The sequence below is a fragment of the Amblyomma americanum genome, chromosome 1, assembly GCF_052857255.1.
Source record: "Amblyomma americanum isolate KBUSLIRL-KWMA chromosome 1, ASM5285725v1, whole genome shotgun sequence".
Taxonomy (NCBI): Eukaryota; Metazoa; Arthropoda; class Arachnida; order Ixodida; family Ixodidae; genus Amblyomma; species Amblyomma americanum.
In genome coordinates, this window is record NC_135497.1 from 485,722,313 (window position 1) to 485,866,491 (window position 144,179).

The 144,179-nt window shown below is 46.0% G+C and overlaps 2 protein-coding genes across 2 annotated transcripts; both read right to left on the bottom strand.

Annotated features, from left to right (window-relative positions):
* Positions 1–34,180: 34,180 nt before the first annotated feature.
* LOC144105104 (uncharacterized) lies at positions 34,181–77,537 on the bottom strand. Its single transcript, XM_077638291.1, has 4 exons — positions 77,402–77,537; positions 50,044–50,194; positions 37,544–37,687; positions 34,181–34,439 (listed from the first exon to the last, which is right to left on the bottom strand). Exons 1-4 carry the CDS (start codon positions 77,495–77,497, stop codon positions 34,372–34,374), a joined length of 459 nt encoding a protein of 152 aa, XP_077494417.1. The 5' UTR covers positions 77,498–77,537; the 3' UTR covers positions 34,181–34,371.
* On the bottom strand, positions 64,981–65,943 carry LOC144116732 (uncharacterized). Its single transcript, XM_077651230.1, has 2 exons — positions 65,231–65,943; positions 64,981–65,149 (listed from the first exon to the last, which is right to left on the bottom strand). The coding sequence occupies exons 1-2, from the start codon at positions 65,941–65,943 to the stop codon at positions 64,981–64,983; spliced, it is 882 nt and encodes a 293-aa protein (XP_077507356.1).
* Positions 77,538–144,179: the final 66,642 nt, after the last annotated feature.

Consider the following 144,179-nt stretch of genomic DNA (forward strand, 5'->3'; position numbering starts at 1 on the left):
GCAATAAGCGACGGCTATTGCTTATCATATGCTCGTATTTCCGAATGGTTCAGGCACCATTCTCATCCTTATGCTTTCCCTCTCTTCTATGCACAACAAGGTGGCTCCTGCGTCCATTGCGTTCTCTGCTTCCCTTTCGTCGTACAATGAACACAGAGAACCCAGCGCTCTCAACCCGCATGCAAGAAGAGACGCCTGAACCCCCTGTCGTCCCTAGTCCTTGGAGGGAACGCACCTTCGACGTGAGGATACCCCATTCGAAGATCTGTGTAAAGTCACTACGCGTATTTTACTCGTCACGTTGCGCCTGAAATGTATACATGTTAATATAAAGGACTTGACAACTTTTGATCAAATCATTCCCCCACTAACCTCTACGCGTGCGATTCCTTGATTAAATTATTTCTCCGCTTTTTATGCTTTTGCTCTAAGCACCTGCTGGAATAGGGAAATCACGGAGAATGTAAAAATAAAATAACAGGCCAGCAGCTCATCCCCTTCATGCAAATTGTCACAAGCTCACTCCCTATTGTTTACACACAGCAGAACTTAAATCTTTGAGGCCCCTCGCAAAGCCACCTATGGTACTCTCAGTATGTATTCTGTATGTGTTCTGTATTATGTACTCTCAGTATGTGTTCTGCTATGTGTCCAAAATATAAGAGTAGCCGACTTTGCCTCAAGCATATTTTTCCCACAAAGAAATTCTTCCATTGTGCAGAACTCTCATCGAGCGAGGAAAGGCACTGTAGCCAAAAGTGCTCTGCTGATTTTGCCACTATTTAATCTATATCATTAAATTCTGTGTCTAAAACCTGATATCTTCGCTCGCTGCACATGGCTCCAACATGATGCGAACTGCCAAAGAAATTTTCTTCAGTCTCAGCAAAGACAAAAAGTACTGATGGAACAAGATTTGCTCTTGCATTTCTCCCTCACGCAATCCCAAACATAACAGCGTTAATGAGGTCTCAGGCATCGTAATGGAGCCCCATGTTCTGTCTTCTACTTTCCAGGTTTCCACGATTTTCAGGCACTGTGGAAAATTTTTTCCATTATCAAGTCACCAGTGCAGGCTGTTGAGCGCGCGGTGCCATAACGGGTGCCATTGTTTTCCAGCTCTGCTTTGACCAGCAGTAGTCACGGGTGCCGTAGTGCTTAGGGTATTTTTTGCCGTCTTGCCCTCCGAACATCGCATTGATCGCAATCCGTCTCGTGGCGTCATGACTTAAGGCTCTGATGTGGCGACTATCCATAGATTCCCGATAAACAGCAAACGCAAAAATTGGAGGGGACAGTCAGATCCGCCTGAATGCTATGACGCGACAGCGTTAATGAGTTGTTTCTCATATATGCGGAATCGGTCACTCTACGTTGATTGGCCCCTGGGAGTCCTCATACCATTTGGTGGGCAATAGTTCAGCGGTCAAGGGATGCGGCCTGGGATGGTTGGTGTTGCACCGGCGGGGATTGTGCGGCCCAAGTTGCTCTACCCGAGCAACCTCTCGCGATCAATCATCAATTTAACTGCCACCTGCCATGGTGGTTAGTTTATTTCACAATCTGATGGGCAGGTTGCGATCACTTCACAAGGTCACGTGACCTAGGTGGCCTACCTAGGATGCTTCTCCGGGTGACGCCCACGTGGGCCACCCTACGGCGCAATATTTTTCGCTCAAAACGCCGACGACTGCTTCTTTTCTGTTTACCGCAAGCCTTAACCCTGCCGCGTTAAAATTTTTCACTCCAGGGGGAGTCGGAGGAGGGGGTAGAGTGATTGACAGAAATTCCAACAAGGCCCAGCTAGCCACATCCAGCGCAGCAGCGTTGTTTACCCTTCACAATTCTGTAATCCGCTAAAATTTATTCTTATTGTGCAGATCCTACGTAATTGCCATAAATAGTCGAACGCAGCAGTGCCGTTTTCGCCCAAGTACTGCGCTGCTTGTGTCGCACATTCCTAAAAGCCTTTTGTGCAAGTGTTCCCTCTCACGAAATGAATAAAGCGTTCGGTCAACTTTGCTTCCCTGCTGCCCCTCTCCCCCCAGTGCCGGTGCCTAATCCTAACAGTGTGCTTCAGGTGCTCCGTTACCGTCTTTACTGTCGTTGTCGTCTACGTTTACTTCTTTCCCGTGGAAGAATAAAAAGGCACTCGAGTTTGCGCTGAGGTCTCCCTGAAATGTAAGGAGCTGCCACAACTCCATCGTAGTGCGGGATTCGTGGACGTATTTTTTCATACGTTCTCATTCATCCACTGCATGCATTGTTCCGTTTTTGTGCACTGTTTCCTCCACTTCCATAGTATCGCAAACATAAATAATAGGAGAACAAGAAACAAGTTGTAAAATGCTTAGCCTTAATTATCAGGCTTATACAGGCTCATCACGGCGAATCCACTGTAATGAGCACAATAGTGCCGCGACGACCATGATACCCTAAACTGTTTTCCTTTTCAAGACAAGTATCTTGGTGGACTCAGAGCTCGTAGTGTTGGCAACATCCAAGAAAGCACGCGCGTACACCTTGAGTGCTACAGCTTGCCTCGGCATCAGCAGAGTATCTCCGCTTAGATGTGCGCGCATTGTTCACCCTTCCAAATTATTGGCATGCAGGGGCAATTGTCCACTGCTGAGTCGATAAGCGCCGTATCAAGAAGCCCGGCGAGATTAAGCGTGTGCGCGCAATGAACTGTCGGGTGCAAGTGTCGTCAACAACGCTGTTTCTAGTATGGAACTCAAGCCCAATTTTCTTTTGAGTCTGTCAACGCTTTCTTTCCATGAATCGGCAGAGTGCTACAGCCTTCCTTCCTGTTGTAAAGAAAATTGCAAAGTGTTTATAAAAACGTAATTAAAGAGACAATAACGTGCTCAAAGAAAACTGGAGTTGGATCCGTGTTCCGCAACGGCCTACCAGAGGACACTTGAATGGGATTGTTAGTTGGACGCACGCACGTTCTTCTTGTACATTTAGTCGTTGTGCTCCTTGATACAGCACTTATTGGCTTGGCGGTCGACGCATGCGCGTTGATGTTAAAAAAATGGAAGGGCACTCTCCTCGTACCATGCTTCGCCGTACCCCAGTGCTCATTCTGCCTTCATCTATAGGCTGCCTGCGCTCACCAGTTTAAGTTATGAAGTTATTAAAGTAGTTGTGCGCTCAATAGCAATCATCAATCATGATCACATTTACCACAGGTAGTCTGAGGATAGCCTCGTAATCAGCGAGAAAGTGTGGAGAGGAACTTTGCCAAAGGAGACATCGTGCGGCCTTACCGTTGTGTGCCCGAGAGAAATTATGACCAGATTGCTCGAGCAGATAGCCAGAGTCCCCTTTGTGAGCTTTGCCATAAATGTTACCATAAATGAGCCGATGTATCTATGCAGGAGGGCGTCAAAAACGCATGGGGCACAGATTAGGCCAGATACTTACCTCACAGACCATTACCTCTTATATTGATGGAGGGTCGGAAGTTGAACTATCTTGCTCGCATACAAATTTTAAACTACTCTCAGTGTGAAAAATAGCGAAGGACGACGAAAGAAAGTACACAACTCGAACGTTCATACAGCTTTCAAACCTTCGATATTCACGCGCACGTAAGGGCTCACCAGGGCGCGCACAAATTCATCGCTTCCATGGAAAAGACGGATGCGCTGTGCTAGAGAAAGTGTAACGCCCGGCATGAAAAACAAAGGCAGAAATATATTCTGGGCTTAGCTAACCCATTAGAAATATTTATCACAGCGAAGTCACACTGGCTATACATGTGTCTGATAACCCTTGTGGCTACTACTTATACTCTCAGGCTGCCACGGCTTGTACTCTTTTGAAATTAATGTGCGCTTTGTTTCTTAAGACATTTAAAGCACGGTTCTCTCTTTGTCAGCTGAACGTTCGCTTATTTCACAAGAACATGAACGGACTAGCCCCTGCAGAGTTCGTACTTCGTCTTGTACTTGGAAACATTTCTGCGTGCAGATGTGCAGAATTATCTCATATATTCACACACTAGCGCGTTCAGGAACTGGTGCGGCCACATCAGCAACAAAAAAATGGAAGAATAAATAGAAAAACAAAAAGTTATCTCCATAATAGCTTCAATAGTGTTGCCGATGACATTCGTGATAATATTATTGCGTGACGGCAAGCAGGTGAAAAGAGGACTACATGACCGATGGTGATGAAATAATTTAATGGCGGTGGGCCTACCGCGAGCGCTCCGTGCCGCGTCCCTGCCACTTTGTCGTCTTCTAGTCCGTGACACTGCCCAGGGCTGCCGAGCGATCGTCCCGACCGCATGAACTAGAAGAACGGTCGTGAAGATGAAACGCAGGATGTGACGATGGAGGTGACAGGAGGGATCAACACCAAAAAGAAGATGCAGGGCTTGCCGTCAAGATGAAAGATGAGCAGATGATCGGATGAGCGCTGGTCCAGGAAGCTGCCGGGCAGTGTATAAGTGACCTTGAGCCGACGGCCGAGGCCCATGAACACACCGAACGGCATGGGCAGGGACGGTGCTCGAATATGTTGGCGGCTTCTAGGGTCGGTGGGGATATAGGCTCGAGTTGCTGCGGCGTCACCAAGTTGTCGTGTATTCTAGTCGAGGAGGAGGACGGGGCTGGGGTGAACGGCGTGGTAGGTTCAGGTCTGGTGGGCTGGGGCACTGCCGGATGGTGCGGAAAGGAACACAAGACCGACGACCACGGCACACGCAGTACGCGCGATCCGCTCGGCGTTCACTGTGATCTGTTCCGTGTGCCCTGGCCGTCCTTGTGCCTGCCTAGACTTCGGGCCACGTAATATCTTTGGTGGAAGTGCAGGGTAGCCGATCTCCACGCCACGCAGCTTCGAAACGGTCGTCAGGCCGGGTGTGCTACTATCATGGCTTCACCCGGCGAGTCACGAACCACTCCAACTGCTCCCTTCATGGTCATGGCTCCTTCCCGTGACCCCGGTACCTTTTCTGGGAACGACGGCATCGATGCCGACGACGACTGGCTCAGCCTGTATGAACGAGTGAGCACCTATAAATGATGGGATCCCGCCGTGATGCTAGCGAATGCTATCTTCTATCTCAGTGGCACGGCGCGGGTCTGGTACGAAACTCACGAAGACGTACTGTCAAGCTGAGATACTTTTAAGGAAAAGCTCCGTACTTTGTTTGACAGACCGGATGACCGGAAGCTCTCTGCGAGACAGCAGCTCGCGTCACGCGCCCAGTCATCAACAGAAAGTTATGGCGAATACATTCAAAATGTCTTTGCGCTTTGCCACAAAGCTGGTCCATGTTCTGAAAGGGATTGCGGATGATGCTTTTAATTAAATTGTTTGCACAGACTGTACTACCATGGACACCATCATAAAAGAATGTCGTCGCTTCGAACAGGTTAAAAGACGCCGAATTACACAGCAGTGCTCTCGGCTCCCTAATACGGCCGCCACCTTTCTCTGCGAGGAACAGCGATGACCGTCCAGCGCGTCCTCCAAAGATGTCCCCGTCGCCGACAGTCACCCGGATTGTTTGCCGTGAACTGGAAATCCTTGCCCCTGTGATGCCCCGTCCGCCTGCACCTGACTACCCGCCTTAATCGCTTTCTACCCGCCGTGTCGCTGATTCAGGCCATCGTCCGGCAGGAACTCGCTCACCTGAACCTCGCTTCGGCAGTGTGCGCCATCAGATTCCCGGACACACCTCCGCCTCCTCCCTCGGTTTTTCGCCGCACCTAATATTCTCCGCCGCATTACCGCAATCCCAATGAGTGGCGCACGGCAGACGACCGCCCCATCTGCTTTCGGTGCTCTCGCATTGGCCACATCGCCCGACATTGCCGCAGTCCTTGGTCTTCACCGCCCCGCAACGTCTTCCCCTCCATCCGCTATAGTCGCGCCTCATCTCGCAACTTCTTGCCCCGAGCCCCGTCTGAACCGTCTGAAGCAGCCGTTCCCCCTCCACGCCGATTCTGCCGCTGTCCGTCGCCGCAGGGCCGCCGCTCTCATTCCCCCCCAGTCGCCTTCCAACAGCCGCTCCTATTTGGGAAACTAAATGATGCAGCTCTCAGAGGTGACGATGCATCACGGACCAGGACCACAAATCCTCTCTCGACCACTCGACCGAATCTCCTGGACGTCACTATCGACCGTGTTCCTGTGCGCGCCCTGATTGACACCAAGGCTCCTGTATCAGTGCTGAGTACTGCCCTCCGCCGTCGCCTCCGCAAAGTCCTCACGCCTGCCATGTCCCATGTGCGTGTGGCGGATGGTGGCAAGCCTGCTGATGGCGGTATGTGTACCGCGCGCGTTACTATTGCCGGCAAAAGTATGCCGTTCAGTTCACCGTGCTGACCACCTGTGCCCATGACCTTATCCTCGGCTGGGAGTTTTTCGCTGAACATTCCGCCCTCATTGACTGCTCTGAGGATATTCTACACCTCGAACTTCCACTGCTGGATTCAGAACCAGTCGATGTGTCACTGCGACTGTTCAGTACCGAATACGCTCGCCTGTAATCCTGAACCACCTCTTTTGTTCCACTGACCCCATCTCGCCCAGTTCCCGATGACGACTATCTCGTTACGCCCAATCCTGATCTCCTGCTGACCCGTAACGTTGATCTACCTCATACCATCGCCACCGTCCAAGCCAACGCCCTTTTCTCAACTTTCCTCAACTCTGCCTTTCCTCAACTTCGGCTTCTCTTCTCAATTGCTCCCCTCCGACGTCTGCGTGGCTACGCTATCCCCACTCGCTTTTTGCCACGCCGCTAAGTTGGACGCCACCCCTGTTCAATACACCGCCGCCCCGCGCCGGTAGTCTCCACTGTCGACAGACGCCTTCACGACCATGTTGCCCAGCTACGTACTCTTCTCGAATATTTGTGATGTGAACAACACCGGGGTGGGCCAAACTCTCGCAGTAAGGCACTGCATTGAAACCGGCGATGACCCTCCCATCCGCCGCCGCCCCTACCGGGTGTCTCACGCCGTGCATCATGTTATCAATGCGGAAGTTACTAAAATGCTCGCGAAAAACATTATCGAAGCCTCCCACAGTCCCTGGGCCTCAGCCGTTGTATTTGCCAAAAAAGAATGGCTCTTTGCGTTTTTGCATTGGTTAACGCCACTTGATTAAAATCACTAAAAAAGACGTGTAGCCCATGCCACGCATCGATGACGCCCTCGACTGCCACCATGGTGCCAAATTCTTCTCATCCATCGACCTTCGTTTCGGCTACTGCCAATTTGCTGTAGATGACCAGGACCTTGAAGAACCGCATTTGTGACACCTGATGGCCTTCATCAGTTTACAATTATGCCTTTCGAATTATGCAACGCGCCAGCCACATTCGAACGCATGATGCATGCCCTTTTGCAAAATGTTAAGTGGTCCACCTGCCTGTGCTATCTCGACGATGCCATTGTCTTTTCGCCCACATTTTTCTGTCACCTTGCTGACCTTTCCCAGATCCTCTCTCTTTCGTCATGCCGGTCTGCTGCTCAACTCGTCTAAAAGCCGTTTCGCGCCGTCAACTCAGCATCTTGGGTTACGTCATCGACAACATGGGTGTGCACCCTGACCCTGATAAGACCCTAGCCCGCAAAGACTTTCCCCAGCCACGTTTTTGTAACGACGTCCGAAGGTTTTTAGGGCTGTGGTCCTACTTTCGTCGATTCGTTGAAGGCTTCGCCGACATCGTACGCCCCCTCACTGACCTGAAAAAAGACGCCACCTTCATCTGGAGACCCGACCAAGCGCAAGCGTTTTCCAACCTGCTATTGAAGCTGACCACCATGCTAGTTCTAGCACACTTCGATGTGATTGTTTTCACTGATGTCCGCACTGACGCTAGTGGCTACGGCATCGGCGCTGTCCTCTCTCAGAGGCAATCCGGAAAGTCCGTGTCATCGCATACGCCAGCCGTCTCCTCTCTGCCCCGGAGCGGAATTACTCAATTACCGAACGTGAATGCTTAGGTCTTCTCCGCACTGTTGGCAAATTCCGCTCATATTTATACGGCCGCCCCTTAACAGTTGTCCCTGAACAACATGCTCTGTGCTGGCTATCTTCCTTGAAAGACCCTTCAGGACGACTTGGTAGTTGGGCATGGAGCCTGCAGCAGTACGATTACTCTGTACTCTACAAGTCTGGTCACTTGCACGCCGATGCTGACTGCCTTTCCCGTTACTCTGTTGGCCAGTGTGACAAAACTGGCACTGACGGTGAGGACGCTCTGTGCTCTCTCTCTGCCTTCGCTAACATGTCCGAAGAACAGCGACAAGATGCCGAGCTGCGCTCAATTATCGGCCGCCTCCACACCGCCCCATTCGACCCTCTGATGCGCCGCTTTTTGCTCCGTGATAGAGTTTTATACTGCAGGAGCCTTAGAAGCTGGTGCAGACCTCCTCCTCGTTGTGCTCAAACACTTTCGCACTGCTGTCCTCCAAGAGCTGCATGATCTTCCCACTGCTGGTCACTTGGGTGTCTCCCGTACTTGCGACGGCGTGCGCCGTCGATTCTTTTGGCCCCGCCTCTACCGCTGTGTACCCCGCTATGCTGCTGCCTGCGACGAGTGCCAGCGCCAAAAACGCCCCACCAGTCTGTCAGCCGGTCTGCTTCAGCCCACTGACGTCCCACTCAAACCATTCGATAGCGTTGGCTTAGACCTTTTGTGACCGTTTCCGGAATCCACCTCGGGAAAAAAATTGGTGGCTGTTGCCACAGACTACGCCACTCGTTATGCGATCACGCGGGCACTCCACACCAGTCCTGCTACTGATGTTGCCGATATTTTTGACCGATCTCATCTGACATCATGGTGGTCCCCGTCAACTTCTCACCGACCGAGGACGATGTTTTGTCTCCAGAATAGTCGCTGACATTCTGCGGTCATGCTCAAGAGAACATAAGCTCACCACCGCCTACCACCCGCCGACAAACGGCCTCACTGAATGCCTCAACCGCACTCTCACCGATATGCTGGCTATGTACGTTTCTCTGGACCATCGCGACTGGGATATCGCTCTCCCTCATGTGACCTTCGCCTAGATCTCCTCCCGGCATGACACTGCCGGTTATTCCCCTTTTTATCTTTTGTACGGCCGTGAGCCACTCTTGCCACTGGACACGCTGCTTCCGACTTCTACTGCCGCGCCATCTACATACACCAACGACGCCATTGCTCGCGCTGAGTACGCCCACCAACTCGCACGCTCCCGGCTACTCGCTTCCCAGACCTCTCAGCAGGAAGCCTACAACCGCCGTCCCCGTATGGTCTCCTTCTCCTCTGGCTCCCTCGTATTGCTTTGGTCGATATCTCGCCGCGTGGGGCTTTCTGAAGAATTCTGTCCCGCTATATCGGCCCGTACCGTGTCCTGCGCCAAGTCACCACCGTAACCTACGATATCACCCCGGCCATCCATGGTGCCACGTCCTCTCAGCATCAGACTGATATTGTGCACGTTTCCAGACTCAATCCTTACGTCTCCCAGTCCCCTTCGCCACCGTGATGTACACCGGGACGGTGCCTTTTCTACTACGGGGCAGTGTGGCGGATAATCTTCGTAAAGACGACGTGGAGGAAGTGTCCGGTGTATGCGCGCGAGCTGCTCGGTGTTTGCTGGTATCTGTGCCCTGTGCTCCGGCCGTTCTTGTGCATGTCTAGACTTCGGGCCACATAACAATATGGAAGCAATTTGGAGAGTGTGGGTATTTTTATCACAGTAGAATAATTGAATGAAGTGCAACTAAATGCCCGGAGGAAAGATTCAGAATTCCCAGTTAAAAGCAGCAGAGAAAGACTCAATGAAAAGAATTGAAGTCTACCTAGTAACCGAGGGTAGGTGCAAGCATCAATTTCCGTGCAGGAAACTGGTAGATCATTCCAGAACGCCTACTACGAGCGCATAGCAATAGCCGCTCTCGACTTTTCTCCCCGTTCTTTGCCTTCTGGACATGCAGCCTCCTTCGCCCACTTATTTTCATTGTCGTGTGTGGTGCGCATGCTCTCCCTGGTCGCTTTTGTGGCTTGACAGCCCCCGTCATTAGCCACTTGGCTTCCTCGCTGCTTTTTAGTATAAACGTGCAGCCGCATCATTAGCCGCGCCTCTTTCGCTTGCTTTCGCTGTTTGATACGCCATAGTCCGCATCCACTTTACATCGACCTTAATGGCGCTTGCGGCTACCTTGGCATCCGCTTTCATATCTTCGTGAGCGGTTACGCAGCGACCATTTAAAAGCGCATTAGGAACGGCTGAAACATGACGATGGAGACAATCCAGGATGCGCACCGGGGGCTGCGCGAATGGCCTAGTGGACGCAGGTGTATCCAGAAACGAAGCTTATCTCCGCCGGCACTAGTTCGAACTCCGCTGGGGGTGAGGTCTGATATGGGAAGGTTTCGGTTCATTTGCATACTCTGTATAAGCGGAGAATTTCTTATTATTTTAGGAAGGTTCCGCATCATGTTAGGTTGTTTGTGGATATTGTTTGCCTGAATTTGCTGCGAATTGGAGCTGAAAGTATTTCACGCTTTAAAATGCCACCTCCTTGACTTATGGCGATTAAAAGGCCACACCCTTCAGCTGGGAGCAATCGCTGATTTTTTTGTTATTTTTCGCAAAAGTTTGTTGGCATGAACTCCATCTCTTTTGCAAGTTTAATCTCAGTTAGCATGACGTTGAAACTAGACTGGTGACTGAAATTTCAGATAGTTCAAAAATATGAATTCATTTTGCATTGGCGCTGGCGCAAAGCCCATGTCTATATTAACTATCCGTCTATGTTTGTCATGGTAAATTATGCGGATACATCCAAAAGCTGTGCGTTAGCTATTAAAGACACCATAGTAGAGGGCTTCGAATTAATTTCGACAGCTTAATATTGATTAACTTGCTCAGACATCACACAATACACGGATGTTTCTCTCCTATAAGAGCAGCCTCCTATCAGAGCAGCTTCTCTAACCAGACAGTGACGTGCGAGGCACTACTAGAGAATGTGCACAATGAAAATGCTTGTGAATTTGGTGTATTTTAAGCTTGAGAAATTTTTGCACCCTGGCCTCGCCAACTGAAGATGGTGCCGGCTATATCGGAATAGACACATTCTCTACACAGCTACCAAGACACCAACTACCAACTATCACGAGCACCAGGATAAGAATAGACACGTTTTTGGAGGCAAGTCCAGTACTGACTAGCCTTTAGCTTGATGCGTAAAATATTTCTTTTCTGTTACTTACTTTAGCTTATAACCACGGAAGGTCGTTCATGGAGGTTTCAGACAAAAGCTGCGTCGTGTTGTCAAAAAACAAGAACAAGACATGACACGAGCTCTCTTTACCGCATGAGCATCGCTTGTTTCTGCAGGACTGATGAAGTAAATTCTGAATAATTTACAGTGAATGCTACTTCGATTTCTTGCCCACGTGTAGCTGTACATGTGAAGAAACTTTTTCTTCAGCAGAGTTGTCGCATAAATGATTAGTATAAGCTGACCTAGCTGAATCTACTTTAGAGACTTTAGTGAGTGTAGACTGAAGAATTTGGAGAATGCCTTTGGCAATACCATTATGCAAGATGGCTTTATAGGGTTGTACGTCTCAAAGCAACTTAGGCTATGAGGGAGCCGTACTTAAAGGCTCCGGAAATTTCGACCAACTGGAGGTCTCTAACGTGCACTGACATTGCACATTGCAGGGGCTTCTAGCATTTCGCCTCCATCGAAATGCGACCGCCGTGGCCGGGAAAGAACCCTTGTCTTTCGGGTCAGCAGTGGAGCGCCATAAGCACTGAGGCACCGCAGCGGCTTCCTTATGAAGGGTGATATGGTGATGTGCAACACTGAGTAATCCCATTGTGCTTTAGAAATGTCTTGAAACAAGTATCAAAGCTAGACCACTGTAAGAGGCAATAAAGTCGAGCAGGCCGTCACTAGAGAACGTTAAATTGACTGCAAATTATAGATTTTGATGGGCAATTGGATACTCGGAAAGCTTTATTGCATTTTCCAAAACCCTTTAACTATGACAAAGTGGTACCAACCTCTAAAATGTGCTGAAAAATCTATCTGAAAGAACATTTGCAGCTACGAAGGAAATAGTTAAGCAGACATTGGTGCCGATGCATCGAATTACAAATACCTTTATTTCAACATCGAGGATGTTGGGAGTGTACCCAAAAAGCCTACGAGTGGCTTGAGTCTCTCATAGCATATGACTGGATATGACAGACTTGACAAAGAAGTCTGGGATCCTGGCATACAACCCTATGATAAAGTGACAGTGGTATGTTTATCTACAGAAGGCCACTATATATATCTTTAACCTGCAAGATTATTTTTCGTGCCTTCCAATTGCCGTTTCAACGCAACTGTAGGAATCATATGCTAAAAATGGAGCAGTTTTAACTCTATCACTCAGTGATATGGAGTTCTCAGGAACACAGCTCAGATTACCATGAATATTGCATGAAAGCTGTATCAAATGTGTCACTGCAAAACAAAAGACCATCCAAATATTTTGCAAGGGTTCAATCATTTACAGTTAGTTCAGTCGGAGAGCAGGGAGACATTACTCCTAGCTGGAACATTTGTAGCATAAGCCTTCTGCTGGGCAGACAGTTGCAGACTCCAGAGTCGCAGAAAACATCACTAGTCGGTGACTCAGTACATCGACATTCACAAAGCAAACACCAGGCCTGTACTTCAGATTGTCTTTTCATGTTCACAGCCTTCATGGTCAACATCGGAAATCATGTTTTCCGGTACCACTTTATCGATACTAAGTTCTGCAGTGTTTGTAGAGAAAAATACACAAACCAGCTGCAAGAATTGAAGGTCTTCTTAAAGGCTACTAAGCAGTGGTGACGTGGTGCTGTTTCATTAAGCACCTAGATGCTAGGTAACCCTCTCGAAAGAATTTGATGCAGTGTCAATGACTGGCCTGGCAATAGCAGCCTATGTCTGTTATTGCCCTCGTTTGAATAAGTGAAGAGCTGCACGCTTGATCAGCCTCAACAAGGGAGCTTAGGAAGGGCACTCGCATGGCTGTGGCTGCGATGGTTAACCTGAGTACGGTGGCCTGGGTTGGCTGATCTGTACATACTGCGAAGCCAGATCAAGGTCTGCGCAGATTGCATGAAAGGCGATTGCTGATGATCAGCACTGTGCTGCTATACTCATAGCAGTACACAAACACAAATGTTTCTTGCTGAAGGCTTTACTTTTTAGAAGTTCATCAGGGGTATCGGACATCGATCAGTAATTTGAAGCTTGGTGTAAGCATAACTGCAGACAAACTGAGAATTGGGTTGCAGCTTGTAAAGAGCTAGAATTGCCTTTGTGTTAATCGTCGATAAATGCGTTGATGATTGCTCAGCTCCATGAGTCCGACACCAGGTGATTGCTGCCTGTCGCCTGATACCAGCTGCTGGTAGTTCCTCCAAGTTTACTGTCGGCAATGTGTACCACGACGCAAACAACAGCACACATTGGATATCTTTGATTCACACGCACAAACTTTGCCTATGAGAGTCCGTGAACAGTGAAAAGCTGGACAATGCATGGTCACATGTATTTGTGGCACACATGGAACCAGGTACTGTGGTGACGACTTTGATGAATGGGCACTGCAAAGTTCTGCAAGAGCTTAGGCTGTATGAAAAGTATTTGACTAATTGAAACACGCAGCAATGCATGGTTGTGGTGTTCTGCTATCCCAAAGCAATAAAGACGCAGCTGCGCCACAAGTTTATAAAACACCTTCCCATTTGCAGGGACACAGCTTGCAGGGAAGTAAACTTCTATGCACTCTTCATATCCTTTCCGATTGTTCTTCCCAACCAAGATTTCAAGCTTGCGAATAGTAGATATACTGAAGCAGGTCAGCACAACATCAGTGGATGTGATTAATTTTTGCCACGTGGGATTTTAGATCCCAAAGCTACACACAGGCTACAAGAGACGCCGTAGTGGACAGCTGTAGATTAATTTCAGCCACAACAGTGGCAAGCTCTGTGCAGAATAAATGCAAAAACGCCTGTGTGCTATGCAATGTCAGTGCACATGAAAGAGCCCCAGATGTGAACAGACTCAGGGAACAGATGCAGTTAAGAAACAGATTATAAACAGGAATCACTGTCACTGCAGTACCCACTGCTATGAGTACCGCAGGTTGCAGCTCATGTCCTATGGCCTGCAGTACTCGTAGCATTCCCACGCACATGAACGTCTGAACTACAGTGACAGCACTCATGAATGATGTGCGTGGCTGGTGCCCTTGAGTAAGGTGCAAGGATGCCTGGTACATACAACTTTTCCAGGCCCCTGATGAGGATCCCAGCAAGCTCCTCCATTACTATACCAGCTGAAGTTAGCACCCATAACAAGCGAAAGATGCGTCTTTCAAGCTTTAGATGCATCCGCGAAGCGGCGCTGAAAACAAAATCGAATTTGTTGAAAAATAGGGCAAATTAAGCCAGCACGTAAAACATGGTATAATATATAAGGTTAATATTCCAAAGTGACATAGGATATGAGGGATGCTGCAGTGGAGGATTCCGGATAAGTTTCGACCATTTTTGACATCGCACACAGCAGCACTCGAGCGTCTTCCATTATATCATCATCAAACTGCATCTCAAGGCTGAGCGAGTGCCATCAGCACTGAGCCACCGTGGCAGGAAAAGGTGCGGATCGTCAAAATAGCATAGAGTTACAGTAAAATTTTTGGCTTTCTGGCACATCTTCGAAGCAAATAACATTTCAGTTCAATAAAATGTCTGAACATATATTCACGCCAGGTCACCAAGCAGATATGCAAGGAGAAGAACTTTAATGCCTTAATTTGCCAGGTGGGCTTTCCGACAAGCTACCGAGCATGTACTGATAAAGACATCACCTTCTGCTGCAGTCTTCTCGGCGTCTTTAGTTTTCTGCTCCTATTTACCTTCACCTTTGAAAATGAGTCTGTGAACCGAGATATACACCCACTGGTACTACAATGCGCAGCCATGCATTGCATCCTTCATGGTCACTTTTTACTTTGCTGGCCGGTCCACTACACTTTGCTGGCCGATAGAGGATTACAGTGCATCACACTCTCTGCAAACCAGGAAATATAACCGCGCACTTTATGAACACTCACTGGTTATAATGAAGATCATGCTTTCAAGTATGTTACCCAGTAGTTTAGGTGCTCAATAAGCAAACTTAACATCAGCCAACTTTTTGTGGTAGTGTAGCAGAGGGTAAAGGTAAAAAATGACAGAAACAGTATGATCTTCCCTTTTTTAAAGCTGTGAGCAAACTGCTTTTACCAAATGGTGAATGTGGTAGCGCATTTTCTTCAATAGAAATGAGGATATTTGTTTGAGAAATCGGCAAATCTATTACCCGCCTACGTAGCTGCTGAAAAGTTTCGTTTTTTTATGAGGGAAATATCTCGTCAAAGAACAAAAAAACATAATCAATGTTCATTTAAGGATTTTTCATGTGCACAAATAAATGGCGAAAGTATCTGCGCAGCCACGCGCCATAATGAGTTGCTAGTAATAGTTTGTCAAGTCAGTACCCAATGTGGCATACAGCAATCACTTGTCGAGCAGTAAGCAATTAGTATAACAGCAAGTGCAGTAAATTGAGAGAGCACGCAATCAAGGTGGAAACAGCCGATGCTCCCAAAAAATATAAAGTTCAACTGACGTAGCCGTCAGCTTGCGGTTGAGCAAGTGACGGCTATTGAACTAGCGACAGCTCGCCTCAGCATCCGCCGTGCTTAATCCCAGAGCGGCAAGACCTTTACCAGGAGTACCACAGAGGCCAGATTGCGCGCAAGCAGCTGCAGGACGAGGGCCTGGGATGCGAAATAACAACTGAGAACCTGAAATCGGCAGCCGTTCGACGCGTTGTACTACGCCCACTTTGATGTTGTCGCAGTTCTCCTACGGACTTGCTTTGGGCCTCCAAAAAGGGACGTCCTTGCACTCCATATGCACAACACAACACACGGGCACCACCGTACACAAGAGCGGCACAAACGCTTCTGCTAACTGTCGCCGACGGGCACTTTTCGCAAAGCCATGCTAGATCGGCTTCGGGAGCGACCGAAACCGAAGTTCGCGAGTGTACAAAAACAACATGCAGAAACATCTCTGCCCTTTCGCGGATAGGATTGCAATGAAACTGCCTTAACAGCGGTTTTTCGTTGGTCTCTGTTCATCCTCCGCTCTGCTGCTTGGGGTGCGTCTTTTCGATCTCGCTCCGTTATGCTCACTTTTCGCCACTCGTGCCTTACATGTTTCCAGAGGGCGCTTTGCTTAGGCGACGGTTTATTTTGGTAGGCCTTTGAGGAGACCTGCTACTCGTGACAGATTTAACCCCGGGCTTTTGTTGTTTTTAATACAGAAACACCTTATTTGTCTTGACACCAAATCCCTGCCGATGACCGAGGCGAAATTCGGTGGTTACTATAGAGGGATGTCACGTGGCCTTGTGACGCCATCACAATAAGCCCACCATGGCAGGTGTCAACCTTGCCATCGGAATGCGAGCAAGCTGTCCACCGTGGCAGATGGCAATTAAATTGAAGCATCATCGAAAGAGGTCGAGTGACCTTGTGACATCATGGCAACCTCCGCGCCTGATTGTGAGCAACCTACTGCCTAGACAGCAACCTAGATAGAGAATAGAAATAAAAATCTGAAAAAATGTGACATGCAAATATCGACACCATCACAGTATCGAGTTAGCAGTGCGAATTTTGCACTGTAGTTGCGCTTTGGGCTTTGTATGGTTGATTCCTTGGCTGCATCCCGAAATCATGCGATTTTTGCGTTTTTGAACCGCAAGTTACAAAGAAACCAACGCAGACGCAGTGAAAAGTAGCGACAGAAGCTGCTACAAATGCGAAACGTAAGCCTATCGCATTCCACTCTTATGGTGACTTAAGAGTCCCGTGAATTTGAACTCGATAAGGTTAAGGCTCTCGTTTTGTAGAAAAGCAGGCGTTGGCGTTGTGACTGAAAAATCAGGGACTCACATGCCGCCTAAGTCACGTGATCAAGGTGACCTCATCATCACCTTATGATTATGGCAGCTGCCAACCTGCCCATCAGACTGTGCGCAAACTACTCGCCATGGAGGAAGGAAAGAACTCAGGAGGGGCGGTTACGCCACATTTTTTGAAGCTTCTCCCCTCTGCTCTCCCTACTTGGCCGCCGTCTCGGCGCTCTAGCACATGGGAAGCAGACAATATAGCAAATGACGCCGCTGCGCCCAGCGTTACCACTGGTTGCGCCGTCGGCCAAAGACCCCCAATATTCCTTGCGAAAGCGCATGATTTCCGGCACACATTTTAGCGCGGAGCTCAGATAGGGAGGGCCTCTCCTGAGCTTTCCTTCCTCCATGCTAACTGCAATGGCAAGCTGGCAGTTAAAAATTCGGCAGACAAAAGACGGCTTACGAGTGAGCAGGTGAAAGCTCGCCCACTCTCTTTTTTAACGCAACGTTCAGTGCCCATAGCACACGATGCCACACAACCGGCTTTGCGGCAGTTCACCATTTAGATCAACTAACGTCGCTGAGGGAATCGCATGCCACGAAGCCGGCAACGTCCTACCTCTACATGGCTGTTCGAAGCCGCCGCCACGGCGCCGCTGCACTCCTTCTGCTCCGCGCGCTGCAGCGTGCTGTAACCCGATGCTACGCAGTTTGCGATTCTACCTCTAAGCCATCGTCACGGCGCCTCACTAGCATCGTGAGCTCAGTCACCGCACTGCCTCGGCCCCCTCCCCCGCCACCTGCCACGTCAAATGCATTCGGATGCGTCGACCATCCGCATCACGACGCCGTCTTCCGTGGGTACCATCCAGTGTTATCACACCCACGCAGAGAAGGGTTTTCGCTGAATGTTACTGAATTTATGACTCTGCGCAGAGGTTGTCCGGGATGAGCAAAGTGAGTCTAATGAACCCCAGCGGTGGCTATCTTTGAAACAGCCACCTAACGGGGCAGTCGCACATCACTTAACCACAGCAGCACAGCGCCAGGACTGGTATCAGCTTTCTCCGCAATCAATGAAAGCAAAGTACAGAATGACCGTGCCTGCGAATTAAAATCCCATGCCACTCAAGGGGCTATTATCCATCTCGTCATGCCCTTAAGGCGGTCCTTAATGGCCTCCTGAATTTTTTTTGTTGCACTTGTTTTTCCCCTCGCTCTACGAAATAAATGCCCATGTAAACATCAGTGCTCCTCCTTGTCTTATCGCTGCCGCGATACATCTCTTTGCGGTGCTTTCGGGACTCAGCTTAAGCAATAGCGCGGCGGTCTTTTAAATGGCCTTTCTTTAGATGCGAGGACCCGGAGGCAGAAAAAATTCTAGCAGGGCAAATTGCGTGTAGGCAGGAGGTGCGTGCAACGGATGGATGGATGAATGATTGGAAAGTAGGAGCATCCTCTTTGAAACAGGGTGGTGGCAGTTGCCTCCATGATCGGCTTATTTTCTTTGTTTGTTTAACTCTGTTGTAAGTGTTTATTAAAATTCGCCGCTTTCTTTAAATACTTCATCCTACACTTCTCACATTATGTGACCTCTCTGCTTTTGAGCCGCAAATCTTCCAACCGCTTTCTGCTAATTTCCACCGCAGTTTTTTACATGACCATTAGTATCTCTAAACCCCAGGGCCTCAGGACGAGTGAATGTGCCTGCATCGACATCGGGATGAATACCATCACATTTGAGTATGAGGCGTTCAACTGCTTGTACAGATTTACCACACATAGCACATGCGTCTTCTTCGTTAAATTTCTTTTTGTAGCTGCGCGTGCTAAGACACCCTGACCTAGCTTCAAAAAGTAGGGCACTGCCTCTTAAGTTATCATAGAACGCTTCCTTCCTTATCTGCTTTTTCCACTTCCGATATCATTCTACATTACGCTTCTTTTCCACTGAATAATTCTAAATTTTTACTTCCGCGTTTTTAGCCTGCCGTTTAACCATCTTTCATTCTCTGCCTTCGTGTCCGGCATACTTGCTGGTTAGTTTCTCAGTTCTTCTCCGTTATTATGAGTCAACGCTCATTATGTATAGCTATTCCAATACCGTAGCTGCCCACCTCTTATCGTCCAAATTCCTCAGGAATTATCTTTATAGTATTTTACTCTGAGCTTCCTGTGCTTTGAACGATGCCGAGCCCATCTCCCCCTGTACTGGCGCGTTTGTGGTTTTCCCGTGGGCACCTTATGCTAATCTTCTAACAGCTTTCTGATTTACTTCTAATCTCTACTGAACACAGAACCGAATTCCCGAAAGTGAGCCCCGGCACCATTCTTCGTTTCCAGATACCTCTCAGTACTTCTTATGTGCTGTACCTCCATAATGCCCTGTTTCATTATCCCGGGACCTCTCCACCCATTTAACATAAGAGACAGTTCGTGCTTTTCTCTGTACATCTGCCCCACGTTTATCCGCACCCTAAGATGTTTGTATTCGGCCACTCGGGTCAGTCGCCTCTGATTGGCTGCTTAGAGCGCCAGGAGAGCTTTTGCTGCGCTTTTAGCGGCCGTCATTCTCTGGCGCCGTTGATTTTAGCCGAGGCCATGAGGAGTAGCAGAGTGACCCGGCTCTTGCCAGTGATCGGGTACAGCATGTGTGCAGTCCCTATGCAATTTCATGTGGCTCTTCTCGCCTAATCATAACATCGGAGTGCGAAACTTAAAAGAACCAGGCGGCTCGATTCAGCTTTAACCGGACTCAGTGAGCAATAGCTCGCGCCTAGTTTGACTCAGTAACGTCAGCCCGTATCGGCAATGAGGGAAAAAACTGAAATGTTAAAGAACAGCGTGTATACTTTGGACAGAGACGAAGAGAGAGATCAAAGTGGACGGGCACTGTCGTCGTCTCTGTCAAAACGTACGTGCTGCTCTCTTTGAGGTTGCTTACCTATTCGGCCAAGAAGTTAAATGTTAAAACTACTGATTGTGAGAGCCCAAGTGAGGAATGGCTGACGAAATGAGGTGAAGGCGAGGAGGGTAGGAAATTTTATATGAGGGTGTTGCTGAAGGACGGCCAATAATATAACGGTGACGGTGAGAGAAGAAATGCGAAAATGAGGGCATTTTCTCCTCTCTCGTCTGCACTAGTGTCAGAGATACCCGTAAAATTTGAGCAAGGAACAAGTATATCACAGCCTTTTTTCTCCTATCCTATGATCGAAATGTTGACGATTCGTGAGTCTCTCAAGTGGCCACACTTAAATGACAAGTAACGTAAAGAGTGACAGTCATACTCGCCGCTCACCAGGAATGGGAAGCAAAAAATTGAAGGGGACTCTTAAGCTCCGCATTAAAAGTACGACGCGATAGCGTAGTTGGTTTTGTCACATTTATGCAGAAGGTCATTCTCTACTTTTCCTTCATAGATGCCTGAGAGTTCTCATACCACTCTTAGCGCAGTGGTGCAGCGGTGAAGCGATGCGCTACTGCCCTGCGATGGAAGATGCTAACAGCGGCGGGCCTTGTGCGACCCAGGTTGCTCTTCCCAAGTGACCAGTCATTAACTGCCACCTGTCACGGTGGGCAGCTTGCTCACTATCTCGTGGTCACGTGGTGATGACGCCGCAAGGTGACGTGACCTAGCCGGCCCTCTAGCCGCCTAGTTTACTCTCGGGCAACGACTTCCAGGGTCACGCTCGTTATTTTTCGCTCACAACGCACACGCCGACACCAGCGCAGACGTCGGATTTTCTGAACTATGGGGCCTTTAATGCTATCACGTTAAAACGTGGGAACAAAACAATCGCAGAGAACGCTATACAAGGCTACTATAAGAAGAAGCAAGGTGACGAAGCCATCTTAAGTATATGACAGAACGGTTCTCACTGCCATTCTAACTTTCCAAGCCATTTAAATGGCTCTCGTATACAGAAGGATTCACCGCTAATGGTGTGTCTGTGTGTCCTGCCGTTGCTCTCTGCCCTTGTACTTTTACGCCTTTGCAGGAACATTCGTAAGTCTTCATATCGTGTCTGTGATCATGGGCGCTGGAATTTGCGTTGTATTCACCCTTCGTATTTCCTTCTGCGGTCTCTTCTTATACCGCCCCACGCAGTGTTTCTAGTTAAGAGGTGGTGTATTCCTCCTAGATTATTGTTTTCAACAGTGCTTTCTTTTACTGTTTTCTGATTTTATATTCTCCCTCAGCGTTTATGGAGAACATCACATACCAATGGCAGCTCTCTACCTGCTGTGCATTCATATGCACCCAAGGTCAGTGTGCCGTTTCCACAGCCTCTCGACGTTTCAGTTTGCTGTCTTCTATCCAGTTCACCTTTGCTGACCCTGGCGCAGGAGGTACTCGATCCATAATGCTGTGTCGTAATAAAGTTGTCTGCTCTCTCTCCGCGGGTTCAGACTCAACGCTTATTAAGAATGTACTTTATTGTAGCAGCACGTTGATCTTGTGCCAGATTTCTTAGCATAAATGGATATGACCAGAAAACTTGTTCCCGAAATACTTGTTGTTTGCGACAGAAGAATCGGAGCTTTCATTTGAAAAAAAAAGCGAACGATGATGCAGATGGCGCTTGCCAATGCATGCGCGCGAGCCACACTGAGAGAATGGGCGCACAGCTGCACTAGACAGACGACTGCTGATCGAAGCCGACAGAAACACGAACGCAGATGTGGTCGCCTACTGGAAGGGGGGGAGTCATTTGGATAAAGATGGCTTCTCTGAGGCAGTGGGCGACGGAGCTCCGGAGGCGTCCCCGGAGGAAACAGAGCTGCAGCGAAAGCCCCCGTGTAATGGACACAAGCCCGCATGGCCCATTCTTCCATATCTGGCGGCGACTTCCAATGGATCGAACTGGATTCGGAGAGGATAAGGAGGCCCTGCATTGCTTTCGCCATACTCGCGATGATCGCAGCTACATTCTAGATTGTCGCCAGGCGTCTGTCCGCGGCCGGCCTCTCCACTGGAGCCCCCGCGATGTCCGGCCGCCCCCGTAACTACGTAGGGAGCGCAGCGGGTGCAACTGCGAGGCGGCCTACGCAGGGCCAGGCCAGGCCCCATGGCCTGGAGACCCGGGGCAGCAGCCGCTATCAGCGTTGACACTGCGTCCTTCTCGTCGCGACTTCGGATAGTTTGTGCCGAGGACCGAAACCGCTGCGCTAGAAATGTATCCACAAGTCAGGCACAAAATAAATGCCTTCTCCTCAAACTTTAGCGTATATCCTAGAGCCGATGCGAGGAAGTTTCTCTAGGAGCTCAAAAATGTGCGGATGAAGTGTATTCTGCGTCAAGGTAACGCGCTACACACTGTAGAATTCTCATTATTATTAAAACAAATGAATGTACCTATCCGTCCATACGCACTGCTCCTCAGTAAAATGCTGGCCATATATCTACAGCGTAAATACACATAAATGACCCCTATTTGCTAGAGTCTTCATTAAGCTTTCTTCTATGCTTTTAGCTACTGGTCTTTGTTCGCATAAAACTAATAAAGCTAAAAAAATGATCAGCTTATCATAGAGCGTCGTGCGAGAAATATGCGTTAGCAATATTAGTGGTATATTACACTTTTACTTGAATCGCTTACGCATTTTGTCTTTGAATTTGATTTCGCCCTTGGTTTTAGTGGGCTAGCACTAGATGGGTTACTAGCGAACAAGCTTTCATTCGTCACGGTGAGGTTTCGGAGGAGATTCGCTCGAGCAGCATCCGTTGGTTGGAATGCGTGGAGCCAACTGCAGCCCAGTGGAGAGACGCTGTGAAGGTGAAGGCCGATGAAAGCAGTGGCGGGCATATTCAGATGCCAGAAAGAATACGCAAGGCATCAACTCGTCAGAGGAAGGTGCAGTGCAGTACACGGTAAATCATAGATGAAGCCAGTCCTAGGAGAGATTCTGAAGCTGAACTACGGGCACAACGAGATGAACAGCGAAGCAAAAAGAAGAGAGTGCCAACGAGAGTCAACCGATGCAGTGGATATAGCGAGGCGGCAAGCCGACGAACTGTGTCGAAGACGTTAAACGGGATGGGGAAACTGGAGAAGGGCGAGAAACGCGAAGGATGAAAAAAATGCGCGAATGATGAAGCCACTGAAGGAACGTCCAGTCGAGAGGCGTCTACTACAAGTAGCTTCAGAGGCCACCGACCAGAGGGTATGACGACAGCAATCGCAACGAACAGCTCAGCCCGCTTATGGCAAGAGGAAATGAAGGCTAACGACTGCGAGAATAATTTGAATGCAACTTCGAAACTGGAGGGGCCGGGGTAGCCTGGCTCTAACTTCAAGGTAATGGCGCCCCACTTGTCGTGGTCAGCAGTTCTTAGTACGCATCTTCTAATGTGACCGTCTACATGTTTGCACTTGTTGGTTGCCCATGTCATATTTATATTTTCACGAGCCAAGCAATCAACTTCAGTTAAAAGTCAGCTGTCGTCCTTGTGTATCCAATGCATTCCAATCTAAATTCTTGCTGTTTGTACTCGACTGTTTTGAGTGTCAGGCAGGGATACACAATCTCGCCATTGCTATTCACTGCTTGTTTATAGGAGGTGTTCTGAGGCTTGGTTTGGGAACAGGTGGGTATAATAGTTAATTCACAATACCTATGTAATTTGCGACTTTCTCATGACATTGTCTTACTAAGTCACCCTCTCGATGAACTGCATAGCATGTGCAATGAGTAAGACAGGCAGAGCAAAACGGTGCGGCCAAAATTTCACATGCAGAAAACCAAAGTAATATTCAAGTCTCGCAAAGAAACAGCAGAGCACAATTTGTTGAAAGGTGCTTGAATTTGTAAGGGAATACGTGTATTTAGGGCAGGTAGTTACCGATGATCCGGATCATGAGAGGGAAATAATGGGTGAAAGAACATATGCGCAGAATGGGTGAGGGAACATATGCGGGTTAATAACATCCTAGAAGCAACTAAGAGAAAGGAATGGGCTTGGGCAGGGCATGTATTGCAAAGGCAAGATGACCGCCGGATCTTAAGAGGAGCCTGCATTGATTTCGATGGGCGTATTCTAGTACAACAGATCTGTAGAGGTGGACTTTTGTGGGTATTGGAGCCAAATTTGAATGGTCTACGTGCACCTTAGATTAGAAAGAATTTTTGAAACCCCACTGCTCGCAGTAGCTCGCAACACATTAGGGCGGCACACCTCACCGCTCGTCCTTTTCCCCGAAGACAGCAGTGGACAGACGGGGCCAGCTTGAAGCCTGGCTCTTCTGCCCACTCAAGTCATCGGGGTAGGGTACGCGAGGTTAGGTGTGCCGCTCTAATCTGTTGCGAGTTATTGCGAGCAGCGATTTTTAAAAATTGTTTCTAAATTTTATGGTCCATGTAGAACCTTTAAATGTCACTCGAATACCCACAAAGACCACCTCTACAGATCGGTTGGACTAGAATTTGGCCATCGAAATAATTTCAGGGTACCATAAAGTGTAACTGAAAGGATTCGAAGAGAAGATAAGAGTCGTAGGGGGCGGCAGAAAGTTAGGTTGGCGGATTAGATTAAGGACTTGTTTGCCGGGATACGGTGGCCGCAGCTGGCACAGAACAGAGTTATTTGGAGAAATATGGAAGATGCCTTTGCCCTGCAGTGATGTAGTCAGGCTGATGATGATTATGATGATGATGAAGAAGCACTGCAGAAGGCCTTAATTCGGTTACTCGACGGATCTCTTTCATGATTGTATTGAAAAAAGAAATCTCCACGATCTCTTGGTGAAAGATTATGTTGATTTAGGTCATTTCAGACAGTTTAACACATACCACACAATAAAGAGGCACTTTTGCTCTTCTTCTCTATTAACATGCGGCCAGTATGTCCGTGCATTCAGCCCGCCAAATCGGGCTGATCAAATTTGAAAACAAAAAACATACGGCTGATTAAGCGTGGTTAGGCCAAATGCGAATTTTGTGCGAGAACACTTGTATTTTTACTTCGGGTTCGATGTTGGGATCCACTGAGCACGAATGCAAGCAGGTTGAGATGACTGCATGCAAAGCACAACGTGGGATGCTTGCAGTTTAGCACGCGGGATGTTCGGCTATGGTGATGGCAGAATTTTTTTTTGAACAGCAGTCGTGCGCTTATGTGCATCAGAAACGCCAGCCTACCTGTGGAAGACGTAGAAAGATTTAAATTCTCTGAGTGTCTTTAAGGTTTCAATGTACGGGAGCCAGATATGTGCTGGAACCTCAAGTTTAATTTTTTTTGTATATGTTAAAATTTATTCTTTAAAATGCTCTATAACTGGCCGTGCGTCGGGAAGGGCGTGACGCGCAGCCATCCTGCTGCTCTATATATTCTGCAATTCGAAAGTTATGACATGAAAGTAGTTAGTGTACACCGTCTTGGACTTCAAATGGGAGGTGTCTAATGCCATGGAAAGAAGCGGAAAATCCTTGCTATGAATCTTTTGGCAGACTTCCCAGAGAAAAAAAACGCGTCCCAGCAGTCGTTTCACTATTTCCAAACAGAAAGCAGTGCACTCGTCACGAAACAAATAGTCCTTTCTCCTGAAGCCACGTTTTTCTGGCAAAATGCTGTACAACTTAAGAATAAATATTATGGCCGCAAAGAGAAATAATTTTAACACTTTTTAAAACATGTTGCCCTGTACCTGCACAGAATATGACCGTGTACAATGGTGAAAGGGAGGAGTGACTCACAAAGCTCTTTCTAAAGGGTTTTTTGAGTCACTCGATAGAGACGAAAAGAAGAAAAAGCGAGTATGCGGAAAGTAACAGGACTTTACAAATTCCTTCAAGTAGCCACGAAGAGGTCCTTGAATAGTGTGATATGATAACAAATCAAATTCAAGCAAAACTCTGCTCGATCGAAACTGAATAAACGTACGTAAAAAGGGGCCTCTAACGTCCCTAAAAGAAAAAAATTGATTAACTTAATGTCTGGCTGACACACACACACTAACATACGCACACGCACACACGAACGCATGCACACACACACATGCACGCACACGCACGCACACACAAACAAACCTTGCACGGTTGCAGAGAAGGGCTATGCGCACTCTCACATCCCGGCACAAAAGGCTGTGCACTCACAGCGCGCACTGTACCCCACGTAGACAAGCACAACAAACTCAAGTGTCACAGACCGAAATACAGGCCTCTTCCACAGAAAAAAACTTGAGAGCAGCTTTCATTGCACACCAGATGTCAGTTACGTTCGCCCTAGCGCTTAGGGAGAGTTTTCTACCCCAACAGTCTGAGTCCAACAGTCTGAGAGTAGTTTGCAAGGCACCCGGCTCTCGCATCAATATAGTGAAGGCATTCTCAAATAATGTGATGAATTTTCTCTGCATGGTTGCACTTCAAGCAGTTCGCGTTAGCTTCAATTCCAATTTTTGCAGGCAGCTTATACTTATCGCTGCACGAAGCCGCAATATAGAGAGGAGAGTTCCTCGACGCCGCATCACAGTTGATGGTAGGCGAAGTCGCGAACCAGCATCAAGCCGAGAGATGCCGTCCTGCTGGTAGCTCACATCGTTCCAAGGCAGTTGTATGGCAGCCTCTATTGAAAAAACCAGTAAGGATGCTGCGTAACTTCTTGAGAATGAGCCCTGCAGGGAAGCCCGATGAGTATGCAGTTTAGGTTGCGCATCAGCGTTCTCCTTTACCGCTTTACCGCAGTGGCTGGGTATCACTGAAGCCTGTTTGTGTGGCCGCGCTGGAACGCCTCAGGTAGCAAAAGTACGATTTGTGTGATTAGCTGCTGGGATGTGGGTGGTTTCATGTATGTTTTTATGGTCTGCAATACGGGTCTTGAGTCGCAGAATGTAGTCCAGTGCCTTACGGTCTGCTGACCAATGTAGCATATCGCCTCTCGTATGCGTGCCATTTCGGTTGTCGTGGATGATGTTCTATGCATGAGCCTGAAGCAGTGGCTGAAGGCGCTGGTAGGCACAAAGACCGCTGCTGCTGAAGAGTTATTTGTCACTAATCCTTCGACAAAAACATGTTTTGAATCACCATATGTGGAGTGGATACGTGATAATGCCAAATGCTTCATTACCACTGTCGTGATGCGCGAATGTTTTGGGACACTGGGATTTGGAATTGCCCATAATGGCACCTCCGCAATCTGGTGGGGCGTGGATTTTTTTGACTTCCAACTGCGTCCGGACGCGCACTACTAATATTGGTCAGAGGCTAGGGGTGATGCCTGGTCAGGTGTCGCAAATATGCCCGTAGTGGCTCCTGTTGGAAATAAATACGAACTGGGGAGGCTCGGGCATCATAAAATGAGCCCCATGTCGAAGACGTGTATGGTAATCCCAAGCACAGCCTTAAAGCACGAGCCTGAGCGCTTTTCAATGTTCGCAGGGCAGCCAGTCTTATTCCCGAAAGAACGGGCGGACTGTATCTCAAGAACCGACCACCAGGGCGTGGCACAAGCGAAGTAAAGATCGCTAAGACGGACCCCAGGATTTGCCAACTGTAAACCCTATAATGCTTGCAAAACTGTCCAGTTTTTTTTTCTGAGCAAAGAGACCTGCTTCGTACAGGGCAGGTTGCGGTGCATAGTGACACCTAATTGTTTATAGTGTGTCACGTCTGGAATGGTTTGAGCGTCAAATGTGACAGGGTAAAACGCCAGTAACTTTCGTGTAAAAGATGACATGACGCTTTTAGATGGCGAAAGCTCAATCCCCTGACGACGCAAGTACGCAGATACGAGTACAATGGAGACTGAACGCTGAAATCTCGCTTGCACTTGGAAACGCGTGATACTTGATGCCTATATACAGATGTCGTCTGCGAACGCGGACACCGAAATTGTTTTGGTACTTCTTTGAATAGTTGAATTAGTACGAGATTGAATAATGTTGGACTAAACACACATCTTTGAGGGACACCACGCGTGACGAGATGATCTGTCGTGTCATCTTCATCAGTCACCATGTAGAGTTCGCGGTTCCTCAGATAACTTGCATTCTATTAATGTAGGCATCCGGAAATTCCGAATTTCTCGATTGCTTCTAAGATCGTATAGTGCTCAACATTTTTGAATGCGCCCTTGATGTCAAGGAAAAGAGCGGCGTTCTGCCTGTGGCGATGTTTCTCTTGTTCTACCGTCTACACAAGATCAATTACACTGTCACTACCGGAACAGACTTTGCGGAATCATGTCGTTGCTTCTGAGTATACGATCCACTTTTCCAGAAAGCATTCAAGGCGTGTTATTGTCATGCGCTCCATTGTTTTGCAAATGCAACTTGCGAGAGCTACAGGTCTGTAGGATGTCATGTCCTGTGGTGATTTTTTTGGTTTGAGTAAAGCTACCATGCGGCTTCTCTTCTATTGATGTGTAACACTGGCAGTGATCCAAGCGTGGTTAAACAAGTTCAAAAGGGGTAAACGATTGCAACAGTGGGCAAAAAACAGTGGGCACGGCGGCAGCGCGACAATCATGGCCTCAAATCCGCTCCTGTTCTTTGTCCAGTTTTTGCTTGGTTGTTGCTGCCACCAGGACCGACAACGGAGCATGCCACACCGCTGATGCATTTCCCGGCCCCCGACGGTGACAGGGTGACTCGTCCGATCATTCTGATGCCTATTATCGAGAGACAAACCAGCTTTCCCAGCAGCACCAATTTTTCAACTTTGGAACTGCAAGCCCGATCGTCAACGACAACAACCAGTATAATAGACGGTTTCCATGTAGCTTTCGGCAGTGGGCACGGCGGCAACGCGAGGATCATGGCCTCAAATCAGTTTCGGTTCTTAGTCCAGGTTTTTGCTTGGTTATTGCTGACACCAGGACCGACAACGGAGCATGCCACACCACTGATACACTTCCCGGCCCCCGACGGCGACTGGGTGACTCGTCCGATCATTTTGATGCCTATTATCGCGAGACAAACCAGCGTTCCCAGCGGCACCAATTTTTCAACTTTGGAACTGCAAGCCCGGTCGTCAACGACAGCAACCAGTATAAAAGACGGCTTCCAAGTCACTTTCGGTAGTGGGCACGGCAGCAGCGCGAGGTTCATGGCCCTCAAATCCGTTTCTTTTCTTCGTCCAGGTGAGCAGACATTATGAAAAGTGTTCCCGCAGTTACGATGTTTGCCTGCTCGTACCGTCGTGCCCACGGCCTATTTTTGAAATGTTTTGTGATTTGCGGTTTTTACTGCTTCATGGGGGAGATGTTGATTCAAATTCGGGCCCAGGGGACAGGTTGCTAGAAGCCCAATTGAAAGCAATTGCAGCTGACTTAAAAGAAATTAAAAAGAGCAAAACAGTAACCTAACAAACTCTATCCGCGATAGACAAAAAGCTTGAAACGATTGGTGTGCTTGAAAAACAAGTCTCAATCGCGTGGATACAATGGCCAAGAATCTTGATGATCTTGAAAATAGGAGTCGTCGGTGCAATCTGATTATTTACGGCTTGAACGAACTTGAGGAAGAATCCCCTGAAAGGCATCAGGAGGCAGTTGTAGATGGAATTCTGAAAGACATTATTAATGTTGACATTGCGGAAATAGATCTAATTCATCGACTTGGTTGACCAAAACCAGATGACGACACTTATATTAGACCCGTCATTTTTAAGTTGCATGATTACAGAGACAAAGCAAAAATCCTTCAAAATTGCAAGAAGCTGAAAAATACCAGATAATCTATTCGTGAAGATTTTTCACGCAATGTTCGTGACAAAAAGAAAAAGCTTTGGAGTCAAACTAAAGAAAATCGGGACCGGAAAGAGAAGGCAATGCTAACTTAGGATAAAGTTCGCATAGCTGGCCGCCTTTTTACATGGGTATGGTTGAGATAAAACCAAAAAACGGCGAAGAATCCAGCTGAGTCGGCAGAATCACGCGATGTCATCAAAAGTAACTCTTCTAAACTAAAATGCACGAAGTCTTATCAACAAGGTGGAATTTCTGGAAGCTTTACTGATAGCCCTGAGTCCGGACGTGGTCACTATATCTGAAACGTGGCTTTAGTTTAACGTCTCAGATAATGAAGTTGTTCCGCCAGGTTATCCTATTCTGTGCAAAGATACAGCATCGAGAGGCGGGGGTGTGGCTATTATCTTGAAGGATGATTTATTTTTCATGCCTATGCCTGATGTACCGAATTTCGAAAGCATGTGGTGCAAACTAAACATAGAAGGATACGTCCTGCACGTAGGCTCTGTCTATAGGCCACCAAACGCTGATCCAGAGTACCTGGTTCCCTTACTTGATTACATGCACCGGCACATATCCGGTGACAAAATTATTTTGGCTGGGGACTTCAATATTTCGGAACCAGACTGGAGCTCTCAATTCCCGAGATTACTTTATAATAATACTCTCTCGGACATTATATTTTCATTTAACTTGAATCAACTAATCCACACGACTACTCGCATTCAACGGTCGTCCAGCTCGATACTCGATCTGGTTTCAGTTAGTGATTACTTTCCATCAACCACAATAGACACTGAAATACTAGGTTTGTCAGACCCTAAGCTTGTGTTGTGCACTTTGCCTTTCCCTGTTCCTTTGGCTGTCAAAAAAGAAAGTTCGCCGATATTAGCATTTGGAAAGGCAAACGACGCTGCCATTATGACATATCTTGTTCATTAATACGCCAACTTTCTTGAACTGTGTATGGATGATTCGTCAACCACTGATCAGGTATGGGCATGTTTTAAGGTTCATGTCAGAAATTTTATTGACAATTTCATTCCCACTGTAATAAAATGCACAAAGGAAAAGAATCCATGGATAACACGCGATGCTATTTACCTCAAGCGTAAAATCAAACTACTGAGAAAATCAAACAAAATAAGCCCGGTTCCAAACTACCTTCCTCGCCTTCACTCTCTATCTGACCTATTAAAAAGTAAAATTAAGACTGCTAAACAGAATTATTGTAATACCAAACTTACTGGGTTCATTAAATCAGCACCCAGCAAATTCTGGAGATAGCTTAATCCCCAACGCACAAGCAGCAAGACAAAATCCACCAAAGGAATTGTCGCTGACACCTTTAACACTCACTTTCAGTCAGTGTTCACACATGACTGCTCTGACCTTACCTTCGCATTCGAATGTAAGACCATGCTGGCAGGTACTCCATCAATATCCCAGGCGTGAGTACTTGTGTTGTTGTTAAACATGGACGATAAGAAATGTGATGGACGAGATGAAATCGCGAACAAATTTCTCAAGCGGTATGCCGAGGCTATAAGTAAATACCTCTGCCTGATATATCCAAAATCAATCGCCGAGTGCAGCGTTCCTGCTGAGTGGAAAGTAGCAAAAGTAATTTAGATCCATAAATCCGCAATATTTCATCTGCAGCTAATTATCGACTTATGTCACAAACATGTACATGCTGCAAGTTACTGGAGCACATTGTTTTGAAATTTCTGACAAATTTTGTTGAAGTCAATAACATACTCCACAGAAACCAACACGGATTTCATAGTGGCTTGTCCACCGCTACGCAACTAGTAGAAATTATGCATGATTTTGCACTATGCCTCAACAATCAGTCACAAATCCATGCCCTTTTCCTAGATCTATCGAAGGCTTTTGACCGAGTCTGTCATACTAAACTCCACTTTAAAATTAAAACTATATTTGGTGATGGACCACTGGTACGTTGGAGTTATAATTACCTCTCTGACCGTTATCAATTTGTGCAATACGACCACCATTCCTCCAAGTTAGTACCTGTTCTTTCAGGAGTACCGCAAGGTACAGTTTTAGCCCCGCTGTTGTGTCTACTTTTTATTAAGGACATATCAAATGAAACATGTAAAAATTCGATTATTCGTGATTGACTGCGTATTATACCAAGAAATATGACTCTAATGACCAGGAAAAACTTAACAATGCTCTAGGAAAAATTGCAGAGGTGTAATAAATGGCAGATGGTAATTAAGTTGGAAAAACTATCTCTATGTCTATTAGAAGAAAAAAGCGTAAACTAGACTATGTACACTCTTGGAATACCATGGATATCCGTAGTGTGACTGAATATCAATACTTGGGGGTAGTCATCACTTGTGACTTAAACTGGACTACGCATGTTCAAAGCAAAGCTAGCAAAGCAATTAACAAGTTATTTTTCCTTAAAAGTGCCCTTCGTCATTCTACATCTGATACAAAACTTCTTGCTTACGCCACTTTTATCCGTCCGGTCTTAGAATACGCTAACATAGCTTGGTTCCCCCACACTAAAAACAACGTTAAAACACTCGAAATGTTCCAAAGGAAAGCCGTGCGCTTTATTTTCAACTGCTATGGACGCATGCATTCAGCCAGAGATCTTATACGCAAGGCTGGGCTTCACACGCTGTCCAGCCGTGCCAAGTGAGCAGGCGCAGGAGTACCCGCTCGTTGGCTTTCCCCAGCCCTTTGCACTGGGTGGGAAGAGTTTGGTGCGCGGATTTGTAATAATCACACATTTCATTAAAAGTGTATCGGATTGAAATCGGAGTCTTGGTCAGCGTCGAGTCCCGTCGGAAATGCCTGGGAGGAGCAGCGGCCAGCGCCGGAGAACGCAGCGCTGCCGCTGGGCTGCGAGCGCGCATCGGCCGGGTGACTTTTGTAGCGTCGAGTTTGAGAATCTTCGCGTGGCTCCTGGAGAGCCGTGCTGTGCAAGCGCGATGAGCAGTGACATCACATGGCGCACAGGTAGCGCTCCGGAGCCGCCGCCGCCGCCGCGCGGGCCTCGCCGGTCTGCGCATTCCAGAGGACTGACTTCACGGCCGCGTCAGCCGCACTGGCGCCGCCGCGTGCCCAGCTGTGCGCCTCCGTTGCACCGGAGCCGCTTGATAGCGCCTATCATTTTGTGCACAAGCGCAGAGGTATCAGGGGGAGGGGGTATACATATAGCGGGGCGTTTGCCAGTGTGGTATAGCCATTGATAAGGAGAGCGAAATTGCTGCTCAGCGGAAAATGATGCTCAGCATAGCTGACGCTACGCATATCCTGGCATAGCCAAGCTAAGCCACTGCTATTTTTCTATCTCGCATCTAGCGTGAAGCAGCGGAAAATGCACGTCGCAGTGCAGTAGCGTACGCAGTTCGAGTGAAGCTCCGCATGCACTACAACGTGTCATCAGTGGACGCTGAGTTTGTCCTCAAACTCCACGTGCTCCTCATGCGCTCAGTGGCGGTCTTATGCAGAAAGAAGGGCATTTCCCTCGTACTGCAGGGCTATAGAAGATGACGTTTTCCTAGATTGAAAAATTTACATCGCATCGTCTTATCTGTGGCTTAGAACTCATTGCTGCCACTATCAGAATGTGAAAAATTTGAAATTATAATTTTTGAATTGTGAATATTTCAACATTTATTTAAAATAATTTTGTAATAACTCAGGCCAGCTATGCAAGACAATTTGTTCCTGAAAATATTTTTTTCCCACTTCAAGCTCTGCATGTTTAGGCATTTCAGAAAGTGTTCCCCACAAACACCTGTATACCTGAACAGTACAATGTCGGAATAGTCTGTACAGAGTGCGCAGCAAACCTCCAAAGTATCTGATGACCGGGAAAAAGATCAGACATCTGAGCGTGTCTGGCTGCTAGTGACATGACGTGTGGCAACGAATAATTCTGGAATTATAGCCACCTCGGTAAGTTTGATTAAAATAGCCAATTCCCGTTTAGCTGAAACTAAACCCCTTACGGGGGCTGATTTGAGAAGTTGGCGCAGTGTATACAAAACAGCCGAAACTAAACCCCTTACGGGGGCTGATTTGAGAAGTTGACGCAGTGTACACAAAACAGGGGCGTCATATAAGAGAAAAATATCAGGATTTTCTAGAAGTTCGTACTTTCCCGACCTTACTTTGATTGCGTGCCCTCTTTTGTATGGCGACTGCTGCACAGGAAGAACTTAAAAAGTTCGAGGACACTGGAAACGGTATTTGTGGGCGAAACCCCTCTCTAAACATCGTATTTAGTTTGAAGCGTCCTCTGTCCAGGTTCTTTTTTTCTGGCACGCCAACTGGCTGATGTTCTAGACCTTATCTCAAAGTACAGAAGAAATTCATTATTACCCTGAGTAGCCTGTAGGAAGCAGCCCAATTGAATCCTTTCTCACGGATTGATACCTGTACGTCCACCGAGCCCTCCGTACTGGGATGGTTACATTGCTCTTTATTCGTTTATATAGTGATATCTTACACTCTTTGATGTAGGCAAATCATTCTTTTTGCTAAAGCACAAATAAGAATGCGAATTTCTGAAGTACGCCGGACAAAGTCCGAAAATTTCCACTCGTTTGCATCATGCATGACACACAATACATGTAGATCAATTGCAGAACTCGAGAGTCGAATCACCAGTCTGTGTTCGCACAGACCCCGTGATGTCACAGATGCTTGCAGATGAGCTGGCAGTACTGGAAGCTTGCCCGGTCATGGTCTTTGTCTACACAGGCTGTAAAAGGAAACGAATGAAGCGGAGGCTGAGCACTACGAAAGCGGGAACAAAGCTCAAGGATGACTACAGGGTATTGCAAGATCGCCATTTCGGGCATATAGTCTCGAAGTGATTACTATTTTTAGTTTTTATAGATGTACGATTTTTCTACTCGTCGAGACAAATTTTGCAGTAAAAGCTTGTGCAAAGCACGGAGAAGTGCCCGATGTCTGAAATTCTCATCGAAGCTTCTTTAATTATCGCCTTCAGTCGAAATATAGTGCCCATTATGCATGCTCCGTTTCGACATTCTGTGTCAGGGAAGCAATGAGGGGGTCGCTTATTCTTCGCCTCCAACGTAGTCAGTGGGGTGGCGTCGATCAGAGGCAAGCTTTGCACCCATGCTATGTGGAAGGAGGGAGGGTGGGCTGTTCTATTTTATTTCCACTCGTGTTGAAGAGATTCTTCGATAAACGCCTTTTTGTGCTAGCAAAAGTGAAGTAACCAAAATTCTGTACTCTGATCTCGATAATACATGCGCCTCTGCTGAGAAACCAATGGAAGAGAAGGACTACAGACATACACTCAGGAAGTTGCCGAGCAAAACAAATACTGTAGCACGCAGGTAAAGATAACGGCAGTGCTGCTAAATTTTTTGTTACACGTTGTTACATAAGACCAGAAATATTTCCTGATAAGCCATCTAGTGAGCTGGGCGTAACCTAGTCGGCTACTTCCTGTTGACTACAAATACCAACGGTCAAAATGCTAAGAGTTCTCAGCCATTAAACCTGTATCAAGGTCCGTACTTGAGCGAGATCAAATAGGCATTGAATGATGGCGACTACCACTGTTTCTGTCATCAGAGCACACCTTCTATTTATTGCAACAACATTTCAAACATAGCTGCCACTGTTTAAAAATGCCTTCAGTTTGGTGGGAGTAAAAGCAATGTCTCTGCCGCATGTGTGTGGGTCAAATGAGCCTGCACGTGCTAACAATGCCATGAGGAAATAAATGCTAGCAGAAAGCCAAGCAATCAACTCAAATCAATTTGATTAATTGCCCTATTAGGCTGAGTGCAGTAAGTTGTACAACAGAACCTCACTGTCTGGTACAGTTTGCGCCACTCTTGTGTGGAGCGCTCGAGCGGTGTCCTGCCTTGGATAAAAGTCGACACCTTTCGCTTGCGCGGACGTAGAGATACACGAACCAGCAAGCAAGGTTGGGCACAAGCAATCTGGCCGCAAAACCGTGGACTTCTAATATTAGTTCTGGCCGCGTGGTGCAGACTGCTCGAGCGCTCTACATAAGGGTGACGCAGACTGGGCTTGGAAGTTGCGCGCATTTAAGCACACAATGAATGATGGTGAAGGCAGCCGATGACTGTGAATTCGCGCACGACTCACACGAAAAACACTGCGCGGAAATTACCAATAAAAAATAGCATAACTTTGAGCTTTATTGCTGCCCGCGGGAGGACAAATGATCTAATCTGCTGCAGCCAAGAATTAAAAACAGCCGTTTGTTGCCGATTGGCACACCTACGAAAAGCGATCATAGCGAGCTGTTAACAAAAAAAAAGGAGCCCTTATTGCCGACCACGCCTCACTCACAGCTGCAGCCTCAGATGCAATTGAGACCAACCATTGAGAGTTGCTTGGATTTTCCAGCATCGCACCGATAAAGGTAACGGCGGATGACAGCAGACAAGGGTAACTCCGCCACCCTGCTACTTTTAAGTAGTCGCTGTAGCATGTTAAGAACCGAGTTCTTAACATGTTTGAGAACGCGCTAGCATGTAATTACGTGATATTCTTTGGTCGTAATCTTTTGGGTGCACAAAAAGTAACTGCGAAGGAGACAGCTTGTTGAACATTACTAATGGTATGTTTTGAATTGCGATGTAAAGCTTATCAATTTTGAAAGCGACCATTAAAATTTATGAAGAAGTCAACTCATGATTTTCGGGAATTAGCGAAAAAAGCACAAGTTTATAATTATCCCTGTATGCAAAAGTAGCTAATCCACCTAGAACTTTTGGTTTGGTTTTCTAGGTAGTGCACCTATTCTTTTATAAACTTTTGCTCCTCAATGTGTATATTATATAGACCTTCTATCGTGCATGCAAAATTAGATTTTAAGATTCGTTTCAGTGCAAAATCGGAAGGATGTACAGGCACTTAACCTTGGCGGCATGATTTCTTGTTTGAGGAGATCCACAAAACATTGATCCACAAAGCCGCTAGATTATTTATAATCGGAATTTCCTCTCATGCTGTTGCCATTTCGGTTTCAGCAGTTCTGTGAAGTCAAGTTGTGTGTAGGTGGCGTGACGCATGAGCAATTGGAGCAAATGATTGATCGAACTTGCTAGTAGCAGACACTTTGCAATGTATTAGCATAGGCGAATGAGCTGACCACAACCAAGTTACCGCTGCGTAACGCTAGATTCTGGGAGAGCAGTTTTTAGTGGCAAACGCGCCAATGTGTCAAGGAGTGGCATCTTCTGCGCGCAGAACCTCAACCTAGTGCTTGCGCCATTAGCGCTTGCTCTGCACAGGGGCGTCTCTCCCCTTTCTTCCTCGTTAGACGCTCGCGTTACGCCAACATCAACACCTCACAGCACGGAAACCCAGTTTAAGAGCTGTCGCTGAAAAAAGCCGTTAATTTCCTCCTGTTGTTAACAGCTCGCTACGGCTTGTAGCATATTAGCCCTACTGGAGCCAGGGTATCATCCAAACGTACGGTTAGCAGACCCTAGCCGATGGTGTGCTAAAATCCTTATACAATGGTGAGAAACTTTTAGTAACTATTGCAAGCCCCGGGGGACACCTGAATATTTCAGAGAATGTTTTCGCTGAAGTTAGCAAAGTGCGTGCTACGATGTCACCAAAATAGAAGTATTTGAAGCAGAGTGTAAATAAGCATTCGAAAATGCATTTTAGCAACAGCGTTGTCGTTTTTATAACGTTATACTACAGTCCTACTGGCTATACTCTGCTATTGTCGTAGTGAACTTGACAGTTCAATGGATGAACGCAGCCTCTATTGCGAAAAATTAGGCGCGCATCGCAGCAAATTCCGCTGGGGTGATTGGCTCTAGGAGCCGCTAAACGCACCCAGCGTCCGCAGGAGGCACCAGTCGCAGCACTCGCATCTGCCCCCGAACCATGGCACCCGCGAGTTGCAGGTGACGGTATCTTGCGCTTCGCACAGGGGCTCCAGTTCGCAGATTGATGTGCCCAGACATGTGTCGAACTTCCCTGCGAATGCCAGAAGCAGTAGGCCGGTGGCCAGCATTCGCGGACCATCTAGACACTCCTTCACATGCAGTGCGGTTAGCTTTAGTTACGTCAAAATGAATAACAATTTTTTTGTATGCGATTCTCGTGATGAGGTGTTTCTTACTATGCATGATGACATAGAGAACAGTAAAGCCGGCGAAAGTAGAATGAAAGTAAAAGAGCTCCTGCTAGCATTCTATGATGGCGATGACTTAGGAGCCAGATGGGCAGAAACTGAACAGATTTATTCAGCGTAAGGTTAATAAAGTGCGGCCCGACGCGGCGTGTTGGTAGCGTCGCGACTTCTGAGTGGAAGCCAAGGTTTCTGGATTGAATGCCTGCTTGGCGGCCACATTGTGACGGAGGTGAAGAAGAAAAACATCCGTGTACTGTGGGACGTCAAAGCAAGTTAAACAATATTAAGCTGTCAAACTTAATCCAAAGACCTCTACTATAGTGTCCTTCTCTGCTAACGCACAGCGTTTGGATGTAAACGCGCATATTTTATCGTGGGAAATATAGACTGATAGTCACTATAGGCATGAGCTTTGTGCCACCACCAATAAAAAAATAATTCACATTTTTGAACAATATGAAATTTCAGCCACCAGTCTAGTTTCAACTTCATGCAAACTGAGATTAAACTTGAAAAAGATATGGAGTTCATGCCAACAAGCTTTTGGAAAAATAGAAAATATTCAGCGACTGGTCTCAGCTGAAGGGTGTGGTCTTTGAATTTCCAGAAGTCAAGGTGCCGACATTTTAAAGCCTGAAATAGTTTCACTCCCATTCGCAGCAAATTCAAACAAACAATATTCACAAACCACCTAACATGATGCGGACCCTTTCCGAAGCATTCAGAAATTTTCCGTTTGTACACAGTACGCAAGTGAAACGAAACATTCCCATATCAGACCTCAGACACGAGCGCAGCTCGGACTTGGACCGGCGGAGAGAATCTTCGTTTCTGGATATACGTGCGTCCACTCAGCCATTCGCGCGGCCTCCGGTACGAATCCTGAATAGTCTTCATCGTCATGTTTGAGCCGTTACTAATGCGCTTTCAAATGGTCTCTGTGTGACCGCTCACGAAGATGAGAAGGCGGCTGCCAGGGTAGCTGTAAGCGCGGCTAAGGGCAATGTAGAGTGGGCGCGCATTATGGCTTGTCAAACAGCGAGAGCAGTTTGAGTAAGAAGCGCGGCTAATGGCCCGGCTGCAGGAAATACTAGAAAGCAGGGAGGGAAGCCAAGTGGCTAATGACGGAGGCTTTCAAGCCACAAATGCGACCAGCGGGAACATGCGCGCCAGAAAGTATAATGGATACAAGCAGGCGAAGGCGGCTGCACGTCCAGCAGGCAAAAAACCTGGAGAATACCCGAGAGCGGCTATTTCTATGCGCTCGTAGGAGGCGTCCTGGAATTAGCTACCCATTTCTTGCACGGCAGTTTATGCTTCCACCTACCCTCGGAGACTAGGTAGACTTCAATTCTTTTCATGGAGTCCTTCTCTGCTGTTTTTAATTGTATTCCGAATCTGTCCACACGGCCTTTCGGCCAGTTAGTTTCCCTTCGTTCAATACTTCTACCAAGATAAAAATACCCACACTCTCCACATTGCTTTCATATCTCGAATGCCATGAGCGTCACTATAGAAACGCTTATGAAGCTATTTATTTTTTTCCATTTATCCTCGCACAACTTTGTTGCTGATGTTGCCGCACGAGTGCCTCAACGCGCTTGTGTGCGAATATACGAGATAATTGTGCACATCTGCAGGTCTGCCGATGTTTGCAAGTACAAGGCGAAGTACGAACTCTGCAGGGGCCAGTCCGTTCATGTTCTTGTGAAATAAGTGAGCGTTCAGCTGATAAAGAGACAACAGTGCTTTCGCTGTCTTAGAAACTAGCCGCACATTAATTTCAAAAGTGAATATTTCTAATGTGTTGGCTAAGCTCCAGAATATATTTCCGCCCTTTTTCTCATGCCTGGCGTTACACTTTCTCGAGCACAGCGCATCGGTCTGTTCCATGGAAGCGACGAATTCGTGCGCGCTCTAATGAGCCCTTACGTCAACGCAACCACGTGGCCGCGCGACGTCCGGCTCTCGCACATGGAGTAATAATGCGTTTAAATATCCGAATAAGCACCAGGAACTCTGGCTCCAGGGCGTGGTTGGATACACGGCCACTAGGCACTTCTCTCCGAGTGAAATCCTCTCGAGCCACATCGGCGGTCGCTGGACTCTTGCGCTTTCAAAGGAATATGATCACCATGGTAAGAGATTGTCTTTAAGCACGGATGAGCAAGCGGCCACCAACATGGTAGTGAAGATGGCTCTTCATTGAATCACAGGTAGTGGCCTGCCTAGGAATCTGGCACTCCACTGGCAAGTTTTTTCTAAGGCTGGGCCACAGTGGACATGACAGTTGTCCTAAATTGCTTAGTGGAAATGGTTCAGTGATTGCGTAAGGAGAAGGTATCGGAACCAACTGCACACATAGGTGAAGAGGAAGACGCTGCGCGTGAAATCGAAGGTTTTAAAGCTATATGAACGTTCGAGTTGTGCACTTTCTTTCGTCGTCCAGCGCTATTTTTCACGCTGAGTGTACTGTTTAAAATTTGTATGCGAGGAAGGCAGCTCAACTTCCGACCCTCCTTCAATAGAAGAGGTAATGGGCTGCTAGGTAAGTATGTGACCTAATCTGTGCCCCATGCGTTTTTGACGCCCTCCTGCATAGAGACATCGGCTCATTTATTGTCAGATTTATGGCAAAGGTCACAAAGTGGACTCTGGCCATCTGCTCGAGCAATCTGGTCATATTTTCTCTCGGGCACACAACGGTAAGAACGCACCATGTCCCCTCTGGCAAAGTTCCTCTCCACACTTTCTCGCTGATTACGAGACTATTCTCAGACACCCTGTTGTAAATGACATCATGATTGATGATTGTCATTGAGCGCACAACTACTTATTAACTTCATAAATTAATCTGGTGAGCGCAGGCAGCCTATAGCTGAAGGCTAAATAAGCACTGGGGTATGGCGAAGCATGGTACGAGGAGGGCGCCCTTTCAATTTTTTTAACATCAACACGCATGCGTCGGCCGCCAAATCAATAAGCGCTGTATCAAGGAGCAGAACGACTAAATCTAAAAGAATACGCGCGTGAGTTCAGTGAACAATCCAATGCAATTGTCCCCCGGTAGGGTATTCCGGAACACGGATGCGACCCCAGTGACCTTTGAGCACGTTATTGTCTTCATATTTATGTTTTTCATGAACGCTTCGCACTTCTTATTACTACAGGAAGGAAGCCTGTAGCAGTTTGCTGATTGAAATCTCTTCATGGCGGCGTGAAGAAAACTGAATTGAAAGTGATGACAGACTCAAAACAAAATTGGGCTTGGGTCCGATATAAGATACAGCGTTGTTGACGACACTTGTACCGGTCAGTTCATTGCACGGACACACTTATTTTCGCTGGGCTTATTGATACGGCGCTTAGCGACTCAGCAGTGGACAATCGCGCCTGCATGCTAAAAATTTGTAAGGGTGAACAATGTGCGCACAGCTAAGAGCAGACACTCTGCCCATGCCATGGAAAGCTCTAGCGCTCAAGCTGTACGCCCGTGCTTTTTTGGCTGTGGCCAACGCTGCGAGATGTGAGTCCACTAATTTCGTTGCACGGCCGCTCAATGGCAACGCACTTGGTGCGGCCTGTTGTGTCGCGCCGATTTTACTGGGTGAGACCGTGATGCGAGAGTTTACAGTTTCTGCCGTCTGGGCGCCATTCTTCCGGTACACTTTGCAGGGGGGTGAGTGCCGCAGAACCAGTGGGTCTCACGTGTCGCAGCGTGTTTCTTTTCGATTTACGACTGCTGTATTGGATGTGCGCACGTGTGTGGTCGTGTACGGTGTGAACAGATGTTTTAGCACATGCAATGCCATGCCGCACAACTGCTGTGTGCTGCTGTGCAGCACCAACGCAAGGAAAGATCCCACGATCCGATATCATGAATTTCCGTGCGATCATCAACGGCGGGCGGCACGGTTGAAGAACATTTCTCGGGAGGGTCCAGGTGGAAGAGGCACCAGCTGGGAGCCAAGTGATAAATCACTGGCATGCTCACTGCACTTCACGGACGCGGACTACAAGAAGCAAACGAAACTGAGGATTCTACTCCCGACAGCGGTTCAGACTGTGTTTCCAAACTACCAGAATTACATGCAAAAAGAAAGTAAACAAAAAAAGAAAGAAGAGCACAAGAATTGACTGCTCTGCTGACTGCACAGAAAAAAAAGACAGAGCCCAAATGTGAGTGGAATTGAACTTTATGGAGAGGCATGCACAGAAGTTTCTAGTGAAAGTGCCTTGCTAGTCGACAATGCATACCAGCTCACATTAAAAGCCGGCTGCGATAATTCTGCGCTGGCTGATGAAGCTTGTCAGAAAACATTCGATATTGCGAGATTGATCGTATATGCAAAGAAGTCCGAGCGAAGGCTGAAAAGGAAAACAGCTCGTCAGTGTAAGCTGCAAGCCGAGCACGACAAATGAAAAGAACGTTTGCAAAGGTACAAAGTAAACAAGGATATTCAAAATTTTAAGCAGGTAATCAAATCATCCGAAGCCGGGGAAAAAACAGCTCTCTTCATCAAACATCACGTTGCTAACTGCTCCAAGCAAAAATCAATGTACAATGAACCTGTCTTGAGAGAGTGTGTGTTATGGAAAGCGTGCTGAACCAAAGCCTATGAGCATGTTAGCTCGAGAAGCCTTTTGAAGCTAATGTGTCGTACAACACTACAAAAACTTGTGGGTCATTCAACAGGAGAAGTTGGAGTCACGTCCCTCATCAGAGAATGTCTTCGTGTTGAGTACGAAAACCTGAGTGCGCCGCAAAAGACGTTCTGTTCAATCGTCATTGGTGAAATGGCGATTGCACAAAAAGTAATCTATGACCGGGATGTTGACAAGGATTTGAGCCTCGTAGACATCAGCTGTACAGAGCATGCTACAACAGTCCTTCAGGCGGCAAATCGCCTGCTGTGCTTTGTTTTAAGAGGTTTGTCGACAACTTACGGTATACCAGGCAGCTATTTTTTCACCCGATGCCTGAAAAATAACAAGCTTCATTCTATGACTATGGAAGTAATAAAAACAGTGAAATAAGTTGGTTTTCGTATGCCTAGAATAGTGACGGACAACCATCAAACTAATGTTGCCCTATTCAGACGCCTTTCAGACGATGGCGCACTTTCCCACGCTGTACCTCACCCTTTGAGGGAAGGTGATCCACATTTCTTGTCCTTGGATCCAAACCATTAAATAAAAATCTCCGCAACAACTTCCTAGAAAGGGAAAAGGTATATGAAGGTCATTCGCGTCTGCGATAGGGGCTGGTTGTCGGACGACGCTGTTCCCACGTGTTACGAAGTGTGTTCCGTGCTACCCGGACTCGATTCCGTGGGACTGCGCCGAAGACGCGGGTGTGTCCCGTCGTCTGGCGGCTTGGCCGTCTCGGCTACGCAGCAAGCGCCGTCCAGTGCCTGCGGCAAGCCATTCGAGGTGGATTCTACCCAAGAAACTTTTTGAAATTCCAACTTAACTTCCCGTTAAGCCCATAAAGTTCCTTACACGGGCTCATGACGAACCCAACAACCTCAAAAAAATCAAAGCGCGCCGGGCCGAACAAATATTTTCTCCGCCTGTTATTGCCACTCTCTAGTACCTTCAAGAAAACTCACAGTGCCACCTGGATGGATCTGAATGCCAAGACTGCTCTGCAACAATCACCTTTATGAGGATGATACCAAAGTGGTACGCTCTACACAACATCGCTTCAGTGAAGCCATGGAAACAGCAGGAAGAACCGTTCACTGGATCTGACGAAGAAAAACTCTCTTTGTTAGAGTTGGACTTTGTGTGCTATTTTGAGTACATTCAGATACAAGGCGGCAGGTCCAAACGAAAACTCACAAAGGAGACATACGAAGCTACGCTCTTGACAACAAGATCAACAGTGGCACTGAGTACCTCGTAGATCACGCCAAGTAAATGTCTCCTCAGTGGAGTCTTCCGCGCCCATACCATTGCAGCTCATTTAACTGAATCTCTTATATTTCAGCTTCTGCTATGTCCTGACCCAAGCTCTTAACAGCGATCCTGTTGAATCTCTCTTCAGCAGCCGGAGACAATTCAGTGGTGGTAACGACAGGATCGACGCACGGGCCGCAGTGTTCACATCATAAAAACTGCTGAAGGCACTATCTGTAAAAAAAAATTTAGGCGGTTGGGGAGTTACATATCTTGCCAATTTTTATGCAGGTTGGAATCTTGCAAGTAGCCAAGACAGCAAATGCTCCCGTGAACTCTGAGGTGAAAGCAGCTGTTAAACTTCCAATCCAGGATGGCGAAACTTGTGCCTTACTAGCTGCCATCTCATATGCAGCCAAGGAGCTCTCGAGTGACCTTGAATTCATCACTATATGGAGTAAGCCGGTAGCTGACATAGAGTTGGCACCAATTGCATACCTGGCTGGTTACGTTGCACGTGCATTTGAGGAAAAGGTACAGTTGATTTACAGGTTTAAAAGCTGAATTAGGCTTGCCTTTATATATATATATATATATATATATATATATATATATATATATATATATATATATATATATATATATATATATATATATATATATGCCTGAGTTCTTTTAGTAGCGTTTTCTAATTGTTATCCTTGTTTTCAGTTGGCCTGTGATTTCTCAAACTCCTTCTTCAAGCAGCGAGGCCAGCTGACACAATTTATGGATTAATACGCAGCGTTGACGATGGACGTCTAAGGTACACAACAATGGAGGCAGTTGGCTTGTGTACGCTTCTATGCACCTTCGTCACCAAGATCATGAGGTGCTCGGACGTGAGACGAACCAGCAGGATATGGGGGCATGCTACTGCAGCAATTCAGGTCACGAGAATGCCCTTCCTTATGCAGGCCGCGTTGATATGAATCACCACGTCAAAGCCGTGGTGCTATCAAGGCAGCCGTTGCAGCCTGGACCACTATTCTGACATTTGGCGGGAAACCGTCAACACGCCCGACGAAAGCAACGCCGTGCCTCACCCGCCGCCTTCAAACCCGGACCGTTTCCACATCTGGCAACCAAGTGCTCCGCTCAGCGTGGCACCTTCGAATGGACTACAAATACCGCCATCTTACTGGAGTCATTCGGGGTACACCACCGCAACAATTCAGGTCACGAGAATGCCTTTGTTTATGCAGGTTGGTTACTTGCCTGATTCAAGTTGCATCCGCTCTTATAATGCATTTTTCCTAGCGGTGTAGTGCCCCATCGACCCTACGCATTGCTTTCGAAGAATACTGTGCATATCATGTTACCAGTGTATCAACGCCTATGTCGTTTGCCTTCTGTTAGTGTTGGTTGGAGACGTCGAACTGAACCCCGGACTCACAGTGGATAGTAACCCACAATCGTCCCTCGAATCAATTTCCATGGCCATACCCCGCATTGAACTTTCTCAAAATACTGTGTGAAGTGAACTAGCTTTGATTCGCGCCGCTCAGCCAAAATTTGAGGATTCGATTTCTAGCCTTTCCTCTCGAGTTGATGCCCTTGAAAAACTCGCCGAAACAAATCAGCTAGGCAAACGAGGTTCTGTAGCCGAATCAGATATGGCTAAACATTCCTCAGATATTAAGCTACTTTCGGACAAATGTGACGACGCCGAGAATCGTCTCCGACGGTCAAATTTGCTGTTTTTCGGAATCGAAGATGAACAAAAAGAAGCGTGGTCACAATCTGAATCGCGCCTCATTTCATTCTGCTCTCAGGAGCTTCATATCACAATGAAGAGCCAAGATATTAAGCGCGCTCACAGGCGCGGCCGTTTCCAGTCAGGAAAAAACCGCCGCATTATTGTCAAGTTCACGAGGTTTAAAGACAAAGCGCGAATTCTTTCCTCCGGTTCTATGCTTAAAGACACATCGTTCGCATTCCGAGAAGACTACTCCGCACGTGTACGCCTGGCAAAGAAAAAACTTTTTCCATATGGTCAGCAGAGTTCTAACTCATTCAAAAATCGTTTTTATAAGCTTATTATGAACAAAAAACTGTGTTTGATGATGGAACCAACTCCGTGATCGAACAAAGTTCATAGCACTCACTTCAGTCACAGAACCCGCTGTTTCGCCTACATTTGCAAACTTCTAAGCGTGCCGCCCCTGCCCCAAGAGATAAATCACCATCAGTTTTACTTATTGTCATATACGAAGCTACATCCCAAAGAAAGACGCCGTTATTGCGATCTTTAGCGAAACGTGGCTCGCGCCTGATAGAGATAATAATGATCTATTGCAAGATAAGCAAGCGTTCGATTTTTTTCGGCGCGATAGACATAGGCGCCGGGCAGGCGGCGGGATGGTCCTCGTTAAGCGCACCCTTCTTTCCTCTTCTGTTGAAATCACTAGCAATAGCGAAATCCTTTGTGTGAACATTTCACTTGCTCATCGGAGTAATATTATCATCGCCTGCTACCGAGCTCCTGATTCTGATCACTCCTTCTTTCAAGACTTAGGTACCGTTCTATTTCAGATAAAAAGCCAGTTTCCCTCTGGAAAACTTAGTTTGTGGTGATTTTAACTTTTCAGACATCGCCCGGGTGAACCTAAGTGCAGATTCGCGCCATTCAAGAGATTTTTTGGATCTTATTTTCTCGTTTAACCTCTCTCAAACAGTTAGTTTTCCAACTGGTGGTAGTAACACCGTCGATCTTGTTCTTGTCTCAAATCCAGATTTAATTAATTCATTGTCATCATGCGATGGTCTTAGCGATCATAACATAGTGCTGTTCAACCTATCGATTCCAATCCCTCCATGACAACGTTCAGTGATATAAATTGGTGATTACAGCATAGCCGATTTTTCCAAAATCAGTGATGAACTGGCTGAATTTCTTTATCACTATGCAGAGTCCGCTCCTAATATGCCTGTTGATGAAAACTGGCGTTCGTATAAATAAACAATTATCTCTCTAATTGATTCATATGTAGCCCTCGTCTGCATTCGTGGTGCTGCCGGCAAACCATGGTTTACGAATTCATTAAGAAAATTATGTAACAAGAGAAAACGGTTATTCAGGGCAGCTAAGGGCTCGAACTCAGCTCTTAAATGGGAAAAGTACTTTAGCTGTCTGCATAATTACACCAGGGTGCTGAAGATCGCCAAACATCAATTTTACGACAAGGATCTACTTGACATCCTTCGAAATAATCCAAAAAAGTTTTGGTCTTTGTTAACTCCCAACCGTAGCAGATCGCATCACTTTATTAGATGCCGATGGCTCTCACGTTCTAAAGGAGCTTCGTTCAGACGTAAAGAATGAGTACTCCTCGTCTGTTTACACACAAGAACCGGTTACAAACATTCCTATAGCGCCCAGCTTAAATTTTCCTCAAATGCCACCAGTTGATATCTCAGTTGATGGATGTGTAAATTAATAGATAACCTAAAGGTATCCAGTGCCACTGGGCCCGACGATATATCTGCCAAAATGATTAACGGTACCAAGTTAGTATCCAGCCGTATCCTAAAAATTATTTTCACACAGTCAATCTTCAGTGGCCAAATCCCGTCCGAGTGGAAGTTAAGTAGAGTTGTACCCTCCTTTAAGGCAGAGAAGCACTCCGATCCGTCCAATTATCGTCTAATCTCGCTAACGTGCATTGCATGCAAGCTCATCAAACATATAATTTACTCTCACATTTCGACGCACCTAGATAATAATTCATTTTTCTTCTGAAACCAACACGGATTCCGTTTTGGATATTAATGTGAAACTCAGCTTTTCGAATTCACGACTGACCTTAACTCAAACCTAGACTCATCATTTCAAATAGACATAATTTACCTAGATTTTTCTAAGGCTTTTGAGCGCGTTCCCCACCAGCGCCTCATGACCAAACTTTCCTGCCTGTCTCTGGACCCAGTAGAATTATCATGGATTCAAGGTTTTCAACTAATAGTTCGCAACACACCGTCATTGATAGTCATCCTTCCGCCGCTACAAATGTTACCTCTGGTGTCCCTCAAGGACCAATTCTTGGCCCGCTTCTATTTTCAATATTTATTAATGACCTTCCTGGTGGAATTTCATCAGCCATTCGTCTGTTTGCAGACGATTGTGTTGTCTGCCGTCGTATTTGTACTAATAGTGATCAGTCTCAGCTGCAGGACGACTTAAACTTAATCCAAAACTGGTGCTCTACCTGGCTCATGAAGTTGAATGTGACTAAATGTAAGTTTATGCACGTGTCCTGGAAACGATCTAACTTGCTCTACTTTTATTCGCTAAATACGACCGCACTTTCGCAAGTTGAATCTTACAGTACCTTGGCGTCGAAATAACAAGTAATTTGAACTGGTTAAAGCACATCAAGTCACTTGCTGCACGCGTTTCGAAATCACTAGGTTTCATCAGACGATCTCTCACATTTTCTCCGCCCACGGTTAGACTAACTGAACATGAAACAATCATCCGTGCCAAACTTGAATATGCGTAGACTGTTTGGAACCCGCATCCAGAATACCTAATTCAGGCGTTAGAAGCAATCCAAAACCGAGCTGATCGTTTCATAACATCCAAATATGATTCTCGGCTAAGCGTTACGAATATCAAATCTTCGATTGGTCTAACTCCCCTGCCATCACGGTGTAAGATAGCAAGACTTTGTCTATTTCACAAACTTTATTATAATTTCCCGCAATTACGTGAGAGCCTTATTCCGCCCCCTTGAGATCCTCCCGACGTTTTTTTTAATTGCAACAGTGTTCTGCGTATTCATGGCAGCACTAACGCTTCCAAAAATTTCTTTTTGCCAACTGTTATATCCAAGCGGAATGTGCTCCCTGATGGTTTGTCAATGAAACCAACTCAGTAAAATTTAAGAACTTATTGATTGCTTATTTCTCTCCTCAATTCTTGTAAAAGCCTTTTTATTTACTATTTATTTCCTTGTTAATTTCAATGCGTTTACTGTGTTTATTTGCGCTTGCATTTATATTTGCGTTATACCTTAATTTGTGACCCGTTATTATCATTTGTTCCCCCCTCCCCTTATGTAATGCCCCATTGGGGCCTTTAAGGGAAAATAAATGATGATAATAATAAACCCCTTGACGTCCGCAAAACTTCCTCATTTCACACAACGTCCAACGTTGACTTGTAACGAAGAGGATCGCAACCACGCTGAGGACCTCTGCAGAGTATTTTTGAGCAAGCTGATAAGACCATTGTTGTCGAACTGGGTTAGCAACTTGAATTCTATACTGGAAAAAATTTTGCTTACATATAAACTTCTCTCCAGGAAAGTTCTGCGCTTGTAAAGCTTTCAGATTTGTACACGAACTTTGAAATGAAAAGAACTGGACTCAACCTACTTACTTCTGGTTGTCTTGTTTTCTTTTCGACCATTGATGTAGACTAGTAGTGCCCATTTGCAAAATATTTCTCGCGTATACCCGTGAACCGGCTGAACTATGATGTGGTACAATTCTGCTTGTCCAGAAATGCAAAACATCGTTAAACATCGGCTCTAATTTTGAAGCAGACTGATCAGAGTTCGGACTTCTTAAAGCAAGCATTTTTATGCTAACCAGCTACTATATGAAACAAGTTAATATAGCGGATAACCGGCTTCGCGTGTGTCGAACGCGAGTTACTGAATATTCGAACGCTCGATGAAGCGCACCTAACATAGGCGCCCTCCGACGCAGGCTGTTTCTCACAAGTGCAGCGATGCTGACGTACTGCTATCAGTAGCAAATCGCCATTTCGTTTTACCTTGCATATTTTGTAAAACACCGCTACACAGCGCTTTATCGCAACAAACCAAGCGCTGACCGCACGGCCGCTGCAGGTGGAGGACACAGCTCTTCGCCCGCAACTGTCCAGGAGCAGTGGCGATGGGAAATAGGCGCCTCACGCCACTCTCGGCCGAAGCGACGGGCCGCATCAAGTGCGTTTCCAGCCGTGATCGTTGTCTTGGAGAGGAAAACAGTTTAGGATATCATTGTCGTAGGGGCACTGTTTGCTCGTCACGGTGGATTCGCCACGATGAGCATGTATAAGTCAGATAATTAAGGCTAGGCGTTCTACAACTTGTTTCTTGTTCTCGTGCTCTTCATGTTTGCGATACTATGAAAATTGGGGGAACAGTGCACAAAAACGGAACAATGCATGAAGTGCTCGAATTAGTACGTAAGAAAAAAAATACGTCCATGCCTCTCACACTATGATGGATTTGTGGTAGCTCCTTACCTTTCAGGTAGGTCTCGCCCCAGGAACTAACGTCGCCGCAGACTCGAGTGCCCTTTTCTTCTTCCACGGGAAAGAAGTAGAAGTAGACGACAACGATAGTAAAGACGGCAACGGAGCAGCTGAGGCACAGTGTGAGGAGGAGGCACCGGCACTTGGAGTAGATGGAAAGCAGGGCAGCAAAGTTGAGCGAACCTTTCATTTAGTTCGTGAGACGGAAGGCTTGCACAAAAGGCTTTTAGGAAAGAACAATACAAGCAGCTCCGTACTTGTGCGAAAACGACACTACTGCGTTCGACTATTTATGGCAACTACGTAGGATCTGCACAATACGAAAAACTTAAAGGACTAGAGAGTTGCGTAGGGTAAACAACACTGATGCGCAGGATGTGGCTAGTTGGACGTTGTTGGAATTACAATCAATCGCACTACCCCCTTCTCAGACTCTCAGTGCACGGAAAATTTTAATGCGACAGGGATGAGGCTTCCGTCCCGACCTAAACGCACGACAGAATTATTTTTGTCGTGCATCTGTTGCGCGATTCAATTTTGTGTCGCAAGACAAGCTGTCTTGTGCCTTGCGTCGTGCGACAGAGGTTCGTGTCGTGGGTTGTTTCGCGCAACAAAGGTGTTTTTAGTATGTTCTGCCGCACGACGGACATCTTTCCTATATTTTGTCGTGCAAAGGATGTCCCTGTCACAGCATTTGTCGCACGACAGGTTTCTGTCGCAGGTACTGTCATTCGACAGTGGGAGTCGTGCCGCGCGACAGAGACTGCGTGCCTCAACAAAGTTGCCTGTCGTGGGTTCAGTCGCGCGACAGACATCTAGCGCGCCTATTTTCATACGAAAAAAAGTGCCTGTCGTACGGCCTGTCGCGCGACGCAACTTGTCGTGGGATGTGCCGCGCGACAGATACCTGCCGTGGATTGTGTCGCGCGACAGATATCTGTCATGGGATGTATCGCGTAACAGATACCTGTCGTGGATTGTGTCGCGTGCCAGATACCTGTCGTGGATTGTGTCGCGTGATAGGTACCTATAATGGGATGCGTCGTACAACAGCTTCCTGGCGAGGGTGATTGTTCTACTGCAGAATTCTAGAAATACTGTCGTGCGGTCGTGTTGCAGCGATAGGATCAAATTGACCAAAGATGCGTTAAAGCGCGTTCACTGTGGCGAGTCGCGAAGACGGTGCGAGGTTCTCTAGTCTGTTGGGGACCGGCGCTGAGCGAAATGAACTGCTAATTCATTGTCGAGTTTTCAACTCGCTTCCCGCGACCTGGCTTTCTCTCTGAACGAGAATTGGCATAGAGGAGAGGCACTGCTCGAGCACCCACTTAATTCCCTTCTGTTCCCACATGAGAGGGTGACGAAAATAGCGCATGCTCAAGAGTAATGCGGCTTTGAAAACTTAGAAAGCAGTAATGCACAAGCGACGAAGCCAGCGGTGCATGCGTATCCGCACGTGCTTGTAGGGGCGGCATGTAGCCAGCCATGACAGCGCCTGCACACCAATCGGCGTGCGCAATCCGAATGGCGCTACTGAAAGTGTCCTCCTAGCTGCTGTGACGTTTTCGTCAAGCCATGTAACATACTGTTCTTCGACTACTACATGCACAGAAAAGGTCAAGGACACATGTACGCGCGTCGCGGAAAAGAATGTCGTTAATGGTCAATCAGGGAAAATTACTCGCCATAATCAAACTGCTATCACACAGGCAGCATGCATGTACATGCACGCAGTTCTCTGTAAATGTTCAAAGTGAACCCGATATCATTTTTCCACGTTTCAGTTTTAAGAGCGTCAGCTCTTAATACTTACGTTTGTCAAGGACACATCTGTCGGCAGGGAAGGTTAAATTGGCCAAGACAGTTACCACACTATATCACATCGCAACAGCGGGCGCGTAGAGCTTCAGTTGTCAGCCATACCTTCGATCCGTTTTACATATGCCAGTATAGCGGCTATCGAAGTGGAACCCTGGGGACCCCCATTTGCATCAAATTTAAGGGCCGCCCGTTTGAAGCAGAATGTTCGAAGTGGTGTCAAATGACTTTTCATGTTCCTGTGGTTAAAATAAATATTGAGATGGACCACGAAATATGGGTGGAATTCGCACCGACGACCTTTCCGCCCCCAAACCATGCATTCCGGGGACTTATAGACGGCCATTATGGCCTAATCGTTTGTAGGGTTCCGAATGCTGTCAAACAATTCGTCTTCTTGTAATGCACATGTTTATACAATTCAATAACTGATATATAAGAAGGAAACATACCGGATATAGCGAAGGTGGCCGTAAATCGCAATAGTAGTGCCAAATCTCAGAAGTAGATGGTGCTCCTTGTATCTTAGAAGGAATGTTTCCGAAACGAAACACCCTCAGATGTTTGTATTTTGTCTTCACGTTTGCTGAGCACCCCGTTCTAAACACTTGAAGCTTCCGTAGCTAACGCTCTTAAGTCACTGATCCACTACTGGCAGAGAATTTTTTAGCGGCAGTGACGTGCTGCTTATCATAAAATAGCAAAAAAAACCTTTACGATGTCGTTCATTGCCTTCGCTGAAAATTTCATGACGGTGACATGAAAATCTCGCTAAATATAGAGAACAGCGTATGCAGCCGAAGGTGAAATGCGCCGGCCGGTGTGTTTGAATCGATTTGAACTTGGACGCCCAGAAATATCACGCGCATGGGGCGCTGCGTCGCGCCTTCGCTTGAATTTCCCGGGGGAACAAGAACCCGGATAATGGTCAGGTGACAAGGCGTTATACTCCGCGACGCTACAGATTGGGTGACGAGTTCTGCGAAATGATGCCACAAGCGACGTCTAAAAAAGGGTGTACTTGTTCGGGGCTCCCCCGCCGCCCCCCCCCCCCCCCTCCGACCAATGGGCTTAATTAACTTGCGCGAACTCTGTGACTCGCTACTGTGAACGCAAATTTAATGCCCATTCAGACTTGCAAGCCGCAAAGGGCATGCGACCAGCAGTCGCTTGCGATTAGGCAGCAGCTCAACAACGCAATTGCTTACACCTGAAAGGGCGACCTGCGGGCCTCCTTCTCGCTTGATTCTCAGTCGAAATGAGTATTAAGTCTTGCGACTGATGTCTATCGCGTGCTTTCGAGAGTTTCGTCTGCTTTGGCCCAGTCTAGCTCCTGCGCCTCCGCGCTCGGTCCTCTGTGCTCTGTGCTGAGCTCTGCGCTCGGTGCTCTGGTCTTCAGTGTGACTGTGTGCTACGACAATCTGAGCGAACAGGAGGATGTCTGGCGGTTTGATGTGCACCATGGCCATACAATTAAGAGTCATGATAACGTCATGGCGCTCTTCTCGGGGTCGGCATGCCAGCCTGGATGCCGGACGCAGGCATCAGAAAAATGCGATAGTAATGTTTGTTCAAGTCCATACTAAGCCGTCGGATGAAGTATCGTTGGTCAGTATGGAGTTGTTGCTAGAAGCGATAACAGGAATATAAACAAATGTCTTCCTATAGCGCCTTTAATTGCTGCTGCTCAATTGCGGCTCTCCTGGCTTCACCTGGCTCCGCTCCTGATGGTGTCGCAGAAACTGAGCATATCTTTATTTTACTATGAGACGAGGTTCACAGTAAAACGATGACGAGAGCTGCACCTCAGCGCTAGCCAGTTCCGAAGTGCACTCAGCGGCTGCATCGATGAGAAACCGGCTAGTCTTATTGACGACTAGGGCAGCCAGGAAGCAGAGCGTAGCTCAATGCCCGACGCGCCCACGAGCGGCGTCGTTGCCGAAAGCTCGGCTCGCTCACTGATTGGCTCAGCAGCTTGGTACATGCACTCGGAAGGCTGGAAAATCGAGCAGCGATCGACTGCCCTGCTAATGAGCAATAATTTATGCCCTCGTTTGCAGTACTGGTGAACAATTTTTAACGCCCATATGCTTGGGTATCGGCTGCGTTGCGGCGAGTCTTAAGATCATCCGCGACGCCATCGTCAGCATTCGTGACGCACCGGCTCAGAACTTCAATTCCAGTACGTGCCAAAACAGCTCGTGTTTATCGGCACGATATGAATTCGAAGAGTCGATTGCTTCGATGCACTAGTGGGCTCTTGCTTGTGAAACTACACGAGATCAGGATGTGGCGAGTGCGAGTCGCTGTTGCATATTAGCGTGTGACTCAAGTATCAACGTAGTTTCGTAACGCAGTTGATATCAAAGGTATCCGCTTGTACTGGTCACAGATTAAGCTGGTAAGTTTCATGATCTCCGGTGAGCGTGCCAGTGTTGCGCAAATTAATGCATCGCAGCTGCTGTCCATCGTTATCCACAATATCCACCAGCTTGAGATATGGCGCATTTCTTCGCTTTTTTGGTCGCAACTTAGTGATCTTATCTGGCATAAAAAGAAATTGCATTCCGTCAACAGCGTTGTCTGCTCCGTCGTCTGCTAGCACATCCGGGTCACTTCAGGGGATCACAGGATCGCAGCTTCCACAAACAACATGCCATAAAAAGTAATTGAAAGCGCTTTGATAATAATAAATATAGCATAAATAAATTTAAAAAAATACAAATTTAAACTTTCGTTGCTTAAAAAAACTTGTTTGTGGGTTGCAATTTTTCAACGACGCGAAAGCGCACCTGTCGGCGCCATGACAACGCAAACGACGCGTCGCGTTTCCTATTATTTGCCTCCTTGAAGCATTGCTTGAGTGTTTGTGCGGCGGACACGTGTGAAGAACTCATTCAATAGGAAGGTGAGCAGGAGTGTGTTTTGAAAGCCAACTACAAGAATTGCGCCCTGTCAACATTCGCGAGTTTCAACGGGTGAGATATGAAGAAAGGCAGTGCTGCGACGTATTTTCATCTGGAAAGGCAACGAAGACTCCTGCGCTGTTTTACTAAGCCTGGCAGAATTGCATGACCGGTGAGTCCCGCTCTGTGTTTCTTTGCTAATGATCTGTATTCACTCGCGCTATTTGTATGCGGCTATATAGGGATGTGAGTGGAGATAGTCTGCATGCCGTTGCCGCAGCTATAATGCGGCGCCAAAAAAGGCAGGACCTATATCCTGCATGAAGAGTGTTGTTCTCATTGCCTTTAGCCGCCGCGGTGGCTCAGTGGTTAGCGCGCTCGGCTGCTGACGCGAAAGACGCGGGCTCGGTCCTCACCACAAATGTCGAATTTCGATGGAGGCGAAATTCTAGAGGCCCGTGTACTCTGCGATGTCAGTGCATGTTAAGGAACCCCAGGTGGTCAAAATTCCCGGAGCCCTTCACTACGGCGTCCCTCATAGCCTGAGTCGCTTTGGGACGTTAAAACCCAATAAACCAAACTAAAATCATTGCCTTTATGTGTGTTTAGTACTCGTACGTCGTGGTAAATAAAAGTGGCACCAGATATCACAACAGAGTTACGCTGTCGCTTGCTACCGCTGCGACACTCTGTGCAAAAGCATGGATTTGCACTGCGTAGAAGACAATGAGCGAGAAGTGCCGCTCGACGGAGCGCTCGCGCTAGGCCAGCTGAGATCTGTTAGCGCACAAGTTTGCTCAGGTTTGGTACTTATCGGATTAGTGCTTGCACCTTAATATTTTTCATACTAAATTATTCTGTAACAGTGATCGCATGTGAAAGGCTGGTGCATATTCCTCGCATTGCCATTTGTAAACTTATGTGTGCTTCCTTATAATGGAACCGGATTTGAGGCAGTGTTATGTAAAAGTCAGATCAATCTTGCGTCTCTCCTGAGCTGTAAGCATCGATGCTTCCTCTCCTTCTGAACACTGCGAGCTGTCAAGGATGCAACTGCACACTTATTTAGGATTTCTAGCTTTTGCTATATCCCTCGCTTCTGCGGCCCGCATTCAAGTCTTTCGCCATTGTCGATGTTTTTTGTTACTCATTTCCGCTTTGTTATTTATTCTTGATTGCATGCCATCAGCTGTGCTGACGGCGATTCTCCGACCTCGGAACTCTTGCCAGACAATTGATCTTACCCACAGACCTCCCTTCACCGCACTCACCAGTGTTCTTTGGTATTTTTTTGTTTCTCTTGTCCTTACTTGCATTGCCAGTCGTCATATTTGTGCAGTTTTAATTGTATGCAGATTTGTTAAATGGACTACCAATTTTTTGTATGATGCTAAGTTGTGATGTGGGATATCAGGCTTCTTGCTAGTGAATGCATGCTTTCTTCCATTCTCTCTTCTCATTTATCCAACGCAGACTGGTCGCAACGTTCAATTTAATACCCATCCATTCGTACAAGGCACCATGATGGGAATTAATGAAAACCTGTGCATCCTATATTCAAATTGGTGTGCAGTATTTCAGCCAGCTCATCTATCATTGTGTTCATGAGAGTCATCCTGACTCACCTCAAAGAATGTATGTGGGTGCATTACATAAAAGCTGTTCATACTTGTTTTCATGGGCTACCTCAGCAATTTTTTATTTACTTATATTACGTCTAAATTTAGTTTCTGAAGCAGTAGACAAAAATCCTCTTTTGTCATTCATGGCATTGCTACAGCCACTCACAGCTGTTGCTCTGGAGGTATTTATTTACAGTTGCCAGCTGCCAGCATCTAATGGGTCATGCGTGCTTCCTGCCTTCGGCTGTCATCCCTTCTGAGCCGTTCGTGGAAGTTATTCTTTTCCAGTGATGCATATCTTGACGGCCTATTTAGAAAACTATTTTCCACATACTGATCCGGAGTTCCCGGGTTCGAACCCGACCGCGGCGGCTGCGTTTTTATGAAGGAAAAACGCTAAGGCGCCCGTGTTCTGTGCGATGTCAGTGCACGTTAAAGATCCCCAGGTGGTCGAAATTATTCCGGAGCCCTCCACTACGGTACCTCTTCTTCCTTTCTTCTTTCACTCCCTCCTTTAACCCTTCCCTTATGGCGCGGTCCAGGTGTCCAACGATATATGAGACAGATACTGCGCCATTTCCTTTCCCCCCAAAACCGATTATTATTATTATTAGGCGTGCAGCTAGGTTTAGGAATGCATGCAAACTCTACATGCACTTCAAAGCAATACTACAGCTTATAATTACAGGAACTGTACACTTGTACAAAATATAGTCGCTCATGGAGCTTTTGAAGCAGCTGCTGTTAACATAAAGGAATTGAGCCTGCTTCAGGTGCTTTCACATTGCACACCTGTTGCCTGTTATGTACATGTGTCCTCGAAAAGGCCCTATATGTTCGTTTATCCCTTTAAAAACATTGTGCTCTACAACGATGGTTTACCAGTATTTCTGATAGAGAGACCAAATTGTTAGTCAGTAATGTAACATTGCACGATGACACCAATCCTTGTATGGCATAACTTCATTGCAATGCACTGGGCAGGCTGCTGTCAGCACAGATTTATTGCTGGGTTACTGCCACGGCATATATTTATACTGCACAGTTTGTACCTCTACCTTCTTAAAACTGCATGCTGGGAGAATTTTAAATTTGTTGAAGGAAAATTGAAGGAAATGTCACAGTAACTGCCTCACAGTTTGGTAAACACTTGAACCTTGATTTAAGGGAGGGCTATAGGAGGAAATTAAAGAAGATGTGCCATAGCGGAGGGCTGACGCCCTTGTTAGATGTCCTCTCTTTAGTTAAACATGCTTAGCAATTAACACATTTGGTGGAAAACAAACATGGGACTTGCACGCTCACGAGGACCCTCATGTCAGTAAAACAAAAAGTGCCAATGTTGCCGTACTTTCTTTTATCCAAGCGCATCTGACTGGCGCTCAAAGTGGAGAGCTAAATTATGTCACCTTTTCCTAATGTGCAGTCCGCGGTGCTGGTGCCATTTGTAATGATGACTGACATTGGTTCGCATGATGCGCAGCCCGTTCCTGGAGTTGGTGATTTTTTCTGTCGTGTAAATCTGCCGTTAAAATTAGTGCAGAACAATGGTTCTCCACTTGATCTTAGTCAACTGTATCCTGTGCTGCCTGCTACCATCCTTTTTCCTCAAATTTCCTAATCTCATTTGGCCACCTGATTGCCACCCATTCATGCATTCAGCTACTCTTGGAATACTCCCAGTGTTTAGTGTGGTATTGCCTATATCTTCTCTGCATTACACATGCATTGCATTTCCTCTTTTTTGATTAATCAAGATATCTCTGTTCCTGTTTCTTGCATAAGCAGCTGTGCTCTTGCTGTTTAGAGGGGAGGGGTACAGAATTTTGAACACTAACAATTTTGATTTCTTTACTGGTCGTAAACAGGCACATTCAAGTACGTTTCAATCATAGGTGCTGAGTGCAACACAATATTGGCCTACCTAGGAGTCACTTAAACCTTTCACCCGCTTTATGTAAAAACAAGGGGCGCAGCCACAAGTATTGGAACGTCGTTGATATCGCCTCTCAACAGTCACTGCTTGCTAGTGATGCTGATGGCGTCCTGTGGGCTAGCTAGCAGAACTTGTTAGCATAGCACCGGTCGGTCACGCAAATAAAACCTCAGTGGTCACTCTAGAATGACTGCAGCAGCACTAAAGATGGCCAGGTATTCGGCGGTGTGAAACACTTTGTAACGAGCGATCCCGAGCAGACTCTGACAGTCGCCAAACCAGGCCTTGCAGAAAGTTGGCGAGCGAAAACTTGTTACCGACGAAACAACAAAATGAGTATCCTCTCTCGTCTTTGTGAGTATGTCGAGAGGAAGCAGTAACGAAGTGCACTGCATGTGTTCAAGTGTGAACATGACGAGAGATAAACACCACACCAGAGTGCCAGCCTCCTTCTGTGAGCGAAAGCCTAGTGAGTACGTCAATGGTTGCTTACAGTGTAGAATACAATGAGTGAATAATGACTTGTGACAATGCTAGATGAGGTGACCCTCTCTGTCTAGTAATGGATTTGTTTGGGAAACGCAGACTTGTGGAGAACGGCTTAGTTACATCTGATTTCGTGATGTTATTAGTGTATCAGTGATGAGGAATTGTAGATCATGATTGAGGATATAAATACTCAGTGCGCAAATGAAGAGAGCTAAATACTCAACATTCTGGAAAGAGAACATTTTACGATAGGCAGTGAGGTACTGGAAGTGGTAACAGGGTACCTCTAGGCCAGGTCATCTGCACATCTGAGCCAGGTCGTACACAAATGCAGAGCAATTGATAGAAATAGTTGTGAGTAGATTGGGGTTTAAGGCCTATGGAATGCACGCAGAAGTTACAAACAGCGCCTTGCAGTACGCTCAAAACGAAAAAATTTAAACTGCCTTACCGCTACAAATTTGTCGGGTAAAAAGTGGTACACTAAGAGGTTTAAAATAGAGAATAGTGCAGTGAACCACTGAAAGAAAAATCACAGGGTTAATGCTAAGAAATGAAGGAGAGAGCTGTGTGAGTTTGCAATAAATGCAAATCAAAACCTAAGCAGAAATCTCGAATAGACATAGACAGGACATGCATTTTTAAAAGCTGACTGTCCGTTTGGGTAGTGGAGTGGTTGCTGGCAGCAAAAAACTCTGCTCTTGCCTTCATTTTATGGACATATTGCTGTGTGCTTTAGGTCACAAAGCCTTTCATAGGCCGCATGTACTTGTAGTGAATTATCTGTGCAAATATATGGCATTGGTACACTAGACAAACTATAAAACATCATCAATGCTCACTCTCTCTGTAGTGAACTTTGTAAAGCCTGTTAGTCGCCACTTTGTTGCATGTCACCCCGTCACTACAACATCCCTTATAGCCTGAGTCGCTTTGCGATGTTAAACCCAAATAAACTAAACTAAGCATGTCACCCAAAATGGGAGCCGCGCTTATGGTACTCAGCAACTGACCCGAAAGATGCGGGTTCATTTCCAGCTGTTGGTCGCCGCGGTGGCTGCGTGGTTATCGCGGTCGGCTGCTAGCCCGAAAGACGCGGGTTCGATCCCGGCCGCGGCGGTCAAATTTTGATGGAGGCGAAATTCCAGAGGCCTGTGTACTGTGCGATGTGAGTGCACGTTAAAGAACCCCAGCTGGTCGAATTTTCCGGAGCCCTTCAACGGCGTCTCTAATTATCTGAGTCGCTTTGGGACGTTAGAACCTCATAAACCAAACCAATTCCAGCTGCAGTGGTTGCATTTTGATGGAAACGAAATGCTAGAGATGCAGGAACTTTGTGATGTAAGCACACCTAAAGCTTTATTCATTTCTCTAATAGTAAACTTAGCCAGCGCCGCTTTGTGGTGTTAAACCTTATAAAACCGAGCAAAACTTGTGGCTACATCATTTCATAAAGTTTCTTTAAATTTAATATTATTTTATAAACATTAACAATTTTCAGCACCTCTTTTCATTCATCTTTGCCTGTCTTATTTCCTTCCACGCTGAGTAGCAGGTCAGTGGTTTTGAATTCCAGCTAAATATTTTGTTTTTCATTTCATTAGATCAACTCTCTCGCTCACTTGCTTTGTTAGTTATATTATGTAGAAATATGTGAGGCTTAGATCCAACAGCTATGGTCTGGATAGTAAGTTCTATATTCAAGCATAGTCAGTTTTATATTCAACCATACTTACATAACTTATTATGCTCTTTGTGCAGACTTCTTTTGTAATCGGCTACCTGCAACAGAAGTGCTGTGACCTGCAGCGGTAAACATCTTTTCAAGGCAAATTTCTCAGTTACTTGCATAAATACATTGGGCAAGCTCATGCGCTTGTTAAGCTCATAAACTTGCATTTGTTTTCATAACATTCGCTGTGATGCACTGACTCACTGGAATACACTGCAAATCATCACTGCAATTAGATCTGCCTAATATAGTGAGACATTCATGTACTCAAGTTTGGCTTAGTACATTGTGCTCAAATGAGTTTGTTAGCTAGCAAAGATAAAGCAAGGGTATCAGTATTTTGTAATGTCCACAGGGCATTCTTGCAAACTCCAGTATGCATGTCATTCCTTTCTTTTCATGCAACATAAACAGTCTTCCCTTGACACTCATGTTTGAAAGAAAATGATGCACATTTCAGCACTGTAAACTTGAAGGCCAATGTGCTGCTCCACAAAATGATAACTGGCTGCAGCTGTAGTTGTGGTATGTAAAATTGGCTAGGCTATATTTACACCTATTAGTCATGATACAAGCCACTTGCACGCCACACAACAATGTTGATAGTACAATATCCAGTAGTTTTGCTGCGGAGAGTGCAGAGCTAAAACGAGAAAAACGATGGAAAAAGCAGGCAATATATTTTGGATTTTGGCAGAGGCTTCAAGAATGTTAAATTATTTGGAAAGAAATTTTTGGGATGCTCCTCAGAATGTTAAGGAACTTTTGTACTTCACTAACATCAGACCAATTATAGATTATGCCTATGCACTCTTGGACCCTCTCGTCAGAAACTATTGTGACATGCTGAACAGCGTTCAGAATCGTGCGGCGTGGTTTGTCACCAACAGACATATTTTTAATTATCGAAATAGCAGTATCAAGCAGAACCTGAACTGGGACTCTCTGGAGGAGCGCCGTTTACGAATAACATTAGAATTCCTTTACCGCATTTATTTCAAGAAAACTACTATTAACCCCAAAACTTAATTGCTACCACGTCATTTTGTATCCAGAAGGCCCAACCACAACTGGAAAATACTTGAGATAAAATGCCGTACCAATGTGTTCAATCTGTTTTTCTTTCCGAATGCCATCAATGAATGTTGTAAGCTGCTTCAATGTATTGTCACGACTCGATAAAACCACGAGGATAAAAAAGGTTTACTGGTCAAGCAAAAAGAGTCCCTGCGCGTTTACAGCTTTTTCCTCTTCTAGCGTTGCGTTCGTAGATCCAGTCGTCATCTTTTGCGTCTTCTGGCATGCGGAATTTGCCCCCCTTCTCAGGAAGCATCGTCTCGATGATAGGAAAAGGAAGTAGGAGGTCAAGATCGGTCCGAGTAGTACGGCTTCATACGTACAAGACGGACGACGTCGACTTGTTGCTGGTGTCGCTTGGATGTCAATAACCCGTCTGGCACCACCTCATACGTTAAGTCGGTTAAACGTCTCAGCACAACATAGGCCCAGAAGTATCGCCGTAATAGTTTTTTGGAGAGCCCACGGCGGCGAATACTCCTCCAGGCCCACACCTTGTCTCCAGGTTTATATATGACATGTCTGTGGCGAAGATTGTAGCGTCGTGCATCGTACTTCTGCTGAGTTCTGATGCGCACGCACGCTAGTTGGCGAGCTTATTCTGCACTGTGCAAATTTCTTGGCGTCCTTATCGACATCGTCACCGTCGGCATTCGGGAACAACATGGCATCCAGCATAGTTGTCACTGGTTGCCCATGAAGAAGGCTGAAATGCGTCATGCGAGGGGTGTCTTGTTGTGCCGTATTATAGGCGAACGTAACGTAGGGAAGAATTTCGTCTCAATTCTTGTGGCTCACGTCGACGTACATACAGAGCATGTCTGCGATAGTCTTATTGAGGCCTTCCGTCAATCCATTGGTTTCAGTGCCGTCGTTTTACGATGACTGGTACCGCTGAGGCGGAGCACGGTTTTCAAAGCTCGGCAGTAAATAGAGTTCCTAGGTCAGTTATAATGAGTGCCGGTGCGCCATGTCTGAGGACAATGTTCCCAACGGAGAGCCGAGCTGCTTCGGCGGCGGTACCTCTGGGCAGAGCCTTTGTCTCCGCGTAGCGAGTTAGAAAATCGGTGGCGACAGTTATCTCTTTATTCCCGGCAGTAGACATCGGAAATGGTCCGAGGAGATCCATGCGAATTTGCTTGAAAGGTGTCTTTGGCACTTCAAGAGGGTGGAGTAGGCCTGCTGGTTTTTTAGGGGGTGGTTTACGACGCGTTGGCAGTCTACACACGTTCGTACATAGTGCTTTACTGTTGCCGGCACTTTCGGCCAGTAGTATCCGCGTTGTATTCCAGCCAACGTGCGGGTGTAGCCTAAGTGGTCGGCGGTTGGCTCGTCGTGGCAGGCTTGCAAGACTTCTGTGCGGAGACCTGTTGAGACGACGAGTAGATGACTGTTCCCCCCAGGACAGAAGTTCTTGTAAATTACGTCGTTGCGAATAAAGAATGAAGAGAGGCTGCGTGCCAAAATCTTAGGCACAGCTGTAGTTCACTTCTCCAAGAAAGCAATAAGAGGAAGCAATTCCTGGTCCTCTCTGCTGTTTGGAAAAAGTTGCGTAATCGATGACTCCTTAAAAGCAGTGTCTTCATCGTTCATGGTGGAGGGTTCGACGCGTGCTCGCGAAAGGCAGTCAGCATCCGCAAGCTTCTTTCGGATTTGTAAATAATCGTCATGTCGAACTCTTGTCACCGAAGGCTCCAACGCGCGAGTCTCCCTGAAGGGTCCTTCAAGTTCATCAGCCAACAGAGTGTAATGATCGCTGATGACTTGAAAGGGGCGAGCATACAAGCGCGGAATTTCATAACCACCCATACCACTGGAAGGCATTCTTTTTCTGTTGCCGAATGGTTCGCTTCTGCTTTAGACAGAGTCCTGCTGGCATAAGCAATCACTTTTTCTACACCATCCTGGCGCTGCACCAGTACAGCACCTAAACCCACATTGCTCGCATCGGTATGAAGCAGGGTAGGGGCGTCGTCATCAAAGTGCGCCAGGACAGGTGGCGTCTGTAGACGTCTCCGAAGTTCATTAAAAGCTTGGTGCTCTTCTTCACCCCAGCAGGAGACAGCGTTGTCACGTGTCAGTGAAGTTAATGGGCAGGCGATTCGTGAGAAGCCAGCAATATATCGACAGTAATAGGCGCAAAGCCCAGGAAGCGCCGCAACGTCTTTTTGTTCGCAGGTGTAGGGAACTTGGCGACGACGGAGAGCTTTTCGGGATCAGGCTGGACACTTTCTTGGCTAATGATGTGTCCTCAAAATTGCAGCTCCTCGTAACCAAAGTGGCACTTATCGGGTGCTAGCGTGAGGTCCGCAGATCGCCATCGCCGGTATGCGCCACGTCGCACTTCTCTTCAACAAGAGAGCATGATCGCGGAGGTAATGTCACCACCTCATTGGCGACGCGCAAGGGCATCAGTGGTACTTCCGCATAACCAAGGTCTTCATGATTTTTGTTGAAGGCAACGACGTTGTTGCGAAAGCTTATCACAGCCCCATGAAGGCACAGAAAGTCCAAGACTAAGATGAGGTCTTTGTAACAGTCAGGAAGAATAACGAAGCTGCCAACGAACACTGAGTTTCCTATTCCTATCCGGGCAGTGCACTTCCCAGTCGGAACCAGTAGCTGCCCCCAGCGCTTCTTATTACTGGCCCAGTCCATTCGGTTTTTACTTTGCGCAGCTTGTCAGCCAGTTTTTGACTAATGATTGAAAAATCCGCCCGGTATCCACCAGAGCGTGTACCTCCAGCCCATCAATGCAAACGGCGAGGTCAGCGCTAACAACGTCGTCTGGGTTGCTCGTCTCTTTCTCAGCATTTGCGGCGGAAGTGCGGTAAGGTCGGCGCTGTTATTTTCGTCGTCGGCGCTGCTTATCCGGGTCGGCATGTTCGGCGCTAATGTAGGGGGGCATTTTCGGTGGTAGTGCGGCAGCGTCAATGTGAACAGAGGCGTCACAGTCATGGGTTGCGGTCGGCAGTTGCGGCGGTAGTGAGGGCTTTGAAACTTTTCGACTGGTTGCAACCTCCCCTCGCGAGGTTGCGGCGGTTAGTTTCCCCGGCGAGCGCTCGGGGTCCGCCGTCCGCTAACGTCAGCATCGCTACGACGCGTCGGTGAAGAATAACGCCGTGGAGATGGGGAGCGGCGGCGGAAGGCCGGTGAGTCGGCTTCCCTGCTGAGCTGCGGGTCCTCAATTCGGGCACGGCCATCGTCGAAATGGCGGCGAGCAGAAGCAGGCGCAAAGGCCTGCCCCTCCTGGCGCTAGCGGCAGTACCGATACACATCGCCAGGTTGTCCGCAGAAGAAGCAGAGTGGTCGGGTGTCATAAGAGCGCCACATGTCAGTTCGGTGCGGTTAAGAGCGACCGGGAGGTGCCCACTGAGGCCCCTGGAAGAATCCCGTCTGCTTCCGGCTCGGTGAGCTCGGTTGGGCGTGGTCTGGTGGCGGGCGACGAAGGACTACCGCATAGCTCGGGGGTTGCGGCTCCGGCTCGTAGTAAGGTGCAGTAATGACGGCCGTGTTGCTGTCGGGTTGTGGCACGTGGTATGGTTAGCAAATGGCTGCCGCGTTGTCAACTGCGTGAGACTCGTTGTATAGTACAGACGGTGACAGGGCGTACCGGATCTCTTTCCTTACGGCTGCTGGGACCTCTGGTGGCTGAACGCTCGTAGCAGTAATTCGCCGCAGCTTATCGAGGACCATTTCTCGAATGAGTTCTCGAAGAGTGATCCTATCGGTTGCAGTTAGCGCCGCCGCAGCCGTTGGAACACCGTTGAAGGGTCGGTCGTACTGGTGGCACCATTCTTGGAGGGCTCGCTCTATAGCTGTAGCGTCCTTGAACTCACTGATGGTTGGAGGTGGGTTGCGCACCAAGCCGGCGAACCCCTGCTCTTTGACGCCATGCATTAGATGTCGTAGCTTCTTTTGCTCAGTCATATCGGGGTCGGCACGACAAAAAAGTCGAGCCATGTCCTCCTCAAACATAGCTACGCTTTCATTCGGCTTCTGGGCGCGCACTTCAAGCAGGCGCAGCGCATTCTCTCGTCGATCAGGACTGGCAAAAGTGTCCACCAAGTGGCGGCGGAAGTCATCCCATGTGGACAAGCGGGGCTCGTGGTTTTCAAACCAAGTGCTAGCATTATCCTGGAGTGCAAAATAAACGTTGCAAAGCTTCTGGTCCACGCTCCACTGGTTGAACTTGGCCACTCGTTCAGACTGGTCGAGCCGGCATTCCACATCTTCAAACGCGTTCCCGCGGAAGCACTCTGGCACCTTGGGGTTGTGAAGAGTCACCGGCGTAGTGCTGGAAGGTGCCATAACTTGGGAGACCTGGCGAACTTTTGCGTTTGAAGAGTCGCCCGGTAGATGGTTGTACTCTGGGGCAAGGCCTAGACGGCGGCGGCTAGCGCGATGGACAGGCGTGTTGATGTCCGGGGACCCGCTGTGGACTGCCGGAAGGAGTCCTGTGCAAACCCCGCACCTCCACCAGTGTCACGACTCGGTAGAACCTCGAGGATAAAAACGGTTTACTGGTCATCCAAAAAGGAGTGCCTGCGCGTTTGCAGCTTCTTCCTCTTGTAACCTCGCGCTCGTATATCCTGTCATCTTTTGCGTGTTCTTGCATGCGGCAGTATTGTTGAATGCCAGTCCGAAGCAATGTTCCAAGCATTGCTGTCGGAATTGTGATATGTACACATGCTCAGCTACTGTTTTTCTGGTTTTCCTCTTCTTGTTTTTCCCTGAAGAATTGACTGATGTGAATGCGCTGTTGACACTATTTTTTATCATCTGCCATAGATTCTTCTCAACCTGTACAAAAGGTTGGCACATGCTGTAGGATTGAGTGTGTATGTATGTATTCTCCCCTGTAGTTATGCCTTCATGGCGCTGCCGAAATGTAAATAAATAAACAGCTGATGATATGCTAGGGCTGCAGGATTCCAAGAGTGAGAAAAGCAGTGGGAGGCCCTGAGCCAAGTAGAATAGTGAAATATGACTAGTAGCAGACAGGGATCATGCAGCTTGTGGAGGGCAGGAAAATTGGAGACTTATGGAAGAGGCTGTAGACTCAAGTGCACCATCTAGACTTGCGATGCAATGTGTACGGCCCATTGTTTTTAATAAAACCTGGTTTCTCCCTACTGTTGCGACCAAAAAAGATTCTTAAAGATCAGGTTCAACCCAATTTCTGTGCAAATGTGCCTGTAAGAAAGTGTGGTTTGAAGGTGCACAAAGTCAAAGAACTGCTGGAGTGTAGTGAATATCACATAATTCTTCTGACAAAATTTTTAAACAATTCTGGTCATTTTATTTCCTTTTAATGGTTATTGTTTACCGATTTGCTTTTATTTTAGGATAACTTGAAAACTATATGTATTGACTGGTATTTCATTGCAATAATTTTACCCATAATTATGAAGCTGTGTTCGAAGGTAGGTGTGCATTTTGAATTCCAGTGATTGTTTCTGCACTGCGAAATGGAGGAAATGTCTCTGCTGTGCGAGTTTTTTGCAATGGAGTGAAAGTAACTGTAGCAGCGTTTGTTACTGTGTCACCCAGCTAAATGTTCTCCCACAGGACCACGGAGCTTTTGAATACCTATGGCTCAAAGCTCGAAGCCCGGATTGCGAGATTTTCTGCAATTAACCAGTGCAAGCCCATGGGCTCAGAGCTAACAAGCATTTGAAACCATAGAACTATACCCAGTAGTGCGGGGACTGTGCAGCAAGTAAGCGTTAACGAGGTCGCGATAAACGTGGTTTACTGTAGAAAGCTAGTGTGAAAATAAACTTTTGCGCTCACGGAAAACGCTGTTTTTTTCTTAGTCGGTCATGGAAACAAAACAATGCATATAAAATTTGATATCTTGCTCCTCCCTAAATTTGTTTTTCCAGCTAAAGACCAAGAGTTGCATGGAAGTTGTGCAAGCCACCAAGTTGCGTGCGATTTGTGCCAGTGACCTGGAGCAGGCTGGGAAATTTGTAAATGGCTAGTGGAATTCACTCAGCAAAGCAAGCTTTTTCTGGAAGTACAGTTTTTGGCATGGTATTGTTTAGGGATGCATGCATTAAACTGACTACTCTGCACCTACCCATGCTTCAAGGATAATAAGTTTATAAAGAAAATTGGCGAAAAAAATTTGCCGCTTGTGGTGTATTTTTACAGGAAATTATTTGCCAATAAAGGGCGCAGTGTGGTGCGAAAAACATTAAAAATAATTTTGTGCTTGTGGTCTTTTGTCAAATTTCTCCTTCCACATCTTTGTTGGCCTGACCTTGTAGCTTGTCTGCATGAGATTACATGAGATTGGCTGCTACCTACAGTTCGCTTTTTTGTTGCTTTTTTATTCGTTGTCACATACTTTCCGTGGCGGTGTCATGCGGTTTGGGAAGTAATCTGATCTGATTTCTGCGTTGGTCAGAAGTGTAAGCTTTTGGAAGTGGGGGCAGGTTTACGATGCCCCCTTAACTGCAGTTTGGCCATGAGGGTTAGTCCTTTTCTATTGTGATGCAGTGTTGTTTACTTCATGCATAATTTAATTAAGTAAGCACTATTTTTGTAATAAATGAACATTCATTATAACTGCAGCCCTTATAAGTGCGCTTAACTCAAAACGCCTTCCTTCCGGCATTCAGTATTGCTTTTTAAAACCAGCCGGAAGGCACAACACAGGAGAAGAGATGAGCACAAGACGAAACCGGTATAAACTGAAATTTTGTTGAAGGAAAGCGGCAAAAGAAGACCTGCAAAGAGATGCACACTCGCAAAATCCCACAGCAGTGAGAGGGCGAAAAACAATCAAAAGGCACTGGCATACTAGTAAACCATCTAAAAAAACAAATTCCTTACAGTGAAGGTTCACCGACGGCTTAGCCACGCACATGCCCTTAGCCTTACCAATGTAGGTAAGCCTGAACTATATCCCGACAGATTTACCACTTCCATAAACCACTGATGTGTCGCTAAAATCGGGCGTGCAAAGAGACAGGTCATCCTTCGAAAGTATGAGGAAACACAAAGCGGACGTCGGACAAATGAACCGTCAGCGCAGCACAGTGGCCGAACACTGCGAGGAATGTGACCACCGAATTGACTTTGACGGCACTATTATACTGGAGACCGAAGCTAACCAGCGCATGAGGCTTCTGCTGGAGTCGTGGCACATACAACAGGCACGAAGGAATGTTAATCGCTCCCTGGAGACACTTCCTTAGTCTCACTACCATGGTTTGCGGCCATTGACCCGGAGGTATTCAACACGAGGGCTTAAAAAGCCAATCTGCGCCTCGATCGTAGTTACACCATGAAGACGGGACCGAGCCGGTCTCGAAACGTCGTGTTTTTCAAACATTAACCTGGTTGGCGTCACTCATCTTTCAACTAAATTAATTTTTCCAACCAGACAGACTTCTGTCAAATGTTTTCTTTTGAGTCAACAGCAACATCGTACTTTAGTGCGACTTTCTTGAGACGGTGCAAAATGTCGTGGAGGCAAGGTATAGAGGCCGCATTTTTGTGCTGCTCCATTACGTCAGCATCATCCGAGTGGTGTTCCTTTCCCTCAAGCGAGTGAAAACACACTGACAGGTGCGCGAGATGGGCAAGTGGGAACGCAGGTGCCATTGGCTTGGAAAGCAGCTCCGAGAATGCGTTCCCAACAGTGTGATGGCATAACTTCCGTAAAGCGGTTGTGATGCATGCGATTGCCAACCCATCCTTCACCAGCCTCGAGTGTTTCGAGACTCATAGCTAAGAGGCTTTCCTGGTCTTGGGCTATGGTGCCAACACACGTGGTCGCCCACAAAGCGCAGGTATAAATCGAGAAACTGCAAACGGTTCTGCTTAGTGAAAGTCAGGCGTATAAGATAGGCTTTGATCGCATGCCTTACAGATTTCTAAAACATCTAGTGCCAACTTATCTGAGCCCCTCCTTGTCCAGGAAAATTAGGTAGCCATCAACATAACGAAATGATACTATGCCGAGGTCTTCCAAACAGGGCTTTGATGCAGTATCGACTCTGGACAGAAAAACATCGCGGAGGAACGGTGCGACCTGGGATCCTCTGCGTACGCTTGTTTTCTGATGTTAATACCGCCTGCCAACTCGCAAAAGTGGATTTCTGTGAAGTTATAGTGTCTTATGGACAGCAACTGGGCAGGTCCTCTGCAGTGAGCATCGACATGGAGGACCGGCACTATTAATTGTCACATGATAGACTTCTGATGCGTGTGCAAGACTGCACCATGGTCCACAATGAACAGGCTTTTAGAGACGATTGCGTGATTTCGGTTGCAAGCTTCATGGGGCTGTTGTCATTTTACTGCAAATCTGCATTTGTCAGTTAGCAGGGCGGTATTTACACGCAGGTAGTACCTTTGCTCAGCAACATTTTTTTGTCTAAAGTCGATAAGGCATTGGAGCCCTGTTTGGGAGACCTCAGCATAGTAGCGTTTCGTTACGTTCATGACTACGTAAATTTCCTGTACATAGAGGGCTCAGATAAGTTGGCACGAGATGTCTTAGGAGTCTTTAAGACGTGCTGTCAGGGTCTGTCTTTTACGTCAGAATTGTCTAAGCAGAACCGTTAGCAGTTTCTTGATTCAGACCTGCGCTTTGTGGATGAACTTGTTTGTTGGGGTTACAGCCCAAGATCGGGGAAGCCTCTTTATAGCTTTTTAGGTACGAATCGAACCACTCGTGGCTGGGATAGGATGGTGAAGAGGCGTACTTGTCGCTGGCTAAGATCAGTAAAGATGTGAACACCTGATGGGTGTGCAATCGCGTGCATGGCGGCAGCTTTACATAAGTCATGCCATCACTGTGCTGAGGGCGCTTTCTCATAGTAGGTTTCCAAGGTAATCGCAGCTGGGTTCCCACTTGCCGATCTCACCTACCTGTCAGAGCATGTTTTCACTCGCTTGAGCGTGTTTTCACTCGCTTCACTCGCTGATATACTTTACCTCCACAGTATTTCACGCAGCTTTAAGAAAGTCACGGCAAAGTATAATGTTGCTGTTGTCCTAACAGCTAAGTGCAATATAAGAGGCCTGTGCGCCGCCATTAAAAAGGCTTCATAAAACTATGGGTAATCGTCCACAATGAACAGTGTCACTCAAAAAAGATTCACCACTTGCAAAATAATGGAATGTTTTGTGCTCCACTGCCTTATGGCTGCAACTACTATGGGCAGACAGGCAGATTTCTGAATTTGCGCCTGACTGAGCACTTTCAATCTATAGGGGGAAGACAAATTCTAATCTGGCACTGCACGCTCAGTCTTGTGAATGCAAATCTGAAGATTACCTGTCTCTTTGCACGCCTAATTTCCGCAACAAATCAGTGGTTTACGGAAGGGAGATATCTGTCGGTAGATGGTGGAGGCTTATTACATCGGTAACGCTATGGACATGCGCGGCTAGGCCGTCGGTAAACCTTCACCGTAAGGAATTTGATTTTTTAGATGATTTATTAGTATGCCCGTGACTTTGCATTGCATTTCGCCCTTTTACTGCTTCGGGGTATTGTGTGCACTCATCTCTTTGCGGGTCTTCTTTTGCGGCTTGCCTTCATTCAAATTTCAGCTGTTAGTGCAGACTCTTCTTAAGCTCATGTCTTTTCCTTTGTTGTGTCTTCTGGCTGGTTTTAAGGTGAGTTAGTACCAACTCGCCCAGTCGTGAGCCTTGTTCAGTGTTACATTTTAAATAAAGCGAGAACTTTACTAGATTATGTTGCCGAGGATTATGTCCGCCGCAGTTGCGGGCAACTCAGAAGAGATAGCGTCAAACAAATGGATGTAATTGGAAGAGGATGATGTGAGAATGCTGCGAGAAAAAAATTTTCGAAATCGGATAATTATTTAGTGCCAGAAATGTCCGAAAAGTGGCCGGGCTAGAGCAAAAGTGCCGCGAAATGTGAAAACGACGGCAGTAGGCAGAGCTACAGCGTAGCGCTAAATTTGATAAACCGGAAGTGTAGACGCAGCCAAAGCGTGGCGCCAAGTTTGAAAACTCGAAATGGGCAATCACGTGACCAGTGATGAGTGATCGATACGTAACCAGGAGGTAGAAAAAGAATGATAAATTAGAGGCAATTAGGTAATTAATGAGAAGCAAAAGGAAATGTACGGGTAAATAGACTGGGCGGGTATTTAGTGAGTGGGCGGAAATGATGCATGGCGGAAAATTTGAAAACTCGAAATGGTTGCTGACATGAACTAGGGGTAAAATAAGAGTTAATCGATAACCAATCAAGGGAACGAGAAAACAACCATGGCGCCAAATTTGAAAGGCGACCAGTTTCGAGGAGGTATCAACGCTTTCACATTCTTTTAAGTGTGGGAAGCTGCAGTGACCTTTATTTTTTTGTTTTTTCAGCCCAGACAAAAGACCACTTTTCTTGGCTCATGGGCGATGTAGCTAGGAACCTGCGGCCAGGACAACGCTGGACAGCGTGCAACAGCAAGCTTGAAAAAAGCACATAACAATAAATAAAAAATGATAATTTGCAGCTCAATTCAATTGGTTTGGTTTATGGGGGTGTAACGTCCGAATGCGACTCAGGCTATCAGGGACGCCGTAGTTAAGGGCACCGGAAATTTCGACCACGTGGGGTTCTTTAATGTGCACTGACATTGCATAGTGCATGTGCCTCTAGAATTTCGCCTTCATCGAAATTCAACTGCCGCGGCCGTGATCTAACCCGCATCTTTCAGGTCAGCAGCCGAGCGCCATATCCACTGAGCCACTGCGGCGGCTCAATTCTATTGGTTTTATGCATGAATTATTCTCGAATGCACGAAACCTGTGTTAATTGGTAGGAGATTATTAACAAGCTGTGCATTTTGTGCATTGCCTACTCCAAAATACAAAGCCTGTGTCAATTGAAAAGTGACACAGTAAAGACAGCGACACAGCGCACCGGCACTACACAAGACACACTACAGAAGAAAAGACAAACTACACAAGACAGGACAGACTACAGAATATAGACTACAAAAGACAAGACAGACTGCACAAGACAATGCCAAAATATGACAAGACTACAGAAATTTTCTGTCTTACAATCCTGTAGTGTGTTTTGACGGGTTAAACAGAAAATCCGGTCTCGTCGACGTTTTTAGCGAAAAATAGGTCGCCGTAGGTTGGCCCAGGTGGCCACCGCCCGGAGAAGCAGCCTAGGTAGGCCACCTAGGTCACGTGACCTTGTGAAGTCATCGCAACCTGCCCATCGGATTGTGAAAAAAACTAACCACCATGGCAGGTGGCAGTAAAATTGATGATTGATCGCGAGAGGTTGCTCGGGTAGAGCAACTTGGGCCGCACAAGCCCCGTCGTTGCAACACCAGCCATCGCAGGGCGCACCCCTTGACCGCTGAACCATTGCCCACCGAATGGTGTGAGGACTCTAAGGGGCCAATCAACGTAAAACTGAGAGTGACCGATTCCGCATATATGGGCAATAACTCATTAACGCTGTCGCGTCAAAGCCTTGAGGCGGATCTGACTTTCCCCTAGAATTTTTGCGTTTGCTGTTTATCGCGGCTCTATGGATCGTATTAAGCGATGGCGTAGAGGTAGAACATCCGCCTCGCGTGCAAGAGGACCGGGGTTCAAATCCTGGTGCCGCGCAACTCTCCACCGGGTTTAAACAAAAAAAAAAATCCGCGTGTCGATGGAATTGCATAACCAGGCCTGGAGTGCGGCCTTATCTCGGTGACCAGAACCGACAACGCACTCTCTCACCAGAGCAGGATTTGGCCACCCTGGTGTAGTACTTGGCCACACCCTTCTATGATCAAACCAATTAACCCTCGGCCCTCAGTCCCCAGCGGCTGCAGAGCAACTGACCACGGCGGCGGTCAGACCTGTGACGCAGCGGAGGGTGCTAAGAATCTCTGGCTCCGGACAGGCCGCCATTGGAATCTGAACCTGGCAACGTTTAACGCTAGAACTTTAGCTAGTGAGGCTAGCCTAGCAGTGCTGTTTGAGGAACTAGCGGGAATTAAATGGGATGTGATAGGGCTTAGCGAAGTTAGGAGGACAGGTGAGGCGTATACAGTACTAAAGGACGGACACATACTGTGCTATCGCGGGTTAGAGGATAGACGAGAACTAGGTGTGGGTTTCCTCATTAATAAGGATATAGCTGGCAACGTAGAGGAGTTCTACAGTATTAACGAGAGGGTAGCAGCTATAGTAATTAGGCTGAATAGGAGGTACAAGCTGAAAGTGGTGCAGGCCTACGCACCCACATCCAGCCATGATGACCAGACCGTTGAAAGCTTCTATGAGGACGTAGAATCAGCAATGAATAAAGCAAAATCGCAGTACACTGTACTGATGGGCGACTTCAATGCGAAGGTGGGCAAGAAGCAGGCTGACGACCACGCGGTAGGTGACTATGGGATAGGCTCTAGAAATAGCAGAGAGAGTTATTAGTCGAATTCGCGGATAGAAATAATTTACGGATCATGAATACCTTCTTCCGCAAACGAGAAAACAGGAAGTGGACCTGGAAGAGCCCCAATGCTGAGATTAAAAATGAAATCGACTTCATACTATGCGCTAAACCTGGCATCATTCAGGATGTGGCCGTCCTCGGAAGGGTGCGTTGCAGCGACCATAGAATGGTAAGGTCTAGAATTAGCTTAGACTTGAAGAGGGAACGGAAGAAGCTAGCGAAAAAAGACCATTAACGAGTTAGCCGTAAGAGGGAAAGCACAGGAGTTTAGGATAGCGCTGCAAAACAGATATTCGGCTTTAACTGAGGAAGATGATCTTGATGTTCATTCAATGCACGATAACCTGACATCAATAATTACGGAGTGCGCAGTAGAAGTAGGCGGTAGGACAGTTCGAAAAGATACCGGGAAGCTATCTCAGGTTACAAAAGATCTGATTAAGAAGCGCCAAAACATGAAGGCATCTAACACTACCGATAGAATAGAACTAACGGAGCTATCAAAGTTAATAAATAAGCGCAAGGTAGCCGACATAAGGAAGTTTAATATGGAGAGAATCGAGCATGCTATAAAGAACGGAGGTAGCCTAAAAACAGTGAAGAGGAAACTAGGCATAGGTAAAAACCAGATGTATGCATTAAGAGACAAGCAGGGCAATGTCATTAGCAATATGGATAAGATAGTTAACGTAGCCGAAGAGTTCTACACAGACCTGTACAGTAGCCAATGTAATCAGAGCACTAATGAGAAAGACAGCAGTGCACAGAAATGCGTCATCCCGCCAGTAACGAAAGATGAAGTAAAGAAAGCCTTAGAAGCAATGAAACGGGGAAAAGCAGCTGGGGAGGATCAGGTAACAGCAGATCTGTTGAAGGATGGAGGGGACATCGTGCTAGAAAAACTAGCCACCCTGTATACGCAATGCCTTTTAACCTCGACTGTACCAGAAGCTTGGAAGAATGCAAACATTATCTTAATTCATAAGAAGGGAGACGCCAAGGACTTGAAAAATTACAGGCCGATCAGCTTACTATCCGTTGCCTACAAAGTATTTACTAAGGTAGTCGCTAATAGAGTCAGGGCAACGTTAGACTTTAATCAACCAAATGATCAGGCAGGCTTTCGTAAAGGATATTCCACAATAGATCATATTCACGCTATCAATCAGGTGATAGAGAAATGCGCAGAATATCACCAACCTCTATATATAGCTTTCATTGATTACGAGAAAGCATTCGACTCAGTGGAAACCTCAGCAGTCATACAGGCATTGCGTAATCAGGGGGTAGAAGAGCCTTATGTCAAAATACTGGAAGATATATATAGCAACTGCACAGCTACTATAGTCCTCCATAAAGTCAGCAATAAAATTCCAATAAGGAAGGGCGTCAGGCAAGGAGACACGATCTCGCCAATGCTGTTCACCGCATGTTTGCAGGAGGTATTTCGAAGCCTGAATTGGGAACAGTTGGGAATATGAATAAATGGAGAATACCTAAATAATCTGCGATTTGCTGATGACATTTCCTTGCTGAGTCACTCAGGAGGTGAACTGCAAATCATGATCAACGAGTTAGACAGGCAGAGCAGATCGATGGGTCTAAAAATTAACATGCAGAAAACCAAGGTAATGTTCAACAGCCTAGCAAGGGAACAACAGTTCACAATTGGCAGCGACAGCCTAGAAATTGTGCCGGAATACGTCTACTTAGGGCAGGTAGTGACAGCTGATCCAGATCATGAGAGGGAGATAACTAGAAGGATAAGAATGGGCTGGAGCGCGTATGGCAAATTCTCGCAGATCATGAGTGGCAGTTTACCAATTTCCCTCAAGAGTAAAGTGTACAACAACATAATCTTACCGGTACTCACCTACGGGGCAGAAACTTGGAGGCTAACGAAAAGAATTAAGCTTAGGTTAAGGACAACTCAGCGAGCCATGGAAAGAAAAATGATAGGTGTAACGTTAAGAGATCGGAAGCGGGCAGAGTGGGTGAGGGAACAAACACGGGTTAATGACATCCTAGTCGAAATCAAGAGAAAGAAATGGGCTTGGGCAGGGCATGTAATGCGAAGGCAAGATAACCGCTGGTCCTTAAGGGTAACGGAGTGGGTTCCAAGAGAAATTAAGCGTAGCAGGGGGCGGCAGAAGGTTAGGTGGGCGGATGAGATTAAGAAGTTTGCAGGCAAAGGGTGGATGCAGCTGGCAAAGGATAGGGTTAATTGGAGAGACATGGGAGAGGCCTTTGCCCTGCAGTGGGTGTAGTAAGGCTGATGATGATGATGATGATGATGATGGATCGCCGCCACATCAGAGCCTTAACAGGCATGACGTCAACAGAAGGATTGCGATTAATGCGATGTTCGGAGGGCAATACGGCAAAAAATACCCTAAGCACAACGGCACCCGGGACTACGGCTGGTAAAAGCAGAGCTGGAAAACAACGGAATCCGTCATGGCACCGCGCGCTCAACAGCCTGCACTGGTGACTTGATACTGGAAGAAATTTTCCACAGTGCTTGAAAATCAAGGAAACCTGGCAAGTAGAAGACAGATCATGAGGCTTCATTACGATGCCTGAGACCCCATTAACGCTGTTATGTTTGGGCATACAGGAGTGAGAACTGCAAGAGTAAGTCTTGTTCCATCAGTACTTTCTCTCTTTCCTGAGACTGAAGAAAGATTATGTGCCACTTTGCATCATGTTGGAGCCGAGTGCCGCGAGGGAAGCTACCTGGTTGGGATATTCATAATGTATAGACAGATTAATGAGCATTAAATTCAACACAGGGCTCTTGAATGCGCGGCTTTTCGTCACTAGATGAAAGTTTTACACAGTGGAAGACCAATTTCTTGCGTAAAAATAATGTTTCAGGCACAAAGCCTGGCCTATCTGACATTTTTAACACGTTGTTAACGTTTGATCTTATTCTGAAAGTGCCATAGCTAGGTGTCTTTTCAAAAGACCACGAAGATTTTAGTCCTGCTGACTGTAAACAAGAGGGACCCAGCTAGTATAAGTTGCTATGAAGCGGATTGGCTGCCGGGATGTTATTCCATTTTTACATTATGATTCATAGAGTGTCAGGTGTATCTTATCCGTGATTTTCCTATTTCAGCAGGTGCTTAGAGCAAAAGCGTTAAAAGTCGAGGAACAATTTAATCAAGGAATCGCTCGCGTAGAGGTTGCTGGGGGAATGATGTGAAGAAAAACCTAAATATTTTGCATTAACAAGTAAACATTTAAGGCGCAACGTGATTAAGAGAACACGCGTAGTGACATTACACAGGTCTTCGAATGGGTTATACTCACGTCCAAGGCGCGTTCCCTTCTGGGACTAGGGACGACAGGGAGTTCAGGCGGCTCTTCTTCCATGCGGCTGGAGAGTGCCGGGCTCTCTGTGTTCATTGTGCGACGAAAGGGAAGCAGAGAACGCAATGGGCGCAGGAGCCACCTTGTTGTGCATGGAAGAGAGGGAAAAGCATAAGGATGAGAATGGTGCCTGAACCATTTGGAAATACGAGCATCAGATAAGCAACAGCCGTCACTTATTGCGCATAGAGAGCGTCTTTCGTTTAGGGGCACAAGTATGGACGTACCACTTTCTTTGTATGGTTACGTGCAGCGCTGCGTATAGTGTCAAAGCATGCCTAAAGAAAATGTCCTTGTGCAGTAATTATTGCAGCCGTTATGCTCGAAGTACTGTGTTCCTATTGTTGTTGACCTCGTACACATGGCACATACACACACGATTGGATTGGCAAAGGGTTGCTGCTGAATGCCAAATAAAAACACACAGGTGATTGCGAGGAAAAAGGAACGATGAGGCAGAATGTAGAATAGTGAAATAACCTAAAGCTAGAAAATAATAATTGAATAAAAATAACGAAAAAACAAAACAAATCAATTTTGAGGATAGAGAAAAACAATTACACAATTTTCAGACACGTGAAAAAATTTTGAACCGTTTCCTAGGGATCTTCTAGCCGAAATAGTCTAGTCACGAATGTATTTACAAACCCTTTTTAGCGTGAATCCTGTGGCCCTCGCACCGAACGGAAAAAGTGGGGTTGAGACAGGGAGCCCCAACGCCGCGAGAGGGGCCTCCAGATAAGTCTCTCTCTGAAGTGCGAACCGCCGGAAAGAGATGCGAAAATGTTCTATGGAATGAACCTCTCCTCACGTGTCAGAAATGTTTCTCGTAGTGAACCCACATCTGCATGAATATCAATTTAAGCGCGGGACTCTGCACCGTAAAACTGTAATTGTCAGCTCACACAATGTTGATTTACATGAGCAGACATTCCATGACTACGCTAAGTGCTGAAAATCCGCCGTATTGAGCAAGAAATCACGGAAGCTGGCTGAGATATGCTGGAACCGCTGTAAACGAAAAAAACTCCAACAGAATGAACTGAGGGACGGGATATATTGCAGGGCACTGAAAGCCGACGGTGGCCAAAAATTAACCACCTCGTTCAAACAGACACCAGAATGACCAGATACCCAGAACGAACGGAATTCTCTCACAGCGCATGAAACAAAAATCCGAAGGGAATGATTCAAGAGTGCTTTGTTGACTTACTTCTTCTTCTTCTCCTCAAGTAATTTGGCACCCACAAGCTTTCTTCTTTTTCTTCTTCTTCTTCCTCTTAAAACATGGCAGATGCGCACATGCGAGGATTGGATAATGTGAAGTGGCATAAAGAAGGAAATTTTAATAGGAGATTTTAATTCCTGCCATAGTGACTGTGGAAATTATACATACCGATTCCTGCGGGCAGATTCTCTGGTCGTGCTTGTTTCTGGGCTCCCTTCTTATTCTTTGGCATGTTGTTACGGTCCTCTTGAGGCGTGCGCCGTATTTGTACAACAGAGTAAATTCAGAAAATTACGCAGCAAATTGTAAATTCTTAAGATCTTTGCTTAAAAGAGGGACGTGTGGCACAAAAAAATAGACGTGGGATTGATACCAGGACGACTGAGGAAAAAAGTGCAATTTATGAAGTCGCGAATAAAACTGTAAGGCGGTATGGCTCTACGCGTTGAAGAGGAACAAAAAGAAAACGCGAGTTAAGCAGGGCTATAGTTGCACAAAAAAGTTCGATATCTTGTTTCCTATATGATCTGGAAGCTGAAGAAAAGAGTTCAACTTAAGGACAACGTGGCGAGCTATGGAAAGGGTAATTATACATGTAACGTTAAGAGACCGGAAGCCGGCATAGTGGGTCAGACAACCGACGCGAGTTAATGAAAAATTAGTCCAAATCAACAGGAATAAATAGGCTTTGGCACGGCATGCGATGTGAAAGCGAGGCAACCGATGGTCATTAAGGGAAACGTACTGGATTCCAAGATATGACAAGCGCAGCAGGAGGCGGCGGAAAGTTAGATGGGCGGAGGAGATTATTAAGTTTTGGACGAATGGGTGGCCGTAGCTGGCACAGGATACGGTTAATGAGAAAGGTATGGCAGAGGCTTTTGCCCTACAGTAGGCGTAGTCAGGCTGATTCTGATGATATTGCCTGAAATGTACAGCGCCGTGGTTCGTTCTGCCGAAGACGTTCATTCACCGCTCGTCTTTCGCGCTGTATTTAGTGCGTAGCTCAAATTATGCTACCATCCTGGCTCTCTTTTGAAATCAGAAAGACACCTTGGAGACCATGTAGTTTCCGTGGATATTGTATTGACGTCAACTTCTCGTCCTAACGTACAGCATGTGTAGGTATACAGGGTTTTTGCAGCCAAGTAGGGCCAAGCTTACACATAGGCAACGTTCTTCGTGAAATATTAACTACTTGGGTTGGAAAGCAGTCATGCTTGCCTGGCCAGCACATTTTTTTCTAAATGCGCCTGATTTTCTACCTATCGCCGAAAAAGTGCCCTTCCTTTGTTTTGTAAACTTAAACGGAAAGTTTTCTCTATAACAGTTGCAGAAATGCGAATTTTTGTAGGGTTCTTTGCAACTTTAGTGTGGTTTGTTTTTATGAGCCTGAAGTTTTAAATATAAAATTGCCACGTGAGTATGCGCTCCTATGGCGCAATAATATTCATGGCACCCGGCTCCGCGATGAGCGTGGCCACATGATTTCGTTTTCTGAACGGTACAGTTACAGAGCTACCGGTTAAGCAGGGCCAACTACAGGTAAAGTATGACAGATTTTATCAGAAAAAGAGATAACAGCATATATAAATGCGCCCATTCTTAACGGTTCTATGACAAAATGAATTGCGTGTAGTTCCTGAACACGTCAGGCAACAGGTGAATTCGCTCGGCTAAATACAAATATTATCTGGTCTTTCAACGCGGTAGCGTCGAAAATTCCCGTGCGGTAGAAATCCGGAAAAACTTGATTGGTCGAGAGGAGACTGAAGCAGAGATGAATTTCTGATGGAAATAATAAAAGGGATCAAGCGCAATCTGACCACCGTCTTTTGAGTGGGTAGTCCGGCACCTAACTCTGTACCAGTGATTTTATTTTGTATCGCATAGAAGTCTTGTCGAAAAGGAAAATTGGAGTATGCTCATGCCACTAGACACCAGGCTGTGTAACACGATCCCACCATACCCCTGCACGTCCCCACCTTCCGAAACATCAAAAGTGTGGGAGGCACACACATGCATCTAGATAGCGGAGCCAGCTAGGCGGCTCTATCAGTACAGCATATACTCCCCGCACCAAAGCACACTGCCAACAGAACAAATATGTCATTGACTGCAGCGATTCGTCGTGGTGGTCTTTCATGCGGTTCTTCAAGAGATTGCATAGTCCCAGCCACATAAATGGATCACATGGCAAAGCAGTTTTTCTCCAAAGGCAAGAAACAGATAATTAACTGTGTGATTTGAATGTCCTTTTTAAGTGTTCGCTATAATATGTGCAAGAAGAACACAGCAACATTGCTCAGAATAAAACAATGGTCAATACTTTCTGGTGTACTGCACAGACGGAAATTCACCGCCCATGGCACGAACAACTCCTTGGCATGAAGCCATGCTTTGACAGGCAGCGTCGTTTGGTCCAGTAGAAAGAAGAGCGTTTTTGCAGCAGAAAAAATGCACAATCGCGTAACGTGTTTTAAAACAATGGTATCAAGAAACTCCATAAAAGGATGCCGATACAATGTTACAGGAAATAAATACTCTGTAAGCACCTGAGTCATCTGCCCTCTGGATAGGCTGTACAGGTAGTCTAAAGAAAAGCGCACAGTGAAGACATTGAAGGTGTCCGCAACTTCCTGAAGGAATCTTCATAAAGACAACTCACGAGTGTGCCTTTTCGGTGGGAATAGGAAAGGCAAATGCGCACTAAGACGCCTAATAAATACAGCTAGTAAAAAAGGGTGTTTTGCCGATTTCCAAAACAAAAAAAAAGCGAAACAATTGGACGCATGAATAAGGAAACAAGGCCTATTTCACCAGACTGTAGACAAAGAAATAGGTTGTTACGACGCATGGGTTCCGATTCGGAGCGCCATACGAAGGTAGCGAATATTCTGTGCATCACCTGCACATTCTTTCTCGCACAGTGGAGAACCTGCAGTACAAAGCCAGGTTCTATAAACAAGAATAGTTGAAGATTTGACCCCGAGCAAACACGGACAGTTCCCTACCCATCCAAGCCTTGGCTTTGTCGCCTCATGGATATTATCTGTGGATCCCGACAGGCTCCACTTTTGCGAATTTGGTGCAGAAGAGCCCTTGGGTACTGAAGGGCGCTGCAGTCCCAGCTTATATATGCCATCTAAATAACTTGGCCTCGCACCCCAATGACCCAGACAAAATTCTTTGGATGTTTCTAAAATTAAGAGCCGTACCTTATACCTCACGAACTGTTCAGTCAAATGTAATGCCTCAAATCGACTATTTTGTCAGAACAAAAAAGTGCGACATCATCAGCATAGGCTAGAATCATAGTTTCACATTGTGCCAGGCAGAAGGCACGGATAGTTGCGCTGTTAACAATGCTGGGGCAACGGGGTTCAGGTTATAGGGCAAACAATTGAGGTGATAGTGTACAACCTTGGCGAACACATATATTGAGTGGTATAGATTTGGTTCGGTCTTGGCTAACAATTAGCGTTGTATATTACTCCTTAAAACACGGTCTTATGCCCCTGAGAAAAAATATCCCCAATATTTGCATGCTCTCAGACTGCACACGAGAAATCGTAACGAACTTTATTAAATGCATTTGCAAGGTCAATCTGAATAAGAGCTACTTGGCTGGTGTCATTTGATACTGTCTCCAATACCGAACATAAAATATGATTATTGGTTTAGATGCTGCAGCCTCCGATACCGCATACCTGATGCGAGCCTCATACGTCAACGACAACAAGCTGCAGACGATTACAAAGAGTCTTTGCGAAAACCTTGTATTCTACATTACAGACTGAAATTGGGCGATATCCTTCAACTGTTTACAACCGATTTGAGTCTGCGCTTTTTGTAATTATGATAGCATGTCCAGAATAGAAAGTGGGGAGCAAAAACCTAACATCATAAGAAACCTGAAATACGTCCATCAAAACAGGCGCAAGGCAAAGGCAAATTGTTTTCTAGAACAAGAAGATTTCTAGAAGATTTCGGAACCGTTACGTAAGAAATGACATTTTTAATTTCGTCCAATGTGTATGTCCCTCTACTACAGCACGCCGCTGATCAAGTCGTGAAAAGGTTTCGAGTAAGGAACTGTAATCTGATCTCCCTTTGTTGACGAAAGAAGAAGGCGCCGACTAAAAGAAAGGATGGGATGACGTTTCAGCTCCCCCACGGGAGCCTTGTTCACAATGAGGCATAACGCTGCTTCGTCGTTTATTTATACATGGCGCATGAGCAAACCCAGGCACATGGCGTAAATTGGGGGCAAGTTTCCGTCATTTCAATTAAGCGTATCCGCTGTCGTCTGAATATTCAGCGATTCCAGTTCGAGCCGTGACTTCCTGTCCCTTTTTCTGCGATCACACGTGCCTCTGCCCAGTTTATCTTGTGTGCGGCGGACGCCGAGTGCTCGGCAAGCGCATTTTGATCTGCTGGCCGGTTTCTGACGTCGCTCTGGTGATCACGTATTCTTCTCTCAAAGTCACCCGACTCGCCGATATACATAGACGGGCAGTGCGCACAGAGACGCACAGAGACAGACGGACGGCCCTGCCGACGAGAGGAAAGATAACAGTAATATCTGTCCAAGTTTCTGCCCAGAGTTATCTCTCCTCTCGTCGGCAGGAGCTCTACACACTTACCCAACACCCAGCCCTACAGCGAAAAGGTTCAAAACCTTCAAGTTAATGCCAGAAAAATCAGGGTGCCATTCGGCGTAGTCACTCTTCACAAGTGTGCCGATTGACCTTGCCGTGGAGGTATGTACCGCCGCCCTTGAATCAGACCCATCACTGCCAGAAAGAACTCCGATAGATGTGCATGACCTGACCCGCGTTCTAAGATTCTGCCTGTCAAACTCGTTATTTACTTCTGAGGATGTACCGTTCAGGCAGGTTCACGGAGCCCCCATGGGTGCATCGATTTACGTGACAGTCGCTAACTTGGCCATGGCAGAAATTGAAGGCCGTGCTCTTGCGTCGTTCACGCCTGCCACAAAAGTGTTCCTGAAGAACGTGGACGACTGCTTCTGCATCCTGCAGAAAGAAGCATTACATGACTTTACTATTCACCTCAACATTTTGGAGCCTAGCATACAGTTCATCGTTGAAGCGGACATCGACGGCCGGCTCCCGTTTTTAGATATACTCGTTTCCAGACAGTGCTCACGTCTAAATTTCACCGTTTACAGAAACCCCACGCACACCGGCCTGTGCCTTCAATTTAGGTCCGTTCACCGTAATTGCCATAAACGTTCTGTGGTGTCATCGCTCCTCCGACGAAAATAAATCTGTTCCAGACCGGATTGCTGAAGTTGTGCGCGTACGGTGCGACTTGTCCACCTGTGGCTATCCTGTACACGTCATGGACTCTGTACAGCGCGAACTGGAACGTCCCAGGCATCAAGTTAATCCCGCTACCCAGAAACGAACCGCGATTTCCTATGTTCCTGGCATCAGCGAACCTTTGGCGCGCATACCTACGAAGTTAAGACCGCGCATGTGCCACCTCAAAAACTGAGGAGTCAGCTTGTGCACGTCAAAGACAAGCTGAAGAAGGAAAAGTTCCCAAGTGTCGGGTATTCGATACCATGTGCGCACTGCCCGTCTTTGTATATCGGCGAGTCGGGTGACTTTGAGAGAATAATACGTGATCACCAGAGTGACGTCAGAAACCGGCCAGCAGATCAAAATGCGCTCGCCCAGCACTCGGTGTTCGCCGCACACAACATAATCTGAGCAGAGGCACGTGTTCGCAAAAGAAAGGGAAAAGAAGTCACGGCTCTATCTGGAATCACCGATTATTCAGGCGACAGCGGATACGCTTAATCGAAATGACAGAAACTTGCCCCAATCTACGCCAGATGCCTGGGTTCGCTCATGCGCCGTGTTTAAATAAACGACGAAGCTACTTTATGCCTCACAGTAAACAAGGCTCCCTTGGGGGAGCCGGAACGTCATCCCATCCTTTCTTTTGGTCGGCGCCTTCTACTTTCGTCATATACCATCCCGGCCAGACGGATTTCCGTCAGACAGTAGACTTCAAGCATCTCCCATTTTTGCTCCTACAAACCCCAAACAGCTTCCTATAATAGTCACGGAAATATCAAGAATACCAGGAGCATCACTCTATGCGCAAGCTTCATACTGAATTCCCAATATTTCTTTAGCAAGAGCAGTCTGTCTTTCATCACTCGGGGCCCGACAAGAAGGCTGCTCATCCAGGAACCTAAGGGACCTAGACCTTATCAAGGTCCTATGATTTCAATCTTTCGGTTTTAAACTGTTGAAGCTCTGCTTTTAAGGTAATAATATCAACTACAGAGGCACCTGCCCCAGTTCTCTCTAACTCATGTAGCTCGACTAAAATATGCCCGAGCTCACTTAGGTGATGTCTCTACAAGAACGCGATTCCTGCTGGTGCTTCGATAGCCAAGTTTTTTGTTTCTTGTTTCAATAAGTGTCAGTTTTGCAAAACTGAGACATTACCGCGCGACCGTCTGTCCTTCAAGCTAGTAGACACAGCATGGCGAAAGATTTCATATGGGAGCAGACTACTATTTAACTTGCATAGCTCCCACCGAGGATAAAGTATGCACCGACTGTGCCTCCCTGTCTGAAGAGACCCCATGCAGTAATCACAGAAGAGAATGGGCCGCACCCAGTAACCAAAAATGCTGGCTAACATGTCTGCTGAAACAAGTCCTGTCAAGCCGAGCGCTAGAGAAGCACTGAAAGTATGTAAAATGAATATTATGTCCCTTGTCTTGAGCGAAAATAACAAGGTCGTATTCGCATGCCAAATCAGTAAGTAAAGGAGGTGTATAGTCATAACGCTTATTTAGCACTGCACCACTGAATTTTTTACAATGTGATATTCACTACAGAAGGATATATATGTACAGGAAGGGGCTATATACAGATTATCTAAAAAGCACGCAGCTAGTAACTGAACTGCACTAACTTGAGAAAAAATAACGCAGCCGTGGCCTAGTGGTCTCGATGTCCGATTCGGCTGCGGAAGGTGGTTGGTTCGAAACCCACCGCCGGATATCCATCGGTAAAAATGGCTACAAGCCACCCACGGCCCGGCGCTCGGATTCTTCAGGGGTGTGTGCTTGGAGGATGCTCCGCCAACCCCGCTGCGCCCCTTAGGGGGCAAACCCAGTTTCGAACAACTCAACCTGCAAAGGTGGTTCGTGCTTCACTCCCAAGTGAAGAGTTCGACTCAAGGCTCTTACGCTCTAACCTGCGTCAAGTTCAACACTAAGGTCCTTCGTCAGAAGCGATTCAGAGTATTACTGCGGCATTGGGCTAGTCCGGCTTTTCGGCTGTCCGACTTCGTGAGAAAAAAGGGCCACAAATGGGCTTCCACCGCACGAGGCGGATGAAACGTTGTTGACGGCGGAACTTATCGCTGATCCGTCAGTGCAACTGTGGTCAAAACCCATTTCTTAAGCATCTCACCCTTAAGAGCCGAGCACCAGGTCGAAGGAAATCTTGTACCTATTAAAAACCGGCGGGCACCCGGCGGCACTGGGGATCGAACCCAGCAGCTCCCGAATGCGAGGCGGATGCTCTACCACAAGGCCACGTTTCGGTCTCGTTTCAGTCTGGAACACTGTATCAACCGAGGAAACCACTGCGGTAGAATGCCTCTTTCACCATAAAATCCCTGAGTTGGATCATCATTCGACTGAAATGGCTTCTGGCTTAAAGAAGAGGTTCAGCGTTTTGGTCCAGCATGCGCGTTTTCCACAGGCTGTGAAGTCAAATGAGAAACATCATATCTTATGGTTGGTATTGACGTTGAGGAGCCGCAAGTTTACAAACACTGTAGGAATTTGAAACTAATTTTTCTTTAGCGCCATCTGCCACACATCCCCCCTCAGAAAAAAAAATCGCATCCTTGCAGTTAACAACAGTGTTCAGTGTTTTTGGGTACATTGCATAAACGGCAGATAACACAAAGGTACGGTTTGTGTTTAATGTTCCAAATCGACTAAAGTTACGAGGGACGTCATGAATTAAGCCCTATGCTCCTGAACAAACAGGCCTGGAAACATCACATCGCATTGGCTCAAAATTGGATGCGAAATAACAGGCGCCAGTATTCAATGAAAACGCTGGATATAATGCACAGCTAAGTGCAAGACCTGGAGTACGTAATACATTTTTGTTGCCAGAAAGGTGCTGCAGGCCAAAGCACGACCGAAAATTGAAAGTCGATCTGGGACAAAAGTCTGAGGATAATGCTTGACGGCGGCAACCCGCTCCTTGCAGTAACGTGCACTTGACTTAAATGCATGAAGTGGAACGCCAAAATATTTAGGGGGCACACACGACCATTCTATTCCGGCCTAACGAAGCGATGTTGAGCTCTATGAACCGAACCACAGGCCCGGACTTTTGCAGCGATTCATCTGAGCGCCAGATACGATTCCAAATTCATCCATTGTCGATACATCTTTGTCAGCACTGTACTTTTCAATACAAAAAAGCATGATCGTCAGCTTATGCGAGCGCTTTGACTTCATTACCCAAAACCGACAAAACCATGAATATTACTGTTACACAAAACACTCAAACAAAGCGGCTCCAGATAGGGCAAAAAGCAGCGGGGACCTCGGGCGGCCTTCCCTCATAGAAGAGCGGTTTGGCCCAGGATTTGACAAATTATCATTAGCAATTGAGCATGTCGAACAATTGGTTTAGTAAAGTTGCACTCCTTTTAGTATAATAGACCCAACATTTCCACGCTCTAGAAGGGAAAACAGGAATGAATGGCCAACACGATCAAACGCCTTCCCAAGATCGACCTGAAGTGTAACAACCTGATCATGAGAGCAGTAGCAAGTTTCGAGAATTTTACAGGCAAAGTGTAGATTGCTTTGAATTGAGCGGCCTCTCAAACAGCATGCCTGGTGAGGGCCAAGAGAACCGACGTTGCGAACGGTAGGCGATTTGCCAAATCTTTAGCAAAAATTTTGTAATCAACATTTGCCAAAGTGATGAGCCTATAGCCCTCCACTGGCGCAGTTTTTCTTCATCAGTACACTTTAGAATTGAGATGTGTGATTCTGTAAAAGACCGTGGAAGAGCCTGTACATCAAAACCCACTGTGAAGACCTGCAGCAGGATAGGAGTTAAAATGGATTTAAAAGCTTTACATAGTTCACTTGAAATCCCATCAGGACCAAGCATTTTTGAAACAGATAAGCAATCGACTACTAGTTCTACCTCCTGATGAGTAAAAGAGCCACAAATAACGCAACAGTCAACTTCTGATAAAGGCGTCATCAGAAGAACTGAGGATTGGGCGAGTTGGTGGTGATTCATGTTATTAAAAACCAGCGCTTAAAAACACAGACAGAGGACGAGACGAGGCAAACTGAAGGTGCTGACGGCTCTGATCAGCGCCTTCATTTTGTCTCGCCTCGTCCTCTGCATGTGTTCTTAACCGCTGTTTTTTAATACGAAGGCGTCATCAGAGATGTGAAACGCGCAATTACATCCGAGGTTTGCGCACCAGAAGTGCCCCTAAACGCCTCTGTACAGTAATTCATGAATACGGACATTACTTCGCTAGTACCTGTCCCTAGAGTCCCATTAGGCATGGTTACCAGAATCTGCATTGCAATCGCATGACAGCGCTCATCAAACAAAGCTTGTCGTGTCCGCAGTTCATAATGAAAAGCGCCCCTGGTACGACATCTGACTAAGGGCACCCCTACGCCGTCCGCATCGTGCCTTTGTAACTTAATTTTGATACTAGCAATTTCATCCGTATGTAAGCTAGGCGCTTCACATTCCAATTCATGCATTTTGCACGAGCTTCTTTTAAGTGCCTGCTCCTGATGCTTTGTTGTAAAATATCTTGAAACAGTCGATTTCAACAGCTGTCGCACCTATATCCGCCTTGAACATTTTCTTTGTGGCAAAAAAAGGTAAGCTGCCAGAAAAACAGGATCGCAGCTGCGAGCGCACACGAATAATAAACTGTTGGTCATTCGCAAGCGATGAGTTCAACTTTCAAAGCGTCCACTGAGGCCTAAATTGTGAACGGTCTTTGCCACCGAGCCGAGCAACCACCATACAACGATCAGAAAGCGAAACCGGCATAGTTTCAAGTACAAGTCCCGGAGAAACTAGTGCACAAGATACAGAAATCCGATCTAGGCGAGCGTGAGAGTGCCCTTGAATAAGTGTGAATGATCAAGAAGCACGTCATGAAGCTCTTGCATCGATAAGCCCCGCATCTTCTGTAACTTGCGACAAAACATCGCCGCTTCTCCCAGTGCGCGCATCAGGAGCGACGCGATCAATCGGGTCACAAACGCATTTAAAATCACCCATTGGAATGACATGCCGGTCACAGCTAAGTAAACTAGCCATAGCTTCAATAGACTAATGCGCAGGGCTACATCGTTCAACGGATAAACTTTTATCAATCACTATGGCTTCCCATCAAGTAGAAAATAGCGGCATGTAAACCGGCTCTCGGCATCGGTCTTATAATTCAGGACAGAAAATGGGGGATGGGGATTCGCGGAAAGAAGAAACAACCCGCCTACAAGCCGACAGCATGCGTCACCAGGATGTTAAAACCTGCCAGAAAGAGCTGTAGTGTCCTTTCGGTCTCTTTCTCACTCCTTATCTTCCTCTCTTGGACAGCGACAACATCTAGAAGCCTGCTGCGCATAAATCGGCATAGTTGTATCTGCGTCTGGGGAGACCAAGCGCCATTTCATTTCATTGCATTTCAAATGCGTTTCCTGCTTAAAACTACGCTTGGTTAGAACAACACGTGAGCTGGACCTTGTTTTGGAACGGAGCTGCGCTGCTAGGATGTACACGGCCACATAACAAGGGATACTTATAAAGCACTTGAGCTGCCCGATGGGCGCGGGTTTTATTTTGTACCAAAAGGTGGATAGGGGAGCAGGTAAACAATGATAAAATGCAAGAAACACTTTTGAAATGAATGTAGAACCGCTGCAGGGCAGCCAATGGTTTGGTTAAGCAGAAGTACTAACCAGAAATGTCATAGGCAACCATTCAGAGATATCTGAGTGCGTAGAGGCACCTGAAGGGGCTTGGGTCAGACTCCTACTGAAACCTGTTCCCTTGAGCGTGCGTTTTATTTTCTACATTTTTTAGTGACTGATCAGCCTAAGCGACAGGTTCGTTCTTCACAAAGGTGATGAGCGTGCTTCTTTGATTCTTATACGGTGCGAAGGCTTCGGACTGTACATCTCGTTAGACTCTTGATAATTTCGAATTTCGGTTAAAAGGGAAGGTTTTGCGGCACCGAGCGAAACTGCCGATGGCTGCACTACGTACCGTACCTGCAAACTGCCTTACAACGCTGAACCTACTACACAAGTGCCAAAAATGCTTACTCTGCTTGGCTGTTACGCGGATAGCACCTAGGTCATGAAGGATCCTCGAGATCATTGGTCGGCGCGCGGTGCGTAGCACGAGCCGTACTTGCGGGAAAGCTCACCTCCGAAGGTGTGCTGAAGGAAAGCCAGCTTCTTCGAGCCGACCGGTATTCAAAGATCAGTCTGTCAGATCTGACGGCTAATATTTATGCGTTGCAACCGTACATTTTTAATGCGACAGAGTTAAGGCTTCTGTTGTGGAGAAAATCCGACGCTGGCGTCGTCTCGGCGTTGTGAGCGAAAAATCCAAGGAGAAAGAACCAAGGTCACGTGACCTTGTGACGTCTTCACATCCTGCCCAGTGGATTGTGAGAAAACTGACCCCCGTGGCAGGCGGCAGTTATCTAATGATTGGTCAGGAGAAGTTACCTAGGAAGAGCAAAATCGCTAGCACAAGCTCCACCGCTAGCAGCACCGGCCATTGCAGGGTCATCGCTTAACCGCTGCACCACTGCGCCAAGAGTGGTATGATGACTCCCAGGGATCTATGAATGTAAAGTCGAAAATGACCAATTCCTCATATATGGCTGTTACACATCGAAGCTATCGCGTCCAGTTTCGCATATATGGGCGTTAATCCATCAAAGCTATCGGATTGTACCCTCAAGGCGGTGCTTACTTGTACCCTCCAATTTTGTATACATTACCGTTGAAGCTTTACAGTTCTCAGAAATTTTTCGATATGATGCATAATTCGGTCTAACAGAGTTTGATATAATCGGGTTTGACTGTACGTTGTGAGTAATTGGCTTGTCTTCATCTGGGCAAGAAGAAAATAAGCCTTCTTGCCGAAACGTTGTCTGGTGGACTCAGTCTCCTTCACTCCCGTCTTGTTAACTCTGCTTTTTTTGCTCATAAAGAAGTGCGTCCTCAAGACACATTAAACAAACTGGTGTTCGGCGTCGTTTTTAAGCGGGTCTACGATTATCTCATTGGTCTTGCCGACTCTGGAAACTTTTCTTCCTGTCACGACCCTGAGACCATGAATCATGGTTTTCCTCTTCTACGTGTTCTGTGGTATGTTTCGACACTGTGGACGTCCCCAACAAATGCACCACAAAGAACGTGATGACGAGTGCGTTTCAAAGCGCATAGAAGGCCAATTACATAAGTCTTAATTTCCCAAAGGTGGCCTACAGGTCATTTATAATTGAGAAGACTGCCGAAGCAGTATTCCTGAAAACGCCTAAGGACAGAACTTCGGACGCAGTTACCAGATTTTACCCAAAGCGAGGACGTAAGGAAGGATCTTTGATAGTTAACACACATGTGTACCTCACAGAACGCCGACATGTACGCCACCATCCCCAGTGCCACTCGCACAGGAACATGCATAGATTGCGCTTCCGAAAGCGACATCCTCATCGTTGCTCACAGTGGCATCTTTCATTCCTCTACCATATACCATCGCACGGTGTTTAACTGGTCATAGAGTTCGAAGGCTCAGCCCGACGTCTTCTGATCAAATCCCTGCCTCGGCTGACACATTTCAATGGCGAAAGAGAGAAGCACCCGTATGCAGTGTGACCTCAGCGTGAGGCTTGTTGGCAAGGAAAAGCAGAGAGGTCGGTGTGATTGGTAAATATTTGGCCTGCTACTGCGCACTGAGCAACGTGGACATGGGCGAAAGAAGAGAATATAGTGGGAGACAATGGTGGAAGAGAAGGGTAATGAATACAAGCAAAACACCAATTTATATGGTCAGAACCATAAGTCGAGGCTAGTGCTGTTTGAGAGAAAGGGAAACCGTTTAATGAACAAAAAGAGAATTTAGCCTTCGTTCAAAAATCGCTGGCATGCAACTCTACGAGCGAAAAGGAATTTGCGAGATAAAGGCAGAAGGAGAGCGGTGCGGAAAGTGTAAAATAAAATAAATAAAAAGCAGAGAGGAGGGAACATAAATTGCGGCCATTATATGCGTATTAAGGTACACCGGCGAGTAATGATGCTACATATGAAGTCATGAAGTGCGTAGTGCAAAAAATTGGTTTGGTTTGGTTTATGAGGGTTTAACGCCCCAAACCGACTCAGGTTATGAGAGACGCCGTAGTGAACGGCTCCGGGAAAAAAATGGGCTAAGAAAGTTCTCTGCGTGAAGAATGCCTTAGGGTAACATGCAAGGTGAAATTAAAGCTTCTCAAGGAGCTCAATGGCCTTAGAATATGCATGCAAGAATTTCATTGCAAGTCTCTGTTGCCTAAGGCAGGCTAAGGGATCTAAAACACTGTCCATTGTTAGCGTCCATTCATAGTACGCACGCTCGTCAGCATACGCACGGTACTCAAGCAGGATATGTTTCACAGTTTCGATCCCGCCGCAGTTGTCACAAGGCGGCCTGTTCATTTGACCCTATCGCTATCATAAGCCATTTGTAAATGCATCGTTCAGGCGAAGTCGGTGATTAAGTGTTTCTAGATGGTGAGAAATTCTGGGTGGGTGTCTTGATAGCAGATGTGGGCCGACTGAGCAAAGAAATTGGCAGCCATGTGTTGGAAGCTTCAGAGCTGATACGCTTCTCCGCAAGCAAATCTTTTAGCCATTTGAACGCATCAAATTTCGTGAAGTCCAAATGTATTTCCGATAATGGCGGCCCTTCTAGGCCGCTTCATCTGTTTTTCTCGAGCCAGAATGTCACAGTATGCTGGTATCCAATGAAATATTATGCAGTGGCCAGCGACAATAGCCAAACCCTTACAAAAATGGGTTTGACCTTTCAGTCACTCATGCATCACCCACGAGTCACCCCTGTCACCTACCTGTAGACTCAACCTTCCTGTAGACTTAGTCTGCATATTGTCTGTAGACACCTTGTGGATGGCAAGTAGACTGCCATTATATATATATATTCTGAACCATGGAACATTTTATAATTACGATTAAATCGGTTTGACCTTTCAGTCACCTTTCAGTCACCCCCCAGACACCTTCGCGTAGACTTCGTCTGCAGGTTGTCTGCAGACACCGTAGAGACAGCCTGCAGACTTGTCTAATGTGTATGCCCAGTGTATGTATGCATGCATGTATACTGAACCAGGACACATTTTATCCTAAGTTAGTTTTGCCTTTTTCAACTCTTCCTCCGAATACACAGCCTGACAGTGTCTGCAACAGACAGCAAATAATAATATTTGAAATAAGGTATCGGCTATGTAATCTGCATTAAATAAACCGGTTGTACTCTGGGTCAATTCAGTGTGGATGCAAGTTATATTTAACGGTTACTCTGCACTCAGTCTCACGTCAGATGTTAGTTACATACCATGCATGCTTGTATCTACCAAAACTTGTTTGATCTGCAGAACTCTATGGTTAACCTAGTGTTGAACATCATTCTTGCTAATACTGGAGTACCCATTCTTAGCATGTCCAATTCAAGGCAGATTTCAATAGCTCATGGCCCATCTCAAGCATGCCCACCAGCTAACCCTTAGGGTTCCCATAAAACAAAAAAGTATGACCTGCAGAAGGTATGCAGGTTTATACTCCAAAAAGATTACAGAACTGCTTACCAGAACAGTATACAGGCCACACAGGCCTACGATAACAAAAAGATACTCACGACACAGGCTAATAATAAGGTAGTTATATACACAGCAATCAACCAGCCTTTATTTGGCATTTATTCATTTACAAAACAAAAGCTTCGACAAGAACTAAAAGGTGCTAGTTTGCAGCTGGACGGGACTTTTATTCTTCAAAGTAATGAAGACAGTGCCAACATCACATTTATTTGGCGTCCACAGCAGGCAGTGTGATATCTGCGATTCATGCCTGAAGAAGCAGGTATATACAATATGTACCTGTAGTTATTCTACTCAGGTGAAGATTTCACTGTGAGCATATTAGATTTCCAACAAATACACAAGACAGCAGAAACACAGCAATGAAATTCATGTGCATAGCCAAGACAACAAAGTACATTATAAGTAAAGACGTGTCAAGCACTAAAATCTAACAATTGTTAGAGAACAACAATAGTTTACCCACCTACTAATTCATGTGTTGCTGCAACGAAAAAATACTAAAAAATAAACATTTTAGTGGCACAAACAACAGTTTTTTATGCCTAATTCACAGCAATGAACCAAGTTACTTGGTTTGAGCAGAACAGGCTTAACGCTCTGAAAATCAGTCAATTGTATGAGAGCACTCGGCCAGTGCTTTTGAGAGCATTTCAAGTCCATGAAATGAGCATTGCATAAAGAATTTCATGAACACAAAAATAACGCACGCTCATAAACGTGTGTAGGCACAGTTGTATGACGGGAAAACAAATACATGAGCTTGTTGCACTGAATTGCAGGCCTATATATAAAAAGGTTTTACAAATAGTGTGCTGCCTATGTATGAAACGCAAAAGAAACAAGGTTAATTTATACCTACCGTGACAACACAACACAAGCAACTCTGAGGGGAATGTACAAGGACCAAAAACAAAAAAATGTTACAGCAACAACACGAGAAACGGTACTTTTCGTGCTGGAACAGCACGTATGAGACGGACACAAAAGTACTGATAATCATTTTAAGTTGCCTAACGTTCCATTCATTCTTATAATTTAACAGGCGTCAAAGTATTCTCCCTAAAAGGCAAAGCACTTGTGCCATCGTTTTTTTTAATTCAACACTGTTGCAAAATTCTAGCAGTTTGAGTTTATGGAAGAATGTAGCTTTGCCAACAAATGCTGGCAAAGGTCCAGTATGTGCTCCAAGTAAGATGTTTTAGTATTTTCTTCCTTAGAGATTTAGTATAAAATTTTTTAGCTGCTTCTGGCTACATTCCTCCTCATGCAAGGACATCTTTATGTTGCTTCAAAAATGTACTTGCTGGCAACACAGCACACAAATGTCTTTGACGAAGACTGCACTAACATACATTTTCTTGGATTTTCGCAAACCATTTCCACTTCCTCTGACGTCATGCAAACTTCATGTATGATGGTGCCACTCAAGTTATCGGCAACAAATGTTCTTACTACGTTGTGTTTGCGCAAATGAAAGACAATGCGCCGAACACATGCATATGATCGATGTCCCTCTACACAAGTTGCCAAAATATTCTCGATCTGGCGGAATATACCATTGATGCACACAAATGAGTTAAGGCGGCGTGACTTATCAAGGCCTTTCGAGCAATAGACGAAAGAGCCAATTAGCACTTTTTTGTATGAGATGCCACGGCTACAAGTCTCTCCTTTTCCAAAAAACACAACACCACAAGTGCTCTCAGAGTTCTTTCGCAGATTATACCCTCTTAAAAGGTACTTCATTAGCAGGTGCTTTGAATGGGCATCCTCAAAGTGGGAACATTTGTCCCATATGATGGAAGGTTTCATATAAAATAAAACTTCTCAACCACTTGCCAGCCAGCACTGCGTGTGGCTTTTACAAGTTGAACGAACTGCCCATTCATACCCTCAAATGCATATGCTGAATAATTCCATATTGGGCCCCATACCTCCACTGATGCAACAAGGTGTAATAAAAGGTGGCCGTTGTATGTCATATGTGCTATTCCATACAGATCTCGGTACTCCCTCACAAACACGTACATTGTCCTCCCAGCTTCTTTGTGTTTTTCTACGGCGACTGTGTCAGCAAGAAGAAAGTGCATCACCTTGACAATCTTCAACCAATTCTTGTAATACACTCTTGGCAGAATGTTATTCAACACTACTGGAGAATAAAACAGCAACCAGTTACTTCATTCTGATGCTTTCCAGTACTTCCGGGCTTTAAGCGAGCGCGGCAGCCTAGAAATCTCCCAGAAAGGTTTCAAAAGACAGCCACTGGTCGATTTCACCAATTTTGCCTCCAGGACTTTACGGAAACAACATGGAGGTATCAAACCACATACATGCTGTGTGCCTAACAAAGCCAGCGCACACAGCATGCATGTAGTCTACAACAAAACCTGCCGTAAATGAAAAAAATGCCAAATGAAACAGCACGTTTGAACCTTTAACACCACGTTTGGCTTGCTGTGTTGCCTCTGCCTTAGCAGCATTTCGCAAAAATGTCTCATGTGTTCTAGGTGTTGGTCGAGAAGAGACAACAGGGTACACGCCAACATGACCGCTGCCTTTCCTAACAACTTGTCCCTCGTGCATGCACCATGCACAGCCATAAGAACCATTAAATTGGTTCATATTCATAACCATGGCTCTGGCCACTGTGTCGACGCAACAGGGCCCTGGAAAAATTCGCACCTTTAGAGTATTTCCCTTCAGGTTTGTGCACTGAAAACCGCGGCTGGAAAGAATTTTCATTTGTTGAACAAATGGCTTGAGAAAGGAACACATCTTAGGTCTTGTGGGACCAAACCACAACCCAGCTAGAAGCATGTGTTTCGTTCTCACTTTCTGGGGCAATTCATTTATTTGAAGAAGCAGCGGCCAGATTCTGTACCCAGATGACTCATAAAGAGGCACACCATCTGTATTCCACGTTACTGACAAGTCATGAGTAGACATTGGCAGGCTGTGGTAACCCTGGCTTGTCGTCAGCTCGCCTACATCATATGAAAACTGTCTAGGCAATAACTTGAAGTTTAGTTCATCAAGCGAAAATTTGTCTTTGACTTGTTTCGCAATGCCAAATGTAAGAAAATAGCTTTCATTTTTTTTCGTGTGTCGACAACAAAATCAGCATCGCAGGTGGAACAGTGGAGTTCCTGTGCCTGCCCATCTTTCAAATAAAGTAAGCAAGATGGGCAATAAAAGTGCAGTGTGGCATTCTCTCTAGCATGTGTAAATTGCTTAAAAAAGATGTACTTCGACGTCGGTATGGCAGCTGCCTTAGGCACGTGGGCTTCAATGAGCTTTAAAAGGCTCTCAGTTGCCTCTTTAGTGGTGTTATGCCGCAGGCAATGTACAAGAATAAGCACCATGCTCTCACCAACGGTCAAACGTGATCCAGGGTAGAGTTGCTCATCCTGCGAAATAAAATAAACAGTTTGGAATGCTGAATTGTCGTACATCACGTAGCCTGTATACAGCATTACAATACATAAAGGTTGTCAGGTTCGTCGGTTTAAAAGCAAACTCAGCCTTTTGAGGAGAGTGAGCAAAAGGGAAAAAAAACAGGAGCACATAAGTGCGAGCTATCTCAAAAAAAGAATTCTCATTTGCCTGTATCTTTCCCTTCTGCTTCCATACTCAATTGCTTCGCTTGCGCTATTTTAATATGTGGTTATTGAGACACAGGTTGTCTTAATCAGTCAGCTACCTAAGTTCAATGACCGTAAATTCACATTCAGTAAGCACAGTACCCTTCACAGTGCAGGTCGCAACATGCTTCATGCGCATAGATTCAGAAAAAGCAGCATGCAAATCATGTTTAGGATCTTTCACAAGTCGCCATGATGAGTTGCACAGAGTCAAAAAGTAAAATGTGTCGAAGCAATTCTACCCTAAATTAGTGGCAAGAATGCTTAGTATAAGTTTAGTGATTGTGGCCTGACGGAGGGATCCATCAACAGGAGTATTATGTTATGAGCACTCATTTTGACCCTGTCCCAATTTCCCTGAACGAGTGCAGGGGATGAATAGCGCTAAGACAAAGAAGGGCGGACGGTCACCTGCTTGATCAGTACAATTTTCTGTAATGACAGAATCTCTGATTTAATACTTGGCGATATGACAGGACAGATGCGCTCTCTTTTAGTTTAATACCAAAAAAATGGCTGCGGACAGATATGTCTGTCCATTTCCAGAACTAGACTAATTTGACGCACATGCCCGGGAAACTGGCAGCCAACCGCAAACGGGGGCATGTTATGGGAGTTGCGGTGACTTGTAACGAACAGCTCATAAAGAGAAACAATTGTTGAATGAACAGTCTTTCATGACAAGCAGAAGTGTCGTGAACAAAACTATGGAAGAACGAACCTTTCAATAATTTATTAGGTCCCACTTGGAATTTTTTAGGAGGAGAAACGACCCGCCATTCCTTGAATTACGACTCCAGTGGCCATGAGTAAGACTATTTAAAGACTGACCAGTTCTGATGTTTGGTTTTCTGAGGGTTCATGCTGGGGCAGCAACTCCTTGTCATCACTGGAGCACGAGGATACATTATCCAGCAGGTCATATTGTAGAGGATCAGCAGGGTATTCTTCTGTAACTGAACCTGCTTCTGAATCCTGTGGAAACATACATGTCCTGTATTATTCCTCAAGGAAAGTGTACGAATAATGCAGGCTTAATGGGGCTTACTGTGTCATTGCACGTAAGTGCACAGAATGTAAAGCAAATGTCACAACTATAAAGAGCAACTGCATAATGGCAACTGCACAGTCCAAAGTGTGCAGCTGAACAGATGCGAGAAGGCTGTAAGAATTAAAAGAAAACGTTGGGCCATTTTCTAATCGCTGTCCACTCGAAAGCGACCGATAAACAAATACTTCGTACAGCCGAATGATTCCTGCAGTAATAGGCATGTTACTTCTATAAAGACTTTTTTATACGTTTTATTTATAAAATATCCTTTCAACTGAACAGACATTTATTTTCTGATAAGCTTGCAACGCAAATCGAAATACAACTATCGTCATCGCACATTTAATTAGTTCCTTTAAATCTGGCTGTGTGGCACCGACACCAGCATTTAGTGACGTTAAGAATAAAGGATGGAACTCAAATGGCGTTAAATTGTGTCGATGTGGCACAGGCATAGGTTCATTGACAGAGTTAGAAATTACGTACAAGCCAGAGGGGCATAATTCGACTCGACGACAGACGTCGACGTAGGCTGCTATCACCACCACCATTTTTTTTTTATTTTGCGGGCACAAGTTTGCCAAATCAACTGTTCCAGTTTATTGGTGGTCTTCGCCTTGTTCTCTACCTGTCTGTGCACCGGCCGCGCTACGTGCCAACACACGAAATAGAAATTGATATACGCTAACGCTCACGATGCCAAAATAGCAATTTTTTGTGTTAAAACAGGTCGTGCAAGAAACCTAAAGAGTAGTTTGTTCGCACTTACACTTTGTACGATATTCAGCTGCCCATCGCTTTCTTCAGGAAGCCCATCACTTATGGAGCCGTGGGATGGGTCTGCTGCAGCGTTCATTTCAGCACTGCTGTCTAGATCGTCGAGGAAGTCGTCACTTGTAGATCCTTCGCCATTTAAAACTTCATCCGGCATGCCCACTGAAGCCGCTGCATCCTCCGTTCTGTCGGGAGCTCGAAGCAGCGAACGGTCATCACTATGATCAGCTTTCTTCGCGTGTCTGAATTTTGTTGAGCGAGGTTTCGGAACATTGCCTTTGAACAGCCACTCTCGATATCTTTTCGGCATATCAGCAGAACAAATCCGGTAAGCGGCGGCAGCTGGCAATTTACAGCGGAAATTGCCACCTCATCGATATACAATGCCTGTACCTTGCGCTTACTCGAAAGAAGTCACATGTCCTGCGTTGTGGAAGCCACAATCGTTGCATGAATAATCACGCAATATTTCTTCAGTACACTGTACGCAACAGGAGGTCATGAGAGGCGGTAGCGCGAGAGTTTTGCCACACAATTACTGTGCGGTCGCGACAGCCACTGGAGTCTAAGTTCTAAACGCACGCTTGTTTTTAATTTATTTTTAATGTTTTAAGCTTAAGATAAAACTCCTAGATGGCGCAACAACAAACAAGCGCCAAGCCAACTGACATCCAACTTTCAAGTACAAAATAGAAGTGCTAATTATTAACAATTAATATTTTATTATCAATTTTTCGTATACTTGTACGCATTAATTTGTTATTTCTTTGTGACGTGTAATTAAAGGTATCACTGCACTGCAGCGACCGCTTCGCGAACGCAATGCCGCACGACCTTGGAGCCTGGTACGACTGCAGCGCCCCTCAACTGCCTCAACGCAGGCAATGGTGGTGGCGCCGCGCAACAGCTCTCAGTTCGGTAACTGACCGTAGTTTTGCTACGACTTCGTTGTACCCATCCATGATTGTAGCCTAGCCAGGCCAGTAGTCGGCCTTTCTGAAGGTGTCTTTGTGTACCTGCTGTTTTGTTCTCTGTCGATTTTAAGATTTGCGTGTATATACCGTTTCATAATGTCTCATATTTTAGTTAAGTGGGCGTCAACTGAGCAGTGGGATGTGCATGCAACTAGATGCATGGTCGATGTGGCCACTGCCACCTCGATTATAATGGATTCGACTGTGGTAGACGCTTTAGCTGGGAAAACCTTCAAAATTCTTTGGAAAGATGAAGACGAACCATGTGACGCATACGTGGTGGCTGCCTGTAAGTAATGATGAAAATCACTGCACTTTATATTATATCTATCTATTTATTCGTCTGCGCTGCTGTCACGGAGATACGATAAGTGTGTATTCGCGAGCTTTCGTTATCTCGCTCGTTAACTTTAGTGGAAACCATATGAGCGCGATTGACCGAGCGATGACGGCACGAAACACTCGTCGCTTTGGGAACATCCGGGCACTCTTTGAATCCTAGAACCGAGAGATAACATGTGGGGTGGCAATAAATCGGAGTGGGTGACTGCCCAACTTGCCACTTATCGATGTCGTTTGCCCTTCCGCGCTTGAAATTGCGGCCGTGTGGTTCAGCCTTTACTAAATGTGGCTCCTTCCAGCTGGGCAAATATTGCGCACCGCACTGTATCGCCTGCTCGTACGTACGTACCCTGTGTACAGTAAGGATCTTTGGATCTTATGTCCAGAGACATGAGCTGGTCCTCAGAGGCATGTGTATTCAATGTGCATTATATCTGCAGGTGAGGCAGACAAAATGGAATGGAAGAGGACAAAGCTAGCGGCACGCGCAGCACGTGACGCTGTGGCAAAGGTATACGGGCAGAAAATTCATTCGATAGGGGAGTGCCAACATTCTCAGCTTGCATACCAGCGCCACCCACCACGCTGGTGAACACTCTCAAGGTTAGCTTACACTCGGCATAAATACCTAAAAAAGAAGAGCGAACAGCCGCCACTGTAGCTCAGTTGGTAGAGCAACAGACGCGTAATCCGGAGGTCGTGGGTTCTGATCCCTCCGATGGCGCATGGTTGTTTTTCCTTCTCGTTTACTAACCCATTATCTTTACGCCACTAATGATTACATACCTATTTTCAAAAATAGTTCAAAAAATTTTCAAAAAACGCCCGTCCTTCTACCCCACCAAAAAAAGTCATGCCCCTATGCCTTTCTTGGTTTTGCAGTCAGCTGGTTTCCTTCATATATATGTATTAACGAGACCCTCAGTTCCTTCACTTTATCTCCTCATGTTCTGGGTACTGTTCCTTCTTACAGCCGCCACAGGTAATTCATGACTGAAGAAAAAGGAACGCCGACCAAAATTCACTGGAGATGCAGCAGTGGATGCGGATTAAACAATCGAACTCCTCTACAGGATGCACATGTCTCATTCTCAAACCTGCATGCAATTGCCTTTATACAATTCAGCAATCTTTTTGCAGTAAAAGCTATGCTGTGAACACCTGGCAGAAATGAAAGCACGGAAGTAAGCAAAATTCAGTCTTGAAAAAGCAGATTGAGAAGCAAAGTGATCTAATTGGTACTTGCTTTTTGATTAGTCATATACATCACCAGTGGCCGAAATACCTTCTTGTGCTGTCTGTTTCACATTCTCATTCTGTAGAAGTGTTTCACAATAAAATTCATAATATCCGAGTGTTTATCGCTTAAGCTGAAGCAGACGATTAACATTAATGGACACTGAGAAGCGGCAAGTAATATAAAATGCAAGGTTTTGTAGCTGCTGCTTAGCAGACAACTGACTGGGTACGTAGTAGTCTGCGGTGTCGTGACCTGTATAGAAATTTCAAAGCTACCCATTATGGCATTAATAAAAGCTCTTTCTTCGGCAGTTGGTGCTCCAGTACAACTTACTCCATGGTAGAAATGCTCGCTCTTAAGCTTCTTAAACCCTCTTCTTCCAGACACTTCCAAAATGCTTAAGAGGATGCAGCAGGCTGTAAATCGGCTTACCTAGGCTGCTGAGGGAGCAAAGCCTTCCGAGCTTGAAGAGAACACGGTAAGAGTTGTACTCCAGAAACTTGCTCTATGTATGGTGTGCAACACTTCTCTATCAACTTCTCAGCGCCAGATTAATTAATGCCTAAACAAAGGAATCCCCGAACTATTTTGAAACGTTCAATAAATAGTTAAAGAAGTGCAACCATTGAGGACACAGTTCAAGTGGTTTATGTTAACCGTGTGATTTTTACATGTTTAGATTCACACGCACATAAATTGCCATTGCTGGCAATCTGCCTGTGGCATAGCACAAAGGTGATTTCTTCGGACCCTGCTTCTTCGATGCAGATAGTGTCACATCACAACAACATATGCTTCAAATTGCAATCTTACAAATAATAGCGAAATGTTACTTTGCTTCAAAAGACTTGAAATATTTAGGCAAATGACGACTGTCAGTTGCCACAGTAATGACATGCTTTCGGGTATCAGAGGAATCGGGCGGGCTAGGCAGTGTTGAGTAGGTGTTGTCATCAGCTGATATGAAGCTTTGTGAAGAACTTAAGCTTGACGGCCAATCAAGTTACTTGTTTTGTTTGCGCTCTTCGTTTGTTTCTACTCGCTCGCTCGTTCTCAGCGATGGCGCCGTCTTTCACTTTTGATGCCAACGGTTCGTCAAGATAGATAAAAAGATGGCCGTAAAACTGACGGTTAGTTTTTACGATGTGGTAGAGAGTCGCCAGCTATAAGACACAAGTTGAAGTAGAACAACACAGCCTGATCCGGCAGAGGAGGAGAGCATTGTTTACTGGCGTGTTGCTACCTTAATAGTCAACATAATAAGAAAAGTCTACTTCAAAAGGGTCACTTCCCCCACTATACTCTTTGCCTCATCTCGGTCCTGCAACTTAAATAAGCCATTTCAGGGTCTTCTTAAGGTAGTTTTTGTGTTAGATTTTTTATGTTCTGTACTTCAACTATGCAGTTATGTTTTTTTTACATACTCGCGTGTTGCGTTCTTTATTGCAGCACCGAGATATTGGGGGAGGCGTTATGGTGTCCGAAGCCACAATAACAAGGCTACAAGAAAGCTTCAGGGATGCTCCATGCAAGTTCGCAAGAGCACTCATGAGGGTCGCGTTCACTGACGAAGAGCTGACCAATAAGACACTTTTTGGCCGGCAGGCAAACAGTCACAAGGAGAATCCAGTCAAAGCTGCATTGGACCAAAGGAGGGTCTCTGCAGTCCTTGGTATGTCACTTTTTTCGATAAATAACATGAAGTAACCATTATAGACAATTCTCATGTTAAAAAAACAGAACAAGTGGAGGAAAATTTGTGCACAAGAAAGAAAGTAAGGAAGTGTAAGGATACTTAGGCTAAATAATTTTTTGCGACAATTCTTTACATTTTGTGGCATTCTCTAGTTATAGACAACTTCATTGTTAAAATTTGAGCATTTGTTCGAGCACATGATATTTTGGGTTGAAAAAAACAAGAAATAGCATTTATAGGCTACCTGCAAGAGTCGTAGCGCAAAAGCTTATTGTTTGCCTTGGTGTGAAGCTTTTAACAAGTTCTGTTATATCGGGCACAAAGCACTTTGCCCTTTGTTTTTGCAACCTTGCTTGATCTGTTTGAAGTATACTCTAATAATATGAATGATTATGAGGGAATATGTGGTTCCAGAAACCACATTTTCCAGCTTGATGACATTACAGCGCTGCGTTGTGTAATCCATCTCATTCATTTACTTCCTTCGACACACGTCCCACACTCTGAATTTGAAAGTATGTTCAAACCCACTCTGGCCATAGTTTGTGTTAGCCTCAATCTTTTTTGCTGCAAGAGTAATCAAGGCTTTTCGATTTTTCCTATTCTCCTTAAACGCACCCTATTCAGTGCTGCGCTGCACCATTGGTCTTTGTCTCCAAACATAATTTTCAGGAATTTCAGCAGGAATTGTAAAGATTATTATTGCAATTCTCAGTTGCATTCACTTAAATAGCACGCATCACATGCTGAACAAATTATAGCTCATGGGTAACTTTTTGTGATAATGATCTTTTGTAATTTATAATTTTAGGGCACGTGTTTCACCTAGGCAATATCAGTTCATCAGTATCTAAACGTATTAAGTTTTTGGCAATTCACTAAGCAAAAACTATGAGGTTGTGTTGTTAAAGTGTTCTGCAAAATGCATTGGTGACCAAGTTACCCTTCATTTTCTGTAGGAGGAGGGCAGTGATTGGTGCACCAATGCTTTCTGCCACACATTTTCAGTTTCCTATACCCTCAATGTGGTGCTGGCTATGCAGAATAAGCTCTGAATAAAGATGTCTTGGATATCAATGACTATAATTCTGCTGTTGCAATATGTGCCCACATTTCACCTCAAAGCAATTAGCACACATCTTGAAATTGCCAAATCATGTGCTGAGGTTAGCTGCATACATAATGTTCGGCTTTATTTGTCAACTGCAGAGGCACTATCTTAATATCTGCAACGGCAGATTTTTAGAAATTTTATTGAAAATAATAAAAGAAAATGATGGCGGTATAAGTGCAGTCTATGCCTACAGGTATCGTATTTGCAGCCTTCCATATCTATTTTTTTTCTTGCATTGAACGCCTTGTTTCCAAGAGCTAATACATGCCCAACTCAACTGTACCATTTTTTTGCTCACATTGAAACATTATTTAGCCAGTTGCTTTTTTTTCTGTGCTGCATACAACTCACTCTCTCCCTAAATATCTTCTGACCAACTCTATTATTGCATTTAAGGTCAGCACTCACTTTCGCTCTTTCTATAGTTTTATGCACCTGGATGTTACTGCATCTTACTGGCTCTCCATAGTTTATTGTTGCCAATACACTGCTGCATTCTTCACCTAATATTTCACCTTGAGACAAGTGGATAGGGTTCATTATGGTCTATGCCATGTTTTCCTAGGTGGTCGGACGTTCGCACTGAATTTGTTGATGGGTATAAATGAAAGTGCGAAGGAGTTAGGAAAAATTTTGCTACTGTAAACATCATACATGCCTGCTTCTGGTGGGCATTACAGTGTACTTGCCACGGGATACTAAAAATAACCGAGCTGGATGCAACTAGGAAATTTTTTCATGCACGGGAAAACCTCGGTGTGCGGTGTCACCTTTAATGCCTTGCTGCCCTTTCACATTCATTGTGGCCACCGCACGCAGACTGGAGCTGAAGCCCTTATTCTTAGTGCAGAATCTCAGCATGTAGTTACCCCTGTGTTGATGTCAGCAGCACTAGCAAGTCTTACCGCTCTGACCGGCATTATATGGACTGCAATAAGGCATAGTGGATTACAGTTCATCTCAATTCCAATTCATCTTGGCTGACTGACCAAAATTCAGGAAATAGCTCAAGCAGCATGACCTGTCTGTTTTGCAGTTATATGGCAAGACAGTGCTTCTCATATCGTTTCTGGATTGTACTTCTCAAGATATGTCCCTAAATAATGTCTCTAACATTCGTTTTCCTTCGTTTACAGAGTACACATGCTGCAAGTTTAGGTGCTCAGATGTCAAATTGAAGAGAAGCCTCGGTTCCATGCTGCAGAAAATGGGCACCAAGAGGGACACCTCTTCCAAGGAGTAAAGTGGCGAGTAAAGATCGCTACTATGTACTTCATCGTTCATTGTGCTGTGATGGGCATGCTGACAAAGTTAGTACAAACAAAAAGAAAACGCACAAGTTAAACCCAAGCTTTCGAATAAGTTTGTTGAACAATAGAAATTATTTTATACCCGTATGTGTTATCAGTTGACGGTTACATGCACAAGACGCAGAAAAACGATCAATGAATTATGGCTGAAAAGGCAACACATTTGAATCTTCTGGCGGCAATGTTATGTTACAATTGAGTTCGATGATCAGATGGTGACTCAGACGGCTCACTCACGCAGGCTTCAGCACCAGCCACAACCGTGCAAAAAGCTTCCCATATATCTCTCGTCACTTTGTGCTTCATTATCAGCAGGATTTCCACTCTGTCAAAAAGCTGCAATTACACTTCGTACAGTGCGCAGGCTAGTTGCCCTGTGCATTTACTATGCTAAGAGCGAATCTGTGATCATTGAGCCTGTGGTTCCAGCAGCTGCGCGCTTGTACAGCCTAAGGGCAGATGCCTGTGAGCAGTGCCTTGTAAATGTCTCCCTCTTCACACACGCGTGCCCCATTTAGTTATATGTGTAGAGGGAGTTGTTTGCATGATATTGCTCACGTGCAGCCATGATTACCCCATCGAAAAATCTCATATCGATGCATATGTCTCTCGTATCAATTTATATGTGTCTAGTATGTGGTCCTACGTGATGATATGTGTCTAGAATGTGGTCATACGAGATGATGTGTCCAATTTGTGTTTCGTATGGACTAATATGTGTCCCTCGTATCCCTCGTATGGGCTGATATGTGTCCTTCGTATGCCTCGTATGTGCTGATACGTGTCTATCGTATCAGTTGTTTGAGCCGAAATATGGATCTCGTATCACCCGAATGGGCCGATGTGTCTTTCGTATCACTCATTTGAGCCAATATGCAGCTCTCGTATCACTCATATGGGCGAACTGCGTCTCTCAGTCAGCTCATATTGCCACGGACTCGAAGACGACAAAGTTGGCAGTGGCGCGGCACGGAGCGCTCGCGCTAGGCCCACCGCCATTAAATCATTCCATCGCCATCTGTTATGCAGTACTGTCTTCACCTGCTTGCCGTCACGTAACATTTGGCGTGAGGTGCGGAGTTCATCCCCATCCTGGTTCTGGAGCTTCGGCGTCCTGCGTGTGCCGTGGTCGTCGGTCGTGTGTTCCTGCCCGCACCGCCCGGTTGTGCCCCAGACCGCGAGACCAGAAACGACCATGTCGTTCACCCCAGCCCCGTCCACTGTCCCGACCAGAAGACACGGCAACTTGACGACGCCGCCGCTACTCGAACCTATTAGCCTACCGATCCTAGAAGCCCCCAACATATTCGAACACAACCCCTGCCCATGCCGTTCGGTGTGTTCATGGGCCTTGGCCGTCGGCTCAAGGTGACTTAGCTAGCTACGGCCCGGAAGCTTCCTGGACCAGCGCTCATCTGATCATCATCTGTTCATCTCTTTCATCGTGACGGCAAACCCTGCATCTTCTTCTCTTCTGTGTTCATCCGTCGTGTCACGCTCATTGTCACGCCCTGCGTTTCGTCTTCACGGCCGTTCTCTTAGTTCGCGCGATCGGGACGATCGCTCGGCAGCACCGGGTAGTGTTACGGACTCGAAGACGACAAATTGGACAGTGGCGCGGCACGGAGCTCTCGCGCTAGGCCCACCGCCATTAAATCATTCCATCGCCATCTGTTATGTAGTACTCTTCACCAGCTTGCCGTCACGTTACAATATGTGTGCCTTTTATAAGGGTCGTATGAAATTAAATTGATTACATTTCATCTTGTATTTCACGCGGTGCACTTGAGCTCATAATTAAAGAACACAGGTGATCAAATTAGATCCCTCTAATGTAGTGGGACGTTAAATCCCAAGTATTGTACCATTTTCCGCTGTATCAGCTTAGCACATGTATAAACCAGCATATGGCATTCCAATATACTGTCCAGTTTCAAAGCTACATCTCAGCTGAAGCGCACACATTCGAAAACAATTTTTAAAAAACCCCCAGGAAAAGTAAATTTAAGCCAAGGACACCATCTAAAACATAATAAATAATGAGGCCACAAAACATTGGTCCATGGGATAAATGACTCGAGTAGCTTCCAATAATAAGGAAGTGACAATACAGATGCAAACATTTCCTATACATATATCCCAAGATTGAGAGGTGTGTTGAATAATTTTCCTCCTTGTCTATAACATGCTAATTACTGAAAGTGAAAGATATTATTATAAACAAAGCTTCAGATGTTTTTTTTCAGAGGTGTAATTCGTTTTTTGATATTGTCCCCCACTTACACTGATGCCCTTGCGTCATCGATGCACTATTGTTTACATGCCCTCAGAGGACAGGGAGCCTGATGGCCCCAACTGGGCACTAAAGGAATCATACAAAATAGCCAGTAGCTACAAAGAACTAGGTCAGAACTAAGGGTGGGTGAGGCAGAACATCCAGAAACTGCAGCTTATTCAGCACGGCGGTATTGCCACCTAATTTGTTGTCATGCCAAGAATTGTCACGTTAAATGATGGATTTTTTTATGACAAACTTTAAGCAAAAGTGCACGGTCCTTCAAGTTCAAGAATGCCCGCAATAACCGTCTGCTTAATGTGACAATGATCACAAATAAATTCATCCACATGTGCCACGAGCTCAGATGTGATGCAGACAGCGGGCATCCGCTGCACTCCTCGTCTTTCACACTCAACGCTGCTGGATCTTGCATGTACGTACAGTTTGTATCCACCTTCTGACTGGAAACATAACATACCCATTGCCATAAATTGGACTCATTTGATGGTGAATAATGATAAGGAGAACAGCTTCTGCCATCCAAAATTTGGTTTCTAAAAACTTTTATAACCGTACACTGATGTATACTAACATTTTTCTTGTGACTACTTCAATAACAGTGGCGCCATGTGCAAAATGAAAATATCATAAAAAGTGGGAACATCAATATTTTTTTTTCATTGTAACCTCTTTTTCTTTCATGAGGTAATAAATGTGTTACAGAGCAGGAGGTAAAAAATATACTGATCACCCCTCGTATAAACAGAATCCACCAATGCCATCTGTTTAGTGAAGCCACGCTACATAATACGCAAAAACACTACATACTCTATCATGGCACAAGAGTAAGAGTTTTGTACACAGACCACACGAACAACACAGCATCAAGTGACATACAATATTAGTTACATTTCTTCATATTTACTATACTCAAATACAACCTAAGAATGAAGTGGCAGATGCCTCTCAAAGGACCAGACATTGTAATGAGTATGGAGGAGGACACAACCATCAGTGCATGCGAGTTTTGATGATGACGATGAGATGTGAGCCCGTTAACAGGCCAATGTGATCCATTAAACGTCTGCGTATACAAGCCGAGCACATCGAGCACTGCCACAATGAGATTAGCAAAAATGAGAATGACAATGTCTCTAATGAGCTATTGTAGAGGCCATGGTGAAGGGCTCCAGATTAATTTCAACCGCATATGAGCTGACAAAGAACAGCAAAGAGGCGTGTTTTCCACTTCACCTATATAAACATGTGGCTGCCCTCGCCTGGATTTCAGTCAGCTCCCTTGGGCATAGACCACAATGGAGTGAATAAATGTCCATCCAAGCAGCAGTGATGTGACAACTAAATAAATGAATATGGACAGGTAATGACAAAAAGAAAAGTGGGCCATATATGCTGTCTTCTCTGTGTGAACATGTCCACACTTCTGAAAACAAACATAAAAATAAAAAGACATCAAGTGTCACCTGCTGAAGAAATAAACTGCCTAAACACTAGTACACCTTCATTCACAGAAATGGAGCTACCTGCCACAAGGCAATGGGTGTGGTAGGCACGCAGCAACCCAATTATATAGTGTGCGCCATCCTGATTGGCTCAGGTTGTCGTACCTTCCATGCAAACAACTTGCGAAGTGAATTATAGAGAAGCATTTGCCACTTCATTCTTGAGTTGTATTCAACTATAGTTTACACAACACACAAAAGAAAATACTGCTTCTCAAAGGGACACTAAAGACATGTCCACGCAATTTCTGTTCTTAGTAAAAATATGTTGTATGGCCCTTTCTGACCATTCTGTTACTTCTTTAGCAGCAAAATATATATTTATTGTTGGGAAAACTGGATTTAAAAATGAGTTTTTTTCTCGCTACTTCATTCAAATTCATATCTAGACTGAGAAATGCTTTGTCATCCCTGCTAGAAAATGAATGGTGGGAAACCAGTCTTGGCACCACCACAATTTCCTTAAGAAAAGGGCTGGTGGTGATGATACCTGTATTCAATTTTTTACCTTTACCAGATTAAAAAGTTTTTGATGAAAGTACCTACTTTGTAATTGGAATGCAGAAATCTGTTGATACATAGCAACTGGAATTTGCCTTCAGTGTCCATTTAAACATGTGAACCTAACACTGCACCTTTGGAGTTGACACACTGACAAAAAAAAGTTAGTGATGAGCTGTCGTGAATTGAATTGGTTGGTTATGTAAAACAGAGGTTGCAAAGACCGTTTACACCAGAAATGCCTTGGTTAAGGATAAGAACAGTTTTATTATACCTTTTAATGCAACGCATATACAATTTATATCAGGTTTGTGAGGTTTGTTTACTGGCATTTCAGTCAGCTGTGGGTTACAACAAATACATTGACCTGTGTACAATTAAGGTTTCTATATTACAGTCCCATTAAAATGATATTAGTACGGCAGAATTATAGCCAGAACTATGCTGCACAAAATGTGCAGAAGAGAGGAAGGGTCCTGTGCACACATGTTACATATTAGCAAGTTTTTTTAACTTTATGCTAACATAACGATCATTGTTCAACATATTTGCTCAGAACCTGCAAGCGTCAAAGGCATCAATCACGAGAACATGTACAGCTAAATGAGATAGTTGTTTCATTCTAAAAAGGAACAGCATGAAACAATGATGAACTTGCCTTCAAAGCCAAGTGCTATATCTCTGTTCAGGCCATTTTTGGAGCTTCTCACCTTTCATTTGTATTTTGCATGCCACCGTTGTTACATGGGTATCGAAACTGTACATACAAAAAGCCAGTATCTGCCAGTGTCTCATGTTTTGTGAACAAGATTTTTCTTAGCTATAAAAAGAGGACCTTACAAACTGCGTTGGTAAGCTTTCATAACACGATTTTGGAGTATGTCAGCGACTACCTGTTTTTTTCTTGTGGGCAGAAACAATGGGCAACATTGGCGGCGACAAGTTCAAAATGCTGTGGAGCGTATGCTGACAACTCTCCTGGGGATTAGTAATCCGTTCAGAGTGGGCCTCGACAAGCTCACCCTGACTGCCGGCATTGCTAATGACCACAAAAGGGTAGCCATAACTACCACAACTACTCAGTGCCAACAGAAGGCAGGGAATCGCGAGCAGATGCCAAAACAAATTCCCGCCATCTCCCATCTCTATTTCTTTCTTCAGGTTTGCACAGTACCCCGATAGTATCTCTGATTGAATGTATTAGGGCGGCTGTTTGCATCCGCCAGCCTGTTCATATCGGAGTGGCTTATCAGATACCGTGCTATCAACTACAAGTTCTAAGTAACTTGCTGTGATATGCAGTAAAAGTAGCTCAAAACTTAGCTTAGGCACACAATGCTACCAGCATGAGTGTTACTCTACAAGAGGAAGCATCAGATCTGTGTGGTCAATTAATCGCTGAAGAGAAGTACAAAAGCTGGACCTGTGACATGCACTGTGCTGGAATGTGGATGCCCTGAGGAGCACGAAGCATCACATGCTCCTAACACCGCCAGCGGACCGATCACGTATCTATAGAGCCGCCTACCCGTGTGAGTTTTTTTCTGGCAGAAATGAAGGGTTTATCTGAGATATGTCAATAAAAGAATACCAAAAAGTTCTTATAGTTCTACGAAAGCTATATATTCGAAAAAAAAACAATCTGGTATACCCTGCGAACTGCCTTCAATGATCTTTCCTGACGGAATGCTTCGTCGGATCGAACATCTCTCAAAACACCTCGGACGTTTTAAACTTGTTTACCAAAAGACATCGGCTTTGCGACCAATATCAGATATACAATATGCGAGATATACCCACTCCAGCGGGCCTATCACGTATCTATCTATAGGGCCGCCAACCCGTGGGTTTTTTTGCTTGCAGAAATGAAGGGTTTGTTTGAGATATGTCAATAAAACAATTCCAAAAAGTTCCTATAGTTCGACGAAGGTATATATTCGGAAAAAAACAATCCGATATACACTGCGAACTGCCTTCAAAGATCTTTCCTGACCGAATGATTCGTCGGATCGAACTTCTCTGAGAACACCTCGGATGTTTCAAACTTGTTTACCAATAGACATCGGCTTTGCGACCAATATCAGATATACAATATGCGAGATATACCCACTCTAGCGGGCCGATCAGGTATATATATGGCCGCCTACCCGTGTGTGTTTTTTTTCTTGCAGAAATGAAGAGTTTATTTGAGATATGTCAATAAAAGAATTCCAGAAATTTCCTATAGTTCGACGAAAGCTATATATTCGGAAAAAAACAATCCGGTATACACTGCGAACTGCCTTCAAAGATCTTTCCTGACCGAATGTTTCGTGGGATCGAACATCTCGCAGAACACCTCGGATGTTTTCAACTTGTTTACTAATAGACATCGGCTTTGCGACCAATATCAGATATACAATATGCGAGATGTAGCCACTCCAGCGTGCCAGTTCAGGTGGGCTATATTCAAGAACCATGGAACAGGGCGGTGGCAATGAGGAAGGTCGTTGCAGGGGGAGAAGCGCCCCCCCCCAATCTCTATTTGCTTCTACTTAGATCAGATTTCTGAAAATTGAAACACATATTAGTTCAAGGACTCTTAATTCAAAGCACAGTGGTGCTGCATGAGCTGCTTGGCTTAGGAGCCAGTTGTAAAGCATTTCGCATATGAGTAACCTAAATCGGTCATGTCCCTACAGAATACGATGGACTATATATCGACCTGACCGTGTACATGATCATGATTAGCAGAATTTAAGCAAACTATGCACAGACTTTTTTAATGGAATTGACCACTCCTCGTGCGTACAGCTTCCCACCTATAAGCTCCTCATTTCAATTATTTTTTATTGCCATAAATCTTTTCACCGTTTGTTCGTTCGCACTCACAACCTCCGGCACGCGGCTTTATCATTTTGTTTTGGAATGCGAGGTGCGACCAGACTTATGCCGTTGATCATGGCCACGTGCAAATGATTCCACATTTTTCCAGATTCTTGCTGCTTTTGGTTCTTTATCTCGAAGGCTCCTTGCCAGCTTCAAGTTCAGCACGACCAAGAACTGCATGACATTCAGGTCAATGACCGCCGAGCACGAATCGCAGCCGTAGAGTAATTCAGTTCATATAGTGGGCGTGAGTCAGCCCCTTAAACAGTTAATTTTGGAAGCATTTTCGTTGTCTTCCTGACAGCTGGAATGTCGTCACCGCAACGTGATACTTTGCATCAAGCTTTGAACATCGAAAAAAATATATAAAATTTATTATGTAAATGAGCATTAAATAAATAAATAGCAAAATCAGCTTGAATTCCTGCCCTCCCACTAAAAAAAGGAGTTCCGGAGTCCCTGTCTATACTAATTGTCTCGAGCATAGCCCAAAGCTTCACCCGCTGCCATTACGACCCGGACGCGACAGCGGTGTGCCAGAGAAGACTGCGAAATAATACTTATAGAACTCCTCGATCACCTCGATCGAAGCACATCGATCGAGGGCGCGGTTGTGCTACCCAGTTCCGTGTTCTAGCGCACACTAGCAGTTTATTTTTGAGAGCCTCTTCCTACTCGTAGCTCGCACACTTCTGATTTCTTGACATATATTCTTTCAGTGCATCAATTTACCTATTCAGCAATCTATATTTCCCCCTCTGCTGGTCCTAAGTCGCTGATTTCAGGTCAGTGGCAATATAGTACTTATGATATCTACCACGCACCGTGCCAGAAAATACTTTTTTGCAGCAATTACAGACTTTTCAAGCACTTGCGGCATTTAGGGGAGTTCTAAAAGAAGTGCTTATTTTATCGTAGATAACACAGAAGTTGCTGTTTACAGCACAAAGAATAGGGAAGGGCCCAGCGTTATTTATGATCAAGAGCCGCGCAACAGGAGCTTTTATATTTCGAAACCGAAACTGAAAATGTTCTAGCGTCGTCTGACGGCTAGGCCCAGATTTTATAGGTGCTTCCTGTTTGTCGTAAGCCACACAAAAATTTCTGCTTAAAGCTGTAAGTAAAAAGCGCAAAGCACAATCAGGCACCGCGCGCCACTAGAGCTTCCAGCTTTGAAACCGAAACCGAAGGCGATTTGTCACATAGCGACTACTTTGTGTAACGCAGTGGCGATCAAAAATCGCAGAACACTTCAGACATTTAGGTTACAGCAGTACCATAAAGCTCATACATGATAGAGCCCATAGAGTTACACTAAGCCGCCCTATTCACACTCCATGGGCAGTCACAGGTGCAAGACTGATTTTACGGGCTAGTTGGTTCTGCAGTTGGTTCTGCTTATGTTGGGCCAACGCTCTGTGGCACGGCTTGACACGGAACTTATACCAATTTCCCCTTCAAAGTAGTATTTGTAACTTTTCAACTATAAGTATTTCATGGAGTGTAGAGCCCCGCGTCGTCTGCTACTACATGCGGTCAATCAGCAGTCAACTGGATGGCCGGATGCGCTCCACGAGGAGGCTGCGACATGGAGCGGTATAGAGATCACGGTCGGAGACGCAAGTTTTGCCGCAGGAAATAAACAGAAGAAATTTGAACGAATAAAACATATTTATTATTGTGGTTTGTAACGAAGAGGTCATCATCATCATCGTATGCAGCACCCTGTGCGGTCCGCGTCGCCAATCCAATTCTGCGGTAGTTTGCGTGCAACGTTTGCGTCATCACTCAGCACTGTGTCAGGGTGTGAGGTTACAGTTATTAGATTGTGTGTTTTGCAGCCACATGTGACACTTCCAGTATGGGTTCGTCAGCTGCGGCGAGCTATGCGTACGTGAAATACTTCGACCGACGGCGCAAAAGCTATCGTACACGTCTCTGTGTCGTCCTTGTTTCCTTTGCGCTACACATTTCCATGATGCCTCAGCGACATGCGTTAGCTACCTGGCGAAAGAAAGTACGTCTCCTGGAGCGACGGAAATGATGAAAAGGTATTCTATTCCGCCCAAGTAATAGAGCTTGGAGGTGAGTTTTGCAGTTACTTCGCTACGTGGTCAGATTTCAGAAGTGCCAAACGTGTGATGCGTATACAGTCAAGCCTAACGCTTTTAGCAAAGCTTGGTGGCGTTTTACATAAAGTCGATGCACATGCTTTTTTACTGTTGCGAGCACTTGCAGAACACTTACGGTACCACTTCCTCTGTGCTTGCGATCCGTGCACACAGCAGCCCAGCGCACGCTTCCCAAAGAAAACAACTGCGTGGTCGCATTGTAGCAGGTCTCGACGTAAGCGTCACTCTGAGCGAAATAATATTTCCTGATTTTTCTCATGAATTCAAGTAATTGCATGAGGCAGGGAGAAATCGGCTGTGCTCAGATCTGCTAATTTTTCGCATCGTATGATTTTTGGAAAGCAATGAACGCAACACACCAACTGATCCGTTTCCGTTGCTTGCCCTGTGTTTGCTGTCGCTTTCATTATTTTATCTCTAATTTCTTGTTTTCCAGTAATAAAAGCGGAGCTTATCCAGAGGATGTCGAAGAGAAAAATCACTGTAATGAACCTTGAAAAGTCTGAGCCAGCAACAGTTGCACCGATACATGTATGTACTGAGCGAAGTTTTACTGCGGATGCCTCTGCTACTGCCACTCGCGCGCTTACCAGTCGCAATATGTACATTAAATAGCAGCATACTTCAGAGCCAGACAGGCGGCTCTGTCTGTGTGTGTCTAAAATATTTATGGTTGCGGGAAGCAGCCAGGCTTTCTTCAGCAACAGAGAGCTTTGTAGCGGATCTTTGAATTGTAGTATAGAGATATTGCTTAATTGCTTTATTGTAAAAGATTGCGTACGACACTAGAGAACCGCATGTGGAATGGAAGCATCGTTCTGTTTTTTGTTCTCATATATTGAGTGCTTCATGTCAGGTCAAATCTTCATTTTTCGTATTGCCTCCTCGAATTGTTCTCTGAAATATTTATTGTTTGGGGAAGCAGCCAGGCTGCCTTCAGCAACAGAGAGCTTTGTAGCGAGCCCACCGATACGGCATTGCTGGACAGCGCACTTCTCTCATTGCAGCACGTTGTCTTAGCTTCGGCTTGCAACTCGGTGGCCTGTTTTCTCAGTGCCATGATGCTGGTTAAATATATGTATTGCTGGAAATTTATAAGGCCTGGTATTCTTCGGTTATGCGGCTTACCAAAGCGAATCGGGCCACATGAGACACAGATAGGGCCTCTGATAATTATTATTCACGATGGGTGATAAATATTATTCACGTGTCTAGCGAAAACACCGGTGCTTCGCTGTGGGCTACAACTACGGTGGGCTCTCTCCGGTCAGGGCGGCTCTTGTCAAGACACGATTAATTACTGGAAGGCACCGTTCCCTCTTCCCGTCATCTGTCTATCGTCGCTCGCTTCTTGCAGGGAACGAGTCAAAGGGGGAAGGTCATTTGCATCGAGCCGAGCGTAGGAAGAACAGGCTCCTTCCCAGCTAGTCATCCTTTCTTTTTGTGCAGTCGTCGGCCACCTGATGACGCTGTTGAAATTGCCACTGCTGTTGCTGCGCCACCGTGGTGATCCCTATCGCAGGGATCTTAATCCTCTTCGAATGGTGTGCGTTCCGTTCATAACAGGCCCAACACGGGCGCCACCGAAAGCTCCCCATTTGACTTTCAACAAAAGGGGTGCTGTCCACTCTTGTAAACGGAAGGGCAGCCACCCAGAACAAGCAGGGATGGAGGACTAAAGCTAGTAGACCAAGCGGAAGGGAGAAAAACCTCTGAGAGGGAATGGAAGGAGAGGAGCATGAAAAACTAGCTGGTTTGCCATATATGTAACTCCAATATAACGTCTTTTATTAAAGAATTGTTTGCGGTTGTGTGTTCCGTGGAAGGTGCGTCACTACAACCTGGTCGACGACATTTTCAGCCAGAGGGTGGTCGGGGCCCTTTAAGTAGTGGCTGCCAGCTGACGTGCATGTGCGCTCTGCCAAATTTGTTGTTCAAAATTTTTATTCTCTATGGAGGTCATTTTCATTTGACAGCTGAAGATGAAGCATAACCTAGCGTGTGCCGATTCGGTCGTTACCATAAAGCTTGATGCTCGGGTCTTCTGCCACAAGTGCTTAAAATACCTGAGAAATACCGTATGCATACTTCACCTTGAATTTGACTCATCAAAAAAAAAAAATTCCCAGTGTCAATCATCAGGCCTGCACACACAGTGCGGGGCCGACATGCAAGGCCAGATTGTAATGCCTTTCATTCGAGTGTTAGCTTTGCAGTAAAAGCGATAGCATACAGACACGACGTGCAGCGTAATTTGTACAGTACACGCACTTCATAAAAATGTTCAACCAGCTGATATGCACGCTTGTCAGAATTATGCGTGCATTACTTGCTGGCAACAATATTAACAGTTGGAGTTCGGCAGACTACAGTTGAGCGGTACATATCCTGATTGTTTTCTGCTTGCAGCCCACAGGAATTAGTTCACAAACAGAAATTGCAACTACCATAGGAGAGTCAGTATAGGCAGGGTCGATCATTGGCGCCCAAGTAATTAGCGTGTAGTTAACAAATATGCAATAATCTGAGACTACATCATATTGTTTCAGCAGTGCATGCGCAGTTTTTCTCTTCTCCTCCTCATCATCATCAGCCTCACTACACCCCCATTGCAAAAGCCTCTCCCATGTCTTTACAGTTAACGCTGTCCAATTAATCCTCCTATGTGGTGTCAAATTCAAGTCTTTAGAGTGCAACTGCCCGTCACATATGCTTTTGAGGATATCTAGAAGCTTACATGCAGGCTTCACGACAGCACACAACGCACTGAAGGACATATACTTGTGTTGTCGCCGCCGATGTATGCAACGGAGTGCAAGAGTCCGCAGCTGCCCTGAATAGCAACGTCCCTTCTTTCGCTCGCAAGGATCAGATTTCTACCGTACGCATGAGAGCAATGAGACGCAACAGCAAAAAAATCAGCAGAGGGCACTCGCCTTCCGTGATCCATGGACGGCCTTGGCGCCATGATTGCCAGCAGGCTGGTTCTGGCGGCGACCAGTTCATGTGAGCATGATGCACCTTCCTGTCGGGAGTGAATTTTCTGGCAGCCAACAGGCTCTCCGAGCGCGGCAATTTGAAAAAGCCCATTGATAATTTAAAGATGTATAGACACCTAATTTTGGTGCCATGTTTTCTTCTCTACAATGATTCAGAAGACACTACTATGAATGAATCATCATGTGGTGTTTGCCTGGGACCTATAAATAATTTATAATCGAATTTTTCTGTTATGCTCTCTCGGTTTCAACAGCCGAGTGAAGACTGTGACATCAGAGAGGTTATACGTAACGAGAAGCATGGAAAAAATGCGATATAATTGCTGCTTGATCGTTTTAATTCACTACAGTGTTAAAGCCAGCCTTCCTCAAAAGTCGGAATGACAAATGTAGCAGCACCGATTATATTGCAGTTTTTCATGCCTCGCATGACCTATAAGCTCACTTTGACGTCATAGTCCCCGTTAAGCTCTTGAAACTGAAACAGCGCGAGAAAGAAATTTGATTATAAATTTTTTAGTAGTCATGGGAGAAAATTCATCATCATCAGCCTGATTACACCCACTGCAGGGTGAAGGCGTCTCCCATGTCTCTCCAATTAACCATGTCTTGCCAGCTGCGCCCACCGTATGCCTGCAAACTTCTTAATTTCATACGCCCACCTAACCTTCTGCCGCCCCCGGTTATGCTTTCTTTCTCTTGGAATCCTTTAAGGACTAACAGCTATCTTACCTTCGCATTACATTCCCCACTCAAGCCAATTTCTTCCTCTTGATTTTGGCTAGGATGTCATTAACCCACCCTCAACCAGTCTTCCTGCTTCCGGTTTCTTGAAGGATTGTAGACATTTAATTTTGGTGGCATGTTTTCTTTTCTTCAATGATGCAGAAGACGCTATTATGCATGAATCACCATGTGATGTTTGCCTACGACCGCTAAATAATTTATAATTGTTTTTCCTGTCATGCTGTTTCAGTTTCGGAACAGCCGAACGATGGCTCTAACGTCAAAGAGGGCTTTTCCTTCACGTGAGCCATAGAAAAATGTCCTTAGAATCGCTGCTTCATTGTTCTATTTATTGCAGTGTTGAAATCAGCCTTTCTCAATTGCCAGAATGACAACGAATGTGCAAGCAGCGATTATATTGCTGTTTTCTTCATGTCTCGTGACATGTAAGCGCACATTGACGTCACTGTCCTTGTTCAAGTGTTGAAGGCGAAACTGGACGAAAACGAAATGCTATTATAAATTATTAAGCGGCCGTAAGAGATAACTAGCTGCTACTCCATGTAGAATAATGCCTTATGCATCATTACAAATAAGAAAACACGCACCCAAACGGTAGGTGTTATACTGCTTTAACGTTACGCCTATCATTTTTCTTTCTGTGGCTCACTGCGTTGTCCTCAACTTAAGCTGAACCCTTTTTGTTAGACTCCATGTTTCTGCCTCATAGGTGGGTACTGGTAAGATACAGCTGTTGTACACATTTCTTTTGAGGGATATTGGTAAACTGTCATTCATGACCTGATAGACCCTGCCATATGCGCTCCATCGCAATCTTATCCTTCTAGTTATTCCCTCATGATCCGGATCAGTTGTCACTATTGATACCTGCCTTTAATAGACGTATTCCTTTACCACTTCCCTTACCTCGCTAGCAATTGTGAACTGCTGTTCTCTTGCTAGACTGTTGATAATAGGGGAATACCACAAGGTAATTCATGTATAATAATGCCTGATGCCTCATTAGAAAGCAAAACCACTCGCCCAAAAGATGGGTGTTTACACTCCTCTAAAGCTAGTTGGTGCATTACACAATGTGAGTCACCAGTGTTACCAGTCAAACACTTAAACATCATATTTTCATCTGTTGATTGAGATCACTTTTTTGTGTTCTAGTTAATGGTATTTCATTATTTCTTTGCTCCTTATTTGGAAAAATTATTCCTCGGGACTCTGACCAGGCTAAAGAAGTGTAATGTGATAGTAAACTGAATATGTTTGTAAATCCTCTGAAGTTGCACTTTAATTTACCTTGTGCATTAGTCTTTTGTAGCAAATGTGAACACTTTTTATACTTTGCAGTCTTCCACTGGCATAGATCTTGCTGCACCACAGAACCCTGATATCTTGCTGAGGTCAGCAGCCAGGTATGACGGTATCGCATATTTAGAATGTAAGACAAGTGGGCTTTGAGGCCCCATCGGCCAGTGCTGATAAAGGAGCAAAACACAGACTGAAGACGAGGCTGACAAAGTTCAGTTTTTGTGCTCAGGAATGCCTGGATACCGGGGTGCGCCGTGCTAACAAAGATTGTGGCCGTCCACACTTCTTGTTTGATTTGCGCCTTTACACTTGTGGAGGGGCTGAGTGCGCCGTGCTAACAAGAAGTGTCGACGGCCACAATCTTTGCTAGTACAGCGCACCTCGGTAGGCAAGCGTTCCTGTGCGCCAAGCTGAACTTTGACAGCCTCGTCTTCCACCTGTGTTTTGCTTCTTCTTCAGCACGGGGCGCTGGGACATCAAAGCCCAATTGTCGATCTTACAAGAATGATTTTGTATGCTTGAAATGCTTTTAGCTCTCATCCTTGAAAAACGCAGGTAAAAAATCTAGAAACTTGAAACATGGGGATGAGCATCACTGTACACCTGTCAGAAATGGGAAATTTTCTGTCCGAATGATATGGCGCAGAAACAAAATTGCCTGCAGTGCAGCTCTAGGCACAATTTTAACCTGTGGCAGCTCAGAGCAGCTTTGCTTAGCGACGGCTTCGCGGTCGAAATCCAGTTTTTGTTTGTGTTCCAGTTGTTGACGTTTCTTTATTTTGCGGAATTATTTCTTGCAACTGAGACAAGGTTCAAGAAGTGCAATGTGATAGCAAACTCAAAGTGCTTTAAAATCCTCTGGAGATGCCAATTAAAGGAACACTGAGGAGAAATTGAAGTTGGCTTGTATCGATAGAATATAAGCTCCTGATCACAAAACGCCACTCTTACTGAAAAACAAAGCTCTTGTAAAGTAGAAAATAGCAAGAAACAAAATACAGGTATCGCCGCCATAGGGCAATCTCCCAAGTACAAGCGTGATGACGTCATTGGACAAGAGACGCCACCTTGGAGGAATTTTCCTTCCTACATGAAGCTGCGAGTCTCTGATACTGTCAAAGGTAGGTAGCGCGGTTTAATATTGAAGTAAGTTTTGTTTTAAAACCGATAGTGCACTTTTATCACACAAGCAAGACAGACAAAAGACAACCTGAATGTTGGAAGCAAATAAAGCAGATGCTTGGCGGCGCCACAGGCGGCCAAGAGAGTTTCGACTTGTTATGACGCTTCGCGTTTATGAGCTTTTTGTGCCTCATGGTTTTGTTTTTGACGCGTCTCGATTTACAAGTACCGAACAGCAGAGGAACTCCAAGTGCGAATTCAAGTGCTAGCTAACCTTTGAAGGAGCTTGTTAAGGCTGGTCAGATGGTTGCCGCGGTCAATAAAAAACCATGATGGCACGATGGTCGGTGAACGTACAAGGCAGTGCGCAGTACAAAGAGCACTTGTGTCTGCGCACGCTCGCCCAGCGAAACATTCCTGGCTCTGCCAGTCAACTTCAAACTACTTAACGAAAATTGTTTGCTGGAGACGGGAGACAGGGTACAAGGCAGTTAAGATAAATATCCTGATGGCCTAGCTCTGTTAGGCCAGCATATACGTAGCGAAAGCGCGGAGACTTCTGTATCGGAAGAGTGCATTCACTTGATGCGCCTTTATTTATGGTTAAATCATAAGCCGTCGTGGCGGAATGGTAGAGTCCGCCTCAAAATAAAATGACCCTGGTTCGATTCCGAGCCTCGGCACAGATTTTTTTATTCAGTGAGTGGGCGGGGGGTTTCAGTGGCGCGCATAGATGCCGCCACCGAATACGTTGGTTTGTGGATAAGCGCAGGCTCTGTTAAAGGGGCAGTTAGGAGAACTCTATCAAATTATTTTTTTAGCAAAATCTGATAGTTCGGCATTTCAAGGGTTTGTTGCCGCCTGTCCGGGAGTGAAAGATGCATTTATTTCAAAGAAGTTTGGATTCAAAGTTGAAAACGTTTTTCTCGCCACTCCTATTCAAACTCGGGAACTTTATTACATCTCGGCGCACTCTTATGACGTTACAGGACGCAGTGACGTGAAACGTGACGTAAGCGCAGACGTTGTGATTTCTCGCGGCTAGCGGTGTGGTCTAGCAGCCGAAATGAAAGCTACTGCCGCCGCACGTTGAAGGCATCTATCGGGGGTCGCTACCGTCGCTTCGTTTACGTTTGCACCACCGTCTTGCCTGCGTTATGATCGATCCCGTTCCCGAACCTGACGACGAAGTTCTCGAAAGAACTCCGGCCTACATTTGAGCGACCTCGGCCCCACAGAGCGTGCGATGCTTTTGAGGGAGCACGGTTAGGTTAGGTGACGGCGGGTTGTTTCCCCCTTCCGCTATGAGCAGCCGTTTCAAATTAAATATCATAACCTCAGTGCGGGGAGTCACAAGGGTGCAGGACAAGGTCGGTGAGTCGCGCCCATTGGAGGCTGGCCGGGGCTTAGGGGCGAAAGGATTGCGATTCCTTGAACGGCGCGGTTGCACGGTGCAGCAGGCGGCGTCGAGGTCTCCCACGGTTGCAAGGGCCAGGTTATTTATTTTATTTTTTGCCAAAAAAAAACGGATGGGTGCTCAAGGGCGTTTGCGTTTAAAATTGGCGGCTTGAAAGTAAAGCACACGCTTCAACGGCTTCCGCGCGATTCCGGTGGTACGGGGTCTACTGGATCGAGCTCTTTCGCCCACTTGCATGTACCTTCAGATGTGTACTGTGAATGTATTAAATTAGCCGAGAGCTCGAAAAGAACATATGCGTCCAACTGCCGAAGCTATTCAATGACGTCACAACACGTACCTCACCGCAGAGTTGAATCAATCTGGCCGGGCCGTCGGCGGCTGGCGCACCCTTCGCACAATAGAGACATGCTTAAAGTCTCCGCCAGTGCGGTCAGAGTGCGCCGAAACCGCCGAACGCGTCGGCGGTCAAGCGCAGCTGGAGCATAGAGGGTCTCGGTTTGGCCGACGTGACGTCGCCATGCAGCGCGCGCGCGCATTACTTCGGAGTGTAAACGCACCTTAACCGAGCCTGCGCTTAACTGCTCACCAACGTATTCAGTGGCGGCACCTATGGTAGCCACTGAAACCCCCCGCCCACTCACTGAATAAAACGAAACCTGTGCCGGGGCTCGGAATCGAACTAGGGCCTTTGCAGTTTGTGGCGGAGACTCTACTACTCCATCACGATGGCTCAAGATTTAACCATGAATAAAGGCGCATCTAGTGAATGCTCTCTTCCGATGCAGAAGTCTCCGCGCTTTCGCTACGTATATCCTGGCCTAACACAACTAGGCCATCAACAATTTTTTTAACTGCCTTGTGCCTTGTCTCCCGTCCCTAATAAACGATTTCCGTAAAGTAGTTTGAAGTTGACTGGCACAGCCAAGAATGTTTCGCCGGGCGAGCGTGTGAAGACACAAGTGCTCTTTGTACTGCGAATTTCCTTGTACAATCACCGACCATCGTGCCAACATAGTTTTTCATCGACCGTGGCGATCATTTGACCAACCTTAACAGGCTCCTTGAAAGGTTAACTAGCACTTGAAGCGGCACTTGGAGTTCCTCTGCTGTTTGGCACTTGTAAATCGAGGTGCATCAAAAACAAAACCAGGGGGCACGCAAAGCTCATAGACGCGAAGCGCCATAACAAATTGAAACTCTCCTGGCTGCCTGTGGCGCCGCCAAGCATTGGTTTTCTTTGCTTCCAACATTCAGTTTGTCTTTTGTCTGTCGTCCTGGTGTGATAAAAGCGCGCGATCAGTTTTTAAACAAAACTTACTTCAATATTGAACCGCGCAATCTTCCTTTGTCAGCCTCAGAGATTCGCAGCTTCACGCAGGAAGGAAAATTCCTCTAAGGTGGCGTCTCTTGTCCAATGACGTCATCACGCTTGTACTTGCGAGATTGCCCTGTGGCGGCGATACTTGTACTTTGGTTCTTGGTATTTTCTACTTTACAAGACCTTTGTTTTTCAGTAAGAGTGATGTTTTTGTGATCAGGACCTTGTATTCTATCGATACAAGGCAACCTCAATTTCTCCTCAGTGTCTTTTTAATGCGCGTTTATTGCCTGGCGTAACGCGTGCGCGCGCACTGCACACCAACGTCACGTCGGCCAAAGGGAGACCCTCTATACTCCAACTGCGCTTGACCGGTGACGCGTTCGGCGGCTTAGGTGCACTCTGACCGCACTGGCGGAGACTTGGAAAATGTTTCTATTTCGCGCCGAGTGCGCCAGCTGTGCCAGCCTGACCCCAGACTGATACGGTTCCGCGGCGAGGTGCGCGTTGTGGCATCATTCAATAGCTTCGGTAGTTGGGCGGTGCTGTTCTTTTCGAGCTCTCGGCTAATTTAATCCATTCACAGTACACATCTGAAGGCACATGCAAGTGGGCGAGAGAGCCCGATCCAGTGGACCCTGCACCTCCGGAAACGCGCAGAAGCCGTTGAAGTGTCGGCTTTACTTTCAAGCCGCCTACTTTAAATGCGAGTGCCCTTGAGTACCCATTCGTTTTTGTGGCAAAAAAAATAAATAACCTTGCCCTTGCAACCCTGGGAGACCTCGACGCCGCCTTCTGCACCGCGCAACCGCGCGGATCAACGAATCACTATCCGTTGACCCCAAAGCCTCGGCCAGCCTCAGATGGGCGCGACGCACTGACCTTGTCCTGGCCCCTCGCGACTCCCCGCACTTTGGTTATGATATTTAATTTGCAACGGCTGTTCATGACAGAAGGGGGAAACGACCCGCCGGCGCCTAACTGAACCGTACTCCCTCAAAAGCATCGCACGCTCTGTAGGGCTGATGTCGCTGAAATGCAGGCCGGAGTTTTTGCGAGATTTTTGTAATCGGGCTCGGGAACGGGATCCATCGTAACGCCGGCAAGACGCCGCTGCAAACGGAAACGAAGCAATGGTAGCGACCCCCGATAGATGCCTTCAACGTGTGGCAGCGGTAGGTTTCATTTTGGCTGCTGCTAGACCGCACCGCTAGCCGCGAAAAATCACGGAGTCTGTCTTTACGTCATGTTTCACGTCACTGCGTCCTGTAACGTCATAAGAGTGTGCCGTGAGGTCATAAGAGTTCCCGAGTTTGAATCGGAGTGGCAGGAAAAACGTTTTCAACTTCGAGTCCAGATTTCTTTGAAATAAATTCACCTTTCGCTCCCAGACAAGCAGCAACAAAGCCATGAAACGCTAAAATATCAGATTTTGCTTACAAAAGAAATTTGATTGAGTTCTCCTCACTGTCCCTTTAATGTACCATGTACAGTCTTGGTCAAAAGTGTTAAGGCTACAGCATTCAGCTGCAATGAAATGAATGCTCCTAGAATAATTCATGTAGCGGATCATTCAAAACTGTAATCAAGCAGGAAGCTTGTGTATCGCAAGAAGAAACCTGCTAGCATTTCAAGGTAACTTGGTCTTTAATATTGCCGTAATAGCTCTGTTATGCGGCTGAAGCGAAAAGCCTTTGGCCTTAAGACTTCATCGACACTGTACATTACTTTTGTTGCAAATGCGAACACTTTGCACACTTTCCAGACTTCCACTAGCATGGGTCCTGCTGCACCACGGAATCCAGTTGTTCTTGCTGAGGTCAATGGCCAGGTACGATGGCTTCTCATATTTAGAACTAGTTTGTAAACTTGAAATACCTTTAGCTCTCGTTCTTGGTAACTGCAGGCAAACAATCTAGAAACTGTGGAAACGTATAGGGCTGAGGATCAGTGCACACCTCTCGGACACGTGAAATTTTCTATCCAAATGGCATGGACCGGAAAAAAATTGCCTGCACAGGAGCCAAAGGCACAATTTGAACCTGTGACAGCTCAGGGCAGCTTTGCTTAATGACGGCTTAGATCACTAAACCATGAACACAACCTTTCACCTTTCATGTACTAATTAGCACAGCCTCTTGTTCTAAGATTTAATTGCTGTGTTTTAAATATTCATAATCGTTCATCTGTTAGTTCTCTGCTTCCGAATATTTGGCAGCATTACTGTTGCCAGGGTGCAGTGGAGCCTGAAGTAGAGATAAAAAGGCTCATCTATGTTGTCAAAGGCAGCTTAATATGATTGCGCACAAAAGTGACCTGGTGGCCCATCGCGCTGCTCACTCCAAAGAAGAGAGCGATGTGGCATGCTTTATCATTAGTAGCGTTTGCAAGGAAAACTGCCATTTTCGTAATGTTAAATATAGGAGTCCCGAGGAATAGGATTTTAGCAGTTTTAATGTGGCAAATAATAACTCTCTCCCTAATTTGTTATCGGGCTTTATAGAAGGCATATGTTCCGCTCTTTTATTGCAGGTCCACCTCGAGAGCGGAAATTGTCAGTGCCGAGCGGTGGCGCTGGCTTCTTTCCCGAGGTCGAGGCTTCTTGTTTTGCAAGGACTCCACAAAACTTTTGTGGGGTTCCCCACAAAAGTGACTCTCCTTCCTGGTGATGTTCCTTCCCCGAAGAGCCTTATGGGAGAGAGCGTTCAGGGAAGGAGCATCCCCAGCTCAGTATGCCGGCAATTCCTTAAGGATGGTGCCATGCAGAAGCCTCGGATGAGCTCAGAAAAACTAGCAGCTGTGGGCAGTAAGCCTGTTTTATTCAAGTACATTTCCTGGCTGACAAAGGCATTTATTTATTTACGTGTGCATGACTTAAATACATTTATTTTACAGCACCTGCATGTCTTTAATTTTGTCATGATTAATACTCTTTCAGATGCATTTGATGCATACATCAAAGCTGCACGCGCTGCCGAGGATGAGAAAATGCGCAGAGCAGTTGAATTGCTACCTGGCGGACATGCTGAGGGACATCAAGTAATCATCGCCTGCACCTGCCCCTGTAGTCAATGGCTGTAGTCAGATAAAAATGATAAAATAAAAGCAGCAAGAAAAATTATTTCATTGACTGCAGCCGGGTATTTAGTGCTTGGATGCAGCATTTGCTGCACTGAAGTGTTGCAAGTTCATTAAGGTAGCCTACATATTCAGAGCTATTAACTGTACACACGAGTACGTGTTGCAAGGCCATTGTATCCCCATGATAAAGCCCTCGTATCTGTACGAAGGTTACGTGGCCCTCGTATATACGAGGAACGGGTGTGACAAATATCCAATAGCGTATATATGAGGCACGTATCACACGTATGTATGTGTTTCGCCATACGTGGAGAGGAACGCGTATGCCATACGAGCACGTATACATACGAGCATATATGTGAACACATATCTAATAATTGCGTATATATGAGACACATTTAACACATATGTACGAGATTTTCCAATAGGGATGCTCGCGGAGCTCCTGCGGAGCTGTGGCGCGGCAGGGTTGGCCAGGTCTTGGGGCGCGATGAGCGAGGTTCGGTTCGACGCGTCGAAGCAAACAAATGTCGAAATGTCGAAGCTGTTCACATGCGTCGTCGTGACTCTCACCCGTTGCTGCTTCGCTGTGAATCATTAGCTACCCGATCTGAAACGAAAATACTCGTCAGAAGCCTGGGCGAGTTGCAGCTTTGCTTTGAAACACGGGTGCATGGCAGGCGTACCAGCAGCGGCGTGCGCGGCGTACCTGGCAGCAGCAGTACGCAGAACGGACTAGGAGCTAATAGAGACGTTTAGAATACGGTTAAGCTATCGGTTAGAGTCATAAGAGAATAGCGAGGAGCCACAGCGCAGGCACAGGGCCATAACGCCCCTCCGGTAATGGTCCCGCGCATGCGCACTGGCGCCTTTGGTATTCCCCTATGTCACTAACCGATAGCTTTACACTTTTCTAAATCTGTCCAATTGTGGTGTGGTTATGCAAATGCAATAAGTTCGCAGGCGTCATGCTATTCTTATGAGGTTAACATACATTTCGATGATCGCCAAACAGCCGAGAACGACATCACATATGCAGTTTTCTTGATATGATAGAAAAATTTTCAGTATAGAGCAATTCAGTATTTCAGTACTCCTTATATCCTTTCTTGTCCTTGCAGAACTGCTTGGAGAAGGGTCACGCGTAGCAACACTCGATCGAATATTGGGCACTTCCTTTGGTAACTCAATAGGTAAGGACGCTATATTCTGTCTTAAGATTTAGTTATGCATGTCTATTCTGTGTTGCAGATGTCACAACAGAAGCTGCAGCAGATCTCTGTGCAATGCCACATGAAAACTGTGGTGTGTAAAATTCACTAAGTATCCTGGCTCTCACTGGTACTGACCAATCTTCAGCAAGCAGAGTAATGCAAGGCATTGACCTTTTACACATTAGATCATAACCTGCTCGTTATTGCAGATGCGGAACATGATGTGCCGCCGGAGCTCAAACTGACAGTCTTGTGAAGGAAGACACAAGTCTCTCCAATCAACGGTGCGGCCAGCGACACAAAGCACTGCTGTACAGGCATGTGTGAAAAGAAGCGTGGCATCACGCCACTCTCACACAAAACCGCACACTGTATCTATCGGTATGTGCCTCCACATTCAGCGTACATTTTGATGCATACATTTTTGCAATGACGACGGGGGAGGGGGCAAACACTATACAGGTCTTCAGTTGTACTAAAATTTCCGCATATTCTATGTTGCGTCCAGTGGTAACAACTAATAAACACATCTGCACATATCACATGACATTTAGGCATTCCGGTTGGTAGCCCCATCTACTCAAAGGACCATTCAAATCCAAAGAGAGGCCATCGAAAATGATGACAGCACAGAACACGAGGGTGGAGATGAGAACTGAGAGGATGAGAACTACAGCCTAAGTGAAGAATTTGAAGTGAAGTATGTCATTTGTTAACAGTATGATAAAAATCTGTTTGCCCTACTTTTAATCTGGCGCTATAAACATTCACTCCTAATGTTTTCATGCAAGGTAGCCTGTTTAGGCCATCCTGTGCCATTGAAAATTTGCCCATTATCTTCCAGGCAGGGATGTGTTGGAAACTTCATAGATGAAACCGGCAACAAAGTTTTTTTTTTGCCTCAGGAGAGGTACCTTTGGAAACTTTTCCAGCTGTGCACAGAGTGCCTCGCACCTCGTACATTCAGATTCGAGTGTGAAGGCAGCCTCGCACCTCGTACATTCAGATTAGAGTGTGAAGGCACACATCTAGACGTTTATAGGGAGTGTGCATCTGGCCATTTCGTTTTGTGGTGAAATCAGGACGTCAAAAAGCAGCAGCCTATGCTCAGCCTGCAGCTTTGCGCAGCAGTTCTCTTCTCTGGAAGCAACCCAGCCGCCACACTGAGAGTGCTGGCTTCAATTGGTGTACCAGTTGTGAGCAACAGGTCATTTTTTTGAAATCCAGCTTTCATATCTGTGGCCTGCGATTGGCAGGGTAAGGTGTCATTGTGAAGAACTTTCCAGCGTTCTTTGCATGGTCGAGGTTCAATGCGAACATTTTTTTTTCGGTTTGGAAAGAAGAGCATAAAAATCTGCTGCAAGAGCTGCAAGGCCAACAAGGAAAATTTGCTCGAGATGGACGGTTCGATTCACCAAGATTTTGTGCTAAATATGGCACTTATACTCTGATGGACGGTGAATGTCACAAATTCTTGCACTTTGAAGTCGTGCTGGTGCTTTTAGACTTTGCTACAAACGTTCTGCAAAATTTCTTTAGCTCACTAATGAGCGAAATGAACTGTAACGCAACACTTAAATATTATAATTTTTTCTACAGCACACGCATTATCATGGGTTTAGCCTTGAATCCCTGTGCTGGTAGATGATGCATCAGCACAGCACTACCATTGTTAGAAATACAAAGATTTATTTTCATAAAATTAGTTACAGCTGGAAAGGAGAGACCTCAGTACATGCAGTCTTTTTTTTTAAATAGGTACACACGCCGCGCTTAAAACTCAAATATCCTTTGCCGTTATCATTCCACCGTCCAATGACGCTGGCGGCAGCTGTCGCCTGGAGTTGAAAGGCCTGAAACAAGGCCTTGCTTTCCTGGAGAGTGAGAACATCAAGGTAGCAGTGCTGGTGACCGACCGTCATACACAGATGAAGAGCTTTCTCCGTAACAACAAAGCTGCAATCACCCATGAGTTCGACGTGTTGCACATGAAAAAAGGTATCTAGAAGCTGCTGCTTTACGGTGGCAGATGAAATGTAACTTTCAGCGTATTTATGGAATATATTACATTAGTTCTAGTTATTTAAAATATGCATTTTATATATCACCAAGAAGCTGCACACAGCTTCAAAACAAAATAACTGCAAGGAACGTGCACCCTGGATTAAGTATGTGTGCAACCATCTGTATTGGGCGGCTGCATCCTGCGAAGGCAAAGCACAACTCTTTGTGCCCAATTGGCTGTCACTTCTCGACCACATAAGGGACATCCACACACACGACCAGGCATCGTTCCCCACGAGCTTGCACAGTGACATTGAACCCAAGCAGTGGCTCAGAGAAGATATATTACATTTTGTAATGAAAATACGTGAAAGAACACTAAGCATAATTAGGTGCATCTAACTATGATATATAAAGTAATAAAATTTCAAAAAAGAGGGTGCAAGATAGGAAGACAGAATCTCTTAAATACTATTCACTGCGTGCTTACAGAAAGTATTAATCGACCTCAAATGAGGAGAACTGGCGATAAGAGTTAATGCAATTTGGTGACGACGTTGCCTTGCTGAAGAACTCGAAACTCCAGAAGAGTGGCTGATCGGGACAGTTGGTGCACGTTTGTCATGTTTCAAAAGCGCTAAAACAACGCGGACAAAGAAAGAACAGACAAGGACGAGCTCTTGTCCATGCCTGTTCCTTCTTTGTCAGTTTTATTTTAGCGCTTTCGAAAAATGAATTCGGATCAAACTGTAAAGCATGATCGATGACCTCGACTGCCAAAGCAGAACTGAGGGTTTAAAAACTTTATGCACAGAACTTCAGCAATGTCCAACAGTGTCTGAAGCGAACAGTTGTTTATGATATTCAGCGAAGCATTAAAAGTGGGAATGGAAGAGATCTAATTAGTCTAGGTAATGACTACAGATCGAGCCCATGAGGGTGAAAGAAATAGGATAATAAGAATAAGGAGCAGTGCATTTTGCAGGTATGCTTAATTCATGAATGGTAGTTTACCAGTATCCCTCAAGAGGAAATTGTACAAACGCTGTATATTTTCAGTACTCGCTTATTGTGCAGAAAGAAAATTAGCAAAAAAAGGTTGAACTTAAATTGAGTACGATGCTGCAAGCTGTGGAAATTGAAAAGTGTAACATTATGACATGAAGAGAGCATAGTGGGTCAGTGAACAAACGAGTTATTAACATCCTAGTAGAAATCAAGAGGAAATGGCAGAGAATGCAATGGAGCGGCTGAACAACCTATGGTTGGCCGCCGTGGTGGCTGAGTGTTTATGGCGCTCGGCTGCTGGCCCGAAAGACGCGGGTTCAATCCCGGCCGCAGCCGTCGAATTTCGATAGAGGAGAAATCCTGGAGGCCAGTGTACGGTGCGATGTGAATGCACGTTAAAGAACCCAAGTTGGTCGAAATTTCAGGAGTTCTTCACTACAGCGTCTCTCATAACCTGAGTCGCTTTAGGACGTTAAACCCTATAAACCAAACCAACCTATGGTTGTCGAGTGTAATAGACTGGATTTCAAGATTTCTGCAACCTGTAGAGTGCAGTATTATTTACATGAAAAGCTTCATGAGCTAAGTAAATAAAGGCTGTTTATATTTCTTCCATACAATTTATTACAGTGCACCTCAAAGGCCAATATTTATTAGGACTATCGAAACTTATAAGATGTTCATTACTGAACACAAGTTTATTTACAGGTTCACGTAAATACATTTATCTGGTTGATGCAGCATCAAATAGGAAGCCGTATGCTTAGAGCTTTCCAAAGAGATGATAATGGCCGATTTCTTTTAGAATAAAAGATTTTACAAAAGCTTCAAGACATTGCGAAGTCTAACGCCCTTCTGCAAGTCAAGCCACTGCTATCTACGAGACATCAAATTTATGGATTAGAGCTTTTCATAGCCTTCTAGTGCTTTTTGCGCCGAAGATCTACCATTATTCTGATTCAGGAATGAGGGCCAGGTAAACTGTTGTCTTCTAGCCTCTAGTTTCACAGTGCAGTGAGAAGCCATCGATATCAAAAAAAACATTATGTTAAAGAAAACAAACGCTAAACATGCATCTGTAGAAAAATAGAAAGGCATGTAGGCACGTGCAACAACTATATGATAAGGTACTCGTTTTAAATTACATTTCCTGAAATCGACAATAGCTCCATCATTTCTTACGTCGTATAAACAGAAATTGAAAACACAATCGCCCGAATCGGAAGGGATATTTTACATGCGGTCACTTTGTGAGCATTTAGAGTTTCTGCTGTGTTCACCATGCAAGCAGAGCAATTTCAATTTCAATCCGCCCGGCAACTGAGGCGATGCTTTGTTCTCATAGCTGTTCAAAAGTAGTAGTTTGGTTCGTCGGTATTTTCATCACGCGTGATCATGGTGCTTTCAAGCGCTAATTGCTAACATGGTGTTGCGCTTAATGTCCATCAGTGAGCTTCTTTGGTCGCATGACCTTTACAGTTGGACTGTTTGCATATGTTACAAGGTGACATGTTTTCACACGGTCCTGTGCAAAATTTTCAAGACCCAACTCGCAGTACTTCACTACGACGAGAACAGTGGACGTGGTCAGGCACGCACAAACGATGACACACTTCGATGGTGTGTGCGTTCTCAAATGCAGCAGGTAGTAACCCAGTAGCTGGTCCAGTAAAGGAGCCACCGACTCGTAGTAAGATTGCACCACCTAGTTTATTTGATCACCAATAAACTGAATCTTGCACAAGCTTCAAGATGAAATGCTCACACAGGCTACGTCAAACGCCTCCTCGACAAGGCTGTGCCCATGGCTGAGAGCATGCAGCCTCAGGAGAGAAAAATTGCTCCACAATCTCGTCCACCACTTATCAGCAGTTTTCCAAAGGTCCCAAAGGAGAAGCTGGACCAGAAAAGAAAGTCAAGGTTCAATAGACAATGATGAGTTTCTCACGATCTGCGGAGAAAGTACTGGTAAGTAGTATGGGGGTTTACCGCATGTCCCAAATCTGAATGGGCTGAGCAGCCAAAGCCCTTGATAGCCATTGTGAGAGCTAAAAATGTACAGCGAAGGTTGTCATGTCATGCAACGTATACTTTGATTAAAGGGAACTAGGTACTGAAATGTTTGTTTCTTCAAAAAAATGAGAAGCAGATTTCACTAAACTTAAGCAGGCAGAGTAGGCAAAATCATGCAGCCAATAGAAAGTATGTAGACCACTGCGCACAATATGCTGATTGCGCAGATTATAATAGAAAAGAATGCGACCTTGGTAACCATTTTAACGCCTCTATTCTTTCTTCCATTTCATTTTTTGCACCCTTAGTTTTTTTCCTTTTACTGTTTTATTGTCATTGTTCATTTTGATTCTGTTGCATTTTTTTGGAAAAGGGGGGTCTGTTTTTCCATTCTTTTCATGTCAGTATGGCTATTAACCTGCTTCTCTCCTGCCTGTAAGTGACTGCCTCCATGGCCAGACAAGAGCTGTTTGAAGACAAAGCGTGCCACCTTCCCCCTCCTCACTCCACACAACACCATAACCCCAGTCCATCCTCCTTAGTGTGAAGGGCCTATTAACCCCTGCCAATGATGACCACACTTGGCCTGACAAAGACAAGTCTTCTTGTTGGAACGCTGGACGCTGGACTGAAGCTCTCCCTTCATGTTATTGTTTTAAGAGTTAAATCTGCCGTACTTCTTATCTGCTGTTACTAAAGAACCAGTGCACTACTGCCACATATTTAGCAGCCATTGCTGTCTTCCAAAAAGTATTACTGGCGACACTGTGGTGAACACACCACCAACTATACGACTGTATCTGCATGAACTTAAAAGCTTTAAGATCCTGAATTTCTCGACAATATGTAGGTTAGCACAAAAGAAGACTTCAATCAGTTTGCTTAGTGTGCTTCATGATATAGTCATTGGGCAAGTAGAAAAAAAATTTTCTTGGTGCCTTTCGGCTCTGCATTTCTACGGTAAACATGTAGTTGCATTTTTTGGGGCCTTATTGATCGGCAGGGCAATGATGTTGAAGAACGTGACACAAGACACATTCTTAGCTAGGAGTTCAGTGTGTTGGCCCTCGACTGCGGCACTTTCCATCAGACTGTGGACGTAGCTCATTTTTAGCAAAATTTATTTGAACGATAGTGTATCCATCATTGTATCCTGTGTTGGATGAAGATGTCCAACCATTTAACCAAACATGAACTGCATACAGACCAACTGCTTAGATCCAAAGCCATACTAGAGAGACAGCTAGATGGCAGGAAAGACTGCAATGAAAAGTTTCACCCCAATACAGATCTTCAGAAGGTGCTTTTTTGTACTTGACACAAGTAGGTTTTGCATTGCCAACCGACTTACAACATGTTTTTTCTTTTTTCTGTGACAGTGTTTAATTTATTGTATAATTCGCAGTAGCAATTCGGATATGATTAGAGTTTTGTTGCTTTAGCTTGCCCTTCTAAGCGTTCGATAAGCCAAACAGACCATTTCTCTTATTTCAGTTTCCTGAGGAAGTGTCTACTGTGCATGCGTCCATATACTGCTAACGCATACTTACTGCATGGAGCCTTCATATTTGTATATATGCCTAATATTTTGAAAAAAATTAATTTACCTGACATAAACTTTTATTTAAAGATAATTTGCGAACTGATTCATCTGTAGAAGCTAAGGCTTGTTTAATCCCTGCAGCTGCATCTGGCAAGTCAATGTTAGCTCAGCATAACTGCCTTATTTTTTATTTCATACTGGAGAGCTTCATGTGATCCAGGACTTTTGGGCGGCGTCCTCAACTCTCTTTAAATGAATGAAGTTTTGCTAACTCGGACATACTTGCTTGACACCGGCGGCAATAAATGCCACAATATAACTATTCAGTGTAGTAAAATGCAACTTTATATTTTTTCAACATATGCCTAACTGTTCTGTTGGTGCTGGCGCAGCGGATCATCACAAACAGCAACTGAAATGCTGGATGCCAGGAGGCAGTCACCGACTACATATAGCAGAACAAAGCTCGGAGACCTTGTACATGACTGCTCAATGGCAATGGCCATTGACAGAAGTTACAACCCTTTTAATCTCTGCTGTCTTGTTTTGCACGTTGGTATTGGGACAAAAGTATCTTGTGCGAGCTCGCTAAATGGTAGATGTTCTGCTAAGCATCACAAATTAATGTACCTGATAAACATTTTTAGATGATCAAAAACACTTATTCCTCACTACAAAGTAAAATAACATTCTGTTTTTTTTTGTAATGCGGTTTCATCATGTTACTCACATTAGTGTCAGGTTTCTGTGCACTGATTGCAGGAAAACCTGCCATAACTCCGCAGACACTGATATTTTAAATTAGTCTTCACTGCAAACAGCACTTTTGCTTGCTCTCACTTTGCAAAATACTCAAGCACTAAAAACAACACACACATCTCTAGAAACCTCTCTTTGTAGAAACACCTCAAAAAAGTGCTTTTCTCAGACTGTATCCCGGAGACAACTTGGTAGAAAGCGTCGACTGTCTCTCATTTCTTTTCAGATGAGCCAAACAGCAAGTACGCTGCATTTCGCTATAGCCTGTAAAGGAAAAGTATTAAACTTTTCCCTAAGGTTGATTCAAATTTCTCACTCATTAGTGGAGAATTTGATCTTTTTTTTCTACTGTGCAGTGAGAACTTGAAGAATTCTGTTAAACCACAGGTTATTATTAATTTCGCAGTTTCCGTTCATAGTAGGTCACTCCGAGCGATTTCTGGCACTTGATAATAAGTGCAGCAGAAATACTCATCTTCCATGGACTGCATGCATACAAACACCTCCTATGAATGAGTAATGTTACAGCCACAGCGAAAATACGGCTATCCACAACTGGGTGCCACACCACATGCGAAGAAATCGTGTACCGGCATCGGACACGAACGGGAAATTTTTTCTGTAAGGGTCCAGGCCGGCGCATGCAAAAAGAGAGCACTGTGGACTGCTCCTTTCCAAAGGGAGGCCTCTACTGACGGCAGCGAGTCTTGGCGTAGTACATGTGAGGTAGCGAACTCGCCTTTCCGTTGCATCAAGCTTCGGGTATAACTGCCGCTCTCCAGCGTAACCAAAGCAATATTGCGAATCATATCGCTACAGGCGTAAGGGATTAGATCTTGCACAAGCAATTAATTGTGCAGCAATACAATACTTTCAACGTCATGCTACGCTTTGTATGTGGTGCTATTTCCAGGCGAGAAAAATGTGGTCGCCGGTCTTTTCACACACCATGTCACGACACGGTCGAGAACACAGCGTAGGGCAAGCGAAAGCAAACACATTCTTGTTTAGTCGTTTCTGTGGAATACAGACGAACCGTCACGAACTTCTGAATCTTCCTCGAAGCCGAAATTCATTGTGAGAAGTGGCTGATCGCGGGAAAGTTATCCGACAGTCATCTAGTTTCTGCCAATAACGACATGCAACTTCTAACAATGACGTACTACGCACCAGGGCAAGTTTCTAACGCCACTAGACGTTCCCCACTGGTCCTCGCTCCCCGCAACGGAGATACTGCGTGGTTTTTGTGCGCAACTGCTACGAATACATACAGTGACACCCCAAAGTTCACGTGAGTTCTAAAGGGTCCTATAATCGATTTTACAACACAAGAAAGGGCTGCAATCAGCACACAACACAGCCTACGTAGCACTGGAGCCATGTCGGCAGCTTCGCCGCTCCTCGAAATGCCGTCACGTCTTCTTGGCCAATCGGAGCCGGCGGCGCGACCCGCGATGTACCTCGAGGCGCCGGCTGCATATTTCTGCTAAAAACGACAACTTGCCGTTGTTTTTAGAAAATTTCAATTAGATATTCGAGTTTGCAGCATCAAAAACTTTAACGTGCCGCCGCAAGCCAGATTTTTGCAAAAAGTGCTTCAGTCTCCCTTTATTAACAGCGGCAGCGTGATGTCCGAGCCTTATAAGTCGCGACTGAGCTGCGTCGATCCGGTATATTATATATCCCTGTCTCGCAGGCGTCAAGCTCAGGCTACACGGTCCCGACATGCGTGTAATATTTGTAGGCAAACCGTTCGCCGCAGAATTTTCCGCATGGTGTCATACGGTTCAGCGTTTTGTTCAGTATAAACTTACAAGAAAACTTAGAGTTATAGCTCGCGACAGGAATTCGAACCGGCAACCTATATACCCCCGATTACGTCGTTATGATTCTTCGTATGACCATCGCGGCTCAACCGTTTGTCTCTGAGTGTTCGGGGTGGTGGCACACTATTTCGCGTTTCGTGCTGCATAAACTTACCAGTGAGAGTCTAGCTCGCGGCAGGGATTCAAACCGGCGACCTATGTTGGGTGTGTGAACGCACGATGTTCGATCGCTGCCTCAGCGTCGGTTCATTTTTGCTGATGACGTCATTTGCGTGCCCGTTTCCGCAACGGGTCTTTGATATCGGCGAGATTTTTTGCACAATAAGCCAAGTAATCGTCTGGCATTATTAACGTCATTTTTCAGTTTGATTTGTTTTTGCCTTCGCAACCCGCCTCCTCGCACCGTGTTGAAGTGACCGAGAAAGTTAGTTTCAGGTTTGTTTTCCACGCGAGTTCCACGATCGTTAGAAAAGTGTAATTAACGGGGGAAAGTTGCATTGACATTGCATTATAACGATGGGCAACGAGACGGAAGACAGAGTACACATCACTCAAGCACAGCACAAAATGGGTCCCTATTTACATGCTAGTCGCAGTCATGATGATTATATACAAAAGGCACAAAGAAGAGAGCAGTGATATGCATGAAGGTATATAGAATGAATTAATAGTAAAAATGGAATCATACAGCGACTGACACGAAAAGCATCTGTAATGTGTTTTGGGCGAATGATTATACATACAGTGATTAGAAGTGAATGGATGTATTGTAATAAGTGACATGAAACAAGAATTGCAACCCGGCTACAAGAACCAGCCGGCCCGAAAAGCGATCCTTGCGCGCCCGCCCGCAACAGACACGATAGGGCAGGACCACTAGCGAAGGAACTCTTCCTTCCGAAGAAAAACAGCTCCTTTGAAAGGAACCTTAAGAGCACCCCACGAAGGCACACCATGATCGGAAAAATGAGCACGGCGACGGCGTTCTGACGCTACACGCAACAGCATCACAACGATTGCGCCAGAGAGCTAAAACACCAGCAACTAGCACCGGACCCGCAAAGTGGCCACGCGGACAACGACCGCTCGCTAAACATCATCGCTCTCATAGACCTGAAAATACGGAATGCACCACCCTCCAAAAAACACGGTTCACAACGCAATCATGTACCACGTGGCAGTTGGATTCTTGGAAAGGGCAGTTAGGACACTGCGCTGTCCGCAAAACACCCCAGCGTTCCAGACGGTCAGGCGTAGAAAAAACTCCATTTCAAGCGCCACATGCAGTTACGGAAGTGGACCGGAAGGAAGGCCGCTGCTAGCGACAACCACGATGCGGACACCTCCGGTCGTCGGCGTTCTGGAGGCGCCAGAGGTAGAAGCAACGCGCCCATGGACTCCTCTATTCGGCTTGCTTCAACATCTATGTCGGCACTGATGCGACGGGCGTGCCGATGGAAAGCCACTGCCGTTGCGTAGAATACAGGCATGCATACGGAAAGTCTGCGGACGCTGATTTATTGGTGCATCAGGGATAAATTCTCTGAGGCGCATGCCAAAGAAATAGGAGGCGAGTACAAGTGCCGGGCAATCATCCCCCGCAACAAACGGAGAAGGTAACGGAGAGCTAGGAGCCGGCAGCAGACGGACACAGAAGGAAAGGCGAACCCACCTCTCGAACGTGGCTGCCCGAACGCCGCGCGGCACATGAGCTCCCTACAGACTCCACAGAAAAATGAACACAGCAGAGTTTGCAGTTCACGACAAACACGATAGGAGGCTGTGTGGTGTGCCCCACATACCATACGGGCCCACTAAATGCCGTGTGAGCGAGACATCGCCGCTCCAGCAAAGGCAGATATTTTCTCGAGCGATAGTGATCCTGCTTTGAACCTTGTCAAGTATGCTGTCCCATACTAAATTTGCCACACCATAAGCATTGCACTCTACACCAAGAATTCTTGTTCGCACTGTGCGTGATGCGCATATGACCGCTGAGGCGCGCATTAGGCCGGCCAATCACAAGGTGCTTGCTCTTAGCATAATTGAGGGGAGCGCCATACAACCTGCTGTAATCATAGAAAAGCTAAAAACACCCGATCAGACTGTCCTCGTTCCTCAAGTAAAGGGTTATGTCATCAGAAAAAGCCGTTATCTGATTAGAAATAAATTTATTTACATATATACTAGGCTTCACACGTCGAGCGTGGCCCATACACAACGACAATATCAAAGAAGATGTAAGGGACAAAACCAGAATCCCACCACTCCGAAGGAACATGCACCCGGCACACCTTCGTGGTAGACGAAAGGACAGAGCGAAAGTTCTGCAGAAAAAACTAGCCAACAAACAGGAAGCGTTTTACATGGACGCGGCAGAATACAAATTCGGAACGGGTTTCGTAGCCCTAGCAACCAGGGAGGGCGGAGACCGGGTCTCGTACTGCAGCATCCGACAGACGGACGCAAAAGCGGCTGAGGAGGTAGCCATCGCGCTGGCCCTAACTCAACAGAATGTCAGGGTGATTTTAAGAGATTCCAAATCAGCTATCCGCAACTACAACGCAGACAGGGTATCTGCTGAAGCAGTCAAAATTCTGACTGCCGGCCCGGCACCGGCAGAGATAATTAACCAAGTCTGGACGCCGGCCCAGGAGGGCCTCTGAGGAAACGAGACAGCGCACGCACTGGCCTTCGGAGTCACGCACCGGGATCCCAGTGCTGTCTCCTCGAGTGGAGAGCCCCTTCAAACGGACGAGGAGCTGAGCACGTACCAAGATTTTCTCAGTCATCAAACATTAGAAAGACAGATGCTACCTGGAGCTTGCAAGGGTCTCAGCAAAAAAGAAGAGATCATATGGAGAAAGTTACAGGCGGAGGATTTTCCCAACCCACAAGCACTAAGCAGATGGCATCCGGCGTTCGAAGACCCGAGGTGTAGACAGTGCAATGAAATTGCAGACCTGATCCACAAGAAGAACAAAAAAGTCATCCGTCTGGCTCTTGGCACCACTGAATCACAAGGGATCCCAGCCTGCTTAGAGGGGAGGATGATGACGGCGGTCGACTCAAGTCTTCATCGCCCTCTCAATCCTTGACGGGTCCAATTAATTTTATTTCATTATCACTATCATTTACATATGCACACATGCCAAGGTTACCGGACACACTGACATTCTCAAGTAGACGTTAATCTAATCAGTAAGGTGAGCCAATTAAAGTTGTACATAAGCATTTTTGAGTAACTAACAGGAATGTTTTCCTCAGCCGAGGAGAGCGACCGGGCCGTCTAGTAGGCATTTAATTACCGCATGTCTTAGTATTCAGCACAGAAGCTATAACGAGTCAGCATACTCAACAGCTTTGTTCACATCATCCAAGCATAATTTTTTTTTATTTTCATCATTGAAGCTTTCCCATATCTTTCTATCAAACTGTTACATAAAATGAAATTGTTTTAAGCTCTAAATGTAAAAACACATTACGGTCCACTCACTAATTGAGGCAGTCATGCACCTTTCGTTTTCTATAAACAAACGGAAAGTTTAGACTCCGTTGATTTTGTGGAAAGGAAATGACTAACTGGCTCCCTGGGTCAGTACTGGGAACTTCATTCGCTCTTTGAGGTACGTGTGGCGGTGGGGACACCACGGCCTATGGTTTCAGGAGGGGTGTCGCATATAATAAGGAGTAAAATAAAATTATGACGGAAAGAGGTGTGAAGAAGACGACGTGGATTAACGGAAGAATAAAGAAGATGAAGAAGCATTTGATGAGGTGGAGAGAGATGATTGGTGAGGAAGCATTCGGTGAGGTTGAGAGAGATGATTGGTGGAGAAGAGAAGAAGGAGAAGACGACGACAAGGCTGATGTGGACTAACGCCAAGGCCTTAAAATGGCGAAGGAGAGCGAAGCACCGGGGAAGAACAGAGAAGCGGAGGCTCCGGCGGGCCAGGGACACCGGCTGGGAGAGAGCGGCGCCGGCTAATGCTCCGGTGAGCTCGCGTTCTATGGCTTCGCATCGTGGACTACCTGCCGTGCCTGAGCCCGTTCCGGGGAGTCAACGGATGAAGCTACCACCTACTACGGCCAGGGCTCCAACGCTGTTGCCACCCATGCGGGTGGTGTCTCCAACGCCAACAGCGGCATAGCCTCCACGGGCGCCTCGACCGGGAGCTTATACGACGCAGCCAGTGACGCCGCCAGCGACGCCAGCCCAAGCACGTCGAACGCCGCCTCGACGCCGGCTACTGGATCCATACAATGCCGCAGCCGCACCGAAGGACCCGTGAGCACGAACGCCGACCACTAACAGTAGAATGCTAATAGTAGACGCTGGTAGCTGTGTTCCCGGGTCGTGTGTATTTTTATTCTTTGAGTTCTGTGTTAGTTTTGTTAGTTTTGTGTTCTAGTGTGTGTTTCACGTGGGGTGTATTAAATGTGCGTCTGTGTGGGTACACCTGTCGCCTAGTCCATTCTTTCGGTCCGAGTATTCTCCGGGGAGATCCGTGACAAAGATTAGTGGCGAGCCAGTGCGAGGATTCATTTCCTTGTGTCTTTTTTGCTTTGTCTTGGATTTTCCGATCTCCCGACGGCAGAAAGTACGGATTTGGCAAAAACCTTAGAACTGGCACTCTAGCTAGTGTTAAGCAAGGAAGAGGCGATGCGTCTCTAGGAGGAGGAGGGAAAAGGGCAGAAAGAGGAGGCAGATAGGCAGATAGAGGAAAGGGCGCAAGCACGCGCAGACGCTCGCAAAGCAGATGAAAGAGCTCGCGAGGCAGAAGAGCTCGCGAGGCAGAAGAACAGGAGAAAAGGATAGAACGGTAGAAGGAGTTTCTTTTGTGGAAACAGGCGCATGTCTCAGGAGGATATGAGGAGATCATGGACGGTGATCAGCGTTCGGTAGCGAGAAGAGAATGTCCTAGACCGGCAAGAATTTGTACAAGCAAGCTGACGGCTCCCTTCGGTGACAAAAGAGATGATCTGGACGCATAACTGCAATAATTCGAACGGAAAGCTTTGGGGCAAGGCTGCGAGCGCAGTGAATGGGCCACAGCATTTAGCATGTGTTTAGTCGGAGAGGCGCTGAATGTGTTTGGAAGGATGCCTGCTGTTGATTCCATGGACTACGATAAAGTAAAAAAAGCGCTTCTCCAAAGATTCAGGCTTACGGTAGAGGGTTTTCGTGAGAGATTTCGCACCGCGAAACCTGGGGATTTGGAAACCGCTAACCGGTTTGCCTGCAGGCTGACCAACTATTTTGATAGGTGGCTTGATATGTCAAACACTGAAAAGAGTGTTGAAGGGGTGCGCGATAAGCTGGTCACAGAGCGATTTTAGGCGTGTTGCAGCTCAAAGTTAGCGCTATTCCTGAAAGAAAGAAAGTTGTGTTCATTGGAAGAGTTCGCCGACACTGCAGACCAATTCCTCGAGGCTCAAGGGCTAAGAAATTTGAGTAAGGCAAAGGAGGAAACCCAAAAGATCCTAGAGACAGATGCGGCAAAACCAAGAGCACATGGCGGTGCATCTAAGGCGCCAGTAAGGTGTTTTCTCTGCGGGAAGGCGGGACACCGTGCAGTTGACTGTCGGACTAGTAGCGCTTCCCAAAAACACACTTTGTGTGTCAAGGTTGTAAGAGGAGGAGTCATACTCTTGATGAGGGCCGATACAGAACGCAGGACCGAGCTGCATGCGTTGTCGACTCAAGGGTAGAACTTTTCACGCCACCTGAAATTCCACAGCTGAAAGGAGAGCAAACGTCGCTGGGAAATGAGGCGGTGAGTGGAACACCCAAGTCGAAAGCAGCAATGTCGGTGGTGGTTGAGCAAATAGGGGACCCTCCTATATTGGTGCTTAGAGACAGCGGAGCCAACACGGTTTTGGTTCGGAGAAGCCTGGCGAAGGACGAGGATCTTACAGGGGAAGCGTCGGTCGTCACTCTTGTAGATAGCACAGTAAGGTAACCTTCCTGAAGCCAGGATTCTAGTGTACATGCCATATTATGCTGGGCAGGTAGTAGCAAAATGCGGACGCCAACCCATCTATGATCTCATCTTGGGAAACATTACCGGTACAAGAAGCGTCGAAGACCCCTATCCCGAGTGGAGGATGCTCGACTTTGAAGAACATCCAAAGGAGGAAAGGCCCGCGACAGCTCAGACGGGTGCAGTCAGTTTCTCGTCGGCAGTGGAGACAAGAGCTCAAGCGGCAGCCGGAGCAACGCAGCGTCCACTATCTACTCCTGCTACGATGTACCTGAGTGTAACACCAGGCGAAATTGCAATTGGGGAAAAAGAAGACCCGAGCTTGAAGGCCTGCTTAGAAAGAGTTGGGGAAAACTGAAAAAAAGAAGAGTCGTACGTCATTCGAATATCAATTGGTAAATAGTATTCTGCACAGTGAATGCATATTTAGTTCTGGAATGCGGGTCCAACAGCTGGTATTACCGAGAGATATGCGAGAGACCTTGCTACGCTTAGGACATGACGCCATTATGGCCGGACATCAGTTTGTTCAAAAAACGTTGTCTAGGATCACCGAGGAGTTCTTGTGGCCGGGTGTTCAGAGTGACGTTAAGCACTTTGTTCGCTCATGTGACGTGTGCCAGCGCACTGTTCCGAATGAACGAGTTAGGTCCCGTACCTCTGGGCAAGATGCCAGCCATCGACCTACCGTTTCAGCGAGTGTCTATTGACATTGTGGGTCCAGTCTCTACAG

What these genes read in the sequence shown, in the direction of transcription:
- LOC144116732 (XM_077651230.1), bottom strand. Translation starts at nt 65,943, where the DNA reads ATGGCACCTTCCAGCACTACGCCGGTGACTCTTCACAACCCCAAGGTG. An exon ending in ATCCGGTACGCCCTGTCACC is followed by an intron (nt 65,150 to 65,230) that starts GTCTGTACTATA and finishes ACAACCCGACAG; the next exon opens with CAACACGGCCGTCATTACTG.
- LOC144105104 (XM_077638291.1), bottom strand. Translation starts at nt 77,497, where the DNA reads ATGAACACAGAGAGCCCGGCACTCTCCAGCCGCATGGAAGAAGAGCCG. An exon ending in GAAGGGAACGCGCCTTGGAC is followed by an intron (nt 50,195 to 77,401) that starts GTGAGTATAACC and finishes ATCTACTCCAAG; the next exon opens with TGCCGGTGCCTCCTCCTCAC. An exon ending in GGGCGAGACCTACCTGAAAG is followed by an intron (nt 37,688 to 50,043) that starts GTAAGGAGCTAC and finishes TGGCATTCGCAG; the next exon opens with GGAAGTTCGACACATGTCTG.